A 142,592-nucleotide genomic window follows, 5' to 3' on the forward strand; every position below is an offset into this window, starting at 1 on the left:
CATTTGGTTAAAATATGATTATATGAAGCCCTAGCTGGTTTGGCTCAGTGGATAGAGAGTCAGCCTGCAGACTGAAGGGTCCCAGGTTCAATTCCGGTCAAGGGCACATGCCTGGGTTGCAGGCTCGATCCCCAGTAGAGGGCGTGCAGGAGGCAGTCGATCAATGATTCTCTCTCATCATTGATGTTTCTCTCTCTCTCTCTCCCTTCCTCTCTAAAATCAATAAAAATATATTTTAAAAAACATTATTATATATATATATATAAAAGGCTAATATGCTAAGTGTATGACATCCAGGTAATGACGTCACATAGCAACGCCTGGCTTCTTCTCCCTAGCGACTAGCCTCCTTGCAGTTTCTTCAGCCCAAAAACACGACTTGCTTTATAGCCAGGTGGAAACATTTCACACTTTAACCAAATATCTGTGAAGCATTTTCCCGTGTCTCATCTCATTCGATCCTCACAGAAGTCCTGGAGTAGGTAGATAGGAGACTTGGTAGAATCCTATTTTCTTTTCATTAGCCAGAAAACGAAGATTTAGAAAGCTGAGAAACTTGACCCAACTGAAAAGAAGTAAGAAATGGCGGACCTTGAAAATGACTTCAGGTTTTCTCATTGCACAGAATATAGTCAAACATTGCTGCGGCTAAATATTTTACCTTTTGTTCTCCCTGCGTGATCTACAATAATAATCTGCTTCGTGTTGATATTTACCGCTGTGTTGCTGACAATTACCTGAAAGAGAAGTTGGGATGCTTCACTGGGCTGGAAAAAGTTTAGCTAAATCAGAAAGCAGCTCTAATTAAGCAAGTTTATCCTATATCCATAAAAGGCTAAGTTGACTCATGCATGCGCAATACATATAAAGCTCTCGCTGGCGCCACTTGCATGCGTGTGTTTCCATCTGTCATTGTCGATCGTGAATTTGGTTGACACTTCTATTATAGAGAAAGGGCGAATAGCGATATTAAAATATTTCTTCTAATTCATTTCCTTTCAATGTGCACAAATCCATGCACCATCATTATAAGGCTACTATGCAAAGTGTCCCCTCGGGAGTTTGACTGGGAGACCCAGAGTTCGATCACTCGCTATGACCACCAGGGGCAGGCAGTGTGGAACATGGCGGGCGACCAGTGGCAGTGGTGGGGGGCGCTGAGGGAGGTAGGGAAGGAGGAGGCGGGAGGCGGGGTGGCGGGGTGACAGGGAACCTGATCCACCCTGATGGCCCGCCAGGCCTAGGGACCTTACCTGTGCACGAATTCTGTGCACCGGGCCTCTAGTATGAAATGATACTCATAGAGCATCGACTGGAGGGTATTCATCAATATGCCTTGATCAGAGCTGGCAGGTAGGTTCAAGCTGGCGCGTGACCCTATTGGTGTGTCCTGTGGGGAGGTCTCTGAGCTCACGCCCAATCTCCATGGTGATGTCTGGGCTTGGACGGAAGTGGCTCGCCGAGAAGGTATTTTGCACCTCTCCCTCCCCCAGATATTCTCACATTTATCTCTGGACCAAGCTGAAGCACCAGGAAGATGCTCATTTGTGTGAAATTCATTTGACTTCGTGGAGGCACTGAGGGGCTCTTGGCAACGAGCCAGACACTCGCCTTGAGGCTGTGCTAAGAGACAGCTGTTCAGAATCCAGGTTCTATATTTGGAGCAGGAAAATGGTGCTGAGGACATGCTATACGACACAGTGTTCCCTTGGAGAGGGCCCCCGGGGAGAACGCTTCTGAGCATCTGCTCTGTTTTTTTTTTTTTTTATCTTATGGGCACGGTGCACGTGACCACTGATTGTGTTTCTCTCTCGCTTTGGTTGCTAGGAAACCCAGGACCAGGGTGCAGACCTCATGGAGCAACTGCCCTGGACCACTGGACCAACATGCACATGCTAACTTCACCGCTACCGTCACTTTCTTATCACTTTCTTGCAGACTTCCTCCTTCTCTGGTTCCCTCCCCCCTCTTTTTTTTTTTTTAACCCCACCTTGCTTGCTTCCTCTCTCTCTTTTTTTTTTTTCCTCTTGAGTTAACATCCATTGAGAGCATGTGCTCTATGCCTGGCACTGTGTTTAGTGCTGGGCATACAGCCATCATCACCCCCAAAATAGCCCCCATTTGCTTGAGTTTAGAGACCTCCCCCTGGGACACACCACAGGGTTCTGCTCACGTGTCAGCTTGACCTACCCGCCAGCTCTGATCAAGGCATAATTGAGGAGGACCCTCCAGTCAATGCTCTGTGAATATTATTTCACATAATAATGTTTTCACCCAAAGGAGGCAAGAGGGAGGAGTGTGAAATGATCGTGGCTGGCAAGAGAGAAGAAATAGTCTGTGTTGCCGAAACCGGTTTGGCTCAGTGGATAGAGCGTTGGCCTGCGGACTCAAGAGTCCCAGGTTCGATTCCGGTCAGGGGCGTGTGCCTTGGTTGCGGGCACATCCCCGGTGGCGGGTGTGCAGGAGGCAGCTGATCGATGTTTCTCTCTCATCGATGTTTCTGGCTCTCTGTCCCTCTCTCTTCCTCTCTGTAAAAAATCAATAAAATATATTAAAAAAAAAAAAAAAGAAATATTCTCTGTCGATGAGGACAGGACATTATGGTGTGACAGGCAAACAGATGGAGGGTATGTTGCCCCAGCTGGTTTGGCTCCGTGGGTAGAGCGTCGGCCTGCAGACTGAAGGGTCCTGGGTTCGATTCTGTTCAAGAGCACATGCCCGGGGTTGTGGGCTTGATCCCCATTAGGGGGCGTGCAGGAGGCAGCCGATCAATGATTCTCTCTCATCATGGATGTTTCTATCTCTCTCTCTGTTCCTCTCCCTTCCTCTCTGAGATTAAAATTAAATATTTTTTTCTAAAACACACACACACACTCAAATAGCCATATTAAAAGCTGCAGCCCTTGTCAGGGCACTCATGGCTACAGAAGATAAACCTTAGTATTGAATGCAACTTAGTGTTTACAGCTGCTTACTGTTTACTGAGTACACTGGCCACTCTGTGGTCCCTTCTCCGGACAGGATCCTAGTGATCTACCCACCTAGGCACACCATCCTTGCCCCGGTCATTCTCAGGTCATCTGTCCTGGCTCAGTGGGTAGAGCGTCGGCCTGCGGACTGAAAGGTCCCAGGTTCGATTCCGGTCAAGGGCATGTACCTTGGTTGCGGGCACATCCCCAGTAGGGGGCGTGCAGGAGGCAGCTGATCGATGTTTCTCTCTCATCAATGTTTCTAGCTCTCTGTCCCTCTCCCTTCCTCTCTGTAAAAAATCAATAACATATATTAAAAAAATAAATAAAACGGAATTAGGACTCTATGCAGGAGCTGTGCTTGCTGCCCGCGGATGGCTGCTCCGTGGAGAGGTTCCTAGGTTTCGGGGTCATCAGTCCCTTCCTGACTCTGGGCGAAGGGTTCCCCAAGTGGATGCTCTGGAGGGCCCCCCGCCGCCCCCCGCGCTGGCCCCGCCCCCGTTCTGGCCCCGCCCCCTGCTGGTGCGCCTCTCCGCCGCCGCCTCCCCGCAGAGCGCACGTGCCCCGCGGGCACCTGTCCCCGGGCAGGACGCTGCTGTCGCCGCCCCTCGGCGGGCCTGGCGCTCCCGTCTGAGCCCCGGCCCCCGGGGCTGGAGGACCGCGAGGGCGCCCCCTGGGTGTGCGCGGCCGCCCTGCGCCCCGAGCGGAGCGGAGCGGGGCGGGCGGTGCGGCCGGGCGGAGGGGGGCGCTGTGATCGCGGGGGCGGGGGCAGGTCGCCCGGCGCTCGGAGGGCTCCCGCCGGAAGCAGGGGGCGGAGCGGCCGCGCGAAATGCGGTGAAGGGCGAGCGGCGGGTGGCGGCGGCGATGAGTGCGACGGCGGCCACCGGGGTCTTCGTGCTGTCCCTCTCGGCCATCCCGGTCACCTACGTCTTCAACCACCTGGCGGCCCAGCACCAGTGAGTGGGCGCACGCGGCTGGGGTCGGAGGATGTGCGTTGGGGTTGGGGCGCGGCAAACTTTTCAGATGGGGTTCCTGGGTCGCCGGCCTCCAGGGCTCCGGGCTGGACAGGGAAGGGGAGGGCGGGGAGGGGTGCAGAGGGTGGAAAGGAGGTGCCCGGGTGGGGGGGCGGGTTACCCACCAGGGTCCTGGCTCAGGCTGGCATCCTTGCCATTGGGCGCAATTCTGGGCCGGCTGCTGGGGACCCGCGCAGTGCCAGGTCCCCGGGTGCAGGGGTCAGGAAGGCGGTGCCCCTGCCCTTGAGGAGCCCGGGGCAGGGGTGGAGGCGGGAGGGCACACCGCGGCCAAGTGCCCGGCGCGCTAGCTGTGCGCCCTGCCTGGCTCGGGGCGCGTTTTCCCAGGAATGTTACCATGTATGGACACACACATACTTCTCCTGTCTTATTAATGTTAGGAACTGTTCACAATGACTAGCCGAGCTAGTCCTGAACCCCCGATGTCGGGGGGGGGGGGGGGGGGGCAAAGACCTGGGTTCCAGGCCCGACCTGGGCACTGAGGGTGTGTGGCCTGGCCTCAGTGTTCTGGTCTGTCCAATGGCCTGCACTTGGCATTCTGTTGGCAGGACCCACAGAGACGGGTGGGATGGGGGAGCAGGGAGCCAGGGGGAGGGAGGGAGGGGGGTGCCTGGCTGCTGAGGAAATGGGTGGGGCCTCAGGTGGCCTCAGGTGGGTTTGGTTCAGAGCCCTGCCCCTGTGTGTGTGTGTGTGTGGGGGGGGGGGATCCCTGGCTAAGTGACCCAGCAGCAGCAGCAGCAGCTGCAGGCCTGCCCAGCGGACGGGAAAGATGCCAGGCTCCCCGCCGGCTGATGTTCCCTCTTTGCGGGGAGGAGGAAGTAACCTGTGTTGTTGCCCGCAGCAGCAGTTGGTGCTAAGGAAATTGCATCAGACTGGAGACGGCAAACCCCCTCCAGATTTTTCAGGCTGCGGAGAAGTGTCTCTCTGCCCACGGGGGCCGTGACTTCCTCCTCGACGGCGGCTCGGGCCGCCACTGGCCGCCACTGGCCGCCTCCCGTGCCCAGATGGCAACCCATCCATCCGGAGCGGTCCCCAGGCACGGGCAGTGGGCCCCTGCACCCCTAAAATGGCACTTAAAGCAATTCAACTAATATTTATTGAGTGCCTACTGTATACTTGGCACGGTTGTAAGTGTTGGGGCTATACCTGTGAACGAGCCAGAAACGACGGGGGAGGCCGTGTGCGGAGACGGACAACAAATGACACGGGGCAGCACACGATAGGGTGACCGGGAAGGGAACTGGTTAGTCAGGGAGGGCTTCTTGGAGGAGGTGACCCTCGAGCTGCAGGAGGTGGCCACGGGAACATCTGGGGACAGAGCCTTCCAGGTAGGGGGACAGTGCAGGGAGAGGGAGGTGGCTGGTGACGGGGATGTTTTGCAGGGAGAGTCGTCGCTTAGCGTACCGGAGGGTGGTGTGGGGAGGATGACCCTGAGGTTTTGGCCGGAGCCACTGTGGGAGCGCGGTGGTGGCATTTACTGAGAACAGGTATCCTTGAGCACACTGCTGAGCCCTGTGGTTGTGAATAATTGGTTCCATCCATGCTTCCCATCCGCCTGCAGGTTACAACCCCAGTGGCCTGGGACCCCTCCCTCCCTCTTCTTCCTCCCCTCCCTCCTTCCCGCTGTCCGCTTCCCCGGAAGTCAGGGGTGGGGAACCTTTCTTTCTGCCAAGGGCCATTGGGATATTTGTAACATCATTCATGGGCCCTACAAAGTTATCAACTTAAACATTAGCCTGCCGAAGCCGGTTTGGCTCAGTGGGTAGAGCGTCGGTCTGTGGACTGAGGGGTCCCAGGTTCAATTCCGGTCAAGGGCATATGCATTGGTTGCGGGCACATCCCCGGTCGGGGGTGTGCAGGAGGCAGCTGGTGGATGTTTCTCTCTCATCGATGTTTCTAGCTCTCTATCCCTCTTCCTTCCTCTCTGTAAAAAATCAATAAAATATATATTTTAAAAAAAATTAGCCTGATAGCCTTAGTCAGTTTGGCTCGGTAGATAGAACATCAGCCTGCAGACCAAAGAGTTACCGGGTTCGATTCCGGTTCAAGGGCATGGACCTGGGTTGCAGGCTCCTCCCCGGCCCGGCCCCTGGTTGGGTTGTGTGTGCAGGAGGCAACCCATCAATGTGTTTCGCTCACATCGCTGTGTCTTTCCCTCTCTCTTCCACTCTCTCTGAAACCAATGGAAAAATATCCTCAGGTGAGGATTAAAAAAAGAAAAAAACCAGCCTGCTATATTTAGTCAAACATTTAATTAGCTCCCCCCTAATGCCTTGGCAGGGCCAGCCCAAATGATTTCTCGGGCCTTACGTGGCCTGCAGGCCGGACGTCCCGCCCCTGCGTAAGTCCTGGGGCTGGGCTAGCATCTGTCCCCTCCTTCCCGTCCCCCTGGGACGGGTCCTCTCCGAACTGGACCACAGCAGAGCCTCCCTTCGGGGCTTCCCTGCCTGAGTGCGCTGCCCCCCAGCCCAGCCCCGCCCCGCCCCTCATGCTAGTGCTGCAGCCACACTGGACTGCCCTGTGACCCTTGGGCATCCCTTAACTGTCCTGACTCTTTTTAAAAAAAATTTTTTAATATTTTATTGATTTTTTTACAGAGAGGAAGGGAGAGAGATAGTTAGAAACATCAATGAGAGAGAAACATCAATCAGCTGCCTCCTGCACGCCCCCTACTGGGGATGTGCCCGCAACCAAGGTACATGCCCTTGACTGGAATCGAACCCAGGACCCTTCAGTCCGCAGGCCGACGCTCTATCCACTGAGCCAAACCGGCTTCGGCTTTTTAAAAAATATATATATTTTATTGATTTCAGAGAGGAAGGGAGAGGGATATGTATATCCCAATGATGAGAGAATCATTGATCGGCTGCCTCCTGCACTCCTCCTCCGCTCTGGGGATCGAGCCCACCACCGGGCATGTGCCCTTGACCGGAATCGAACCTGGGACCTTTCCGTCCGCAGGCCGACGCTCTATCCACTGAGCCACACCAGCTAGGACTGTCCTGTCTCTTTTCCACAGTGCACGCTGATCTCGCTTCCTCCCTGTCCCTGACAGTTGGAGCCACAGCCGGGCTTTTTTCAGTCCCCCGAGTGAAATACCACCTCTTCCTTTTCCTGACACTCCCTCCGAGCAGATGCGATCCTTCCCTCCTCCGAGGCCGCCCCACCCCCTCGATTGCACCTCGGAACGTTCCTTTCCAGCCAGGGCTCACCTTCGTGTTGTTCTGTGCGGCACAGCGCCTTGTGCACACAGTAGGCAGTCAGGTAAGTTGGAATTAGTTGAAGCTAATTCCTTCTACCAGACTTTTTTTAAAAAAATATATATTTTATTGATTTTTTACAGAGAGGAAGAGAGAGGGATAGAAAGTTAGAAACATCGATCAGCTGCCTCCTGCACACTCCCCACTGGGGATGTGCCCGAAACCAAGGTACATGCCCTTGACCGGAATCGAACCCGGGACCCTTCAGTCCGCAGGCCGACGCTCTATCCATTGAGCCAAACCGGTTTCGGCCAGACTTTTTTTTTTTAATGTATTTTTATTGATTTCAGAGAGGAAGGGAGAGGGAGACAGATAGAAACATCCATGATGAGAGAGAATCATTCATTGATTGGCTGCCTCCCGCATGCCCTCTACTGGGGATCGAACCCGAAATCCGGGCTTGTGTCCTCGACTGGAATTGAACCTGGAACCCTTCCGTCCACAGGCCGAGGCTCTATCCACTGAGCCAAACCAGCTAGGGCTTCCCACCAGACCTTTTACGAAAACCTGACAAACAGAAAAAGCAGATGAGGTCCTCATCGGTTTGGCTCAGTGGATAGAGCGTCGGCCTGCGGACTGAAGGGTCCCAGGTTCGATTCCGGTCAAGGGCATGTACCTTGGTTGCGGGCACATCCCCAGTAGGGGGCGTGCAGGAGGCGGCTGATCGATGTTTCTCTCTCATCGATGTTTCTAACTCTCTCTCCCTTTCCCTCCCTCTCTGTAAAAAAAATCAATAAAAAATATTTTTTAAAAAAAGAAAAAGAAAAAGAAAAAGCAGATTAGGCTGAGGAGCCAGAAAAGGGATGGGGTCTCTGTCTGTGTCTCTGTCTCACACACACACACACACACACACACACACACACACACACACACACACACACACACACACACACACTCTGCTCATACACACGCATACCCGTCCCCTCTCAGTAGGTGTCTGTTCTCCTGTTTTCAGAAGGGCATCGGTAGCCTCTGCCCACCCCCACCCCCCATCCCAAGACCAACAGCTTTTCCACCCTTGGCTTAGTCAAAGCCCTTCCCCTGCCCCCGACCCTCCAGTCCTGCGGGGCCCACCTCTCCCTGTTCTGCGCAGGCCCTGCACGTGGCTGTCCCGGGAGACACAGACGGTGTACTGCCCCAGTTTCTCCGCCATCTTTGCTCCTCTAGAGGATGCCCTGCACCAGTTTCCACGGCCCTCTGGGCTCCCGAAGGGCGCCAGCCCCGCGATGGTGCTGCTGTCCGCTGGGGTCCTCGGTAGCGGCAGGGATAGGGGTACCCCCTGGCCACCGCCCGCCTCGGGCTGTGAGTAATATGCCCGTCGGCTTACATGGTGCACCCCACCATTGACCTCATCACGGATGCCTCAGCTCAGCGTCATGTTCCAGCTCTAGGTCAGCTTCTGCCCCACCCTCTCCTCCACCGGCAGCTCATTCCCGCAGGAGGAGCCTGGAGTATCCGCTGATGTTCACCTCTAGAAAGTTCCTATGTCAGTCTCCTACCTGGACACCACAGTCATATTCATTCTTATCATTAAATTGTGTCACCCTTCCATCCATCCATCCTTCATCCTTCCATCCATCCATCATCCATCCATCCTCCATCATCCATCCATCCGTCACCTATCCTTCCATTGACCCACCATCCATCCATTCATTCATCATCTACCATCCATCACCCATCATCCATCCATATGTCCATCCATCATCCCCCACCCATTCTCCATCATCCATCCACTCATTCATCCATCCATTCATCATCTACCATCCATCACCCATCATCCATCCATATGTCCATCCATCATCCCCCACCCATTCTCCATCATCCATCCACTATCCACCATCAATCATCCATCCATCCATCATCCATCAGTCATCCTCCATCATCCATCCAACCGTCACCTATCCTTCCATTGACCCACCATCCATCCATCCATCCATTCATTCATCATCTACCATCCATCACCCATCATCCATCCATATGTCCATCCATCATCCCCCACCCATTCTCCATTATCCATCCACTATCCACCATCTATCATCCATCCATCCATCCATCCATCCATCCATCCATTCATCTATTCATCCATATCTCTTTCCTCGCTTCCTGTCCCCCTCATTCCCTCCCTCATCCATTCATCAATGTTTACACCTTAACAGCGGTCCTCAGGCAGACTTTCAGCATCATCCTCATCCGGGTATCTTGAAAAAAAATGTGTATGTTCCCATTGCCCCGCCCCTGAAGCATCCTGATTCTGTAAGCCTAGGGGGTAGCGGATACCCAGAGCCCACTCCCCTCCCTCTGTGTCCTGGAGAGATGGCTTCTTGCACCTGTGGCCCATCTCCTTGGGACCCATCTCCCTGCAGGCTGGATGGGTGGCTTTCCGACCGTGACGTCGGGGGCAGATTTCTGAGGGGTGCCTGGCTCACATCCCAGGGCAGGCGCACGGAGTGAACCTCAGCGGGGGTTTGTCCCTCAGTGACCAGAAGGCGTCCGTGGGCTGTGGGACCTGTGACCGAGAAGCGGGCTTTCCGGGGGTCCCAGGGCCGTACGGCGAAGGTTTTCCGAAGTCTGCGTGGTGAGGGTCTGGAGGGATCTCATCAGAGAAGTGCTGCTTTTGTGTTTTTGATTTTTTTAAAAATATTTTATTGATTTTTTACAGAGACAAAGGGAGAGAGAGGGAGGGTTAGAAACATTGACGTGAGAGAAACATCCATCAGCTGCCTCCTGCACACCCCCTACTGGGGATGTGCCCGCAACCAAGGTACATGCCCTTGACCGGAATCGAACCTGGGACCCTTCAGTCTGCAGGCCGACACTCTATCCACTGAGCCAAACCGGTTAGGGCCATATGTCTTTATTTTTATTTGTTAATTTTTTTTGTTAATCCTCACCTGAGGCTATTTTTAATTGATTTTTATTTATTTTATTATTATTATTATTTAAAAAATATTTTTATTGATTTCAGAGAGGAAGGGAGAAGGATAGAGCGATAGAAACATCAATAATGAGCCCTGACCGGTTTGGCTCAGTGGATAGAGCGTCGGCCTGCGGACGGAAGGGTCCCAGGTTCGATTCCGGTCAAGGGCATGGACCTTGGTTGCTGGCACATACCCAATAGGGAGTGTGCAGGAGGCAGCTGATCGATGTTTCTCTCTCATCGATGTTTCTAGCTCTCTCTCCCTCTCCCTTCCTCTCTGTAAAAAATCAATAAAATATATTTAAAAAATAATAATAATGAGAGACTCATTGACCAGCTGCCTCTTGCAAGCCCCCTACTGGGGATCAAGCCTGCAACCTGGGCATGTGCCCTGACCGGGAATCGAACCTGGGACCCTTCAGTCTGCAGCCCGATGCTCTATCCACTGAGCCACACCGGCCAGGGCCCTCTGGTACCTTTGATGATACCCGTGGCCTGTGGCTCTTCGTCCCCCCCGGAAAGTGTGCGTGCGTAACTGTGACTCCAGGTGGTTCCTGGGGTGTGGCCCCAGGGTTTCCCGCTGGCACTGAGGGAGGTGGCCCGTCGGCCACTGAGGGGATAGGGGCTGGAGGAGCAGAGGCAGCAGCCGCTGGGACACATCACCTGTGCCGGGGGGTGGGCGGGGGGAAGGGGAGGAGAGGGGGTGGCTGACAAGAGAATGAGGAGCTGGTGGCTCTGGTCCCCCAAAGTCTCACGGGGGCGGGGCAAGAGGGGCCACGGAGCTGCAAAGGAACGTCACTCAGGCCACCAGCGCTTGGGCCGCGGGCAGAGGCCATTCAGCAGCCAGGAAATTCCCGGCACCGGGCTGTTTATTTTGCCAAGTGGCCACCTCCCTGTTCTGGTCCTTGCAGCTTCTGGACAATTGTAGGGGTTGCTGCCCTCATCCTGCTCCTGGTGGCCCTGTTGGCTCGAATCCTCGTCAAAAGAAAACCACCCCGGGACCCGCTGTTCTATGGTATGTCTGCCCCCCCCCCGCCCGCCCCCCCAACCCCCTCCCCTCCCGGCAGGGGAGCTGCTGTGTCCACTGAACAGCTCAGCAAGGTGGCCTCCGTCACTGCCCCTCCGTTCACTGTCCCCCCGTGGCGGTGAGTACGCTGAGCCCGTGGGTAAAGTGGCAGGAAGTGGAGGAGTATTTCAGGGTGACGTGGCCCCCTCCTCCAAGCTACCCCTCTCCCAGGCGGTGGACCCCACCCGCTCCCAGCGGGAAGCCCAGCAGCGAGCTGGTACCCAGTCCCCATTGGAGGTCAGCGCGCGAGGGGGATGGGGGGAAAGGAGAGGAGGGTGTGTGTCCACCAGGGTCCCATCCATGGTGTTGGAAATGGCAGGATTTCCTTCATTTTAAAAAAAATATATATTTTATTGATTTTTTACAGAGAGGAAGGGAGAGGGATAGAGAGCTAGAAACATCGATGAGAGAGAAACATCGATCAGCTGCCTCCTGCACACCCCCCACTGGGGATGTGCCCGCAACCAAGGTACATGCCCTTGACCGGAATCGAACCTGGGACCCTTCAGTCCGGAGGCCGACGCTCTATCCACTGAGCCACACCAGTTCCGGCTGGCCTGTCCTCTTAAAGCCACCATCCCTTTCACATCGGCCACCGTCCGTCTCTAGCATCTCCAGGGCGGTGTCGGGCAGACACGCTAGACGCATGGGGAGTTGGCCTGTTTGGGAATGAACTCTTCTGAGTCATTACTTTAAACCTGGTGGTCGCCTCTAACGCTGCGGCCACTGGTTACAGGGTCTGTCCAGGCGGGTGTGGCCCTGGGCATCCGCCTGTAGGGAGTGGAGGAGGCGACAGAGTTAGGGGGTGAGTTTGTCATTCTTACCCCCGGGCGGGTGTCCCCTCGGTGAGCGCACGTGGGCAGCGAGGTCAGACCCCACGACCCAGGCGGAGATCCCGCTGCGTGTGCCGGGGTATGTCCTGCTGGCCCGCGTGGACAGCGTCCACGGGACCTTCTAGAAAACGTTAAAACGGTCCGTGGCGCGGTCTCCCGGGCTGCCCCGTGTACGCCGCCGCTCTCTCCCCAGTGTACGCAGTGTTCGGCTTTACCAGCGTGGTGAACCTCATCATAGGCCTGGAGCAGGATGGAATCATCGACGGGTTCATGACGCACTACCTGCGAGAGGTACGGCCCTGCTTCGCGGTTCTGAGCCCTAGGCCCCAGGGCCAGCCGCCCACCCAGCCTCCTTAACCTACACTTAATGGAAAAGACGAATTTTTAAATGAATTGAGAATTTGTGTAATATTATTAAAATATCACTACATCTGAAAGGCCAAGTTAGTCTTACACACATACCAGTGAAGTACATCCATGATGAGAGGTAATCATCGTCCCATACGCCAAGGTCATAGGTCGGAGCTGAATCACTGAGCCACGCCAGCCGGGCAACAGTAGGCATTTTTTTTTTAAAAATTATATTTTATTGATATTTTACAGAGAGGAAGGGAGAGGGACAGAGAGTTAGAAACATCGACGAGAGAGAAAACATCGATCAGCTGCCTCCTGCACACCCCGCACTGGGGATGTGCCCGCAACCAAGGTACATGCCCCTGACCGGAATCGAACCTGGGACCTTTCAGTCCGCAGGCCGACGCTCTATCCACTGCGCCAAACCGGTTTCGGCAACAGTAGGCATTTAAAAAAAAATCCTCATCCAAGGATATGGCTTTTTATTACTTATTATTTATATTATTTTTTAATCCTCACCCGAGGATATTTTTCCATTGATTTTTAGGGAGAGTGGGAGAGAGAGGGAGAGACAGAGAGAAACATCGATGTGAGAGAAACACGTGGATTGGTTGCCTCCTGCATGAGCCCCGGCCAGGACCTGGGCCGGGGAGGGGCCTGCAACCGAGGTAAACGCCCTTGACTGGAATCGAACCCGGGTCCTTTGGGTCCACAGGCAGATGCCCTATCCGCTGAGCCCAACCAGCTGGGGCTCAAGCTGTCCTTTCCCCTTCCTACCGATCTCATGATTTTATGAGATGCAGCGTAGTTTCCTTTGAGCAGACTTACACGCATCAGTTCTGTTGTGTGTGTGTTTTTAAATATATTTTATTGATTTTTTTACAGAGAAGAAGGGAGAGGGATAGAGAGTCAGAAACATCGATGAGAGAGAAACATCGATCAGCTGCCTCCTGCACACCCCCCTACTGGGGATGTGCCCGCAACCAAGGTACATGCCCTTGACCGGAATCGAACCTGGGACCCTTGAGTCTGCAGGCCGACGCTCTATCCACTGAGCCACACCGGTCGGGGCAGTTCTGTTGTGTTTTACACGCGGTGCCCGGGTCCCAGGTAAAGCGGACTCCCTCTCCATGCTCCCCTCAGGGCGAACCGTATCTGAACACGGCGCACGGGCACATGGTCTGCTACTGGGACGGCTCCGCCCATTACCTGATGTACCTGGTGATGGTGGCGGCCATCGCGTGGGAGTAAGTGACTTCGCCGGTGCGTGCGCCCCCGTCGCCTTAGCAACCGATGCGTGGGTAGGTAAGGGGGACGCCGAGGCGAGTGGACCGACGGGCGTCCCCGGACTGAAGGCTGCTCCTTGGAGATGAGTCAGACCGACCCGGCGGCCCTTGGCACCTGGCTCGCGGCTTACCCCTGCCGCGGAGGTGGCTCGGGCAGACCTTAACTTCCTGATTCTGTTCTCTTCTGAGAGCAGTGTGTTTCAGGGATTTAAGCCCAGCACATCCTTTTTAATTTTTTTTATTTATTTATGTATTTTTAAAATATATTTTATTGATTTTTTTACAGAGAGGAAGGGAGAGGGATAGAGAGCCAGAAACATCGATGGGAGAGAAACATCGATCAGCTGCCTCCTGCACACCCCCTACTGGGGATGTGCCCACAACCAAGGTACATGCCCTTGACCAGAATCGAACCTGGGACCCTTCAGTCCGCAGGCCGACGCTCTATCCACTGAGCCACACCGGCCAGGGCCCAGCACATTCTTTTTAAATGGATTTCAGAGAGGAAGGGAGAGAGAGAGAAATTAATGATGAGAATCACTGATCGGCTGCCTCCTGCCTGCCTTCTACTGGGGATGGAGCCTGCAACCCGGGTATGTGCCCTTGACCGGAATCAAATCCGGGACCCTTCAATCCGCAGGCTGACAGCTCTAACCACTGAGCAGAACTGGCTCGGGCAAGCCCAGCACATTCTAATGCAAAGCTTCAGCTTCATGCTTGTCCAAGCTGCCTTTCCCCCGTCCAGGTGTGGCCCTGAGGCGTAGGGGCCTGTCCTTCCCTTCCTTCTCCAGCCAGCCTGCCCCGGCTTCTCTGGGGATGCATGTATGTACACGGGGTTAAAGGGAAGAGGGGGCAGGGTCTTCGGTGACATGGCCTGTCTGCTGCGGATTGGCCTGCTTTAGGAGAGGCCTGGGTCTGCTGTGGGGCACACACGTGGGCTCGCTGGAGACCCTGCACAGGGCGCACTGCATGGCAGCGATCCCTTCAGTGAGCAGTGCTCTCCGGCTGAGGTTGTGACTCCCCTGCCCCCGGGGGCCCACCACAGCTTCTCTCCGCGGGGGTCCCTCATCCCAGGACCAGCTCAGAGGGAAAGACAGAGAAACGTGGATGTGAGAGAAAACACATGGATTGGTTGCCTCCTGTACGAGCCCTGGGCCGGAGAGGAGCCTGCAACTGATGTACGTGCCCTTGACCAGAATCGAACCCGGGACCCTCTGCTCCGCGGGCCGACACTCTATCCACTGAGCCACCCCGACTGGGGCCATGCCTTCTCCTCTTGCCCTGTACAAGGCTGACGTTTAACTGGACCAAATGCATGCCCTGTGCGCACCCCCTTCCCCCCCAAATCGCGAACTCAAGGACAGCTCCAGCTGATTTTTGGACTCTCCTAGGCACCAGCCTCCCTCTTCTCAAGCTCTAGGTATTTCTTCTTCTTTTTTTTTTAATATATATATTTTATTAATTTTTTACAGAAGAGGGAGAGGGATAGAGAGCCAGAAACACTGATGAGAGAGAAACATCGATCAGCTGCCCCCTGCACACCCCCCACTGGGGATGTGCCCGCAACCAAGGCACATGCCCTTGACCGGAACCGAACCCGGGACCCCTCAGTCCGCAGGCCGACGCTCTATCCAGTGAGCCAAACCAGCCAGGGCTCTAGGTATTTCTGAGGACGCCGGGGCTCTGCTCGGATGCTGTCAGGCGTGGGCCAGAGTTTCTGCAGCCCTGTTAGCGCCCACCGGGAGAGAAGGCTCTTGCCTGTACTGACAGTCCCAGTCATGTGAACGGGCCTCCCTCGAGGGATCTATGGGTTTGGCTTGGGGAGTGGGGGTGGGTGGGGGCGGGGTGGGGACGGGGCAGGAAGCACACAGTTCAGAAAGGGAACCACTCCGTTCCGGCTAAGAGTCTCCTTTGGAGCGTCTTGGAGCCCCTTATGGAGGTGGGTTATGGGGATATCGTTTGAAAGATCTGTTTGCCAGCATCACCTATTAAGAAGATTAGGGGTATATATCACTTTAAAAAATAAAATATATATATATATACATTTATTGATTTTTAGAGAGAGAGGAAGGGTGAGGGATAGAGAGATAGAAACGTCGATGAGAGAGGAACATCATCAATGGGCTGCCTCCTGCATGCACCCCCCCCACTGGGGATCCAGCCCACAACCTGGGCATGTGCCCTGACCGGGAATCGAACCGGCGACCTCTTGGTTCCTGGGTCGACGCTCAACCACTGAGCTACACTGGCTGGGCTATATCTAACGTATTATCTTTACCTTTAGGGGCTCTGGCCAAAATTCTGTGACACCAGGGAAAGTCCACTTCCCATCTCATCACTCGTACTTCCAATGATTTGGGCAGTGGATCCACTTTCCGTTCTTTTCTTTTCTTTTTAAAATATGTTTTATTGATTTTTTACAGAGGGGAAGAGAGAGGGATAGAGAGCTAGAAACATCGATGAGAGAGAAACATCAATCAGCTGCCTCCTGCACAACCCCGACTGGGAATGTGCCCGCAACCAAGGTACATGCCCTTGACCGGAATCGAACCCGGGACCTTTCAGTCTGCAGGCCGACGCTCCATCCACTGAGCTAAACTGGTTTCGGCTTCTGTTCTTTTCTGAGCCTTGTTTTTCGTTTCATACCTAAGAGTGAAACGCAGGACTCCTTTCGCAGTGACGAGGGTGTTGTGGCCTACAGGTTAGGGTGGCAGTGAAGTTCCCATTCAAAGGGAGAGACCCCTGGCCGGTTTGACTCAGTGGACAGAGTGCCGGCCCTTGGACCGAAAGGTCCTGGGTTCGATTCCAGTCAAGGGCACGTACCTTGGTTGCAAGTTCCCTGGCCGGGGCCCTGGTCGGGGTGTGTGTGCAGGAGGCAACCCACCGATGTGTCTCTCGCACATCGATGTTTCTCTCTCTGTGTCTCTCCCCTTCCCTTCCACTCGCTCTACTAGTAAAAAATCAACGGGAAAATGTCCTCGGGTGAGGATTAGCGAAACAAACACAAAAACAAAATAACAAAAGGAGACGGAGCGGGTTCTGTGGTTTGTCGCCCCTGGAAATGGGGGGTGAGCACCAGGGTTCCGTGTGTCCGGGTTAGGACTCTCCCGTAGGTTTCCGTCCGTGGACTTTGTTAGGATAAAGGTAACGCCGTGGCTCGTCTTTGGCAGATGGCATGCTAAGCCGAGGTCTTCTCGTTACAGGGAGAGTTACAGAAACATTGGCCTGTACTGGGTCGGATCGATTATGATGAGCATGGTGGTTTTTGTACCGGGAAACATTGTCGGTAAGAAACTTGATCTTGAAATTCACTTTCCTTTTCTGAAATGATGGGGATTGCTTTTAAAGAGAGATGCTGTTTTGGTTGTCCCAACGCCAAGTCATTCCGAGCTTACCGAAAAGCTGTTTTGTGCAATTATTCCTTTCCCTGCCCCCTTATTTAATCTTACCTTGAAAAATGCTTTTGAGTAGTTTTCAGAAATGTACATTGAACAACGAGGCAATTTTTTAAAAAATATTTTTATTGCTGAAACCGGTTTGGCTCAGTGGATAGAGCATCAGCCTGCGGACTGAAAGGTCCCAGGTTTGATTCCGGTCAAGGGCACGTACCTTGGTTGTGGGCACATCCCCAGTAGGGGGTGTGCAGGAGGCGGCTGATGGATGTTTCTAACTCTCTATCTCTCTTCCTTCCTCTCTGTAAAAAATCAATAAAATATATTTTAAAAAATATTTTTATTGATTTCAGAGAGGAAGGGAGAGGAAGAGATAGAAACATCAATGATGAGAGAGAATCATTGACTTGGCTGCCTCCTGCACACCCCCTACTAGGGATTGAGTCCGCAACCTGGGCATGTGCCCTTGACCGGAATCGAACCTGGGACCCTTCAGTCCACAGGCCAAAGGTCTATCCACTGAGCCAAACCAGCTAGGGCACAACAAAGCAATTTAATATCAGTGATGCCTGACTTTGAGAGGGGTGTGAAGGGGTCAAGTATTGTGTTTGTGGCTACATGCAGTGTGCAAATACTTCTTACAACTTTTGTGGTGTGCAGAGTGGGGCACAAGTAGTTGATAGCTGTGAGTACATGAAACAGAGTCTATCCTTGTATTGTTATTTATTTAATTACTGTGTCATTTTCCGTACAAAAAACTGTAAGCCTACTTCCCCTCTGCCCTGTATATAACTCTGCCACACTGTGGGAACTCAATATATGCCCTTGAAAATGAACTACTCTTTAAAGCTAATGTAAGTGAGGTTATTTATGCATGCGAGAAATCAGGATATTCTACAGACACCTTAAAAATACTGTAGCCGGCAGTGGATAGACTGTTGGCCTGTGGACTGAAGGGTCCCAGGTTCGATTCCGGTCAAGGGCACATGCCCGGGTTGTGGGCTCGATCCCCAGTAGGGGGCGTGCAGGAGGCAGCTCATCAATGATGCTCTCTCATCATGGATGTTTCTCTCTTTCTCCCCTTCCCTTCCTCTCTGAAATCAATAAAAATATATTAAAAAAAAAAATACTGTAGCTGGGACATACCTGTTAAACACCCAAGTTTTGAGTTGATCTGGTTTTTCTTTTCCTTTTAAAAAAATATATATTTTATTGATTTTTTTACAGAGAGAAAGGGAGAGGGATAGAGAGTTAGAAACATCGATGAGTGAGAAACATTGATCAGCTGCCTCCTGCACACCCCCTACTGGGGATGTGCCCGCAACCAAGGTACGTGCCCTCGACTGGAATCGAACCCGGGACCCTTCAGTCCGCAGGCTGACACTCTATCCACTGAGCCACACCGGCTTCGGCGGATCTGTTTTTTTTCTGGTTAAAAATATTGTCTGGTCCATAGCGAAATTCTAGATGACTGGAGATGGGGAGGCACCCTACATGTTGCGTGTGTTTACATATGCTTTGGGTCCCCTTCTGACTTTCCCTTCCTCTCTTTTAAACAGGGAAGTTTGGGACACGCATTTGCCCCGCTTTCATCTTAAGCATACCGTACACGTGTCTTCCTGTCTGGGCCGGCTTCAGGATCTATAACCAGCCACCGGAATATTGCCATTACCCGTCCAAGGTGATTTTTATTCAGTCCGATGGGACCCGTCTTCACGCTGGCCGGGCGCACTCACGTCCACGGGGCCACTGAGCCGTGCGCCGCCGGGGACGGGAGCTTCGGGGACCGCGATCGGCGTGGCTGTGTCGGTTCTGCCGTGTCTGTCACGCCTGTCGGTTCTGGTGGCCAAGACTGTCTGTCCGACGGCGCCCGCTTCCTGGGCCAGTGGTCCCCTGGGCTGCTCCCCTCACGCTCTGCGTGTGTGCTGAGTGCGGGGTTGGTCTGGGCCAGGGGTCCTCAAACTTTTTAAACAGGGGGCCAGTTCCCTGTCCCTCAGACCGTTGGAGGGCCGGACTATAGTTTAAAAAAAAAAAACTATGCCAAAACCGGTTTGGCTCAGTGGATAGAGCGTCGGCCTGTGGACTGAAGGGTCCCGGGTTCGATTCCGGTCAAGGGCACGTGCCTTGGTTGCGGGCACATCCCCAGTGGGGGGTGTGCAGAAGGCAGCTGATCGATGTTTCTCTCTCATTGATGTTTCTAGCTCTCTATCCCTCTCTCTTCCTCTCTGTAAAAAATCAATAAAATATATATATTAAAAAACAAAACAAAAACAAAAAAACACAAAAAACTATGAACCAATTCCTATGCATACTGCACATATCTTATTTTGAAGTAAAAAAAACAAAACGGCAAAAACACCCGCAGGTGGCCCGCGGGCCGTGGTTTGAGGACGCCTGGTCTGGGCTGTCGGTGGCCTGGAGTTTGAGCACCGGGGCACCTCTTCAGAGATACCTGTGCCTTTACTGCCCCCAGGGGAGGCTGGAGGGATACTGCGTTCGAGGTAGCACACACAGCCCTAGGGTCAGGTGACCAGATCGTCCCACTTATTTGAAATAGGGACTTTTTATTTATTTATTTATTTATTTTATTCTATTATTATTTTTTTAAATATATTTTATTGATTTTTCACAGAGAGGAAGGGAGAGGGATAGAGAGCTAGAAACATCGATGAGAGAGAGACATCGACCAGCTGCCTCCTGCACACCCCCCACCGGGGGACGTGCCCGCAACCAAGGTACATGCCCTTGACCGGAATCGAACCTGGGACCCTCCAGTCCGCAGACCGACGCTCCATCCACTGAGCCAGACCGGTTTCGGCTGAAATAGGGACTTTTTAAAAACGCCGTGGGACACGGGACAAATTGTTAAAAATCGGGACTGTCCCTCCAAAAGCGGGACGATCTGGTCACCTGACCCTAGGGTCCGATTACCAGGAGATCCAGGCACATGGACACGGGCTACAGGACACCTCTGCGGTACCTCATTCCAGCCAGGTGTCAGGGTGAAAGTACTGGCAGGCTGCCCTGGACGGTTTGGCTCAGTCCCGGGTTCGATTCCCATCAAGGGCACGTACCTCGGTTGCAGGCTCCTCCCTGGCCCAGACTCTGGTCGGGGCTCGTGCAGGAGACAACCAATCGATGTGTTTCTCTCACATCCGTGTTTCTCTCTGTCTTTCCCTCTCTCTTCCACTTGCTCTAAAAATCAATGGGAAAATGCCCTTGAGTGAGGATTAACAACAACAAAATATCAACAATAAAAAAAATAATATTAAAAAAAGGATAAGTTCTTGAAAAATACATTTTAATTCACAAACATTTCGTTTGTTCACATTCAGACGTCTGCCACGTAGACTGAGGTTGGCACACTGACAACTGGAACCCCTTACATCCTTTTTTTTAAAAAAATATATATAGTTTTATTGATTTCAGAGAGGAAGGGAGAGGGAGAGAGAGAAACATCAATGATGAGAGAGAATCATGGATCAGCTGCCTCCTGCACGCCCCCTGCTGGGGATCGAGCTTACAACCAAGTACTAGGTGCTCTTGACCGGAATCGAACCTGGGACCCTTGAGTCCGCAGGCCGACGCTCTATCCACTGAGCCAAACCGGTTTCGGCCCCATTTGCTCATTTCACAGAGGAGGAAACTGAGACTTGAAGGGGAAAATGATTGTCCTAAAGTTTCACGGCTGGGGTGATGATCTCAGTTGGGAGTCTTCACCCTCTCCCGTCACCCACCGACACCCTTGTCTCCGTGGATCCCCGGTTCTCCTCTGGCCCCCTGACCTGCTCAGCGGTTACAAACGCTTGTTTTAGGTCGTTCAAGAAGTCCAGGCGAAGGACCTGCTGAGAAGACCATTTGACTTCCTGTTGGTCATATGCCTCCTCCTGGCAACTGGATTTAGCCTGTTTAGAGGCTTGGTAAGCAGAACAGGGCAAAGTAACGTGCATCCCAGACGTCCTAGCACGCTGACCTGATAGTCCTCCCATTAGGCCCTGGAGGGGTCAACCCCACACCTCCTCTCTCGGGCGGGGGGGGGGGGGGGTGCTATTCTGGGCTGCTTCCTGCCACCTCCTTCCGGTCCTTAGATCAAGCTCTACCCAGAAGTATCTTCCCTCCGCCCTCGCCGGCTTGGCTCAGTGGATAGAGCGTCGACCTGCAGACTGAAGGGTCCCGGGTTCGATTCCGGTCAGAGGCACCTGCCCGGGCTGAGGGCTCGATCCCCAGTAGGGGGTGTGCAGGAGGCAGCCGGTCAGTGAGTTTTCATCACTGATATTTCTCTCTATCTCTCCCTTCCTCTCTGAAATAAAAAAAAAGTATATATATATTTTAAAAGTCCTTAAAAAAAAAAATAGAAGTATCTTCCCTCCCTTATTAAAGGGCACCCGAAAAAGGAGTCTATTTTGGTTCCTTTGATGTTTCCGTTCGCCTGGGCCTCGTCTGCTCCCAGGGCACCTGCAGGGTCCCTTCCCCGTTCACGGGGGACCTTCTCCCGCACGTAGTTTTTGTTAAAGGGCAAAGCTGCTTTGTGACTAACGCTGGCACATTTGGCCTCATCAGCCAACAGAAGAGCCAGCTGTGACTGTATCTTTTTTTGTTTTTGTTTTTAAATACATTTTTATTGATTTCAGAGAGGAAGGGAGAGGGAGAGAGAGAAAAAAGAATGATGAGAGAGAATCATTGATCAGCTGCCTCCTACATGCCCCCTACTGGGATCAGGCCTGGGCATGTGCCCCGACCGGGAATCGAACCTGGGGACCTTCAGTCCGCAGGCCAGCGCTCTAGCCACTGAGCCACACCAGCGAGGGCTGGGACTGCATCTTGGTGACGAATTCATTTCTGTTCCCAGATTGCCCTGGATTGCCCAGCTGACCTCTGCCGATTTTATACCCAGTTTCAAGAGCCTTACCTGAAGGACCCTGCCGCTTACCCTAAGATCCAGGTCAGGTAGTTACGGAGCCCAAGGCTTCTCTATCTTCGCTCTTGGAGAATCGGGAGCGCGTGGTTCCGCCTGGGAAGCGGGAATGAACACGCTCACCTTTGCCAAGTGTCCGTGTCCTGTGCTCTCCCTGGGGCCAGGCCGGCCGGTGGGTGGTGACGTTTCTCTGTTGATGCAGATGCTGGTGCACCTGTTCTATTCTGTCCCCTACTTTGTGGTGGCGCTTTACGGACTGGTGGTGCCCGGATGCTCCTGGATGGCTGACCTCACCCTGATTCACGCGGGAGGCCTCGCGCAGGTACCTAAGCACGCGCTCCGCTATGCACGCTGACTGGGGCGTTTGGGCTGTCCTGGTTGAGTACCCGAACACACCGCTGCTTGGTGTGTTAGGGTAGGACATACTAATTGGACATGTCTCCTTTGTGCTTTTTTTTTTTTTTTTTTAATTTTGATTGATTTCAGTGGAAGGTGAGGGGAAGAGAGAGAAACATCAAGGATGAGAGCATCATTGACGGGCTGCCTCCTGCACGCCCCCTTACTGGGGATCGAGCCCACAACCCTGGGCATGTGCCCTTGACTGGAGTTGAACCCAGGACCCTTCGGTCCGCAGGCAGACGCTCTATCCACTGAGCCACACTGGCTCGGGGCCCCTTTGTTTTGGGGTTCCTTAGAAGACGTTTCTGCTGACCTATTTTATTTAAGCCTCACAGTAACCGCCTGGCAGGTGCTCCATCAGGGACACAGGTGAGGCCCCGCGAGGTTGTGGGGTTTGCCCACCGCCACAGAGGCAGCAGGTGGCCCCGCTGTTTACAGTACCACGTACCAGTCTCTCAACCCCATGGCCACCAAAGAGAACTGAGAGCTGTTCACTTGAAGATGTCCTTCTAAATGTGAGGTTTTGGAATTCCACTGTACTATCCTAGACAGAACCAGGGGGACTAATTTTATTTATTGATTGATTGATTTCAGAGAGAGGAAGGGAGAGGGAGAGAAAGAAACATCAATGATGAGAGAGAATCATTGACTGGCTGCCTCTTGCAAGCCCCCTCCTGGGGATCAAGCCTGCAACCTGGGCATGTGCCCTTGACCGGGAATCGAACCGTGACTCGAACCGTGACCTCCTGGTTCATAGGTCGACGCTCAACCACTGAGCCACGCACGCCATGAGGGCTAGAGGGGACTCATTTCAGAGGGTCTGCACCTGGGAAGCAGAACCTGCCATTCTGCCCCTCCCCCGGCTGTTAGCCCCGCCCTGGGTGTAGTGAGTAGGTGCTCACTGAACTGCAAATGGAACCAGCTATGGAATGACTTCATCACACAACGTGCACTTTTTTTTACGAAAAAACAACCAGCCAAAACAACTTGCTCTTATGAACAGGGAAGAAAATGAAGTCATTGCACCTTTTATTTTCTTACTGTCGGTAAAAGAACCAAATGAACTTGTCTTTTAAAACGATCATCTTCATCTTGCTCTTTTCAAGCAGGCTTAAGAATGAGGTTCCTCCAGAAACTCTAGGATTAGCCAGTTAGCTGACTCACCGCCGGGAGTCATACAAGACTACTAGAATTGACAGGGCTGGAAAGGTGAGGAAACACTGGGCTGTATCTTCCCACCTAAGGTACCGTATTTTCCAGCGTATAAAACGACTGGGCATATAGAAGATTTTCCTGGGTTAAAAAGTCATCTTATACACCGTAAAATACGGTACTTTGTAAGAGCTTAACTCGTGGTAGGATTCTTCACACCTCCCATCCCCTCCCCTTTTACACCTGGCCCTCACTAGGTCGGCTTAGCGCTGTCTCAAGAGTAATTCTCAAACCCAACACCTTTTCATTTTTCCTAACCCTCACCCGAGGACATCTTTCCATTGACTTTTAGGGAGAGTGGAAGAGAGAGGGCAAGACAGAGAAACATCGATGTGAGAGAAACACATGGATTGGTTGCCTCCTGCACAAGCCCTGACCAGGGCCCGGGCTGGGGGGCTGCAATCAAGGTCCGTGCCCTTGACTGGAATGGAACCCGGGACCCTTCGGCCTGCAGGCTGACGCTCTATCCACTGAGCCACACCAGCTTGGGTGCTATTACCGTTTTTATTGTCAGAAGTTCCAGTAAGAGTCTGGAAGGGAAGTGCCTTGTGTGACTCAGGAGGCTCATTTGCTAATCTGCAGCTGTGCATATTGTGTCTCATTAGCTACAAGTCAGAGAGCCGGGAGAAAGTTTTGGGACAGCTTCACAATGGGGTTGGCAGGGAGCCCGGCACGCCATCCAGTTAACACACTCAGGGCCACGGGAGCAGGAACGGATCCAGCCAGTCAGGCAACGCCCTTCCCACAGTACAAGTGTCTATAAAGATAGAGACACCAAACCCCCGTTTCAGAAAACCAGGGTTTGAATCTGGCCTCTAGTACAGAAGACAATACGAATAGCTGCAGATTGGTAAACGAACCTCCTGAGTCACACAAGGCATTTCCCCTCCAGGTTCTTACTGGAACTTCTGACAATAAAAACAGTAATAGCACCCACGCTGGTTTAGCTCAGTGGATAGAGCGTCGGCCTGCAGGCCGAAGGGTCCCGGGTTCCATTCCAGTCAAGGAGGCCTCGGGACCCCCCTTCCCTGGCCAGGCAGGTGCCTCGCGCTTTCTCACAAAAGGGTCTGGAGGCTGCTCTGTGGATAATTTGATTGTAAAGCGTTGCCTCTACTGGAGGTGACTTTTTAAGCTTTTCCTTTATGGAAACCTTTAAGAAATACCTGAAAATAATAAGAGTTTAGGACAGATCACCAGATGCTCAACCTCACCTCACCGCGTTTTGGAGAAATGCCCTGTGGAAGCTTTCTGGGTTTTGACAGTCACGAGACCAGGACTGCGGAACGTTTGTTGAGCTCTCACAATGCGACAGGTGCCACACGGAACATGGGACACAGGACCTGCCCGGCGGGCTTACACTCTAATCTAAGGACACGACTGTTTGCTGCTGCCGCTGGGAGTGTGCGGTTGGGGTCAGGGAGGTTATTAACTGCCCTGTTGGTGCGGGGGAGGAGCCTACGGCCTCACCGACGGCGGGTTTCCCCCTGCAGGTGGGCACGACCCCTCGTGTTACCCATCCTCTCCATGATGGCTGGCACTTTCCCACATTGAGTGATTTTTGTGGCGCGCACAAGTACAAGTGTCTATAAAGACAGAGACACCAAACCCCCGTTTCAGAAAACCAGGGTTTGAATCTGGCCTCTAGTACAGAAGACAAAGTACCGTATTTTCCGGCGTATAAGACGACCCCCAACTTTTCCAGTTAAAATACAGAGTTTGGGATATACTCGCCCTATAAGATGACACCCGGCGTATAAGACGACCCCCAAAAAGTCGTCTTATACCCCGGAAAATACGGTATGTATATTCAGACAGTTACTGAAAATAGGCTCTAGGGAAAAACAGTGCCCGGGACCAAGCTCCGGTCCCGGGTCCCGGAATGTCCACAGCAGTGGCCCGGCCAATGCCCTGTGCTCTCAGCGTCCCCTGGCTCCGAAGCCCGGAGGTGAAACGCTGAGCACTGGCTGGGTTGGGCCTGGAGCCTGCCGCTGGGGAAGGGGTGGGGGTGGGGGGCAGAGTCCTCTCAGGGCCTCACGGGTCACAACGCAGAGGTGTCCTCGGCAACACCAGCTCCAGACAGAAGCAGAGTTGTACCAGAGGCCCCCGGAACGTAGCAGTAATTCGTGAAGGCGTGCGCTGCGACAGCACCGTCACTGACACAGATCCACACACACGATGCTTGAGGAAGCGGGTCCTTTTCTTAGGAGTAAGGTCAAGGGCTCAGGAGCACCTCCACCTGTCAGCCACGCAGCAGAATGAACAGGTTTCAGAGGGGAGGAAAGAGAAGACAACTTGTATGTATGTAAAGCAGATGGGTTTTTTCCTCGTGGCTTCTGTGCCTTCTTTGGATGGATTGTATCATCATCTTTTGTCTCTTCACTTGGATCCCGATGAATATAATCCACCACTGATTACATTCAGATTCCCAATTCTTTATTCATGGTCACCTTGGATTTCAGTGAGACATGAAGCCGAAATGCAGACTCCACGACTGCATTTTGTAATGACACAAGGACCCGGAGGAAATCTGCTCACAGAAGCCTTTTTCTAATGCAGTTTCCCCCTGTGTTCTTATGAAAAGCATCAAAAAAGACGCTTTTTGGCACACGCTGATGTATGTTCTGAACAAGCACAGAGGTACAGATGGGAAGTGCGGGCCTTTCCGTTCTGTACAATCGGATTTGAAAAGGTCGCCTGCGTGTACCCTTGCCATTTTGCAGGGCGCAGCGCTAACCCTGCCCCACCCACGCTGGTTAACGACCCCATCTCGCAAAAACAAACCTTGGCGTTTTTTAAGTCGCGTAAGAAACAAATACGTGAATAAATAAACAAGCAAAAAATACACAATCAAGGGCTCTGAGCTTTTGCTCCAGGGAGTAGGTAAAAGACTGATACGTGAAACCGAGGTCCCCGGTGCTGCTTTTTAAATAGTTATGCTAAAAATCTTTCAGCCTTCTCAATTCCGTACTTCATTTTTTTTTTGGTTAATCCTCACTCGAGGATATTTTCCCATTGATTTTTAGAGAGAGGAAGAGAAAGAGAGAAACATCAATATGAGAGAGACACATGGATGGGTTGCCTCCTGCATGCATCCTGACCAGGGCGGGGGAACCTGCAACTAAGGTACGTGCCCTTGACCGGAATCGAACCCAGGACTCTTCAGTCTGTGGGCCGACGCTCTATCCACTGAGCCAAACCGGCTAGGGCTGCACTTTTTTCATTTTTATGGGAACACGTTTTGTGAGCCACGACTGAGTCGCATTATAGGATCCTCAGAATGCAAATCAGAAAAAAACAAAACAAAATAAAAAATCACCTGAGATTTGATTCAGATTTTTCTATCACACTGACCTACTAATGTTTGCTACGGGGCCCTGGATGGGTCATAAAACAGCTGGTATGGTAAAGCCACGCTAAAGCAGGTATACTTTATTTGAACAGTTCCGTCCAGGCTGGCCCTACGTTCAGTGACATATTCAAGACTACGGATTGTTCAAAAGCACTGGTCTTTGAGGGCATAGAGACAAGGTCTGAATGAATGAGTCAGAACTCACCGTGCATCCAGCTGGTCACAAAATTCACGCCTGCCCCTTTTCTTTGCCGCAACAGGCCCAGTTTTCTCACATCAGCGCTTCTCTTCACGCGAGAACTGCTTACATCTACCGAGTCCCCGAGGAGGCGAAAATCCTCTTTCTGGCGCTCAACGTAGCCTATGGAGCCCTCCCTCAGCTCCTGGCCTACCGCTGCATCTACAAGCCAGAGTTCTTCGTCAAAGCCAAGGCAGAGGAGAAAGCTGAGTGAAAACCCGACTTCCTGCGGCTCTTATCTCGACGGCGGGATTTGGATATCCTGGTTCTGGGGTTTCGTCTCATTCCACTCCCTTCCCATACACCCACACTGTTCTGCACTGAGTATGTGAGCTATATATGGGGCTGCGGGGGTCGATTCATTTTTATTTTGAAGGAAAGCTGACGTTATTGAGAGAAACAGTTTGTTTAAAGAAATATATTCAAATTTTTTGGGGGAATAAACTTGACCATCTCAATGTGCTGTTTGCACATACTAAATATGTGTGAAAAATGACTATTTAGCTCCCTACAACAGTGAGCCTGGAAACAAAAGTATTCAAAAGTGAATATGGTTTATGCGTATGAAAAATTCAAAATAGCAAATTGAGATTGGAAAATATTTTTGCATATAAGATGTCTATGTTTCATTATCAACATCAATATAAAAGGCAAATTATCAGAGTATTTTACAATGTTATTTGAAAAATGTTTTCCCAGGGAAAGTATATTACTTACTGCTGTTTTAAAAACTGCTCTCACTAAATTGTTTCTGTGAGTTTAAACAGCTAAGGAGGGATCGATAACTTTATCATTATCCTTAATGGAATACTTGTTTTACTGGTGAAAGGAGAGATTTCTATTGTATTTCTGTGTATATTTTTAATAAAATTATTTTTGACCTTTTATGATGACAAATCTTATTTAATGTGAATCATTTTTCTCATACGGTTTTGTAGTTTATTTTAAAAACCTGTCATTTATATGTTCCAATTCAAAATGCCACCTACCTTCTCCTTATGCTTTAGTGTCAGCAAAACACTACATAGGATGAATCGTTTGATGAATCAAACTTCATTAATTTTAAATTAAATTAAAATGCTCAAAATTAAAACAGACCTTTAAAGAAAAAGAACTGGATTCTCATTTCTACTATCTTTTTTTTAATCCTCACCGGAGGGTATTTTTCCATTGATTTTTAAAGAGAAAAACATCGAAGTGAGAGAGATACGTTGATTGGTTGCCTCCTGCATGCCCTGACCAGGGCTGGGGAGGAGCCTGCAACCGAGGTACGTGCCCTTGACGGGAATCGAACCCGGGACCCTTCAGTCTGCAGGCTGACACTCTATCCACTGAGCCAAACCAGCGAGGGCATTTCCTACTGTCTTTTAATGAACTTTCACATTTGGAGGTGAGAGTGAGAACAGTGTAAGAAAGAAAAGTATTTGCTGAATGAAAGAAGCCACAGCACAGCTGCCTCCTCAGAGCCCGAGATGGGCGGGCGGGGCTTTCCGAGCCTCGGCTGCCATGGTCATGGTCACCGTCACCATTCTGAATGGCCCTGGGCCTTTACAGCTTCTCACATTTTGTCTTCATGTCATTTATTAGCTCTGTGCCAAACTAGCAAAGTAGAAGAAAAGAGGGTCCAGAGAAAAACCCGGATCACGTCAAGTGCCTGAGCTTAGGGTCAGTGAGCTGGTAAGTATCTTAGACGTATAAGCAACCACAGGCCATCCCTTCCCCTCCCCCCAGTGTTCACAAAAAACCCTCGCAGCCCGGAGAGAGTAAGAAAAGAAAACCCTCACCTGCACTGATTCTATTGCCAACTTGCTGTCAACAAACTTCGCTTTAATATGTGAATTACATCAATACCTCACAGTACATTTATGAAGCCAAGTTACACCAACTTAGTGGTTTACAACCTCAAACCTTACTCCCGGGACACATTCCAATAAATTTATTCTGTAAAAACAATACATTTTTTTTCTTCTTTTTTTTTTTTTTTTACATTAAACTTTTCAACTACAAACCTCGAGTACGTGAAATATGTTTCAAAGACAAGCATAACAGGATTGCGGAAACCCAAACCGACTAAATGTGTCCTCACAATATAGGCTGGCATAAAAATAAATAAAACTCTCTATGATCACAACGGCAACAAGAATGGACACAGAACGATGGCGTGTGGATGGAGAGGAACTATTCTAATTCTAGTCCTGAAAGAAAAGTTCTTTAAAAAGTTTGTATTTAAAAGTCGATGCTCCGTCTGGTTTCCCATAGGGCTGCTGCTGATGTCCAGCTTTAAAATGTCAAGTTCCCTCCTCGGGAGCCTCGCCTGAATTGTCTTGGCAGCGGGGGAAAGAAAATGTTGCCTCTATTTTGGAGTTAACACAAAAAGACGCACTGACCTCACATACAGAAACTGGGTGTGTGTGCCTAACAGCATGAGTCTGGAGAAGAGGAAGTTGTCAACGGGCTATTTCTAATACGGAATCGGTATCTTACAACATGGTTCAACTTTACACCTGGCCTCAAGGGTGAAGAACCATTTGCATCTCATCTTCATATGCCAGCGTTACGTATCTAGGAATTGGTTCCCGGGTCCTGTCACCCAGAGGAGACACGTATCCTGTTGAGTGGTCATTTAAAAAAAAAAATGCAAATTTATATTGAACCGAGTGTGTGGTGGAGGCGGAGTAAGGCAGGAGGCTTCAGAACATCGCTGCCTTGATAAAAGGATCCTAGACATGTATAAGTTTGTGCAAAAATCTTGATAATCCTCAGTGGTTAAGGGCAACTTCATGCAACCAAGTAATAAGAAATTATATCGATAACTTTAAAAAAGGCTAAAATGTCTTTTTTTTTTCCTTTCTCTAAACACAAACAGAGAGGAATGTGAATCAAGGACATACAAACTGGGTTCAGTCAATGACAACAAGGATCGCGTGGGTTCGTAGCAAATCCGAGAACATGAGACAACCAAGCGCTCAACCTTTCTGGGGTTTCTTTAAATAGGCAGCGTTCACACGGTGGTTAGGTCTGTAAGAGAAGAGAGAAGACGAGCCTTTAGGAGACGGAGGACATCAGCGACAGAAGCTTCTGCACCCGCAGAGCGTACGGCGGGGCCTTCCGAGGTTCCCACCTGCACCGCGCACTGAGCACACTTAGCAAGCACAGCCTGGGGCTCTGCTTCAGCCCCGTCAGGGCACAAAGCCAAAGGAACGACTAGGGGTTTTGTTTTTCTAAATATATTTTTACTAGTGGCCTGGTGCACGAAATTCGTGCAGGGGGGCGGGGGAGGGGAGAGGAGGTGTCCCTCAGCCCGGCCTGCACCCTCTCCAATCTGGGACCCCTCAAAGGATGTCCGACTACCAGCAGTTGGACATCCCTCTCGCAATATGGGACCGCTGGCTCCTAACCACTCTGCCTGCCGGCCTTCTCGCCCCCAACTGCCCTCCCCTGCCGGCCTGATCACCTCCAACTGCCCCACCCTGTTGGCCTGCTTGTCCCCAACTCCCCCCACCACTGCTGGCCTACTCGCCCCCAACTGCCCCCCCAGCCAGCCTGCTTGCCCCCAAATTCCCCCCATGCCGGCCTGATCACCCCCAACTGCCCTCCCCTCCTGGCCTGATTGCCCCTAACTGCCTCGCCTTGGCCCCCGCCACTATGGCTTTGTCCAGAAGGTCTCCTGGTCGAATTAGCATATTACCCTTTTATTAGTATAGATTGATTTCAGAGAGGAAGGGAGAGATGGAAACATCAATAATGAGAGAATCATGGATCGGCTGCCTCCTGCACACCCCTTACTGGGGATTGAGCCTGCAACCTGAGTGTGTTCCCTTGACTGGAATTGAACCCAGGACCCTTCAGTCCCCAGGCCAATGCTCTAGCCACTGAGCCAAATTGGCCAGGGCTATTAGTGTATTTTTAGTATTCCATTAAAAAAAGGGGAAGAAATCCCACAATAAACTGCCTACTGTCTGGCAGGCACCAAGCGCAGTGGTGTGCACTCTGTACAACTCTAGGTAGGACAGTGTTCCTGGGGCACAAAGCCAATGGAGAAACTGAGGCAATCCAACTTTATGAGGACTGTGGTGCCAGAAAGAAAGGTAAGCTGCTTAGCCCAAACAGTGTGGCTTCAGCGGTTGAGCATCGTCCCATGCACCAAGAAGTCACTGGTTCGATCCCCAGTAGGGGATGTACAGGAGGCAGATAATCCAAAAAAAAAAAAATCTAAAAATAAAAAAAAAATAAAAAACATTTTTTAATGTATATTTTTATTGATTTCAGAGAGGAAGGGAGAGGGAAAGAGAGAGAGAAACATCAATGATGATAGAGAATCATTGATCAGCTGCCTCCTGCACACCCCCCCACTGGGGATCGAGCCCACAACCCAGGCATGTGCCCTGACGGGGATTGAACCGTGACCTCCTGGGTTCATAGGTGGATACTCAATCACTGAGCCACAAAACATTTTTTTTTTTTAAAAAAAGGTAAACTGCTTTAAAATTTAAAAAGCATTTGGAGAATATGCAAATTATTCTGTATAATATTTACAACTTAATTACTTTGACACAGGGCTTGTTGAAAAACTAGAGTTGACAAAATCAAGATGGACAGAAAGAAAGGAAGGCCCGCCTTCTCTCCGAATTCAGGTGGCTTGTGTGACAAAGAGGAAAGTCTCCGTGTGGGGCCCACTTTAAACTGTGCCAGGCCCCTCTTCCCCACAGGGATCCTGCCTTTGTTTTCCTCATCATTGACCCAAATACACCAAAGCCCCTAGTGACGCTCTCATGGGACGAGTGAAGGAGGGAACTCAGGCCCCAAATATTTCTTCCACAACAGCCTGCTTCAGGCCTTCACTTCACTGAATAGAGGGATGTGTTTGGAAGCACACACGGCTCATGCGTGGGAATGTTTCCACGCACAGACCCAGCATCTACACTGAACTGTACATGACGCCGTACATGAGTCATTCAGAGCCTTCAGAGAGGAAGCTGCTGAACCTGGTACCCGCTCCAGTGGCAGAAATACATTTCTCAGCCTCTGTTTCCACCAATCTGGGAAAGTCAACCTTAAAACCAATCCAGCAAACAAATCCCATTTAAAATCTGTGATCCAGCCCGGCTGGTGTGGCTCAGTGGTTGAGCATCGACCTATGAACTAGGAGGTCATGGGTCAATTCCCGGTTAGGGCACATGCCCAGGTTGCGGGCTTCATCCCCAGTGGGGTGTGCAGGAGGCAGCCGATCAATGATTCTCTCATCACTGATGTTTCTATCTTTCTCTCCCTCTCCCTTCCTCTTTCTGAAATCAATAAAAATATATTTAAAAAAATAAAATAAATAAAACCTGTGACCTGCCCTCACCGGTTTAGCTCAATGGACTGCAGGGTCCCAGGTTCAATTCCAGTCAAGGGCATCTACCTCGGTTGCAGGCTCCTCCCTGGCCTGGGCCCTGGTCAGGGCATGTGCAGGAGGCAACTAATCGATGTGTTTCTCTCACATCGATATTTCTGTCTGTCTTTCCCTCTCTTCTACTCTCTCTAAAATCAACAGAAAAAGATCCTCAGGTGAGGATTAAAAAAAATCAAATCAAATCAAATCTGTGAACTTGCAAAATACAATGCCTGATGACTTGTAACGATTCACAAATAAAAGCACGAGATACAAGATTATACTGACAGCCTTTGAGGATTCCCCTCCCTTGTGAAGGAGGAAGACACCCATTTAAACAATAATAATAATAAAAAAAACACCTGTTAACCAACCAAATAAACTTCTTTAGTAATGTCTTTAAAAAAAATTAACGTGAAAGGCAGTAGTTTCTATGTCCACATTGGTAGATTCATAGGCAACAACTATGCAATCCATGCTGAAGAGTATTTTATTTTATTTTTTAAAAAATATATTTTATTGATTTTTTTACAGAGAGGAAGGGAGAGAGATAGAGAGTCAGAAACATCGATCAGCTGCCTCCTGCACAGATGTGCCCGCAACCAAGGTACATGCCCTTGACTGGAATCGAACCTGGGACCTTTCAGTCCGCAGGCTGACGCTCTATCCACTGAGCCAAACCGGTTTCGGCCTGAAGAATATTTTAGAACACATGGCCCCACGGCAGCCGCACAGCAGCCCCACAAGATTATTACTGCCCCAAACCAAGTGAAGGTGGCACCAAAATATGACCATGACTTTAACGACATGCTTTTTTTGGGGGGGCGGGGGGTGTAGCAGGTGGGACACACGGAAATCAAATGTGTCAGGTACTCAAGCCTTCATTCAGCGAGGCTACAGGCAAAGGTAACAACAGAGGACTATGCGGTGGAGGGAGGTGGAGAGAATAAAGACAGGCAGGGGTGGAGCAGAGCTGAGGTGGACGAGAGAAATCAAGCAGCAACTAGAGCCCTAACAACGGGAGTAGTCATGGAAGCTGGATGGAGGACGGACAGAGCTGAGAGGTAAACAGGACAAACAAGAACAGGCAAGCGCTCAGCTGGCACCAGAATTTCACCGAAGAGTAACAGTCAGATATTTCAGGGGTGGATGTTTTTAAACGATTTGCCACTGCTCAGTCAGTCCGCACGGAGAGCAGACTCATGGGAAATGGCCAGGGGCAAAATGTGCCTTCACTAACACTTTGGCAAAGGCGCTCTTGCCTGTGACTTTGAAGTTAACAGAAGTAAACAAGACGCAAAGTGGACAAGTTTTCCTGTTGGGTCCTTTAAAGATCAGCATTCATATGCTGTTGGAGTATTTAAATGTTTAGAGCCCCCACGGGCACAGGAAATGACCACTTCTAGGACAGAAGCGGCAGTCCGAACGCCCCTCTTTTGAACAAGCTACTTTATTTTATAATGAAGAAATGCAACTGTCAGATGTTGAGGTGGCATTTCATCATTTCAGTATGTCACGCCTGACTTTAAAAGGCGCTCAAGTTGCTGAAGTTGGTTTAGAGAAGAATAAACTGTTCGGAGAGGTCCAAGCTGACGGGCAGGTGTGATTCCCACCTGGTGGCCTGTTCGCAGAGTCTAAGCAGCTGCTCTTACCCTGGAGCCGTCCATGGAGGATTCGACCGACCGACCGACCGACCGACCAAAAGACCGACCGACCGACCGGGCTGAGAGTACTTCTCCATTTACTAAGACAACGTCTAACGCTGAGATACGGATCCTCATTCAGCAGCCAAGTGTCTCCTAAGGGGACACGGGCTGAGAGAGACGGCGCGCCTCCTTACCCCTTCGCTCGTTTTCTGCAAGTCTGAGGCTGTGTTTCTCGTGTCGTTGCCGGCGTCTCCACCCTCCGAGCTGCTTTTGTTTTCCTCTTCTTTGCAGTCCTTGTCATCGTCATCCCCCGGGGACTTCCGGGACTGTTTAGAGGATTTCTAAACGTTTAGAGAAGTGAAAAGTTACAGCCAGGTAGAGACCCACACGCACAAGTGTGAGAGGTGCAGAAGGAGCCGGCCTACACCTGCTCCTTCGGGCTTGACACAGGGCCTAAATCCACAACCCACGGGGTGCCAGGGCCGGGCTAAGTGACCTTGGGCCAGTCACTTCACCTCTCTGGGCCTCAGTCGAACCAGCTGCAAAAGAAGCAGAGGTAGCCCCACCGGTGTGGCTCAGTGGTTGAGCGTCGACCTATAAACCCAGAGGTCGCACAGTTCCACTCCGATCAAGGCACATGCCTGGGTTGTGGGCTCGATTCCCAGTAGGGGGTGTGCAGGAGGCGGCCGATCAGATTCTCTCTCAACATTGATGCTTCTATCTCTCCCTCTCCTTCCCTCTCTGAAATCAATAAAGAAATCTTTTTTAAAAAAAGAAATTCAAGTGGATGGACTAGATGCCCTTTTTCTTTTAGTCCTGTCCAGCAGTGAGATGTTAAAAGCAGAAAACAGTTTCACCCACACAGAACACTGGCAATGAAAAAGCTCAGCTGGGCAGACACTACCTGGGGAAGGCTACAGAGCTAGAAGGCACCCTGAAGGCTGGGGAAAATTCTGATTACTTTGTTCTTTGCAAACTTTATCCCCATCAAGGCAAATATCATGGTTTTCATTAGGTGCATGGGAAATAATATGCATTCATATAATTTTACCTGTATGCAAGTTGGGTGGATTTTATAGGCCATAAAATAAAGTATTTGCAGTCTGATATACTCTTGGCACTTGATTTTAAGGCCTTTCTTAAGTATTTCCAGTCACTACACACCAGAATCTATGGGAAGTAATTTATCCAAATATTCAATCACGTGACAGACCAATTCCAGTCAAACCCGGACCAATCTTTGGTCTTCAAAGGTCTGTTTATCTTGCTTTCAGTTTCTAAAAGGTGAACAGTTTTCACAATCTCATGGTTTTTCTTTCCCCTTTTAAAAAAATAGATTTTTATTTATTTCAGGGAGGAAGAGAGGAGGAGAGAGAAATATCGATGTGAGAGAGACACATCGATTGGTCACCTCCCACAGGAGCCTTGACCAGGGCTAGGGATCTAACCTGCAACTGAGGTAACATGCCCTTGACCGGAACTGAATCGGGACCCTTCATTCCGAGGGCCAATGCTCTATCTACTGAGCTGATCCATGTTAAAAAGAAGAATATTGTATCTATAGCACACTGAGATGGTCCCCCATTGTTCCGATCCTTCTATGTCCCTAAACTCTCCAGCTCTCACCTGGAGGCGATTGTAGGATACACACCTATCCTATGTCTGTGATTGAAGAACAGTCCTCCTCTCACTGAGAAGGTGGTATTTTCGGGGTCCAACCAGCCCCCTGAGTCAACAGCCAGTTGCCCTCACCTGAGGTTACCTGTCTGATTCCCTTCGGCTCCACGGTCTCTAAGACAGAGGCCCCACAGAGCGAGCACAGAGGAGGAGGTAAAAAGCGCCTCCAACTTTCAGTGACTGCACAGAACAGGACTAACAACGGAACAGCCTCTTAGTAACCTTGGAAGTGTAGGACTTTTTCCGTTTCGAGCCAGCTTTTTCGTTCTTCCTTTTGCCTTTTCCATCTTCCTCCACTCGATCCCCTTCTTCCTCGCTGCTCGCATCAGCGGTGTTGCCGCCTTCCCCCTCCGTTTCTGAAGAGCTCTGTTGTTGAATTGCCTAACAAAGAAAATATTAGCCAGTTACCCTTCGGAAAAACTAGCCAAGGATACAGACGGTGAGAAGAGTGGTTCTATTTGAATTTGAAAGGCTTCAGCTTACTCTTAAAAGATTTTCAAAATAAAGGCTGTCAGCCTCGATTTCCCTGACTTGAACCCTCTTGGGTAACAGAATTATCTTTAACCCCAAATGCTACCAAAACCAAAAAAGAATTCTGGCTTCAAATGAAGGGAGGGTAACTTTTAGTACAAAGGCCATTTAAGAAAGATCCAAAAGAGAGCGAAAACCAAAGAAACGAGCCACAGCAGGGGACAAGGAGGCACACCCTTACCTGGTATCCAGTGAACTTGACTCCGGGGTTATTCTCTATTTCCCACAATCCTTCATTAAATCCTTTCCGTTTGTTGGACTTTCCAAACTTGTCTTTGTATTCTTTATATGGGAAAAGGTCCTTTGGGCCAAGAAATGCACTGTAGACACACATTAGAAATGGAATTGATACTCTGACCTTCAAATGTAAGGTATTTAAAAAAGATATGTATATATATATATATTTTATTGACATCAGAGAGGAAGGGGGAGAGAGAGAGAGCGAGAGAGAAACATCAATGATAACAGAGAATCTTTGATCGGCTGCCTCCTGCACACCCCACATCGGGGATCAAGCCCACAACCCAAGCATGTCCCCTGACCAGGAATTGAACCTTGACCTCCTAGTTCATAGGATGATGCTCAACCACTGAGCTACATCAGCAGGGCCAAATGTAAAGTATTTTTAATATTAATATCTACTAAGGTGCCAGAGTATATTTTAGTAAACAATTAAAAATAGCTCAGTTAGCCCTAACCGGTTTGGCTCAGTGGATAGAGCGTCGGCCTGTGGACTGAAGGGTCCCGGGTTCGATTACGGTCAAGGGCATGTATCCTGGTTGTGGGCACATCCCCAGTGGGTGGTGTGCAGGAGGCAGCTGATGGATGTTTCTCTCTCATCGATATTTCTGACTCTCTATCCCTCTCCCTTCCTCTCTGTAAAAAATTAATAAAATATATATATAAAAAAAAAAATAGCTCAGTTGGTTAGAGCATCGTCTTGATATACCAAGGTTGTAGATTTGATCCCTGGTCAGGACACATACAAGAATAGCCAATGAATGTATAACATAAGTGAACAACAAATTGATATCTCTCTCTCTCTCTCTCTCTCTCAAATCAATACATAAAAATTTTAAAAAGTATAAAAGTTTAAAAAAATGAATAAATAAATCCTCTGAGTTAGGCACCTGTCACAAGATGTTTTACACATATGCTTCAAGGCAGAAAAAAACAGATAGCTGGGTATACAAACCAGCAATCCTGGATTGTGCTACTTTCTTTTTCTTCTTTTTTTTTAAATAAGTATGTTTGTATGATTTCAGAGAGGAAAAGAAGTGAGAGAGAGATAGAAACATCAATGATGAGAGAGAATCACTGATAGGCTGCTTCCTGCACGCCCCCTACTGGGGATGGAGCCTGCAACTGGAATCGAACCTGGGACCTTTCAGTCTGCAGGCTCTATCCACTGAGCCAAACCAGCTAGGGCTGGATGGTGCTACTTTCTAGCAATCTCTCTATGAAAGAAAACATAAGTTGCATAGTCCACAGTGTCTATTAGATAAAAGCAAAAGAAAATAAAACTAAATTCCTGAATGAAAAATAATTTTCTCACTAGAGGCCTGGTGCACAAAATTCGTGCAAGAGTAGGCCTTCCTTCCCCCGGCTGCCGGCACCAGCTTCCCTCTGGCACCCGGGACCTGGGCTTCCCTCACAGCCAGGCTTCGTCTGGAAGGACGTCTGGTCTAATTAGCATATTAATGCTTTTATTTTTATAGATGTGAAGACAAGAAAGACATTTGTCTCTAGGGCCCTCTCCTGGTGAGCTCTCTTTCCAGGCAAGTATGCGGAAGATGCCAGAGTGGCAGGCAGCAGGCTAAGGCACAGCTCATGCCTGCCTCTACCAACACCCAAGTGAACATAAGGGTGAGCCTGAATTTGAAGACGTGTAAGATTTCGCGACAGTTTTCAGCTTTCCCCCCACGTTTGTGATTTCTCTTCCATGTGTGCGTCTGTAATTAACCACACACATTCTCAGCGTGTCAAGGCTGCCAACTCTCCCCACGTATCCATTATCGTCTTTCTTTTATTAATGCGTTAATTACTCCTCCCAATGTTCCCCTCGTACAGCCTATGTTTTCCAGCTGCCCTAACAGCTGGGTGTGGCCACACGACCAAGTTCTTGCCACTGGAATGAATGCAAGCGGAAGTGACACCTGCAACTCCCCTGTCATTTCCTCACGAGAAGTTACTTGTTCTCTTTCTTTCCCCCTTCCCTCTGCCTGGAAGATGCACAGGTGCTGTTTAGCCGATTCATTTGTTTTTTAATTAAAACTTTTTTATTTTTTAAGAAATAAGCAGCCCTAGCAGGTTTGGTTCAGTGGATAGAGCTTCGGACTGTGGACTGAAGGGTCCCAGGTTCCATTCTGATCAAGGGCACAAGCCTGGTTTGTGGGCTTGGTCCCCAGTAGGGGGCGTGCAGGAGGCAGCCCATCAATGATACTCATCATTGATGTTTCTCTCTCTCTCTCCCCCTCTCTGAAATCAATAAAAAAAATATATATTTTTTAAAAGAAAGAAGCAGACAAGGACAACACTGCAGAGAATGGCAGGCCAGAGGAACCTGCGTCCCTAGAACAGAGCATTCTACTCACCTGTTCTATCTGCCTATCTCTGGATTGTTTCAAAAGAAAGAAATAAACTTCTCTATCATTTGAAATAACTGTCTTTCAGGTTCCTTTATTCAACAATACAATTAGAAAACCTTAAAAAACGTGTGGCATGTGTGCTTTGGGGTCCCACAAATTGAGAGAGCCGTAGAGAGCACAATTTTGCTCTGTGAAGTATGAATGGGAAACATTTCTCTGGACGGAAACATGTAAGAGCTACAAAAGAAACGACTGGTGGCAAGAGGATTACCTGAGGACTTAAAAGTGTCCCACAGGGGAATTCTGGGTGATGCTCAACATTTGAACAGAAACAAAGATGACATTTAAAAGGAAACTGATCGAAAATCTTTACCTTAAGAAAAATACATTCAGGTTTGCAATTTTATATAATTGATCCTAATGATTTGCACGACATGTGAAATGTTATAGATCATCTATGAACAATGCAGTCTAGCAGAGTCAAATGGGAGCTTTGAAACTTTTTTTAAAAATTAAATATATTTTATTGATTCTTCACAGAGAGGAAGGGAGAGGGATAGAGAGTTAGAAACACCGATGAGAGAGAAACATCGATCAGCTGCCTCCTGCACACCCCCTACTGGGGATGTGCCTGAAACCAAGGTACATGCCCTTGACCGGAATCGAACCTGGGACCCTTGAGTCTGCAGGCCGATGCTCTATCCACTGAGCCACACTGGCCAGGGCTGAGCTTTGAAGCTTTAGGTTGTTTTGCTGACTTACGTCTCATGGGTGCCAAAGAAGAAGATTGGATACTTGTTTGCTGGAGGTTTCACCGCTCCCTCTGGGAGTTCATCGATCTATGAGAGATAAATGTAAGTTATTAAATATGCACTTCAATCATGTAAAATACTATAAATAGGATGCAAACATTGAGAATTTAATAATTTCAAAATAAAATTACTCTAACCAAAATCCCAATAGTTTTTCTTTTCTTGATCCTTACAAAATGATTCCATTTTTTCTTTAAAAATTTTTATTTATTTTTATTTGTTTGTTAAAAAATGATTCTAAAGGCCATATTCGGCCCAACACATGGATAAGAGTGTAACACTGTAAACTGATTATAACCATTGTGGACATTCATCATCAGGAACCACAACTACTCACTTCCTTCCATTCAAGAGAATTACTCCTGGGAACCTATCCTAGTGAGGTAATTAAAACAACAACAACAACAACATCCCCCAAAAGATGCACTTTTGGGGGATAATAGTGAATTTACACACACACACACACACACACACACACACACACAGAAATGCGAGCATTGCAAAACAGAATGATGAAAAATTAACTGTAATTATGCCACTTCCTTGCTTCAGATCCTTCCATAGCAGCTCACTGAGTACAGCATTCCTAGCTGTGCATCTGAAACCGGTGGAGCTATTGAAAACTAAAAATATTGCAGCCTTTCTCCAGACCTACCAACTCTTATGTACAGCTGAGGCTGCGAAGCTGGATGGGATTACGTCCAAACTCCTCGGAATGTTATGTAGTTAGAATGCCCCAGGAAATGGTCCTTGACTCCGAAATCTCCATCCGTGGCCCCAACCTGTCTGTCCTCTTGTTTCCAGGCATGAAATCACCAATACCTACAAACCAGCTACAGGTCCTGCAAGCAGCTTAGCCTGGAGAAGAGGCTACAAACAGGAGGAGCACACTCCTGGAGCGTGGAGAGCAAGGAAAGGGCCTGCGTTGTCTCTGGAAGGAATCCACAGGCCCCGTTACTAACACAGGACCCCGGCCTGAGGCTTCCTCACCACCTCAGAGCTGGATGGCCCTGTGGTGCGGGGCAGACGCTCTGGTGTCCTGAGCAAACAGGGACGTTGAGTCCACATCGCAGGCCTCGCTTCCTCTCTTGGGACCTTGACTTTTACGTCTGTAAAATGCGATGGCTCCACTAGGTAACCGCTAGGTTTCCTCAAATTCCATGACTTGTCTAAAATGGAACTAATTTCCTTTGCCTCTGCTTTATTCAGATCTTCCAAATCCTCCCCCAAAACGATTTAAAGAAAGAGAATCATGTAAAACTGAATTCAGATGTTTGTGAAACCAATTCATAAGACTGCCAATTTGGGCATCGCTCTTTTATTTATTTATTTTATTTTACTTTTAAAATATATTTTATTGATTTTTTACAGAGAGGAAGAGAGAGGGATAGTCAGAAACATCGATGAGAGAGAAACATCGATCAGCTGCCTCCTGCACACCCCCCAACTGGGGATGTGCCCGCAACCAAGGCACATGCCCTTGACCGGAATCGAACCCGGGACCCTTGAGTCCGCAGGCTGACGCTCTGTCCACTGAGCCAAACCGGTTTCGGCAATCGCTCTTTTTTTATTTTTTAATATATTTTTATTGATTTCAGAGAGGAAGGGAGAGGGAGAGAAGAGAGAAACATCAATGATGAGAGAGAATCATTGATCGGCTGCCTCCTGCACATCCCCCTACTGGGGATCGAGCCTGCAACCCAGGCATGTGCCCTGATGGGATTAGAACCGTGACCTCCAGGTTTATAGGTTGACACTCAACCACTGAGCCACACTGGCTGGGCATCGCTCTTAATTTTTGCAGAGAGGAAGGGAGAGGGATAGAGAGTTAGAAACATCGATGAGAGAGAAACATCGATCAGCTGCCTCCTGCACACCTCCCACTGGGGATGTGCCCGCAACCAAGGTACATGCCCTTGACCGGAATCGAACCTGGGACCCTTCAGCCCGCAGGCCGATGCTCTATCCACTGAGCCAAACCGGTTTTGGCCGCTCTTAATTTTTGGCGTCAATTTCTATGATATGCAATATCTGCTTTTTACACCTTAAATTCTATTTTGTCTTCCATAAAGTATTGCCTTTTATCTTTTTACTCAAGTTTGATAAGGGGTTATTTCCAATTTGGGGGTAATTCTTGCCTTCTATTTTCTGTTAGGTTGGTCTCTTATAAACATTATATTGTTGGATTTTATTTATCAATTCAAATGGAGACCATTTACGCTTGAATATCATGTCTGGCTTTTTATGTCTGCATTTTTCTCTTCGTGTTTGCCCTTATTGTATGAATTATAACTCAAATACCTCATTTTTAATTCTACAAGTACTTCAAATACTTCAAGAACACTATTTAAACAGTAGTATTTACCTAATAATATTAAGACAATATTTATGTATTCTAATCCGAAGCATTCCTTCCTCTTATTCATTAATCTTTCCTTCATCTTTCCTCTATTTTGCTTTACTGTTTGGTTTAATAAATTGGTAATCACGTTTCTTGTTACAGTGACTGCAGGCAACTACTCGGGGCAGATGTCTTCACAGGAGCAGGAAGAAGGCAGAGAGCAGATGGAACAGGATGTCAACAGGAACTTGAGAATCAGTTTCAGCTGAAGACCCAAGACAGCAGGCCACACACCCCTAAATGAGGTGAGTACCCACGTCAGTCTTGCGGAGAATGCGGTAAAAGACCCTTGTAGACTTAGCTCTACCACCACCATCACAAAATAGGGAGAGCTGGAATATAGGAGAGGATTTTTGGGAAAAGCTCCCTTTCCCCAAGACTATTGGGAGAGCTTGAGATCGGGCTTCTGGGGCTTGGGAGTCACCGAAGACTGGGGTTTGACTCAAGTCTGAGAAACCTCGAGAAAGAGTCCAGGACTTTCTGGTTAGTTGCTCTGAGGACAGAGTGAACGGGGAGTGACTTGCACTCCGAGTTTCCCTGGTCAAGATGCAAGTCTTCCTGAACCATTAGCTAGAGAAAGTATGGGGCTGTCTTAACCCCTGTCCAATAGGCCACCTGGAGGTAAGGGGACCACAGCAGAAGGAAGGCGGAAATGTACTGAGCTAGTCAGGGAGGGGGGAGCTTAAGTGACGATTCCAAAAAGAGGCTCATTAGCCGGTTTCAGAGAAGTGAAAGGAGATACAGCCAGGAATCCTGGTGGTAGGCTGCTTCTAAAGCGGCACCAAGGATTCTCATCTCCTGGCATTCTCGGCTTGTGCCATCCCCTCTTCTTGAGAGTGGGCTTGATCTGCTTACTTGTAAGGAACGGAATATGGCAAACAGAATGGCATGTCCGATCCGTCTTGCTGACTTCTGCCCTTTTGCTGGCTGGCTGAGGAAGCCAGCTGCTGTTTGTGAGTTGCTCAACGGAGAAGACCATGTGGCTTGGAACCCAGGAAGGGCTCTGACCAACCCCCATGAACAAATAAGGCCTTTACCCAATAACCCAGGAGGAGCCAAATCCTGCCAACAATTGGAGTGAGCTCGGGAGCTAATCCATCCCCTTCAGATGATCTTGTGAGAGACACGGAGAAAGAAGGTCCAGGTGAGCCATTCCCGGGTTCCTAGCCCACAGAAACTGTGAGATAATAAATGTGTGAACTGTATACTCCAACTGAGCATTTTACTTAAAAAACTATACGTTTGGTCCTAACCGATTTGGCTCAGTGGATAGAGTGTCGGCCAGAGGACTGAAGAAGGGTCCTGGGTTCGATTCTGATCATGGGCATGTACCTTGTTGCGGGCTCGACCCCCAAAAGGGGGCGTGCAGGAGGCAGCTGATCGATGTTTCTCTCTCATTGATGTTTCTAATTTTCTATCCTTCTCCCTTCCTCTCTGTAAAAATCAATAAAGTTTATTAAAAAATTATACTTTTGCATTATCATTTTGATGACTACCTTCACACACACACACACACACACACACACACACACACACACACACACACGGGATATATCACAGACACTTTTATCATGGAGATCCCTTTTCTTTTAAGTTGAGGTGTGTGTGTTTATCAAGGGACTGGGTGAGTGGAGGCTTACCTCCATAACTTCCCTCAGACGTACTTACCCCAGTGAATCATTATTAATAACAAAGTATGTTTTTCTCCGTGTTTATATAAATACAAATGTTTTATACACAGGGAGAGGTGTTTTGGAGGGAGACTACTGTGTTTGATGCGTACACACACATACCAAATGAATCACATTTTATTAAATTCTCTGCATTATCAAGAGTCCTTAAAGTCAAATGGCATAGATCTAACTCATTTATTTTTAAAAAAAATATTTTTATTAATTTCAGAGAGAGAGAGAGAGAGAGAGAGAGAGAAACAGAAACATCAATGATGAGAGAGAATCATTGACTGGCTGCCTCCTGCAAGCCCCCCACTGGGGATCAAGCCCGAAACTGAGGCTGTGCCCTGACCAGGAATCAAACTGTGACCTCCTAGTTCAGAGGTCAACGCTCAACCACTGAGTCACGCCGGTCAGGCTAACTCATTTATTTTTAAGGGATGCACAATAATCCAGTGATTAGATAACCTATAATTTATTTAACTTTTCTCTATGGGGTGTGTGTTTATCTTATTTTTTGTGTTTTTGCCCTTAAAAAAGGGCTACCGTAAACATATTTAGATTTTTATGTACTGGAGCTTCTATTTCCACAAGATAGATTCACAGGAGTGAGATTGCTGGATCACAGATTAGAGGTATTTTTCATTTTAATAGATATTGCCAGACTGCTTTCAAAAAAGGCTGTAAAAATTTACATTTCCACCAAGGTATGAAAATGACCTCCTTTCCAATCTCTGACAGCATTAGGTGTTAACGCTCTTTTAGATTTGCATTTCCCTGATTAATGGTGAGATTAAACATCTTTTCATAGGTTTATTGGCCATTAAGATTTGCCCTTCAGGGAATTGACTATTCCTATCATTTTTGCATTTCTGTACAGGGTTCTATCTTTTTACTATTCATTTGTAATATATTAACCTGATATCTATAATTTCCATAGCAAATATCTTTCTCCATTATATAATATGTCCATTGAAACATTTTCTTCTCTCGAGTTCCAGGACACTGTACTCTCCTGATATTTTTTTCCCTTTCTCACATAGCTCCACTTACTCCCTCGGTGATTTCATCCAATTTCAAGGTTTTGAATGGCATCTGTGTGTCTCATTTTTCTACCCCAAACTCCAGACCTCCAGTCTGAGCTTCAGTTTCACTAGTTGGGTGTCTATAGGCATTTCAAATATAAAAGTTCTATAAACAAACTCTTAGTTTTATGGCCTGCCATTTAGTATTCCTGATGTTAGTAATTGGCATCACTGCCCAACCAGATGCTCACATTAGAAATCTGTAAGTTCTTTATATATATTTACTAGAGGCTCAGTGCACGAATTTGTGCTGGGGGGGGGGAGGGGGTCCGGCTGGCCCCGCCCCGATCAGGGTTGGGGGGCTGATGGGGGGCCGGGCCTGCGAGTGGTTGGCCACCCCACCCCCTGGTTGAGGGGAAAATTGGCATATTAGCCTTTTATTATAGGATATTGGTTCATTTCAGAAAGGAAGGGAGAGAGATAGAAACATCAATGATGAGAGAGAATTACTGATGGGCTGCCTCCTGCATACCCCCTACCCAGACATGTGCCCTTGACCCTTCAGTCCACAGGCTGATGCTCTATCCACTGAGCCAAACCAGCTAGGGTAAAATATGTACGTTCTTATTAATTTATTTCCCATAAAGACCTATGTCATCTATCACTAACTCCTTCAATTACATCCCCAAATACCTACGTAACCAGTTCTTTCTACACCCACTATGCTCCCTCTGGTCTACTCCACTATCCCCTAACGCCTCAACTTCTACAAAAGCCTCCTAACTGGGCCCTTTGCATCCACCTCCCTGCCCCTCACCCACGCCCCCAACAATCAATTCTTCAGACCCTCAACGCAACTCAGATCATATCATCTGCCCCAAACTCTCCATCGTTTTAAAAATCCTAGACTCATTAATGGAACTGTGAGACCCTACGGGATAAGCGTTTTGTCTGCCTCCTTGAACTCATCCCGCCTGCTCTCCCCAGAGCTAGCTCGGTCTGTATTAGCCTGTGGGAGAGGAAAAACGCAGCAAAGACAGGAGGGGGGAGGAACTGCTCTGCATCTGTTCACATGTAGGATTGCAGCAATGACCCAGAATGCCCCTGAGAAGGGGGGACCTCTGCCCTAGACGACTGGGAACAGACAAAAGGCAAACCTGACCGAATCAAGTCCAAGGCTGAGAAGGCCTCAGCATTGAACGTACAGCAGCATGAATAACACGCTAAGGCTTTCGGGCCATCTGCTAAAGGCATCCTATTGTACTCCATCTCTTTTTAAGGTTAAAGATGTGGAGATAGCTTTGTCTTCCTGCCCAAAGCAACAAGCTGAAAATAAGAAAGCAAAGAACAAACCCGAAAAACGTTGATGCATACGGGTTTCTGACAGGAATGCTCACCACATATTTAAAAATAGAAAGTAGACAGGAGGAAGAAAACACCAACATGTGCCAGCTAAGAGAGGAGACAATGGCAATTATTCTGATTAGGGACTGATGGTAACTTCTGCTGTTTCAATGTCACTGTCAATAAAATAAGAAATAAACAAAGCACAATGAGCTAGTTGCAATAGTTCCACACGTAGAGGGCAAGATTTAGTTCCTGGCATAATAAATAGCATCCAGAAAATACAGCACTTTAAAAAAAAAATATATTTTTTTATTGATTTCAGAGAGGAAGGAAGAGGGAGGGAAAGATAGAAACATCAATGATGAGAGAGAATCATGGATCGGCTGCCTCCTGCACGCCCCACACTGGGGATCAAGTCTGCAACCCGGACATGCGCCCTTGACCGGAATCGAACCTGGGACCTTTCAGTCCGCAGGCCAATGCTCTAGCCACTGAGCCAAATCAGGGAGGGTAATACAGTGCTTTTTGAATAGTTTTCTGAGATTGCTTTCTTTAGCTTGTCTTGCCCATTTGCTGGGGCAGAAAAGACAATAAAAGAATGACCCAGGAAGAGGTTTGTGGGGTGAATGTATCAAAGAGGAAAGGAGATTAGGGTGAGAGTACTTCAAGTGATCACATAGGTCTCTTTTTGGGTAAGGAAGGAGTGAAGCCAGGAGGGGCTGGTATACCAAGAGAGAATGAGGAAGCAAGAGTTTAGCCGAAACCGGTTTGGCTCAGTGGATAGAGCGTCGCCCTTGGGACTGAAGGGTCCCGGGTTCGATTCCGGTCAAGGGCATGTACCTTGGTTGCAGGCACGTCCCCAGTAGGGGGGTGTGCAGGAGGCAGCTGATCGATGTTTCTCTCTCATCAATGTTTCTAACTCTCTATCCCTCTCCCTTCCTCTCTGTAAAAAATCAATAAAATATATTTTAAAAAAAAGAGTTTAGTGGGTGGCCCTCGCCGGTCTGGCTCAGTGGATAGAGCGTCGGCCTGCAGACTGAAGGGTCCCGGGTTTGATTCTGGTCAAGGGCACATGCCCAGGTTGCGGGCTCGATCCCCAGTAGGGGGCGTGCAGGAGGCAGCTGATCAACGATTCTCTCTCATCATTGATGTGTCTCTCTCCCTCCCTTCCTCTCTGAAATCAATAAAAAATACACTTAAAATAAAAAAGAGTTTACTGGGTGTTTACAATGATAGCGAACGAGAAGCAATTCAGTGGAGCAAAGGAGGGATGTCCAATCACTGTCATCTCCGTTTCACTTCAACCAACTTCCCAACTGTCCGCTCCGGTTGAACTGCCGTTTCTGGAGTTTGCTTTTCCAGCGATGGGAAAACAAGGGACACGTTTGTCCTTGGTTACCTGATCCCTTGTCATTAAATACACCTTTGTCCCAAACAAGGAGCTTATTAACAATGAGCAATGGAGGCCATCATATTTCATAACTCTATCGAAGGCTTTGTCCCTTCCCTGCCACCTGCATAACACAGGACAGGGCCAGGAACAGAAGGCTGAGCTAGACAGCCAGAGGTCTGGAACACCTGGCATGACACTCAGATTGATGGGGTTCTGCCCTTTATGTTCCCCTATATTTCAGTTTAGTATAATTGGGTTCTGTTCCAAGAGAAGTGTACTTACTTTGTGTGAGTTAATAAGCCAGATGTGAGATATAAAACTGTGCTTATTATAACTTCTCGGAAATGTATTTTTTTTTTTAGAAATTGAAGAATCCCTTACTATCATCATCGATATTAGGTTCTCTCTACTTAGACTGCTGGATCTAATAACAGTAAGGAAATCCCTTTTTGGTTGGATAAAAGTGATTTAAAAGGAAACACAGAACCATTAGAAATGTGCGAGGCCCATGACTTGACACCCACCTCCGAGGGTACCACAAGCCCACTCCACCTGTAAGTCTTCTGGTTTAAGAGGCCCTCATCCTCGCCCAGCTGGTGTGGCTCAGTGATTGAGTGTCGACCTATGAACCAGGAGGTCACAGTTCCATTCCCCGGTCAGAGCACATGCCCGGGTTGCAGGCTCCATCCCCAGTAGGGGGCGTGCATGAGGTAGCTGATCAATGATTCTCATCATTGATGTTTCTATCTCTTTCTCCCTCTCCCTTCCTCTCTAAAGTCAATAAAAATATGTTAAAAAAATAAATAATGGGCCCTCATCCTCCATCATACACAGCTTCACAAACCCAAGGAAACCCCAGAGCCTCAGTGCTACCAGCCAGGGGACACTAGATGCTCAAACAGTGCAGAGTTAGCAAATGTATGGAGCTTATTACCTACCCTTCAGAAGGCATATATGTGAAACTACAATTACCTTCAAGAAAGTTGTAGATACATTTGCAGTTCAAAGATTAAAAGGAAGATGAGAGCTGAAACCGGTTTGGCTCAGTGGATAGAGCATCAGGCCTGTGGACTGAAAGGTCCCAGGTTCGAATCCGGTCAAGGCATGTACCTTGGTTGCGGGCACATCCCCAGTGGGGGGTGTGCAGGAGGCAGCTGATTGATGTTTCTCTCTCATCGATGTTTCTAGCTCTCTATCCCTCTCCCTTCCTCTCTGTAAAAAAATCAATAAAATATAAAAAAATAAAAAATAAAAAAAATAAAAGGAAGATGAGAGTAGAAAGATTTGCTCTGTATACCTAGCCTTTTGAGACCAAGGGAAATACTGGCCTGGATGGTTAAACGACCTCACATAACTTTCACTTTTTAAGTTCATATGATCTTCAGATGAGGCTGTGACTACAGAAGATTTAGCTCAGGACTATCAATTCATCCCCCAAATCCAACTGCTGTTCTACATAGAGCTACATCTCATACAGTAATTTTTCTTTGGCCTAATAGACCAGACCGGTACTTTCCTTTTTCTTTAAAAAGAGAGAGGGAAACATTGATCTGTTGTTCCACTTACTCATGCACTCATTGGTTGCTTCTTGTATGTGTCCTGCCCAGGGATCAAACCCACAACCCTGGCATATTGGGACGACGCTCTAACCAACTCAGCTAACGGGCCAGTGCCAGACCAGTGCTTTTCAAACGGTAGGTAGTGAAACTGATTTTATATCTTATATAATAAAAGGCTAATATGCAAATTGTCCCCTCGACTGGAAGTTTGACCAGGGGGCAGGGCCAGTTGGCCCCACCCCACCCCACCCTGATTGGGGGCAGGGCTGGCCCACCAACCTTCAGTGTCCCCCTCCCCGGTGCCCCCCCTCCAGGCCTGATGGGCCCCGATCGGCATGGGCCGGCATGACCCCATCCATGCATGAATTCATGAACCGGGCCTCTAGTAAATATATAAGACTATGTCATTTATGATTTGATGATAAGATTTTTCTGGTTGTGTGTATGAGATTAATATTTATTTCATAATCTGAAAGCCACTAAACTGGATTTAATCAGAATCCATCAGCAGCAGTGACTCATTTCCAGGCCTAAATACTTTTGCACAATTACTGACTTCATCCTCATGGACCAGTGCAGTGTTGAAGATGAGCAGAGGTCTAGAGGGAATCAATTTTCAATCCCTTCAACACATGCTAACTGTAGGAAAAAACCCTGCGGATTTATAATACTGTTCCTCTGCATATGCATTCCCTCCTAAATTAAAGGTGCCATTAATACAGAAGCCCTGCTTCAGCGACAAAGGAAAAGGGATCTAGGGCCGCAGTTTCTGATGTTCCTCCCTGTGGAAACATTCTGAATCTTCTGCGAAACCTATCTTTATATTTGCTAACCTTCACGGAACCTGTGACTTGTTACTACCCTCATCTTAAACATACAGGGTGAGGCAAAGTAGGTTTATGTTGTTCGGTGGAAAATAATACAATTATTAATAAATAACAGCCCTAGCCAGTTTGGTTCAGTGGCTAGAGTGTCGGCCTTCAGACGGACGGGTCCTGGGTTCGATTCTGGTCAAGAGCACATGCCCAGGCTGTGGGCTCGATTCCCAGCAAGGGGTGTGCAGGAGGCAGCCGGTCAATGATTCTCATCATTGATGTTTCTATCTCTTTCTCCCTCTCCCTTCCTCTCTGAGGATTAACAAAAATAAATAAATAAATCTATCTATATATCCTATCTAATAAAAGAGTAATATGCAGATTGACCATCACTCCAACACACAATATGGATGCCCCCAGGTGGTCAAAGATCCTGCCCCCATGTGGACACAAGATGGCCACCACAAGATGGCCAGCAGGGGAGGGCAGTTGGGAGGCACCTGGCCTGCAAGGGAGGGAAGTTGGAGGCGATCAACCCTGCAGGGGAGGGCAGTTAGGGGTAACCAGGTCGGCAGAGGAGGGAAGTTGGGGGCAAACAGGCTGGCAGGGGAGCAATTAGGCATCAATCAGGCTGGCAGCAGAGTGGTTAGGAGATGATCAGGCTGGCAGGCAGAAGCGGTTAGGGGAAATCAGGAAGGCAGGCAGGAAAGCAGTTGGGAGCCAGCAGCCCTGGATTGTGAGAGGGCAGTCGGACATTCCTTGAGGGGTCCTAGATTGGAGAGGGTACAAACTGGGCTGAGGGACATCCCCCCTCTCCGTGCACGAATTTCGTGCACCGGGCCTCTAGTATGTATACACACACACACACACACACATACATACACATATATACATATATATATATATAGCCAGCGACCATAATGCCCTAACAACCATAACCACTGGTCGTTATGGGCCCCCACCACCTCAATCGGCCCATGGCCACTCCCCCCAGCCAGCTCTGCCCCTACTGGGCCCCCCTACTCCGATCAGGGGCAGAGCCTGCCTGCGAACCACCCATGGCCATTCCCCCAGGCTGCTGGCCCCAGATCAGCCCCCTCCACCCCATTTGGGGATGGGGCCGGCCAGCCCACCGCCCCTCCCCCGAGCCAGCCCCATCCCTGATCAGGCCCCACCACACCGATCGGCCGGCAGCCCCTCCCCCCAGCCAACTCCGCCTCCAATTAGCCTCTCCACCCCAATTGGGGGTGGGCCCGCTGGCCAACCTACCACCATATCCTCCTCCAGATATGCCCGGCTCCTATCCGCTGATTTGGGCCAGGCCAGCCAGACCCCACCTGTGCACGAATTTGTGCACTGGGCCTCTAGTAAATAAATAAATAAAAGAACAAACTGTGCACTCACAAATGTAAACCTACTTTTGCCAACCCTATATTCTGCAACAGAAAACTGAGAAGTTCCTACTGTGTTATCGAGAATTTTCCAGTCCCCATGGAGGGAACCTTGCTGTCAGCACTGCTGCCTACACTTTGGAAACTGGATCTCTGTACTTGTGGGTAGTCCGAGAGACTCCAGAATCACGTAGATAATCCAGAGTCAGAGCGTGGTCTCAGTGACCAAGAGGCAGAGTTCATTTACAGACCCTTCTGTACGGCCACACAGTCCAGTTCAGTTTGCTGGCAAACCCTGAAGCTGTGTGGAAACCCTAGGAATGACCCGTCATACTCAGGAATGTGCGGGAGGGTAACCGTGGGAAGTCCCCACAATTCCCGGAGTTACAGCCAACTCACTATCCTGAAGCCACAAGGAAGCAGCTGAAAGACACACCAACCAGACCACAAATGCATTTATTGTGACTTTACAAGGTCCTGAGCATTTTATAACGAGTCTGGTGTTCCTGGGAGGTAATTATTAAATACTCAGTTAGCAAACACTTCTTTCATATCCATCTTAGGAGAAAAAGAAAGAAAAGAAAGGAAGAATGATCACCCTCCCTATTTTACAAAGTTGTAAACCTAACAAATCAAGACAGCAGTGGAGCCCTAGCTGGTGTGGCTCAGTGGATAGAGCGCTGGCCTGCGGACTGAAGGGTCCTGGGTTCGATTCTGGTCAAGGGCACATGCCCAGGTTGCGGCTCGATCCCCAGTGGGGGGCGTGCAAGAGGCAGCCGATCAATGATTCCCTCCCATCAGTGTGTGTGTGTGTGTGTGTGTGCGCGCGCACGCTTGTTTTTAACTCCTGGTCTAGCCGTCTTTCCCTGCGGCTCGGGAAGTCTTGCTTGGAAATCTGGAGAATGTCATTCTGAAGGCTTGAGCTCACTAGCCATCAGGTTACTTCATTCTTTTTACCTCTGTGGCCCTCTGTGATGACATATCTGATCATCTGCCTGACTGACAGCAGCAAGTTCTTATCTAGGTGAGAATAAGATACAACAAAAATTCCATCACCACTTCTATTGTAATCAACAAGAAGGAGATTATGTATATGAATGGCAGTGAAAAAGCATAGGAAAATGCTGTTATAGAGTGCAGTGAACGGGCAAAAAGCTATCACAGGCTAGTAGGAGTTCTTATGATTTAGCTTCTAGGCTCGACTGAACTAGTAAATCTCATAACTACCCACCGGACGTCCAAAGTACTAGTATATGTGTTCTCTCACCATAAAAGGTTTTGGAACCTAAACTGACCCCATGCTATTCATTCAGAAAGATTCCTGCTTTCTCTATATGCATAACATTCATTTTTAAACTGCCTGTGTCCAAGGGTGCTCAAAGAGATAGAGAAATAAAATGTCACAATTAAGATGGCAAGATTCAGAGTAACTTGCAAAATATGTGTGTCTATATATAGACAGACACACACAATGTACACACCACTGCCAAATGCCTTTCCAGCCCTTTCACTTAATCCAATATCACATTTCTTATGTTTCTGTGGCATTCTTAATAGTCTGGGATTAAGGCCTTTATTAAGTGTGACCTTAGGTGAATTTTTCTTAAACTAAAGCTTGGTTTTCTTACAGGGATAGCTATACCTCACAGTAATGTTATCTTATATATTTGTCCTAACTTGTAATCAAGACATATATCCTATATCATATATATATTCAGCCTAACTTGTCAGCAAAAAAATTAAATAGTTGTGTTTATTAAAATGATGTGTTTTTAATTTGAATCATCTACTTTTAATGAAAACGTGAGAAAACAGATATTCTCTTATTCTGCTAGCAGTGGGTAAAGAGAGTCACAAGCTTTCTAACGGGCACAGTGGCAATATAAATCCAAAGCTTCAAAACATGCATGCCTCCTGACTCAAACAGAATTTCCAAAGACTTTTCCTAAGGACATAATGATTTGGCTAAAAGAAATGTTTTTCAGAGTAAAAACAAACAAACCTAGAAATAACCTACATGTCCTATAACAGGAAGTGGTTACTATTTATAATAGATCTGTATCACAAACTACCGGATGGCTATTACAAATAATGTAGAAATATATTCATTGCCATTGAAAGTCATCTAAGATATAGTGTTTAATTTGGGGGGGGGGGCAAGGATGCAAAATTGTATATATTACAAAATTATGTGCCTACATATATAGATCATATTCATGTGACCAGAATCAAACCCAGGATCCTTCATTCCGCAAGCTGAGCCAAACTAGGTAGGGCAGCAAATTGTTTTATTTTTAAAAGTTTATTTATTTATTTAATATATATTTTATTGCTTTTTTACAGAGAGGAAGGGAGAGGGATGAGAGTTAGAAACATCGATCGGCTGCCTCCTGCACACCGCCTACTGGGGATGTGCCCGCAACCAAGGTACATGCCCTTGACCGGAATCGAGCCTGGCACCTTTCAGTCCGTAGGCTGACTCTCCATCCACTGAGCCAAACGGGTTAGGGCAGCAAATTGTTTTAGATGTAAGGACCAGTACTGACCTTTAAGGATCCTTTATAGTCAATACTCCTCTATCTGTAGTAAAGGACTAGTTTTTTTTTTTTTTTTAATTTCTAATTTGTTACAGACTGACATTTTTATAAAATATATTGAAGATGAATTAGTAGAAAAATAAAATTAAAAGACATAGCCGAAACCGGTTTGGCTCAGTGGATAGAGTGTCGGCCTGCGGACTCAAGGGTCCCAGGTTCGATTCCGGTCAAGGGCATGTACCTTGGTTGCGGGCACATCCCCAGTAGGGGGTGTGCAAGAGGCAGCTGATCGATGTTTCTAACTCTCTATCCCTCTCTCTTCCTCTCTGTAAAAAATCAATAAAATATATTTTAAAAAAATAAAAAATAAAATTAAAAGACATAGAAGATATAAGCTTCATTTTTTAAATTACTAGATTTGCAAGCATAAAGTTACATCGCTAAAAAACGGTCTAAACCCTTACTCTCAATGTCTGTATCTGTCTGGGTAACAGCCCACAAACCATGCTTTTGGGGGCATTGCGTGAAACGAACAGGAAGCCTTTATGCGGGGGCCTAATCCTGTGTCAGATGGACGAGATGCTAACCTAACTTCTGGAGACTTTTCCACGACAGAAGACAACTTTCTCCAACCAGTAGTAATATCTGGGTTCTTCCCCTATTAGATTTACTAGATTTACTAGTTTAAAATGTTTTTCTAAGGCATATGGACATGTTCACTAAGGTCTTATGTAATTTTTTTAAACCACCAGTCATTTTCCCAAAAGAATCAAAACACAATCTCATATAGTAGGAAGCTGACTTCAGAGAATTAATCTTTTCCCAATCATCGGGACACAGTAGTCATTAAGGCATTCCGAGGGGGCGTGCCGGAAGTGCAGATTCACCTGGTTGAAATGGGAGCAATGGGCAATGTACATATTGGTAGTTAAGTGTTTAAGTTGCCTATTTGTTCCCGGATTAAGCAGGAGACAGCGAGACACTTTGCCAGTTCCTTGGCAACAAGAATAGAGTCCCTGGGGCAAAGGCTGAGCAGCCGGTCACTCTACCTGAGGAATGAACCAATGATGGACTTCTTTGGACTCAGGCCCAAGTAACAAAGATTATAAACATCTTACTTTTCATTAATATTAAAAATAATTTAAGCCCCGGTTGATTACCTGAAAATATGTAGTCTGATGTCTAGGAATAAAGCCTCATAGTCCAGGAATTTATTATCAAAGGAAAAAAAAAAAAATCAAAGTGCTGTGGATCATGAATGGAGGATCTCCAGTCAGTATTTATATCAGCAAAGGATATGGAAACACTTTAATTTTAATCATGTCACAGTAGCTGCTCAATAAAAGTTCAGCTCTTCGCCCTGGCCAGTGTGGCTCAGTGGATAGGGCGTCGGCCTGCGTACTGAAGGGTCCCAGGTTTGATTCTGGTCCAGGGCAAATGCCTGGGTCGCGGGCTCCATCTTCAGTAGGGGGCATGCAGGAGCAGCCGATCAGTGATTCTCCTTCATTATTGATGTTTCTTTTTTAAAAAAATATATTATATTGATTTTTTACAGAGAGGAAGGGAGAGGTTAGAAACATCGATGAGAGAGAAACATCGATCAGCTGCCTCCTGCACACCCCACACCGGGGATGTGCCCGCAACCAAGGTACACGCCCTCGACCGGAATCGAACCCGGGACCTTTCAGTCCGCAGGCCGACGCTCTATCCACTGAGTCAAACCGGTTTCGGCTCATTATTGATGTTTCTCTCTCTCTCTCCCCTTCTCCCTTTCTCTCTTAAATCAATAAAAATATATTAATTTCTTTTTAAAAGTTCTTCAGCTGAAACACAAGAGCTTTAAGACTGATTTTTTCATCTTTTAAAGCGGAGGTAACATAAGCAGAGTGCTCACACCTCAAGGATAACCCGAGAGTTTGGGGGGTTGTTAGAACAAAACAGTACAGCTGCTATTTTGGTTTCTTATTCTCTTACCTAGAAAGTAAATTTTACTACTACTTAATACATAAATTGACACGACACTAGAGTCCTTATTCAGATGGTTATATTTATTCACTTTGGGCATACTGTGACTTACTGCCATTTGTGTGTGGCTGGTTGACCAGAATTATGGAATATCTACTTGTACTGAAATCTCACAAAATGAACGAGTGGCTAAAAGGAGTACAAATATAATACTAATAATGTGAGCACAAGCAAACCGACAGTTCTACTGTAGAAAATCTCTTTAGAAAAGAAAAACTGTGACCATGTGGACAGATCTCACGAGCAGGCAAAACAAACATTCCAAAAGGTAATACTTTAAAACAGGGGTGCTCACACTTTTTAAACGGGGGGCCAGTTCACTGTCCCTCAGACCGTGGGAGGGCCGGACTATAGTTTAAAAAAAAACTATGAACACATTCCTATGCACACAGCACATATCTTATTTTGAAGTAAAAAAAACAAAATGGCAAAAACACCCGCATGTGGCCCGCGGGCCGTAGTTTGAGGACGCTTGCTTTTAAAAATATGCACTATTATATTAATATTCTGCCCAATAAGAATTTTAAAACATAAAATACTGTTTGTATCATGTCATCCCTTTTAGTTTCTTTTTTAAAAATTAAATATATATTTTTATTGATTTCAGAGAGGATAGGAGAGGGAGAGATAGAAACATCAATAATGAGAGAGAATCATTGATCAGCTGCCTCCTGCACGCCCCCTACTGGGGATTGAGTCCGAAATTGGGCATGTGCCCTGGACTGGAATCAAACCCCGGACCCTTCAGTTCCCAGGCCGACACTCTATGCCCTGAGCCAATCCAGCTAGGGCCCTTTTAGTTTCTTTTTGGATTTTATAAGGCACATAACAGTACCAAATACAAGTGTATGTGACTGTAAAGTAAATTTACACATATTTGGGATGCATGCTCGATTTTTTTTTTTATCAACAGTGTACACAATCAAGAGGGTTCAGACTCTTGTTTTAGCAAAAGTATTTAGCTAGGTAATCTTTATGTATAAAAGAACTTCTAATTTTAAAAGCCATATACAATAAAATATACTCTATTCAAAACAGCTAGCTGCTACTTAATGTTAAAATAAGAATATGTGAACAGAGAGGATCACGGGAATCAACTGGGAAGAGGCATGAGGGAACTTCCATGGGCGTGGGTACTGTTCTACATCTTGGTAGGGGCTTATTATACCCGTGTACACATTTGTCAAGCTCAATGAATGGTACACTAAGGCGTGTTTCAGTCTATGTGAATCTTACCTCAAAAATATTGACCTCTAGCTAATGATACTGAAGTATCTGGGAGTAAATTCTAGTGATGTTTGCAACTTACGTACTTCGAAATGCATTCAAATAAGATGGACTGATGCATGTATAGAGGAACAAATATGTGATAGGCAAATATAGTAAATGTTAATTATAGACTCTAGGTGGTAGATACTAGTATATGGGTATTCACTGTACAATTCTTTTAACTTTTCTATGTTTAAAATTTTTCATGATAAGATGTCAGAAAAAATAAATCTACTCAAGAGTTGAAAATTTCAAAAAGTGTAGTGATACAGGAAAAAAGTTAGAAGCTCAAAAGGAAAAAAGTTAGGAACGTTAAAGTACCACTGACTGCTATACTAATAAATCTGAGGTAAGAATGGTCCCTATTTTATTTTTTTTTAATTTTTAAAATATATTTTTATTGATTTCAGAGAGGAAGTGAGAGGGAGAGAGAGAGAAACATCAATGATGAGAGAGAATCATTGATGGGCTGCCTCCTGCACGCCCCCTAACTGGGGAGCCCACAACCCAGGCATGTGCCCTTGGGGAATCGAAACCAGGACCTTTCAGTCCCCAGGCGGATGCTCTATCCACTGAGCCACACCAGCCAGGGCTAATGGCCCCTATTTTAGACTAGTAAACTGAAACTAAGGAAGATTACAAACCAGGCCTGAGGTCTCAGAGTCTGAAACCCAGGTACAAGCTGACTTCAACCTAAGTTTGTTAGGCATCTGAATCCTCTTGGCACACATTCCTCACCAGGGGCTGCCATTCAAATGTCTTCTCTCTGGCAGGGAAGTCACTTCTCCATTCCTGCTGCGAGAGAGCGGAAATCTGTCCCCCAGGGTTTTCCTCTTAGATTTGATTTCTTGGGGCCACATGGAACCCACACATGACTGGCCTTCAGAAGACGTGACAGTATTTGCCCTAGCTGGTTTGGCTCAGTGGATAGAGTGCCGGCCTGCGGACTGAAGGGTCCTGGGTTCGATTCCGGTCAAGGGCACATGCCAGGGTTGGGGGTTCAATCCCCACAAAGGGCGTGCAGCAGGCAGCTGATCAATGATTCTCCCTCCTCACTGATGTTTCTATCTCTCTCTCTCTCTCTCTCTCCCTTCCTTTCTGAAATAAATAAAAAAAATTATTAAAAAGAAAAGAAGTGATAATATTTGAAATCTGAATGAATAGGATTTGTCCCATTTAGTACTTTATAATATCATCTACAAACCTATGGCTAGGTTTGTGAAACAGAGAAAAATGTTTCGTATGATTGGCATGAAAATAAAAACATATGAAGCACACAGCACTGCAACTAACAAAGCCTAGAGACTAAAATTTTTCTTTTTCTAACCTTTACCTTTCCTTGAAAATGACAACATGCCACTCACTATAAACGAACACACTAGAAAGCAAACCCACACACACACACACACACACACAGGTCCTTTCCTCGAGGAGCTCAAGTTAAATGTGAAAATAGATTTTTCTTTTCTGTATTTACTGTATCTTATCTAACAACCCAGTGGATTTTATTTCTTAATTTTCTTTCCCACTTTGTCTTAGTTTGGAATGCTAACTTCTAGGAATTTTATGTACAACCAGCTATACAACTAGGACCACTTCTGTGGCACCTTTTTTTTTTGTTTCAAAATTACTATAGGTGGCCAAGATATGAAATTTTAAGACTATTTTTATTTTTGAATCTGAGAATATTTCTCTTAAGGTTAAAGAAAGCCATTGTGGCCCTAGCTGGTTTGGCTCAGTGGATAGAGCATCAGCCTGTGGACTGAAGGGTCCCGGGTTCGACTCCGGTCAAGGGCACATGCCCCAGGTTGCAGGCTCAGTCCCCAGTGGGGGGGCGTACAGGAGGCAGCCCATTGATGATTCTCTCTCATCATTGATGTTTCTCTCTCTCCTCCTTTCCTCTCTGAAATCAATGAAAAATATATTTATAAATAACCCAAAAAGCCATTGTGTGATATGGAAATAAGCGCTGATGATAATCTTCAACTCACTTTGGACTACGCTTAAACTCCTGTGCCCTAGAGCTGTTTATTTCTTACACGACAAATACGTTCAGGAATCCCCTAAAACGACTCCCGGGGTCACAAATCTCGCCCCTCGAAGCAGCATGGCACAATGCCACGAACATCCCCATGTTCTACCATGAAAACTGGGCCTTATTCAAGGCCCACCCACAGTGCAGAGGTGCAGAAAAGCCATCTGCACACAGCCCATTGGAACCGGAATAGGAACCCCTTTCCCACGTGGGATCTGAGGTTGTAAGCGGTGGAGGGAATCCTGCAGAGGATCAGTCTCTCTTTGCAGAAATGGATATTCAGACAGTTGAAAACGAGGAGCCCACCAGATCAGCAACCAGTGCCCTTTCCTTTTTTACCATCATGACAAACCAAGTCCCAAAACCCCCCCCAAAACCCAAACCCAACAAAACCCCAACCCCAACCCCAAACCACTTGATTATGTCCATCCATTACTTCAACTTTGTCTGAACTGCTGTCTGGTCACCCATGATGTCACTTCCTTTTTTTTTCTTTTTTTTTTTGAATGGGTGTATTTTCTCTCTCTCTCTTTCCTTTCTTTTTGTTTTCTAGCATCACTTGACCACAAGGCATGTTGGAGCTCACACTCCTCACATGGACCCCCATCTCCCCCTCCCCTTGTCCGGTTCTCTCTAAACGCAAGGACCCCAAGTTGCCTTGAACCCCCCCCCCGCCTTCCTCTTCCCTCTCTCTGATTTTCAAGCAAGAAACCTGACCGCGATCACAACATGAAAATAAAAAAGGGGGTTCAGCTTCAAACACAAAAGCACACACACACACACACACGGCCCTCACTCCAAGAGCCTCCAAAAAATAAAATAAAATAAAAAAAACCCCAAAAAAACCGGCGAGTGGCCATGCATGCAGGAGAGGCTGATGCTTTCTAGGGAGGGAGCCCAGGCGGCCCCCCCCAGCTCCCCCAGAACCGGGGGGTGGGGTGGGGGGAGCTCCGTGCGCTGCAGCCAGAGGAGGCCGGGGACCAGGTCTGGGATCCACGACCTCAAACCAACATGGAGGTGAAGAGGCGCTCGGGGCGGGCGTCCAGGCCACCACCGGCCCGCGCGCTGGCGGGAGGGGGGCGGGGGGCGCGTCGGTCCCCCAGGCCCGAGGCCAACGGGGAGGCACGGACCCAGGGCGAGGACGGGCGGGCGGAGGCCCCGGGATGGCGCTCGGGGGAGGCTCCCCAAGCGCGGATGGCGGAGGATGCTCCGAGCGATGGGCGCACGGGTGCCAGCGGGCGCCGCCGGCCTCGCCGTGACACCGCCCGGCCGCCCCGCGCACGCGCCCCGACGACCCAGCCGGGCGCCCCAGGCCGCGCGGTCCCCTCAGCGCCGGGCTCCCGGGGCGGCGGGCCTGCAGGCCGGTGAGGCGACGGGGAAAGGGAACCGGGGGGGACGGGGAAGAAGGGAGGGGGGCGGCGGCGGCGCGCCATCATGGAGGGAAAATGGTGGGCGGGCGGGCGGGCCCCGCGCGGCCTCGTCGTACTCACCCGCGCCGGCCAGTGAGGGTAGCCCTTCATCTTGGCGAACACCAGGTCGCCCGCCTTGTACTCGCGGGGCCGCGGGCGCGCCATCTCGGCCGCTCCCCTTCCCGGACGTCCTTGGGGGCCGCCCCCCGCCGCCGAGGGCCGACGGGCTGCGCTGCGCTGCGCTCCCCGAGGTCGCGGGCGGGCGGGCGGGCGGGCGGGCGGCCGCTCCGACGAGGGCAACGGCGCGGGCGGAAGCGGCCCGCAAATCACGGTCGCCGCGCCGCCTGCCTCATGCCGCTGCTGCCGGCCTCCCTCCCGGTCCCCCTCCCGGTTCGGTTCCCCTCCCGGTTCCGGGCGCGGCGGGCCGGCCTCGCGCGCCTCCCCCGAGCCCCCTCCGCTCGGGCGGCAGCCGCAGCCGCGCTCGGAGGATTGTTCTCGCGCGCTCAGCCCCCGCCCCGCCCGTCCGCCCGCCCGCCCGCCGCCCGCCGAGTCCCTCGGTCCGCGGCCGCTTCCGCCCAGGCTCCGGAGCGCGCCGGCCGCCGCGCGGGGGAACGGGCGGGCGGTGGGCGCGTCCTCCCAGCACCGAGCCCGCGCCGGCCGGGCGGGCGGGAGCGCCGACTCCGGGGGCCGCCCGCCGCCGCCGCGCTCTTTTGTTCTCGGCCCCCCGAGCGGCCCGCGCGGCCCAGCCAATCACCGCCCGGCCGCCCCTCCGCGTCCGCGGCCGCGCGGGGGAGACCCCGGCCCCGCGACCCCTCCCCCTCCCCCTCCCCCGCCCCCCACCCCGCGAGCGGGCCCGGGACCCATCGGGCCGCTGGAGAGGCCACGGCTCGGCGCCCGGCGACGTTGCCGGGTCCCCGCCGCCCCGGGTCTGCCCTTGGCCGGGCAGTGGAGACCCGCCCCGGAGGGCACGGGTTCGGGGACTCGAACTTGGATCTGCAGGACCCCCCCCAAAGCCCATGCGTGGTGGTGGTTGTGGGTCCTCAGGCCCAGGGACGTAGAGCCGGAAGGGACTGAGCTCTCGGGCAGGTCACTCGTTTCCAGTCCTGGCAAGCTTTTTGCATGAGGTGCTGCTTTTTAAAAAAATATATTTTATTTAAAAAAAAATATATATATATTTTTATTGATTTTTTTACAGAGAGGAAGGGAGAGGGATAGAGAGTAAGAAACATCGATAAGAGAGAAGCATCGATCAGCTGCCTCCTGCATGCCCCCTACTGAGGATGTGCCCGCAACCAAGGTACGTGCCCTTGACCGGGAATCGAACCCGGGACCCTTCAGTCCACAGGCCGACGCTCTATCCACTGAGCCACACCAGCTTCGACAGCATGCGGTGAACGGCGCCTCTTCCATCCCCAAGCCCACCTGTCAGAGGTCAGCTTGGCGCAGCCCCTGGGGGTCACTGACTTGGTGGCCTTCATCGGGTCCTCGGGGCAGTGCACCTTGTTTGGGTGGGTCCTCTGTTGTAGGCTTGCCTGCCCACCCTCCCTCCTTCTTTATAGAAGTTTCTCCCATCATCTGCCTTCTCCCTGGCCCTGGAGGAGAGTGTGTGTGTGTGTGTGTGTGTGTGTGTGTGCGCGCGCGCGCCCTGCTCGTGTGCCTTAATGCTGGACTCCCAGCGGTGGGGCTTGCAAGTCCCTAGCCAGGGGTCCTCAAACGTTATTTAAACCGGGGGCCAGTTCACTGTCCCTCAGACCGTTGGAGGGCCGGACTATAGTTTAAAAACACACACACTATGGTCCTGGCTGGTTTGGCTCAGTGGATGGAGCATCGGCCTGCGGACTGAAGGGTCCCAGGTTCGATTCCGGTCAAGGGCACATGCCTGGGTTGCGGGCTTGATCCTCAGTGGGGGGTGTGCAGGAGGCAGCCGATCGATGATTCTCTCTCATCATTGATGTTTCTGTCTCTCTCTTCCTTTCTGAAGTCAATAAAAAATGTATGTATTTAAAAAAAACACCAAAAAAACACACACACTATGAACAACTTCCTATGCACACTGCCACATATCTTATTTTGAAGTAAAAAAAAACAAAACGGCAACAACGCCCGCATGTGGCCCGCGGGCCGTAGTTTGAGGACGCCTGCTAGACCTCCTGTGGATTGTGCGTGTCCTTAATGACGCTTGGCGTTGCCCACGAATGCGTCTCCTTAACTCCTCGACCTGGCGATTTTCCTCGGTGGACATTGACCCTTCCTCACGGGTCCTACAGGCTCGCCTCTTCCTCTTCTCTCGCTGAGGAAGACTGGTCTAGGTCCTTGGGCCTGAGCTGTAAGCCCAGGCCTATGTCCTGTTAGAAAACGGAATTCAACCGAGTAAAATGTAAAGACCTTTACTGGCTTTTCCCATCGATTCGTGCACGGGCAGCATCCCATCCTCCGGCAGGGCGCCCCAGGCCGCGGTCCAGAAAATGCAGCACTTAAAAAATCTAATCTAATAATAGACAAATATGCAAATTGACCGCACCATCGCTACACCTAAGCCACACCCACAAGCCAAGCCACACCCACCAACCAATCAGGATGAGTATGCAAATTACCCCAACAAAGATGGCAGCTAATTTGCATATCAAGACAGCGTCGAAAGAAGCCAAGAGCTGCGGAGAAGGCGGGGCGGGCGACAAGGGCGGAGCGGAGGCGGGGCCGGGGGCGAAGGGAAAAGCAGGCGGGCTGGAGGAGAAGGCGGGGCGGGCGACAAGGGAGGAACGGAGGCAGGGTAGAGTGCAGCAGGAAATCCTATTGCAGGATTTTTCCTGCAACGGGAACGCTAGTATATATATAGGGATCTAACCTGCAACTGAGGTAACATGCCCTTGACCGGAACTGAATAAATGAACTTCTAATTTTAAAAGCCATATACAATAAAATATACTCTGTTCAAAACAGCTAGCTGCTACTTAATGTTAAAATAAGAATACGTGAACAGAGAGGATCACAGGAATCAACTGGGAAGAGGCATGAGGGAATCAAGGGCACGTACCTTGGTTGCGGGCACATCCCCAGTAGGAGGCGTGCAGGAGGCAGCTGATCGATGTTTCTCTCTCATCTCTCGGAGGAGCTGTGCTCCATGAAGGACTTTTACAGGCCCAAGGGGGTGGGAGACAAGGAAGTGATTGGTCAAGAGCAGGTTGTTTCAGGCAAGGTCATGTTTCTGTGGGGGAACGTCAGGGGTCTGTCAGGTAGATGACCTCGCTGGTGCTGACCAGGTCATTCCTGATTGACTGACTGATCTACAATCTCACGCTTCGGGGAGGTTGACACTGTAATTACGTTAGGTATTAAATCTCAGTTTAGTGACTGGCTTAGCACAAGGGACTTCATGGTGGGCTTGTCTCTCTCTCTCTTTTTTTTTTAACAGTCCCATTGGGTTGCTATAATGAAAAACCACAGACTGGCTGGCTTATAAACAGTGGAAATTCATTTCTCACCGTTCTGGAGGCTTGGAGACCCCAAAACAAAGCATGGGGCAATTCTGTTATCTGGTGCGGGCTGGCCTCCTGGTTTATAGATGACAGTCATTTTATTTTATTTCTTTAAATAATTATTGGTGAAAGCATTACATATGTCTCCTTTTCCCCCCACATTAACTCCCTCCAGCTCCCCCCTTTCCCCCCCTCCCCAATCCCAGGCCTTCAACCCCTATTGTCTGTGTCCATGGGTTATGCATATATGCATGTAAGGTCTTTGGTTGATGCTCACCGCCCCCCGCCCCCCCCTTCACTCTGAGATTCCGCCCTCTATTCCATGCTTCTAACGTCTCTGGATCCACTCCGTTCATCAGTTTGTTTTGTTACTTAGATTCCACATGAGTGAGAACATGTGATACTTGTCTTTCTCTGACTGGCTTATTTCACTTAGCGTGATATTCCCCAGGTCCCTCCATGCTGTCTCAGAGGGTAAGAGATTCTTTTTTTTTTTTTTTTGACTGCTGCCTAGTATTCCATGGTGTAAATGTACCACAGCTTTTTTATCCGTTCATCTACTGATGGGCACTTGGGCTGGTTCCAGATCTGAGCTATTATAAATTGTGCTGCTATGAACATAGGAGTGCATGCATTCTTTCTGATTGGTGCTTCGGGTTTCTTATGATATATTCCTAGAAGTAGGATCACTCAGTCAAATGGCAGTTCCACGTTTAATTTTTTGAGGAAACTCCATACTGTTTTCCGTAGTGGTTGCACCAGTCTGCATTCCCACCGGCAGTGCATGAGGGTTCCCTTTTCTCCACATCCTCACCAGCACTTGTCATTTGCTGATTTGTTGGTGGTAGCCATTCTGACAGGTGTGAGATGGCACCTCATCGTCGTTTTAATCTGCATCTCTCGGATGATGAGTGACTTTGAGCGTGTTTTCCTATGCGATGACAGTCATTTCAGCAGTCTTTTCCCACAGGGGACGGGGAGGGGAGAGGAAGGCAAGGAACTCTGGGATCTCTTTTCTAAGGGCACCAATCCTACTCATGAGGGCCCCATCCTCATGACCTAATCACCTCCCAGAGGCTCCTTTACCAATACATTGGGCGTTGGGATTTAACGTATGGTTTTTGGGAGGATACAAACACTCAGCACAGAGCAGTTTGCCAGTGCGTCTCCAACTCGTAGGGCTTGTCCTGTGTACCTGCCATCGTGCCGTCGTGCCCTGCTCATGAACCTGTGGATGGTTCCTGGGTCCTCTTATGTCCACCCCAAAGCCTCTGACCAGCGGCCAAAGTCCTCGCTGTTGGCTGCTTGCGCCCTGGGTCTGACCTCCTAGCGGGGACTTGAAGTGGAGGAGGGACAGGATCGTGACTTGTTTCATTTTTATTTATTTTTTAAAATATATTTTTATTGATTTCAGAGAGGAAGGGAGAGGGAGAGAGAGAGAGATAGAAACAAACTCTCCTGAATTTGGTATTTCTCACTCCTATGACTTTACATTTATTTACACCTTCTCTCTATATTTATATGCAAATATTGAGATGGATCCCTAAGTAATGTACAATATTGATTTGCATAAGTTTGTTTAAACTGTCTACAAATGGGTATCAAGGCGAGTATTTTATACTTTCCCTCCTCAATACTATATTTGTGAAAGACATCCATATTCAATGTAGTTGTCCTTCATTCATTTCTGTGCTTTAATATTCACTATATAATCACACCACAATTTACGTTTTGTTTCGTTTTTTTAATATATTTTTGTTGATTTCAGAGAGGAAGAGAGAGGGAGAGAGAGAAACATCCATGATGAGACAGAATCATTGATCGGCTGCCTCCTGCACGCCCCCTACTGGGGATCGAGCCTGCAACCTGGGCATGTGCCCTTGACTGGAATCGAACCCGGGACCCTTCAGTCCCCAGGCTCTATCCACTGAGCCACACCGGCTAGGGCAGTCGTGACTTGTGTTAGACAGAGTACTCTGGTGGCCAGTGTGGAGGTGGATTTGAGGGTGAAGGCTGGAGCTCCGTTGGGGGGCTCTCACCAGAAGAAGGAGACAAGGGCCTGGATAGGGCTTGCTGACTCCTTCAGTGGTGGCTGAGGAAGAAAAAGGACGAGTCAAAAACGATTCCCTGGTTTCTGTAAAATGATTTTTAAAAACTTGCCAAGACTGATAGAAAGTGCCTTTACTAATATCAAACCAAAGAGGATTTTTTAAAAAACTGTGGTAGGCGAAAGACATCATTTGTTTTTTTGTTTTTGTTTTTTAAATCCTCACCCGAGGATATTTTTTAAAAATTGCTTTTTAAAAAGAGTGGAAGTTGCCTAGCCGCTGTGGCTCAGTGGTTGAGAGTCAGCCTTTAAACCAGGAGGTCACAGGTTGTGAGCTCGATCCCCAGTAGGGGGCGTGCAGGAGGCAGCTGATCAATGATTCTCTCTCATCATTGATGTTTCTGTCTCTCTCTTTCTCCCTTAATTTAAAAAAAAAAAAAAGTATCCCTAGAGCCCTAGCCAGTTTGGGCTCTAGGGATACAGTGTCGGCCTGCAGACAGAAGGGTCCCAGGTTGGATTCCAGTCAAGGGCACATGCCCAGGTTACAGGCTCCATCCACAGTAGCGGGCCGTGCTACTGTGGATCGAGAGGAAGGGAGAAGGAGTTAGAAACATTGATGAGAGAGAAACATCAATCAGCTGCCTCCTGCATCCCCCCCCCCCCCCACCACCGGGGATGTGCCCACAGCCAAGGCACATGCCCCTGACCAGAATCGAACCTGGGACCCTTGAGTCCGCAGGCCGATGCTCTATCCACTGAGCCACACTGGCTAGGGCTCTAGGGATACTTTTGATGGTCATGACTGGGGGTGGGGATGCTGTTGCATCTAGTGGGCAGAGAACCAGGATGCTGCTAAACATCGAACCGTGCCCAGGACAGCACTCCCCAACGCCCACCCACTAAAAGAATTATTCCCCCCAGCATGTCAACAGTGCTTGCAGCTGAGAAATTCTGCTATAAAGAGGTATGACATAAAAAAATAAAGGGTCGCCGAAACCGGTTTGGCTCAGTGGATAGGCTCAGTGGATAGAGCGTCGGCCTGCGGACTTAAAGGTCCCAGGTTCGATTCCGGTCAAGGGCATGTACCTTGGTTGTGGGCACATCCCCAGTGGGGGGTGTGCAGGAGGCAGCTGATCGATGTTTCTCTCTCATCGATGTTTCTGACTCTCCATCTCTCTCCCTTCCTCTCTGTAAAAAATCAATAAAATATATTTAAAAAAAATAAAAAATAAAAAAAATAAAGGGTCACCTCGCCCGTGTGGCTCAGTGGTTGAGCATTGTCTCATGCACCAGGAGGACACCTGTTCGATTCCCGGTCAAGGGCGCATACAACCTTTGTAGGCTTGATCCCCAGCAAGAGGCGTGCAGGACGCAGCCCATCGATGTTCCTCTCTCTCCCTCTCCCTCTCGCCGAAATCAATAAACACATTAAAAACAAAATAAAAGCGGCACTTCACCAGAAAGAAATAAAATACTTAACTTGTATACATGAATCACATTGCCTCAAAATATATAAAGCAAAAAAAAAAAAAATGGACAGGAATAAAAGAGAAGAGACAAATTTGCAATTACAGTAGGGGATTTCAACATAGTTCTCCTAGGAACTGACAGAACAAATGGACAAAAAAAACCCCAAAAACAAAATCCTGGTTTGGGGATGGCTCTGTTGCTAGTGTGAATATCATGAGGGCTGGGGATAGGGAGCTCTTGAGTGGGAGGCAAGGTTAGCGAAGAGAAATGAACAATTACCTCGTCAAATCCTCTGATAGCTTGCATACAACACATTTTTGCATAACAAACTATCTTTTCCAGGTAGGACTAATCTTCATATTCCAGTTCTTGATTTTGGCATGAATTAGCAAGGTGATGGCACAGGATGGCTGAAGAACATGTCACAAACGTTAAATGTCACTAAACATTAAAACTAATCTTATTGTGTATATGTCTATAATTAGCAAGGTGATGGCACAGGATGGCTGAAGAACATGTCACAAACGTTAAATGTCACTAAACATTAAAACCAATATTATTGTGTATATGTCTATAATTAGCAAGGTGATGGCACAGGATGGCTGAAGAACATGTCACAATGCTAAACATTAAAACTAATCTTATTGTGTATATGTCTATATTTGTCTAGGTCAGTGGTTCCCAACATGGGGCACACGCCCCACAGGGGGGCAATTTGATTTTTAAGGGGGGCAATTTGATTTTTAAGGGGGGCAATTCGAGAATGAATTATTAAGTAATTTTTTTTGCATTTCTTCTGGTTCTAGGGGCCTCATATACAGTCTATAAATGTATATTGTGACATATTTATGCATTTCAGTTCTCTATTCTATGTTTGGAAACTTTATTTGCTATTTTTTATATCACTTCATATTATTATAATTTTAACAATTTCTTAGTGATTTCTTCCTCAGTCCTTCAACTGTCCTTTCGTTTTTTTATTTTTCTTTCATGGATGCCATGTTCTTTGGAAGCTTGTTTAGACCAAGTTCATGGCCTTTTAGGCTTCCTCCATGTGTATAGTAGGAGTTCACTTTTTTTTAATTTTAAATATATTTTATTGATTTTTTTTACAGAGAGGAAGGGAGAGGGAAAGCGTTACAAACATCGATGAGAGAGAGAGAGAGAGAAACATCGATCAGCTGTCTCCTGCACACTCCCTACTGGGGATGTGCCCGCAACCAAGGTACATGCCCTTGACCGCAATCGAACCTGGGACCCTTCAGTCCGCAGGCTGACGCTCTATCCACTGAGCCAAACCGGTCAGGGCGGGAGTTCACTTTTTGAACAGTTAGAATTATATGTCACAGGGGGGCATCAGGATGTCAGAGATGCTTAGGTGGGGCGTGGCCAAAACAAGGTTGGGAACCACTGATCTAGATGTACCATGTACTATACTGTATAGTACTAATTATTTCCCTGGGCATAAAATGGACATTTTGTGTTTGAATGGTAAATATATATTTTTTTTCATGAAAACGTCTTATAAAGTTTCAAGTTAAAAGTAAAGCATTTATGTTTTATATAAATAAGGTATTATATAAGTAAAGGAAAAAATTGCCAAGGGCTATTTTTCTCAAGAAGATATGCAAATGGCCAATAGGTATATGAAAAGGTCCTCAATATCACTAATTATCAGGGAATACAAGTAAAAACCACAATGAGATATCATACCCCCAGGAAGCAGGCTTAAGAACACTCAAGAGCTCAGCCAGCATGGCTCAGTGGTTGAGCATTGACCTTTGAACCAGGAGGTCAAGGTTCGATTTCCAGTAGGGGCATATGCCTGGGGTTGTGGACTGGATTCCCAGTAGGGGGCATACAGGAGGCAGCTGATCAATGATTCTCTCTCATCATTGTAGTTTCCCTCTCTCTCTCTCCCTTCCTCTTTGAAATCAATAAAAATATATTAAAAGAAAGAACACTCAAGAAACATATATATATATATATATATATATTTTTTTCCCAGCTAGCCTTGGAGCTGGAAGACGTGCATGGTACACGAGGGGAATTTCCACACACATTTCCTAGGTCTGACATGAGTCCAGAGAAATGGACAACAGCAATCGCAATAACCAAGACATTCCAGCAGAGGGCACCATTCACCAGCAATCTGAAATGTGAATCTGCAAATACGTTTGAGAATCCGTGATTAAGAAAACAGGTGGTTCTTCAAAAAGTCAGACATTACAGTGACCCCATCACCCAGCAGTTCCACTTCTAGGCATGCACCCCAGTGAAGTGAAAACATGTCCACACAAAAACTTGTACCCAAATGTTCATAGCAGCATTATTATTGGTTAAAACTCGAGGCCCGGTGCAGTTGTGCACTGGTGGGGTCCCTCAGCCTGGCCTGCGGGGATCAGGCCAAAACTGGTCTGGTGCTTGGATTCGTCCAGGGCTGGCAGCGGGGGAGGGACTGTGGGAGGGCTCCAGGGCATGTCCAGCCAGTCTCGCCCAGTCCTGATCGGTTGGACCCCAGCAGCAAGCTAACCTACCGGTTGGAGCGCCTGCCCCTGGTGGTCAGTGCGCATCATAGCGACCGGTCAAACGGTCGAATGAACAGTCAGACACTTAGCATATTAAGCTTTTATTATATAGGATTTAAATATATATATATGTATATATACACACATATATATTTTTATTGATTTCACAGAGAGGAAGGGAGAGGTAGAGAGAGATAGAAACATCAGTGATGACAGAGAATCATGGGTCGGCTGTCTCCTGCACACCTCACACTGGGGATCCCGGGCAGATGCCCTGACCGGAATCGAACCCTGACCTCCTGGGTTCATAGGTCGATGCTCAACTACGGAGCCACGCCGGCCGGGCCAGTTAAAGTTTTAATTTCAGACCATCCTTTGTGGTTACTTGGCAAGACTGCCACGCAGGCCTTCCCTGAGCTTGTCAGGTTAGCACGTCGCCCCTTTCGTCCACAACTGACAGCTGAGGCCACGAGGAAAGCCCCGGATGAGGGGGCGGATGCTGAGGAAGGGAGACCCTGAGCAGCTGTTACCTGGCCAAAGCCACCCGGTTAGCAGGTGGAGGTGGTGGCGCCACTCACTCCCTCAATGCGAGGAAACGGAAGGAGGGAAAGGTTGATTGGCAGGGAAATGACCCACTGAGCGGAGGACCAGCTGAGCTGGAGAAGCCGGTGGATTATGATGTGATAGGCAAGATAGTCAAGGTCGTGGGGTGAAGGAGACACCTCGAGAGAGCATGAGTGTGAGGCGTGAGAAAGGCCCGAGCGGGACCAGGGCGCACCACAGAGCCACATGCCATTAAAAAAATTATATATATATATAAATGCAAATTATTTTTTTAACCTTCACTCGATACTTTTCCATTGATTTTTTTTTAAATATATTTTTTATTGATGTCAGAGAGAAAGGGAGAGGGAGAGAGAGACACATCCATGATGAGAGAGAATCACGGATGGGCTGCCTCCTGCACGCCCCACACTGGGGATGGAGCCCGCAACCCGGGCATGTGCCCTTGACCGGGAATCGAACCCTGACCTCCTGGTTCATAGGTCGATGCTCAACCACTCTATTGATTTTTGGAGAGAGTGGAAGAGAGAGTCTCACCTGGCATGAGACTGATTCTCAGGAGGTCCAGGCAGATGTGACCACATGGGCCTGGGTGTGAATATAGACAAACAGATGTTGGGGGGGGAGGGAGGAGGGGGAGAGGCTGAAGGGGTTCCCACCAATTCTCTGAGAGCAGGAAGTGTGAGGTCAGCTACTGGGAATATGCGTAGATTATGGTGAGAACTTTATTTTTTTATTATTTTTTTAAATTTCTTTATTGATTAAGGTGTCACATATTTGTCCTCATCCCCCCATTCCCATCCCACACCCCTCCCCACGGATGCCCCAACCCCCTGTTGAACTTAACCATTGGATAGGCTCATATGCATGCACACAAGTCCTTTGGTTGATCTCTCCCCTATGGTGAGAACTTTTTAAAAAAATATTTTTTAAAATTGATTTCAGAGAGAAAGGGAGAGGGAGAAAGAGAGAGAGAGAAACATCAATGATGAGAGAGAACCATGGATCGGCTGCCTCCTGCACACCCCCTGCTGGGGATGGAGCCCACAACCCTTGACCAGAATTGAACCCGGGACCCTCCAGTCCGCAGGCCAGCGCTCTATCCACTGAGCCACACCAGCCAGGCGCGGTGGCATCTTGTCAAGGGCAGGTGTGGAAGAGCTCCTGTGGGGAGAGGGAGGGAGCTGGCCAGGGCCGTCACGGGAGACCAGTGGGGAAAGAGGACGAAGGAGCAGGCGCAGGACGATGTTTTAGGGCCCTGTCAGCCTCGGGAGGGCCCCTGTTGTGGGAAGCTTTGGGATGGGGCACTGCGTGGTCTGACCTGCATCTTGGAAGGACCCTTCTGGCTGCTGTAGGAGGGAAGGATGGATGTAACGGACCCGTTAGGAGGCTACCGCAGGCCTCCAGGCAGGAGACAATGGGGCCTAGAGTCATGTAGGCAGGACACAGGTGTTGGTGGATGAGAAGGTTTCCCCGATGACTTGTCTCCCAGGGATCTACGAAGCAGGAACATGGTCGTCGCCTCAGAGAGGGGACCTGGGTGGGTACATGGGGTCATGCTTATAGCTACACTAGAGGCCCGGTGCATGAGATTGGTGCACTCCTTTGGGTCCCTCAGCCCGGCCTGTCCCCTCTTTGCCGTCTGGGAGCCCTTGGGGGATGTTCGACTGCCGGCTTAGAGCGGGCCTAAGCTGTCAGTCGGACATACGTAGTGCTGCCGCAGAGGAAGGAGAGGCTCCCGCCGCCGCCTCTGCGCTCACCAGCCGTGAACCCGCCTTCTGGCTGAGGGGCGCGCCCCCTGTGGGAGCGCACTGACCACCAGGGGGCCAGCTCCGGCGTTGAACGTCTGCCCCCTGGTGGCGAGTGTGCGTCATAGCGACCGGTCGTTCCGCCGTTCGGTCGATTTGCCTATTAGCCTTTTATTATACAGGATGTTGGAAGGGTAGGGAAAAAAACAGGTGAAGAAGTTAAAACAAATTAAAAGGTGTTCTAAAAAGTCACTTTTAAAAAACTATACTCAGGAATGAAAGAGGTTTGCATACCTTCCATTGCATTCTATTTTGAGCTCTGGCTCTAAGACTTACCTATGATAGCGTAGTATTTTTTTGGGAAAAAAAAATCACTTAATTTTGACAACAAATCAATACATAGCCCCTCCTCCCGGGGAAGTAACCACTTTATTTATTTATTTATTTATTTATTTATTTAATCCTCATCTGAGGATATTATCCCAACTGATATTTAGAGAGAGTGGAAGAGAGAGGGAAAGACAGAGAGAAATATCGATGTGAGAGAAACACACCGACTGGTTGCCTCCTGCACAAGTCCCAACCAGGGCATGGGCCAGGGAGGAGCCTGCAACTGAGATAGTAGTGCCCTTAACTGGAATCGAACCCGGGACCCTTCCGTCCACAGGCCAACGCTCTATCCACTGAGCCACACCGGCCGAGGGCACCACTTCCTTTCTTTGGACTTCACGACTCGCTGACGTTCCTGTCTTGAGGTGGCAGAAGTTACTGGTCCGAGGGCCGGTCCTCCAGCCCTCCCCTGGGTTTTCAGCTCCGTGAGATTCATGGTCTGAGTGTGTAAGTGTGTGTATGTGTGTGTGTGTGTGTGTGTGCGTGTGTGTGACCACCAGCACCCACACAACCAGCAGCCCGGGTGAAACAAAACCGGTTTTACAAAAGGTTCATCTTCTTAAACAAAAAGTATGCCATATATTTTTTATTAAATCATAGAAAACTCATTTGTATACACGTTGTTGTTTTTCTCCCCACTTTGGGAAACCGGGAATATTGAACAGCTGGATGACACACCGGATGAACAATACCTCTCCCTTTAAGGACAGACACGCCTGACGTCGTCCCATTTATTTATTTTTAAACGTCGAAATAAATCAGTGACAGCTTGTGGGCTTCTTTTCACCTTCAGGCCTCGGGAATGCTATCTCTTACCACCCCCAATTGTAATCCTAAGGATGTTTTCCATGACTTAGAGCAACCGTAACTTTCAAAGACCATGAACTTGGAAGTCTTTTAATATGAAATCGACTTCCTTTTCCCCCTACCTCAGGCTTTTAGAGAACTGCAAACGCCGCATTTCACGAGATGGGCCTGTCTGCAACAGCCACGGTCGACAACCGCGTGGACTACAGCTCAGAATAAGTTAAATATGAAGACACACACAGTATGGCAGCAACATCCTACTTTTCTTCCTACCGTGTAACTCCGGGCGTTTCCCCCTAATCTTACGGGTTTATAAAAGACGAAGACTGAGGGATCTGGGGGATACCGCAAATGCACACCCACCCTCCGAACCATCCTCTAAACGCTTGGGTCAAAAATATACACACATACGGTCCTGCCGGGATGATGCCTGCGTCCATTCTGCAGGGCAGCCCCCCGGAGCAGACTCTGAACTTCCCCCCCAGTGATCACGGGCCATGGGTTTGACGTTTAGGTCATCACTCGTTCCGCTTTCGATCGACCGAGACGCCCCCCGAGGTCACACCGTGACACGTCCACACTCGCCCCATATACTCACATACTCTACACGCAAATTAAATATCATCAAAATTATCTTAAATTAAATCGAAGACTGCTATTCTTAAGTGCATAGTTTTAAGCCATCTCCCCCCTTCCCCCCCCCCCCAAAAAAAAGATCCCATTTTTCAGGTTCCTGATTTCATGAGTCTGAAACCCAGATTTCAGTTCCTGTGCTTTTCCCCCCCGGACACTCCATCGAGAGCCGAAATCCAGCAAGCCTCCCTCCAAGCCCCTGACGTCCATCTGCAGGCCCGGAGATCTCCCAGGGAATGTGTAAACAGATCTGGGAAAAAAAAAACTGCATTTCTGCACGTTTTCGCTGTGTCCGTGAAAAACACCCGGGGCTGAGAAATAAAAAAAAAAAAAAAAAACATGACAGGAAAGGCTGTCCCGCGTCCACGCCCCGCTCCTCCCGCGGTAGGAGACTAGAACAGGGGTCCTCAAACTACGGCCCGCGGGCCACACGCGGCCCGCCGAGGACATTCATCCGGCCCGCCGGGCGTTTTTGCCGCCGCTGCCTGTCCTGCTTAGCAGTGTGCATAGGAATTTGTTCATAGTTTTTTTTTAAAACTATAGTCCGGCCCTCCAACGGTCTGAGGGACAGTGAACTGGCCCCCCCACTGGTTTAAAAAGTTGGAGGACCCCCTGGACCTGAAAGTCAGCGCCAATACTTTGGGGGCCCGGCTTGTCCCGAATGGTGTTCAAGACCCAAACAGACCCTCCTGGTTCCGCCTTCTCTGCCGGAAGCAATGCCGTTGCCTCTCCCTTTCCCATCTCGTTACTGGAGGTGGCCTGGCGAGGAGGAGACGAGGCTCTTGTGCAGGTTGGGGTTCTGGCTGTGTCTGTTGCGGCTGCGCACGGACGAGAACATGGTGTTGCAGCCGGGGACCTTGCACTTGTGCAGCTGGCGGAGGTGCACGGTTTTGTAGTGGGCCCTGAAGGTCCCCTTGTTCCTGTACGTCTTCTGGCAGAGGTGACACGCGATGGGCAGCCCGGAGGGCAGGCCGGCGAGGCTCTGGTCGGCCTTCTCCATCAGGGCGCAGATGGGGTACTCCTCCTCCTCCTCCTCCCCGGGCACCAGGCCCGGGCCCTCGCCGTTCCCATCATCGCTGTCCCCCAGGAGCGCGGCGGCGGCGGCGGGGGCGCCCTCCTCGCTCGCCCCGTCGGAGTCCCAGGAGGAGTGGCTGCTGCCCTCGGACTTGACGCTCGAGGAGGTCGTGCTCAGGTCCAGGGCGGTGCCTTCGCCCGGCGGGGCACCCGGCGGGCCGGAGGGGTAGCTCCCCAAGGCGGCGCCGCCGTGCGCCTGGGCGATCGGGTGCACCAGGCTGCCCACCCGGCCGGCCCCCTTGAAGATGACCGACGCCTGGGAGGCCTGCTGGGTGCAGGCCGCGTCCCGATAGGCCTCCTTGGCCGCGTCGTTCAGAAGGTACGCGGCGCGGAAATGGCCTTCGCTGCTGCTTTCCAGGGCTTCCTGGGTCAAGCCTCTCTGGTGGAGGTTTAGGTTGGAACTGTGTCTACAAGAGTGAGAAGATGGTTAGGAACGGGTTGAGCTGTTGTTTGTTTGTTATTTATTCTGTTCATCCTCACCCGAGGGCATTTTTCAAATGATCTTTTATTTATTTTATTTTTTTTAAATACATTTTATTGATTTTTTACAGAGAGGAAGGAGAGGGAGAGAGAGTTAGAAACATCGATGAGAGAGGAACATCGATCAGCTGCCTCCTGCACAACCCCCTACTGGGGATGTGCCCGCAACCGAGGTACATGCCCTCGACCGGAATCGAACCCGGGACCCCTGGGTCCGCAGGCCGACGCTCTATCCACTGAGCCAAACCGGTTTCGGCCCGAGGATATTTTTCAATTGATCTTTTATTTTTTTAAAAATACATTTTATTGATTTTTTAGAGAGAGGGATAGAGAGTTAGAAACATCGATGAGAGAGGAAACATCGATCAGCTGCCCTCTGCACACCCCCCACCAGGGATGTGCCCGCAACCAAGGTACATGCCCTTGACCGGGAATTGAACCCGGGACCCTTCAGTCCGCAGGCCGACGCTCTGTCCACTGAGCCACACCGGTTTCGGCTCAAATGATCTTTTAGAGAGAGTGGACGAGAGAGGGAAAGACAGAGAGAAAACATCGATGTGAGAGGAACACATGGATGGGTTGCCTCCTGCACGCGCCCTGACCAGGGAGGGCCCGGGCCGGGGAGGAGCCTGCAACCGAGGTACGTGCCCTTGACCGGAATCGAACCCGGGACCCTTTGCTCCTCAGGCCGACGCTCTATCCACTGAGCCACACCGGGTAGGGCTTGAGCTGTTGTTTTCAAAAGTCCTCATTCTGGGTGGAGACACTAGGCAGATAGCAGCAAACGCCTGTGGCATGCGAGAAGTGATGATAAGGGGCGTGGGATACAACGCGAGGCTAGCGGGCACCGGCCCACTGCTGTTCGCTGCTTGTCAGAGGAAGTCAGGGACCTTGGGAATATGTGGTTCCCTTCAGTTTCCACCGTCTGATCGACAGGTAACTTCCTGGTCCCGATCTAAAGGGAATGGCTAGCCCCAGCTGGTTTGGCTCAGTGGATAGAGCATCAGCCTGCGGACTGAAGGGTCCCGGGTTCGATTCTGGTCAAGGGCACGTGCCCGGGTTGCGGGCTCGATCACCAGCAGGGGGCATGCAGAAGGCAGCTGATCAATGATTCTTTTTTTTTTTTTTTAAATATATTTCATTGATTTTTTGCAGAGAGGAAGGGAGAGGGATAGAGAGTCAGAAACATCAATGAGAGAGAAACATCAATCAGCTGCCTCCTGCACACCCCCCACTGAGGATGTGCCCGCAACCAAGGTACATGCCCCTGACCGGAATCGAACCTGGGACCCTTGAGTCCGCAGGCCGACGCTCTATCCACTGAGCCAAACCGGTTTCGGCTGATCAATGATTCTCATCATTGATGTTTCTCTCTCTCTCTCTCTCTCTCTCTCTCTCTCTGAAATCAATAAAAATATATTTTTTTTAAAAAAGAGAGAGAGAGAATGGTTAGACTATTTCAATTAGGCCCATTCGACTGGGACACTAGAAATAACTGGTCACAAACAATAAGCAGCAGAGGATGGTATGCCAATGAGATCAGGGAATATGATCTTCTAGATCTGTCCTGTCCAATAGTCCAGCCACTCCCTCACAGGTGGCTACGCGTCCCTGGAGTGTGGCGGTATCCTATAATAAAACGGGAATACTATGGACGACTGACTGAAAGAAAACACTTTATTAAAACTTACTCCACCTGTTGCTTTTTACTTTTTTTTGGTTAATCCTCACCCAAGAATATTTTTTCCATTGATTTTTTAGGGAGAGTGGAAGAGAGAGGGAAAGACGGAGAGAAAACATCGATGTGAGAGAAACACATCCACTGGCTGCCTCCTGCATGCGCTCTGACCAGGGCCCGGGCCGGGGAGGAGCCTGCAACCGAGGTACGTGCCCTTGACTGGCATCGAACCCGGGACTCTTGGGTCCGCAGACCCACGTTCTATCCACCAAGCCAAACTGGCGAGGGCTTACTTCTTCTTCTTTTTTTTTAATGTGGCTACCAGAAAATTTGAAATTTCCTACGTGGCTTGCATCAGGGTCTAGAGCATTTGGCAGGCATATCATCCCAGTTCTACAGGTATGAAAATCTGACTGGCTAGAAATAGGAGGGCGTGTGTGTGTGTGTGTGTGTGTGTGTGTGTGTGTGCACGTGCACGAGTGCATGAGTGAGAGAGAGAGAAAGGAAAGAGAGAGAGGAAAGAGCGAGAGAGTGTACCATTCAGTTCATACTTGCAACGTTTCACAGTTACCAGACAGGGGTTTTGCAAATGCAGCACTGTAAGCACACCGCCAATCACCAATCTGCTACCTGGTGATTACCCCCGAAGGGCAGATAATGAGTACCCATTACGGCCCAGGCCTGGGACTCCTATGATATCATTTGGCTGTAACTTGTCAATCACTGTTGGCCTTGCTCAGAGATTCCATGCTCACCTGATGAGCAAAACACAGCCCTTTCCAAGGGCTACCATCTTTTTAAAAAATATTTTTTTTATTGATGTCAGAGAGGAAGGGAGAGGGAGGGAGAGATGGAAACATCAGTGATGAGAGAGAATCATTGACCGGCTGCCTCCTGCAATGCCCCACACTGGGGATCGAGCCCGCAACCCAGGCATCTGGCCTTCCTGGGAACCGAACCTGTGATCTTCTGGCTGCTTCACCACTGAGCCACGCCAGCCAGGCAAACAAGGGCTACCATTTTAAAGGAGAATGACGCTAAACAGGGAAAATACTCCCCCCGTACAGCTCAGAATGCATGCCTGGGGAAAAAAACCCCAAAATAAATAAGGATTGAATTTTCTCTCCTAAATCTCCAAAGACATAGGATGAGGGTCGAGGAGGTTTAATCCTACCTCAAATTTACTATTCGGCTGCTCTCCTCTCTCCCCTTACACATCCTTTTTTTTTTTTTTCTGGCCATCATCAGATTACATCCCCAGATCACCCACTTTGCAGGCAGCTCTCCTTAACTACAACTCTGACCTGTGATTATGTCAGCATTCTGGGTTGAAGGGGCAGGAACGTGTCAGCAGAAAACCAGACATGGGGTTGACATGCAGGTTCCAGTACATACAAGGGTTGAAGGAAAAAAAAAAAAAAAAGCCAGACAAACACATTCAACTGGAACCTTGTATGGCCAGATCCCTGCTGCCCCAGAACAAGGCCCTGGGCCCACGCTCAGCACCCAATGTCCCACGAATGCCAGGAGCTGACTTGTGGGCTCCTCTAACTTTCTTCTTCTTCTTTTTTAAAAAAAATATATTTTATTGATTTTTTTTACAGAGAGGAAGGGAGAGGGATAGAGAGTTAGAAACATCGATGAGAGAGAAACATCAATCAGCTGCCTCCTGCACACTCCCCTACTGGGGATGTGCCCGCAACCAAGGTACGTGCCCTTGACCGGAATCGAACCCGGGACCTTTCAGTCCGCAGGCTGATGCTCTATCCACTAAGCCAAACCGGTTTTGGCTTCTTCTTGTTTTTTAAAATACATTTTTATTGATTTCAGAGAGGACAGGAAAGGGAGAGCGAGATAGAAACATCAATGACGAGAGAGCATCATCGATCGGCTGCCTCCTGCACGCCTCCTACAGGGGGGGGGGGGTTCGAGCCTGCAACCCGGGCATGTGCCCATGACTGGGAATCGAACCCAGGACCTTTCAGTCTGCAGGCCGACACTCTATCCACTGAGCCACACCGGCTAGGGCTCCTCAAACCTTCCCTCAAGAGGATTAGATGCATTTCCCGGGGTGCCATGTCCCCTAAAACCAGTGACAACCACAACTGCAAGGACGCTCTGCACCTTGACTTTCAGGCTTTCCGCCCCCGGGACTTGGCTGGTGCCGTGCCCACTGCCCGGGTCTGTATTTCTCCTCTGCGTCCTCTATCTCCCCCTGAAGCTCTTCCCCACGGGATGCTGGCTGCTTAGATGAGATGAGACCCCTGGTTCTCAAAGTGTGGTCTGGGCACCCAGTCGCTTCATCATGATTCGAAGACATCATTTGCTGTGTTAACTCTCATTCTCTCAGGTGTGTACAGTGGAGTTTTCCAGAGGCTTCATGACACGTGATACAGCAGGGGTCCTCAAACTTTTTAAACAGGGGGCCAGTTCACTGTCCCTCAGACCGTTGGAGGGCCGGACTATAGTTTAAAAACACACATACTATGAACAAATTCCTATGCACACTGCTAAGTCGGCTGCTAAGCAGGACAGGCAGCGGCGGCAAAAACACCCGGCGGGCCGGATAAATGTCCTCGGCGGGCCGCATGTGGCCCGCGGGGCCGTAGTTTGAGGACCCCTGTGATACAGCGACAGGTTGAAGGCAGAAGCCGCTATGCGAATCCAGCTGTCTTCTCTACGGAAGCCGGACACTAAAGAGATTTTTGCTGAAAGCCTCAAGCAAAGCCACTCTTATAAGTTTTTGTTTTGGAAAAATGTGATACGTTTCATGAAAATGTTACTTATGCTAATGTATAGTAGGCTTATGGTTGTTATTATTATTTTAAAATATATTTTTATTGAGTTCGGAGAGGAAGGGAGAGGGGGAGAGAGAGACAGAAACATCAATGATGAGAGAGAATCATGGATCGGCTGCCTCCTGCACGCCCCCTACTGGGGACGGAGCCCACAACCCAGGCATGTGCCCTTGACCGGACTGGAACCTGGGACCTTTCAGTCCACAGGCCGACGCTCTATCCAACTGAGCCAAGCCGGCTAGGGCAGGTTTTATTAAGTGATGTAAAATATATAGTTTTTTTTTTTTTCAGTTTTAATTTCTAATACAGTAAATATGGATAGATAGAAACCCAAATAGACAAACACTTTGGAGGGTCTTGAGGTTTGAAGAATTTATAAAGGGCTCTGGCCGGGTAGCTCAGTTGGCTAAGAGCACCATCCTGATACACCAACATTGTGGGGCTCGATCCCCGGTCGGGGCACATACAAGAAACAACCAGTGGATGCAGAAATAAGTGCAACAACAAATCAGTGTTTCTCTTTCTATCTCCCCTTCCCCCTCTCTCTCTCTAAAAAGAAAAAGAACTTGTAAAGGGATTGTGCGGCCAAAACTTTTACTCAGACCGCTTCTTCCAGGCAGCCTTCCCTAACTTCTCAGTCTGGTCAGGTGCCCCCCCCCCCCGCCCCACCCATGTGCCCACAGCAGCCTTTGTTTCTCCCATGAGAGCAGCCACCACATTCAGCTGTAAGCACCTGTTTAACGGGTCTGTGCCCACTCAGGCCTTCGTGGGCAGGGATGTGTCCACAGCACCTAACACAGACAGTTTTGTTCTTTTAAAATATATTTTATTGATTTTTTACAGAGAGGAAGGGAGAGGGATAGAAAGCTAGAAACATCGATGAGAGAGAAACATCGACCAGCTGCCTCCTGCACACCCCCCACCGGGGATGTGCCCACAACCAAGGTACATGCCCTTGACCGGAATCGAACCTGGGACCCTTCAGTCCGCAGACCGACGCTCTATCCACTGAGCCAAACCGGTTTCGGCCGCAGACAGTTTTTAATATCTGTTGACGAGCCCTAGCTGGTTAAACTCAGTGTACAGAGCGTCGGCCTGGGGACTCAAGGGTCCCGGGTTCGATCTTGGTCAAGGGCACATCCCTGGGCTGCAGGCTCCGCCCCGGCCCCGGGCAATGGTCAGGGTGTGTGCAGGAGGCAACCAATCGATGTATTTCTCCGACATGGATGTTTCTCTCTGTCTTTCCCTTTTTCTTCCGCTCTCTCTAAAAAAAATAAAAATAAAAAGCCTGGCTGGCGTGGCTCAGTGGTTGAGTGTCAATCTGTGAACCAGGAGGTCACGGTTCGATTCCCGGTCAGGGCACTTGCTCGGGCTGTGGGCTCCATTCCTAGTGTGGGATGTGCAGGAGGCAGCCGATGGATGATTCTCTCTCATCACTGATGTTTCTATCTCTCTCTCTCTCCCTCTCCCTTCCTCTCTGAAATCAATAAAAGTATATTTTAAAAAATAAATAAGTGGGAAAAAAAATGAATGGAAAAAGATCCTCGGGTGAGGATTAACAAAACAAAAAAATCTGTTGGCTGCATCAGCATCAGGGATGCTGCCCCAGCCCCTTCCTGACGGGTCCTGGTCACTGCTGCTGGCGGGAGCAGAGGGGCTGGGAGAGGGGAAGGCAGTTATTTTCGCAGCGACAGGGTCTCGCCTGTGACTCAGAAAGACGGCGGTGGGAGCCGGGGCTGCCCAGGGAGTCTTAGCTCACCTGGTACCATTGCAACCCCAGATTCTGTGCCGAAGCGCAGGCTACGAGAACCAGTACTTTAACTTCAGAAAGCAAGATGTCTCCTTTGCTGGGGGCGGAGGCGTGTATGCGTAAGTAGGACAGAAAGTAAGAAAATATTAAATAATTAAAAAAAGAAATAGCCCTTGGCCGGTGTGGCTCAGTGGATAGAGCGCCAGCCTGCGGACGGAAGGGTCCCGGGTTCGATTCTGATCGAGGGCACATGCCCAGGGTTGTGGGTTCCATCCCCAGTGCGGGGCGTGCAGAAGGCAGCCGATCAATGATTCTCTCTCATCACTGATGTTTCTCTCTCTCTCTCCCTTCCTCTCAGAAATCAATAAAAAAAATATATATTTTTAAAAAAGGGACAGAAAATGAAATCCTATCTGAAATTCAGCATAACTTCTAGTTTAGTAGACGTGGCAGGCCAGAACAGTATCGTCAGCCCGAAGGACAACCTGACGGACACGCCGCCCTCTTCGTCACAATAACATCTCGTTCGCGAACGGACCTTCCTCCTGGATGATGGATGGGGAAGGCGGGGCCGCTCAGCAGGGTGTCCTGGTGGTTTGGTTCAACATCGCAGCCGTGGAGACAGGCATGGTAACCACTATCACCTGTGCTCGCTCCTCTGCGTGTGTGCTTCTGAGTGTGGGGAGGGTCTACGTGTTCTCCCTGTTCATAAAGTGCCGGGACTGACCAGCAGACCCGGAGTGATTTTTTTGATCATATGTTTTTTGTGAAAAAGAGGGCTAAGGGACTGCCTGGCTAAAGGAACCAGACAGTAGCGTTTGTCTGTCTTTTTTAGGCTTTTATCATAGTAACTAGAGGCCCGGTGCACGAAATTCGTGCACGGTGTGTGTGTGTGTGTGTGTGTGTGTGTGTGTGTCCCTCAGCCCAGCCTGCACCCTCTCCAAACTGGGACCCCTTGAGGAATGTTGGACATCCCTCTAACAATCCAGGACTGCTGGCTCCCAACTGCTTGCCTGACTGCCTGCCCGATTGCCCCTAACCCCTCCCCTGCCAGCCTGATTGACGCCTAACTGCTCCCCTGCCGGCCCCATTGCCCCTAACTGCCCTCCCCTGCCAGCCTGGTTGCCCCCAACTCCCCTCCCCTGCTGGCCCGGTCACCCCCAACTGTCCTCCCCTGCTGGCCTGGTCACCTCTAACTGCCCTCCCCTGCTGGCCTGATCTTCCACAACTACCCTCCCCTGCCGGCCATCTTGTGGTAGCCATCTTGTGTCCACATGGGAGTGGTCATTTTTGACCACATGGGGGCGGCCATCTTTTGTGTTGAAGTGATGGTCAATTTGCATATTACTCTTTTATTAGATAGGATAGCTTGAATTAATTTTTAGATATTATTAGCAGGGTAAGTATTTTTGAGAAAATACACGTATTTGTAGTGTTTTTTAAACAAGGTCGTGTCTAAAGACTAAATATAGAGATTCTAGTAAAACACCCCGGGGGCTCAGACCTGTTTGGAAAAAGTCAAGGCAGGGGCTGCCGGCCTCGGCCAGGTCCCCCTGAGGCCTTCAACTTTTCGGAGAATATTTTTTATAGACGTTCCAACCGAGTCTTGTGTTTCCTCACAATAAAGCAGGCCTTACAATTTGGACTAAGGTAGTGGTGGCGTGGAGCTGCCTCCGGTCACACTCGTTTGAGCAAAATGTGTAACATGTTAATACTCTTCAGAGCCACGTGTAGCGTGAATCATACTGCGTTTCATCAGAGAGCCGGTCCTCCCCTGAAAGCCTCCTGGGGTCTCCAGAGGCTGGGGAGCAAGGTGACCTGAAGCGGGGTGACGGGACTCAAGTTCATGAGGAAAAAGCACACACAAGACGGTAACGCCACTCGGGCACTCTGTAAACAGTTCCACTCCTGAGGGTCAGGCAAACCCAACGGTGACAAGACTTCTCATCTTTCATCCCAACCTCCCGAAGTAACTGTGAAGTGCCCTTCCTCTTTGATATCTTAATATTAAAAAAAAAATCTCCCACCAAGCCATCACCCCTCCTTTCCCATAGAGCTTGGTTAACTAGGAATCAGAGGAAATATCGGAGGAAATGTTTCATCCGGCGGACTTCACGTTATACAGTGAAAACCAGACAAGTTTTGGGAAGCCAAAGGGATCCTTTTAAAAGCACCCTCCGGCCCTAGCTGGCTTGGCTCAGTGGACAGAGCGTCGGCCCACAGACGGAAGGGTCCCAGGTTGGATTCTGGTCAAGGGCACGTACCTTGATTGCAGGCTCGATCCCCGGCCCAGGTCGGGGTGTGTGAGGCAGGCAACCAATCGAGGTGTCTCTCTCACATCCGTGTTTCTCTGTCTCTTCCCCTTCCTTCTACTTGTTCTAAAAATCAATGGAAAAATACCATCAGGTGAGGATTAACAATAAAATCGCCCTCCTCCAGTGGCCTGTCTGACCCAGGGCTGCAGACCTCTGTGGGAGAGCTAGCTCACGAATTCCCTGTGCCAAAGCCTTGGGGTGGAATTTGTCTCTGAATTCAGAATTCCTCAGACTTTGGAAAAAGCAGAACGATGCATAGACTGTAATATCATTTCAGTCCCCCCCGCCCCCTAAGAAATCCATGACTATGTCTGCACTGAATCGCGACAAAAAAACTCCACATAAAAGGTGATTGAAAAAACATTGCCAATAGCCTCATATCATTTCAGGTCACGTCTTGGGGCCAAATGAGTCAAGGTTTTGGAAGCAGAGATTCCGGAGAGTGGATCTATAGGATAGCGTTTTTCAAACTGTGGTCCCCGGCCAGCAACCTCTGTGTCACCTGGGCACGTAGAAATGCAAACTCTTAGGCTCCACCCAGAGCCCCTGCAGCAGAAGTTCTAGGAGCCAGGTGATTCAGATGCAGGTTAGAGTTTAAGAACCACCACCTTGCCCTGGCCGGTTTGGCTCAGCGGATAGAGCGTTAGCCTGCGGACTGAAGGGTCCCAGGTTCGGTTCCGGTCAAGGGCACATGCCTGGGTTGCGGGCTCCATCCCCAGCGGGGGGCGTGCAGGAGGCAGCCGGTCAATGGTTCTCTCTCGTTGTTGATGTTTCTCTCTCTCTCTCTCTCTCTCTCTCTCCCTTCTTCTCTGAAATCCATTAAAAACTATCTATATATATAAAAGCCCAAGCAACTGAATGACCGAACAACCAGCCGCTATGATGCACACTGACCACCAGGGGGACAGATGCTCAACACACAGGATCGGGCTCCCTCCTGTCTGGATCAGGCCTGCGGGGACTGGGCCCAAACCAGCTCTCCGACACCCCCTGAAGGGTCCCGGATTGCGAGAGGGCGCAGGCCCGTGCCGAGGGACCCCACGGGTCGGTGCACGCATCTGGGCCTCTAGCAGATACATAAAGAACTGCCCCGTTAGGACCAACGGTTGCCAACAGGCACCTCACCTGTCCCTGCTCCTGCGGGAAGGGAAGGTGGCTTGGCAGCCCTCCACCGTGCACACGTGCGTCTCCCTGGCGTGCACGTTCGTCGTCGTCACACCGCAAGCCTTCTCAAAGGTCTTCTGACAGATGTGGTGGCGTCGCTCTTCCCTCTGCCTCGCCGCCGACGTGTGCTGACCCGCGGGCTCCAGGTCCTTCGGATCTTCGAAACAAGGGAAAGCCATGCCTCGGGGGGACAAGGCGCCCAGGAGGCCCCCCGCCAGCAGGTGCTGCTGCAGCCTGACGTAGTCTGGGAAAGGGACGCAGGGCTCCAGCCCAGGGGGGAGGCGGAGCTCCCGGCCGCCACCCTCCGCCTCCCCGGGCACCAGGGTCAGCGCCGGCTTCTGCTCCAGCTCCGTCTCCCTCTCCGAGTTGCGTGTGGCCTGCTCGGGGGTCCTGCTGATGACCCCCCGGGGCTCGATCACCGATGAGAGGCGGCAAGCCGGCTGCCCCTCGGGGAGAGGCCTCCCTGGGCATCCTGAGGGTGCCCGCTGCTCCTCCAGGGCCCCGTCGGACCCGGGGCTGCCGGCCTCCAGCTCGTCTTCGCTGACCACCTGCAGGGGCCGGTCTTCCTCCGAGCTGAGCGCCCGCCTCTTCTGGTCGGCGGCGCCCACGGCCTCCTCCTTCTCGATCTTGATGGGCATGCTGGACTTGCGGGATTTCTTCTTGGGGAGGCCCTCGGAGGGCACCGCGCTGGAAACCAGCTGCTCCGAGATGGAGGACGACAGCAGGGGCAGAGACGGCAGCATCCCCGGCGTGTTGGCCAGCTCGGCGGGGGTGGCCGGGCTGCGGTAGAAAGGAAGCACCGGCTGCACCGTCCTCAGGTTGGGGAAGAGCACGCCGTTCTGCCCGGCGCCGCCGCCGGGGAAGACGGCCGGGCCCCTGGCATCCTCGCCTGAACCGGGGCAGCCGCCGCCGGGGAGAGGCCCGCGGCCCGGGGACGGCACGTCGATCCCCGGGCGCCCGTAGCTGTCGGGGGCGGCCAGGCCGAGGCCGTTCCGGAGGTCCTTGTCCCTGTTGTTCCTGTTCATGGGCATGTGCAGCCGGGGGTTGGGGTTGGCGCTGTGGCGGTTGCGGCTGCGCAGGGAGCTGAACACCATGTTGCAGCCCTCGATGGTGCACTTGTGCTTGATCTTCAGGTGGACGGCGTTGTAGTGGATCTTGAGGGTGCCCTTGTCGTAGAAGGTCTTCTCGCAGGCCGTGCAGAACACCCGGCCCTTCTTGGCGCCCAGCCGGTGCCCCTCGGGCCTGCCCCGGGCCTCGGGGGACAGCTGCGTCCTCTCCAGCTTGGTGGCGACGCTGCAGGTGGCGGCGTCCCTCTCGGGGGCGCCGTCTCCCCTGGGAGGGGCGGTGTCGGGGCAGCCGGGACACGGCTCCTCTTCCACAGGAAACGGGGTGGAGCTGGAGGCCAGGAAGCTGCCGTCGGGGAAGGGCCCCCCGTGGACGTCCTGCCGGGGGTCCTGGCCCAGGTCCGGCCCCATCAGCGCGGGCAGCACGGGGCTGAAGAACTGCAAGGGCAGCATGAATGTCATGCCGTGGATGAGGCCCTCGGAGGGGTGCACGCCGCCGCCGCCGCCGCCGGGGCTCCCCGGGTCCGCGGGCGCGGGGAGGCTGGCGCTGCTCCTGTGGCCGCAGCTCTCGAGGAAAGCCCGGAGGTCCACGCTCGCCGCGGAGGGCGGGGCGGTGACGGCCGGCTCGTCCTTCTCTGGACCGGCCATGAGCTCCACGATGGACTTGGTCTCCCCGAAACGCAGGAACTGCTGCAAGGTGGCCACCTCCTCCTCGCTGGTCATGATGCTCCAGTGATCCAGCACCTTTCCCGACGCGTCCTAGAAAACACGGCCAAGAGCCTGGTTGTTCGGTCATTCGGTTGGCTTGGGCTTTTATATATATAGGTTTTTTTTTTTTTCAATCTTATTAATCTAATAAATTTAAATTTTTTTTTTATTTTGTTGATTTTCTACGGAGAGAAAGGGAGAGGGATAGAGAGTTAGAAACATCGATGAGAGAGAAACATCGACCAGCTGCCTCCTGCACGCCCCCCACTGGGGATGTGCCCGCAACCAAGGTACGTGCCCTTGACCAGAATCGAACCTGGGACCTTTCAGTCCGCAGGTTGACGCTCTATCCACTGAGCCAAACCGGTTAGGGCTCACCCTAATAAATTTAATTAAAATCTTTAAAAAAACAGAAAAAAGTTATCATAAGAGAAATACCTCAATTTGATAAAATACATTTATACAAAACCTACACCTAATACATTTAATCATTTCAACTGAGATTCGGTGGGGGAAGTGGGTACACATTATTCCCACCTCTATTCAGTGTTGTACTAATAGTCCTATGTAGTACACCATGACAGGGAAAAGAAGCCATGCCGTCAGTATTAAAAAGGAAAAATAGTATCTTCTATATATAGGTATTTTTTAAATCGATTTCAGGGGCCCAGCCCCTTCTCCAACCGGAAACGAAAGGGACGGTCAGTTTCCCACGCCTCCCCCTCTTCTCTAAGAAAGGGGCAGGGTGCCCAAACCGGTGTGGCTCAGTGGATAGAGCGTCAGCCTGCGGACCGGAGGGTCCCAGGTTCGATTCCGGTCAGGGGCATGTACCTTGGTTGCGGGCACATCCCCGGTGCGGGGCGTGCAGGAGGCAGCTGATCGATGTTTCTCTCTCATCTATGTTTCTAACTCTCTATCCCTCTCCCTTCCTCTCTGTAAAAAAATCAATAAAATATATTTTTTTAAAAAAGAAAAGAAAGGGGCAGGGTGGTCACGGCCTCCTCGGGCACCACAGGGCACCTCCATGCACATCTGAAAATGACATCCTCTCAGGATGAGCCGGGGGCTGATCGAGTTCAGTCCCCACTCATGCCCTTCTCCTAGGCCAGAAACTGTGCAGAAAATATACTGTAGCCCTAGCCGGTTTGGCTCAGTGGATAGAGCGTGGGCCTGCGGACTGAAGGGTCCCAGGTTCAATTCCGGTCAAGGGCACGTGCCTGGGTTGCAGGCTCGATCCCCAGTAGGGGACCTGCAGGAAGCGGCCGATTAATGATACTCTCTCATCACTGATGATTCTATCTCTCCCTCCCCCTCTCTTCCTTTCTCAAATCAATAAAAATATATTTTTTTTAAAAAAGAAAATATACTGCACAAATGTAAGTGGCAGTCCAAAAAAGTCATAAAATAATTGTACTCAAGCCTCAGGGAAATTTGGTGGTTAGTTTCTATCTTATTTCAAACCAATTGGTCGTCTTGCATTAGGTCTAGTAATCGCCACAAAAATTAAAATACATATATTTTGCCCTGCCCGGGGGGGCTGGAGTGTCACCCTATACATCAAAGGTTGTGGGTTCCATCCCCAGTTGGGGTGTGCATAGAATGTTTCTCTCTCACATCCAGGCTTCTCTCTCTCTCCCTCCCTCTCTCTTTAAAATCAATAAACATATCCTTGCATGAGGATAAAAACCAACAATGTATCTTTTGAAAAATAGTAACTTCTTCTTTTTGTTTTTTTGTTTTTGTTTTTGTTCTCACCAGAGGATGGTTTTTCCCATTGATTTTAAGAGAGAGTGGAAGGGAAGGGGGCCAGAAGGGAGAGAGAGAGAAAGAGAGGAGGGAGATCAATGTGAGAGAGACACATCGATTGGTTGCCTCCCACACGTACCCCGACCCAGGCCCGGGGATCAAACCTGCAAAACTGGCAACCCTCTGGTCTGGGGGGGGATAGGGGAAGGGAGGGCGCGCAACGCTCTAACCGCTGAGCCACACTGGCCAGGGCAACAATAGTAACTTCTTTATCTCAAGACTCTAGATGGAGCAATCAGACCTCCCTATAGCTCGAGTATTTATTCGCCGCATTTTAATAATCTGCCCAAGCAACTACCATCGGAAAAACAAATGAGCCCGTATTGATCTACGGCCCGTGTTCACGAAGCGCAGCTGTAATTACACCGGCGTGTTGGAGGTCTTTCAACTCTTAGCAAGGCCTAACTTTTCCCAAAACTGCCATAAATATTTTATCACAGAACATGTACTTGATGGCCTACTGAGATTTTTCACAGTGCACGGGAGCGCTCCGAAGATGGCGAGGAATGTAACATCATACATTTTTCATGCGCTAGAGGTTCAAGGTAATTGATTCCATATTTTTAATCCCAACACGAGGGAAAGCTAGATTATTAGGATCATTAAATATTGATCTCTGTCATAATGTAAGGTCGGAACGCTGCTCTGCATAAAAGGTGGGTTCCGACCTGCGGGGGCGGGGGGGGGGCCCTGCTCTCGAGGTGAACACGTGTTTCCAGAGGAAGATCATGGCCTTGACACTCAGAAAAATGGGGGTTCAGACTCGCGGTCTGCTGCATAGGAGCTGAGTGACTCCAGCAAGATTTAGAAGCAGCCTGGAGCTTCCGGTTTTTCCAACGGAAAAGGGGAATGTTCTACCCACTTCATAAGATCCCCAGAAAAGGGTCTAGGTCGTAAGATGACTGGGAGAGGGTCTAGGTCAGTGGTTCCCAACCTAAGCATCTCTAACATCCTGATGCCCCCCCCCACCACCCCGTGACATATAATTCTCATTATTCAAAAAGTGAACTCCTGCCCTAACCGGTGTGGCTCAGTGGATAGAGCGTTGGCCTGCGGACTGAAGGGTTCCAGGTTCGATTCCGGTCAAGGGCATGTACCGTGGTTGTGGGCACATCCCCAGTAGGGGGTGCGCAAGAGGCAGCTGATCGATGTTTCTCTCTCATCGATGTTTCTGGCTCTCTATCCCTCTCCCTTCCTCTCTGTATAAAATCAATAAAATATATATTTTTTTAAAAAGTGAGCTCCTATTCACGTGGAGGAAGCCTCAAAGGCCACGAACTTGGTCTAAACAAGCTTCCAAAGAACATGGCATCCATGAGAGAGAAAAATAAAAGAACGAAAGGAAAGTGGAAGGATTGAGGAAGAAATCACGAGGAAATTATTAAAAAGAATAGTAATAATATAAAAAGATATGAAAAAATAGCAAATAAAGTTTCAAAACATATAATAGGGAACTGAAATGCATAAATGTCACAATCTATAGACTGTCTATGAGGCCCCTAGAACCATAAGACATGCAAAAAAAATTCACTGTTAATAACTCATTCTCGAATCGCCCCCCCCCTTAAACATCCAACTGCCCCCCCTGTGGGGTGTGGGGCCCACAGAGGGAACCACTAGTCTAGGTCAATGATGGTTATTAGTGTTCATTTTCGTGATACGGTTTTCTCTGAGTAAGACCGACATGTCTGTGTGTCTTGGAAATAAATTCATACCCCCATTTCACTGAAATTTTTACCAAAGTTGGCTGACACTATTTCCTAGTATAGTGGCAAGGAAAAAAAAAATTAAAAAGCTGCATCTGTTTCATGTGTCAGAAAAATGATCTCATTTATATCAGGAAATACATCCTTTGCCTCTAGATGTGAAACGGGAAACCTGCCCCCATAGCTTGTTATAGAAAGGGAGGGCAGAAACCGGTGTGGCTCAGTGGATAGAGCGTCGGCCTGCGGACTGAAGGGTCCCAGGTTCGATTCCGGTCAAGGGCATGTACCTTGGTTGCGGGCACATCCCCAGTGGGGGGTGTGCAGGAGGCAGCTGGTCGATGTTTCTCTCTCATTGATGTTTCTAACTCTCTATCCCTCTCCCTTCCTCTCTGTAAAAAATCAATAATATGTATTTTTTTTTTTAAAAAAGGAAAGGGAGGTAAATCCACTTTGCGAAGCCCTGGCCAGGAGATTCGATGGGTCGGAGCACCGTTCCATACACCAGAAGGCTGAAGGTTCAATTCCAGGTTGGGGGGTTTGATCCTGGGTGGGGGCAAGTATGGGAGACAACCAATCTCTCTCTCTCTCTCTCTCTCTCTCTCTCTCTCTCTCTCTCTCTCTCTGAAATCACATATCCTCAGGTGAGGATTAAAACAAACAAAAACTGTTCTGCACATAAAGAGAAGAGAGAAGGCATGAAAGGCACAGAGAACTATGCCTTTCATCTCTCCTTCATGGAGAGACAGAGACAAAATGTGAGGAGGCCGAAAGAGAATTGTGTGTGTGTGTGTGTGCGCGCGCGCGCGCACATGCAGAGAATAAAAAAGAGCATGAACACAGAAACATCACAAGATGGCCCATTCTAGGAAGGAGCATCAGCAGTGGGGTGGCAGACAGCTTTAGAGAACAGGGACTGGGATTGCTTGCTTGTGGATCTGCAAGGTAAGTGCGCTCTCCCACCCCCTAGACCTCAGTAAAATCTCACACAGACAGCATCTATGTCAATAGGGAGTTTGCAGAGAATAAAAGAAGTGGAGCCCTAGCCGGTTTGGCTCAGTGGATAGAGTGTCGGCCTGTGGACCAAAGGGTCCCGGGTTCGATTCCGGTCAAGGGCATGGACCTCGGTTGCAGGCTCCTCCCTGGCCCGGGCCCCGGTCAGGGCATGTGCAGGAGGCAACCAATCGATGTGTTTCTCACACATCGATGTTTCTCTCTGTCTTTCCCTCTCTCTTCCACCCTCTCTTCCACTTTTTCCATATTTCCTGGGAAAATATGGAAAAATATCCTTGAGTGAGGATTAAAAAAAAAAAAAAAAGAAGAAGAAGTAGAGGCAGCATCCAAGGCAGGGCCAGAGATTTACTCTGGAAGAGCTGCCAGTGAAACCCAAGCCAAGGATCAGGTAACCTCCCACATCCTGAGTTTCACAGGTATCTTTTTTCTTTTTTTTAAAAAAAAATGTTTTATTGATTTCAGAGAGGAAGGGAAGGGAGAGAGAGAGAGAAAGAGAGATAGCAACATCCATGATGAGAGAATCATTGACTGGCTGCCCACCACCGAGGCATGTGCCCTTGACCGGCATCGAACCCGGGACCCTTCAGTCCCCAGGCCGAAGCTCTATCCACCGAGCCACACCAGCCAGGGCCCACCAAGTATCTTGAGGGAAGCCCTGGACTCCTCCCAGAAGGTGAGGCAGGGCATTCGGCCGCTAGAAAAAAGACGGAAAGGGAAGGATGCCCGCAACGGCTGTAGCGCTGGTAGCGATGCGGCCATGGATGGGAGGAGACACTGGCGGAGGAGGGTGGCCCACCTGCAGCACGTATCCCCGGATGTAGTCCTGAATGGTCCAGTCCAGGGCGTGCAGGATCTGCAGGACCTCGTCTCGCTTCAGCACGCTGAAGAGCCGGTCCAGGAGGATTTTCAGGCGCACGGGGATGGCCTGGGTCCCGTAGAGCATGAGGCTGCTGATGTCAAACACCACATTGTACTGGACGATCTCCACCTGGCTTGTTGGATACATGGGGGGGATCCTCAGCTTGCTGAGCGCTGGGAAACCAAAGGAGGAAATGACGTGATTATAAAAAAAATACACATATATATATATAGTTATTGATTTTAGAGAGGGAGGGAGAGGGAGAGGGAGAGAGAGATAGAAACGTCAATGATGAGAGAAAATCATGGATCGGCTGCCTCCTGCACGCCCCCAACTGGAGATGGAGCCCGCCCCCAGGGCATGTGCCCTTGACCGGAATCGAACCCGGGACCCTTCAGTCCGCAGGCCGACACTCTATCCCCTGAGCCAAACCAGCTAGGGCAGAAATGACGTATAAAAGGATCCTACTCTCAAGAGACACACTGCTTAGGAAGTAGGCTAGTACCAGCTCTCAGCGATCTGTTCCAACAGAGGGGAAAAAAAAAAAAAAGATGATACAAATAATTATCTTAATAGCTTTCACAAGAACTTATAACGTGGACTGGCCCGAGACTCTTCTCGTCTCCCTTTCCTGTGGCATCCCTGAGGAGGAAGAGAGCCGCAAGTAGGGGGGAGTGCAAAAAAAAGGGGGGGGGGTGGTGGTGAAAATAAAGGTCCAGGTGCCCAGTCCAGAGGATGGGAAATCAGGAAGCACCAGGTGAAGGACCTGGGTTCGGGAGTCCAGCAGACCCAGGCCTGACACTTCCTGGTTGACCCACCGAAACCCACTTCTCACTGGTGTGGCTCAGTGGATAGAGCGTCGGCCTGCTGACTGAAGGGTCCCGGGTTTGATTCCGGTCAAGGGCACATGCCCGGGTTGGCAGCTCAATTCCCAGGAGGGGGCGTGCAGGAGGCAGCCGATCCATGATTCTCTCTCAACATGGATGTTTCTCTCTCTCTCTCTCTATCCCTTCCTCTCTGAAATCAATAAAAATGTATTTTAAAATAACAATAAAACAACAAACCACCGAAACCTATGTTGTCCGGTGTGACAGACATCAGCCCCACATGGCTACTTACGTTTAGATTATATTCATTAACATTGCCCTAGCCGGTTTAGCTCAGTGGATAGAATGTCAGCCCGTGGACTGAAGGGTCCGAGGTTCGATTCCGGTCAAGGGCACATACGTTGGTTGCAGGCGTGATCCCTGGCCCTGGTCAGGTCGTGCGGAAGGCAACCAATCGATGTGTCTCTCTCCTATTGATGTTTCTCTCCCTGTCTCTCCCCTTCCTTTCCACTTTCTCTAAAAATCAATGGGAAAATATCCTTGGGTGAGGATGAACAAAAACAAAAGATAAACTCATTAACCTTTAAGAAAACTGGAAATTCAATTCTGCAGGCACACTTGTCATGTTTCAAGAATTTGGTAGCCAAATTTTTTATTTTATTTTTTATTATTATTTTTTAACAGGATGCCCAGTTAAATCCTATCTAATAAAAGAGTACTATGCAGATTGATCATCACTGCAACACACAATATAGCTGCCCCCATGTGGTCAAAGATCCTGCCTCCATGTGGACACAAGATGGCTAGCAGGAGAGGGCAGTTGGGAGGCACCCGGCCTGCAAGGGAGGGCAGTTGGAGGTGATCAACCCTGCAGGAGAGGGCAGTTAGGGGTAACCAGGCCAGCAGAGGAGGGAAGTTGGGGGCAAACAGGCTGGCAGGGGAGTGGTTAAGGGGTGATCAGGCTGGCAGGCAGAAGCGGTTAGGGGCAATCAGGAAGGCAGGCAGGCAAGCAGTTGGGAGCCAGCAGTCCTGGATTGTGAGAGGGATGTCCGACTGCCCACCGGGATCGGGCCTAAACGGGCAGTCGGACATCCCTCGAGGGGTCCCAGATTGGAGAGGGTACAGGCTGGGCTGAGGGACAACCCCCCTCCGTGCACGAATTTCGTGCACCGGGCCTCTAGTCTGAATATAAACACCAAATAAGTGGGATATGTCTAGACTAAGAAAATATTGATTGATTGAGAGAGATAGAAACATCGATGATGAGAATCATAGATCAGCTGCTTCCTGCACGCCCCCTACTGGGGATCGAGCCTGCAACCCAGGCATGTGCCCTGATTGGGGGAATCCAACCCTGACCTCCTGGTTTACGGGGTCGACGCTCAACCACTGAGCCACACCGGCCGGGCTAAGAAATTCTTTTTTTGTTTATCTGAAATGAGCATTTAACGGAACAGTCTGTATTTTATCTGGGCTTGAGCTACCGCATTAGACGGCACAGACCGGTTCTATCATCTCGAAGCGATGGCAGGGGGGCACACGTATCATATGGAGTTGTGATCAGAGAGAGGACACATCCAGAGCTCTTAGGCGGTGACCCGGCACACGGGAGTAACGTACACACGCTCGCTGCCATTCTATTCTTAGCTATTACGTCCATTCCTGAAGACCTGTAGAAGGTATTTAGAGGGAATACTCCCAGCCAAGAAAGGGGGGCGGGGGGGGGGAGAGAGAAATAGAGTTACCGTGAGCCACCCATCCGTGTCTGCACTGCTCACACTGCCGGTGGTTCATTTTGCCCGGTTTGAAACTTGGGCAACTGCAGTTCAGAGTACAGCCGATAGCCTGCAAAAAGAGAACACAGGTACTGCTTAGCATGTCCCGGGGGGGCGTGGGGGACACACGGCGTGTACAGAACAAAACCTCCTCCGGTCAGCAGCATTCCTTGTCAGTGCGTGCCCACTCCGTGCCAGGCCCAGGCGTGTATAGTGGACCCTGGAAAGAGGACCTGGAGGCGGTGAACAGCTAACACAGATATCCTGCAGGAGAGACTAGGCCGCAAACATCGGAGCCTGTTACAAGATTAGGGGTTGGACTTCAACATAAGACGGGAAACCATAAACATACTAGAGGAATCCACAGGCAGCAAAATCTCAGACATATGCCGAAAGGACTTCTTCACTGATACTGCTCCTAGGGCAATGGAAGCTAAAGAGAAAATGAACAAATGGGACTACATCAAAATAAAAAGCTTTCACTCAGCAAAAGAAACCACCAACAACACAACAAGAAAGCCCACTGCATGGGAGAACATATTTGCAAATGCTATCACTGATAAAGGTTTAATCTCCAACATCTACAGGCAGCTTATGCAACTTAATAAAAGGAAGATAAATGATCCCATAAAAAAATGGGCAACGGACCTGAATAGAATCTTTTCGAAAGAAGACAGGAGGAAGGCCAAGAGACTCATGAAAACATGCTCAACGTCTCTAATTATCCGAGAGATGCAAATCAAAACGACAATGCGGTACCATCTCACACCTGCCGGAATGGCTATCATCAACAAATCAACAAACGACAAGCGCTGGCGAGGATGCGGAGAAAAAGGAACCCTCGTGCACTGCTGGTGGGAATGCAGACTGGTGCAGCCACTGTGGAGAACAGTATGGAGTTTCCTCAAAAAACTGAAAATGGAACTCCCATTTGACCCAGTAATCCCACTCCTAGGAATACATCCTAAGAAACTAGAAACACCAATCAGAAAGGCTATATGCACCCCTATGTTCATAGCAGCACAATTTACAATAGCTAAGATTTGGAAACAGCCTAGGTGCCCATCAGCAGATGACTGGATCGGAAAACTGTGGTACATCTACACAATGGAATACTATGCTGCCATAAAAAAGAAGGAATTCTCATCATTTGCAGCAACCTGGATGGAATTGGAGAACATTATGCTAAGTGAAATAAGCCAGTCCATGAAAGAAAAATACCACATGATCTCACTCATTTGTGGATAATAAAGAACATTATAAACTGATGAACAAAAAGATAGATACAGAGACAGTAAAGCATCAAACAGACTGTCATATTACAGCGGGAAGGTTAGGGAGAGGTGGGGGAGATAAGAGATCAACCAAACGACTTGTATGCATGCATAGAAGCATAACCAATGGACGCAAAACACTGGGGGGTGAGGGCATGTATGGGAGTGGGAGGGGGCATTGGTAATATATGTACACATATAATACCTTAATAAAAAAAAAGAAAAAAAAAGTAAAGTGAAAAAAAAGATTAGGGGTTGGAAGGAAACATCTGGGTTGTTATTATTAAGAACATGGAAAGGGTGAAGAGTCACATTTTTTAAAAAATATATATGTTTTTTTTTAATTGATTTCAGAGAGGAAGGGATTGGGAGGGAGACATAGAAACATCAGTGATGAGAGAGAATCATCACTCGGCTGCCTCCTGCACGCCCCCCACAGGGGATCGAGCCCACAACCTGGGCATGTGCCCTTGACTGGAATCAAAGCTGGGACCCTTCAGTCTGCAGGCTGGCGCTCTAGCCACTGAGCCAAACCGGCTAGGGATCATTTTTCTTTTTTCCTTAATCCTCACCTGAGGCCATTGATTTTTTTTAGAGGGAGGAGAGAGGGAAAGACAGAGAGAAACATCGATGTGAGAGAAACACATCGATTGGTTGCCTCCTGCACGCGCCCCGACCAGGGCCGGGTCAGGGAGGAGCCTGCAACCGAGGTACGTGCCCTTGACCGGAATCGAACCTGGGACCCTTTGGTCCACAGGCTGATGCTCTCTCCACTGAGCCAAACCAGCCAGGGCTAAAGAGTCACATTTTCTTTCTTTTTTCTTATGATTTTTTACAGAGAGGAAGGGAGAGGGAGAGAGAGTTAGAAACATCGATGAGAGAGAAACATCGATCAGCTGCCTCCTGCACGCCCCCTACCGGGGATGTGCCCGCAACCAAGGTACATGCCCTTGACCGGAATTGAACATGGGACCCCTCAGTCCGCAGGCCGACGCTCTACCCACTGAGCCACACCGGTCAGGGCAAGCGTCACATTTTCACTGAATCTCTAAGGTGATGGGAGCAGCAATGCTGAAATGTACACGGAGGCTGCCTGGGAACAAGTAAAAGGGAAGTGATTGGAATGGAGAGAAATCCACAAATTCCAACTGATTGGAATTTGTTCCCCATCAACATGTGGTAGAAGCTGAATACCAGACTAGATAAGAGGACAGGTACCGGCTGTATCCGGCTCCACCCCTGGACTGCGTGACTGACAGAGACAGACACGGGCTGGACAAGCCCTGCACGGACGCCCTGCGGGCTGCACGCTACAAGTGCCGCGTGTGGTGTGTGGGTGCGGCGTGTGCAAGCACAGGGCTGAAATAAAAAAAATAGAGACGTACGTGCCAACAGAGTCTGGTGTTAGCAACAGAGCTCCCCATCCATTTTAAAGAGGAATTCCTCAAAAGGGGATGGAGGCCTGCAGCATGTAATCTATTATTCAAGAGAAAAAGCTCTCCCAGGGGCTCTGACAGCTAGGTTCCTGGGAAGAGCTGCTGGGTGGAATCCATATGATGCCAGACAGCCTTGAACCTGGGGAGTGTGTACGTGTCTGGGAGGCCAGGTGTGTGAGTGTGTGTGTGTGTGTGTGTGTGTGAGAGAGAGAAAAAGCTCCACATCTGCCCTAGCCGGTGTGGCTCAGTGGACAGAGCGTCAGCCTGTGGACTGAAGGGTCCCAGGTTCGATGATTCCGGTCAAGGGCACATGCCCAGGTTGCAGGCTCGATCCCCAGGAGCGGGCGTGCAGGAGGCAGCCGACCCATGATTCTCTCTCATCACTGATGTTTTTCTATCTCCCTCTCCCTTCCTCTCTGAAATCAATAAAAATGTTTTTGAAACATCCAGTTGCTGGACGGCTGGTAAATTGGGGCAGGCGGCTTGGAAGACAGTCTGGCAGGGTTTCACAAACACGCGTTACCACAGGATCCAGCAACCCCACTCCTGGGTATGTGCCCAAGACAACGGAAAACCTCCCACCACACAAACGTCTGTTCCCCAAAGTGGAAACAGCCCCCCCCCGCCCATGTCCTACAGCGGATAAATGGATAAACAAAGTGTGGACATCCATACCGTGGATACCATCTATATATATAAAAGCCTAAGCTACCGAACAACCAAACGACGGTTTGGCCGGTCACTATGATGCACACTGACCACCAGGGGGCAGACGCTCAACACAGGAGCTGCCCCCCTGATGGTCAGTCCCAGAGGATGGCCAGCAGCCGGTGAAGAACTGGAGGCAGCGGGAGTGTGTTAGGTAGCGGGCACAGCACGTGCAAAGGCCCCGAGGCACCGAGGGGCTGGAGTTTTCAGGGCACAGAAAAGGGGGCCAGTGTAACTGGAGTGGATTTAATAAGGTTAATGGTAGGAAACGGGGGGGGGGGCCGGAGAGGCGACGGAGACCCCTCTGCACAGGACTGTGGGGCAAACCAAGGAGTATGGGTTTGATTCTAAGTCTAAAGGTATGAAATTCACATGATTTGCCTATTAAAATGACACCTCCCTCCGGATGCAGAGCTGGGGAGCCTGAGCGCCCCCTCCCCCCCACCACTCCTCTGCCCCCAGCATCCTTCACCGGGAGGTAGTAAAACTTACAACTGGCCTCCGGCGACTTATGTCTTACTTCCTGTTCAGCCCTGTAAGCTCCAGGTCCCTGACTTGGAGCCTCTGACCATAAAGTGGGCTTCCTATCTGCGCCCGCCTCCCTCAGAGGCCTGGAAGGCACGTTAATGAGAATGCACAGACTGGAGAGTTGAAAAGGCCAATTAGCCCAGTAAGGCTGCTGTTACTGCCAGGCCTCCAACGCGTAGGTTCTTTTTTTTTTTTTTTTAATTTCTTTATTGATTAAGGAGTCACATATTTGTCCTCATCCCCCCATTCCCATCCCACACCCCACCCCACGGATGCCCCAACCCCCTGTTGAACTTAACCGTTGGATAGGCTCGTATGCATGCACACAAGTCCTTTGGTTGATCTCTCCCCCCTCCCACCAACCTCCCCTATCCTCCCTCTGAGGCCCGATAGTCCGATCGATGCCTCCTTGTTTCTGGTTCTGTTCTTGTTCCTCAGTCTATGTTGTTCATCATTTCCCCTAGATGAGTGAGATCATGTGTCACTAGAGATATACTTATAAGAACCGAATGTGAGACGAGCAATAATAGTTATGCTGACAGGCAGATGAATCAGTCTGTAGTGAGTTTCTTTCTGGACCAACAGTTCTTTAGAGACCCAATTTCAATGTCCACCAGTTCCTTATGTGTACATGTCAGCACTGACCCCTCAGCTCTGGATGGTGGACAAATGGTGGTAACGGAGGTCCGACACCCTCTGGTTTGGTCTCGGCCGCACCCAGGGGCACGGCTTCACCCGGACTCAGGGGAACGTGGCCTCACCCAGACCCAGGGGCGCGTGGCCTCTCCCAGACCCAGGGGCGCGTGGCCTCACCCGGATCCAGGGACACATGGCCTCACCGGGACCCGGGGGCGCGTGGCCTCTCCCAGACCCAGGGGCGCAACGCGTAGGTTCTTAGGTCCGCTGGGCTCAGGGGGTCTGGCGACACAGACGGAGCTACCAAAAACACGACAAGACCTCCATACAAGGTGCTTCACCGTGAATCATTCCTGCAAGAGGCAACGAAACCGAATCGCAAAACCCACACCTCGGCCCCCGGCTGGTGTGGCTCAGTGGACAGAGCGTCGTCGGCTTACAGACTGAAGGGTCCCGGGTTCAATTCTCGTCAAGGGCACAAGCCCAGGTTTCCGTTTCGATCCCCAGCAGAAAGGCAGGCAACCGATCAAGGATTCTCTCGCATCATTGATGTTTCTCTCTCTCTCCCCCTCTCCCTTCCTCTCTGAAATCAATAAAAATATATTTAAAAACAGACAAACAAAACCCAACACCTAGTGGCTGACCCTGGGCCTGAGACTTTGCCAAGCTTTCACTGGTATTATTTTTATTTTTGTTAATCCTGACCCGAGGACATTTTTCCATGGGTTTTTAGGGGGAGAGGGAAAGACAAGAGAGAAAACATCGATGTGAGAGAAACACATCGATTGGTTGCCTCCTGCAACCAGGGCCCTGGCTGGGGAGGAGCTTGTAACCAAGGCACGTACCCCTCTATCCACCGAGCCAAACTGGCTAGGGCTCACTGGTATTATTTAAGAGAATAACGAATGGAGCAATGAGAGAGCTGTGCCGTGCTTACTCCCGTATTTCCCGGCATATAAGACGACTTTTTTTAAAAAAAATATATATTTTATTGATTTTTTACAGAGAGGAAGGGAGAGGGATAGAGAGTTAGAAACATCGATGAGAGAGAAACATCGATCAGCTGCCTCCTGCACACCCCCCACCGGGGATGTGCCCGCAACCAAGGCACATGCCCTTGACCGGAATCGAACCTGGGACCCTTGAGTCCGCAGGCCGACGCTCTATCCACTGAGCCAAACCGGTTTCGGCATAAAACGACTTTTTAACCCAGGAAAATCTTCTCAAAAGTCGGGGGTCTTATACGCGGGAAAATACGGTAACCCACCCATCATTTGGCAATGACTCACTTTAATTCTAAATGGCAAATACCGTATTTTCCGGCGTATAAGACCCCCCGACTTTTGAGAAGACTTTCCTGGGTTAAAACGTCGTCTTATACGCCGGAAAATACGGTAATTATAGATGCCCACTCGATGTCCTTTTGCCCAATCTGCCTTGGCAAAAGACCCTTCCTTTCCACATCTCCTTCGGTGGCTAGGTTATCAAGCACGGGGCCAGTGGCATGCAAGTCAAGGGTTAGGTGGAGTTTTACAGAAAGCTCCTTATACACTGGAGGTGGCTCAGCCGAGGGACTCCTTTGCTTGCCCTCCTGGGGACACGGACGCGATGGCTGGACTGCGGAGGCCATTGTGCAACCACGAGGCAACCTTGGAAGCCGTGCCCGAAGGACGGCGGAGCGGGAAAGGATGGTGTCTTATGCAGGGAGCTCTTTTCCTCGCAGCCAAACGCATTTCCCAAGTTGCACACGGATCTTAGGGGGCCACGGAGAGGGCCGCGTCAAGAGCACGTGAGAAACGGCTAACCAGTAAGATCCCCGGGGCCACGTTCAGAGCGTGGGGTCCTCTCTGAAGTGTGAGATCCGAAGGGCTGCGCCCGACGCTTGGTGGTAAGGATCCTAATTTCCCAACTTGAAAGCAAAGGACCCAGACTGCTAAATCACAGGTCGCTGTTTAAAAGTCCCCGGGCTTTATGCTGAGACCGGTTTGGCTCAGTGGATAGAGCGTCGGCCTGCGGACTCAAAGGTCCCGGGTTCGATTCCGGTCAAGGGCATGTACCTTGGTTGCGGGCACATCCCCAGTGGGGGTGTGCAGGAGGCAGCTGATCGATGTTTCTCTCTCATTGATGTTTCTTGCTCTCTATCCCTCTCTCTTCCTCTCTGTAAAAAATCAATAAAATATAATAAAAGTCATCGGGCTTTAGGATAAAAATGTTTCAGGTTTTCCCAAGTTGTATGTTTAAAAATGTTAAATACAGACCATTGCTGTTTATATATTGGGAGTCCCAGGGGGAAAAAAAACCTGCCCATCTATAAGACAAGGGTAGCTTCCAAAGCAGTTGTCCCACCTTAGCGCGTGGGGAGAGGGCCTGGTTTCGCTTCACCGACAATGAAATTGCCACGCCCGCTCTCTGTGGCTGCAGACCTAGCCTCTCTGGTTCAGGAAACCGTGTCGTTCAAGGGCAGGAGGTCTCTGCCCAACGGCTCTTTGCGGCCGCTCTGCCTCTCTCTCTCACAGTTTGTACTTCTCCCGTCTCTTATTAGACCAGATTTTTTTTTTTGGGGGGGGGGGCTCCCTACCTTCTGCCTTCTCATTTTTCTCTAACTTCTTTCATTTTTTATTTTTTTAAGTTTTCTACCTTTTTTTCCCTATTTTTGAAAAAAAATTTAAAAATATACCTTCTGCCTTCTCATTTTTCTCTAACTTCTTTCATTTTTTATTTTTTAAGTTTTCTGCCATTTTTTTCTATTTTTGAAAAAAAAAAATAAAAATATATTTTTATTGATTTCAGAGAGGAAGGGAGAGGGAGAGATTGAAACATCCATGATGAGACAGAATCATGGATCAGCTGCCTCCTGCACGCCCCCTACTGGGGACCGAGCCCGCAACCCAGGCATGTGCCCTTGGCCGGAACGGAACCTGGGACCCTTCAGTCCCCAGGCCGACGACGCTCTATCCACTGAGCCACACCAGCCAGTGCTCTAGTGTTTTTCTTACGGAGGCAAACCCCCAGAGGTACAACGAGGATTCTGAAAACAGGATCACGATTTGCCAGATGTCTCAGGACAACGGGGGTGAAGGGAGAAGAACACCCAGGAGGCCCCGTCGGTGTGTGAGGCAGCTTTCCTGCTACTCCCAGCACCGCCCGGAGACCAGATGTCCATCTCATGCCACCACCTTCCATTAGGTAGTTGAACAAAACGACGCCCATGTATTTAATACGTTGATTTTTTTTTTGTTTTCTTGTGCTTAAGGCATGTCCTGTGCACTGGGAACTGGGGGAGGAACTCCCAGTGTCTGCTCTTGGGGAGCAAGAGGGGGAAGAAAAGTCATACAACCTGATAGGGCAAAGAATAGCTGAGCAGACGGTGCGACTTGTCAAAAATCAGTGAGAGTCATCCCCTATATTAAAATCTAGCAATCCGAGAGATACTGAGAATAAATGCAAAACTCGCTGGTCACCTTTCGAGATGCTAGGGAGGAACCAACGGATTATTCCCCAAACTGGTAAACAGCTCCGGCCGGTGTGGCTCAGTGGATAGAGCATCGGCCTATGGACTGAAGGGGTCCCGGGTTTGATTTCGGTCAAGGGCACGTGCCCCCGTTTGCGGGCTCGATCCCCAGCAGAGGGCGTGCAGGAGGCAGCCGATCAAGGATTCTTTCATCACTGATGTTTCTCTCCCTCTCCCTTTCCATTCCTCGCGGAAATCAATAAAAACGTATTTTAAAAAAACACCACACACCTGATAAACAGAGGGAAAGGCTCAACTATGTATTCTTTTTTTTTGTTTTTTATAGAAACTGTACTTCAAGGGCAACCAAATCACTGATGAGACCAAGATTCTCTTTTACAGAAGTATTCCAGTGATAAAGAAAGAAAGAATTCGAACGTCAGCATTCCTCAACTCCTAATTAAGAAGATGACAACCAGCTCATTTGCCTTTGGATGGAAGGATATATCCATTACACACGGGGTGTCCTTGCCAAATATGTCGAAATCTGAATTAGACTAAGCCTCTGGGTCAACTCCCATGCGCAGAAAATACAGGGGATAGAGGAATGCTGACACGATATCACAAGGAAGTAAAATGCAGAGTGGGAGCCATTCAACAGGACAAACGGCCCAGTTTTTTTCCAACAGATAAATTGCAAGGAAAAAGGTAAAGTGTAGATCTACACATTGAGAGAGACAACGTATGCCCTGGCTGGTGTGGCTCAGTGGATAGAGAGTCGGCCTGGGGACTGAAGGGTCCCGGGTTCGATTCCGGCCAAGGGTACATGCCTGGGTTGCAGGCTCGATCCCCAGTGGGGGGCGTGCAGGAGGCAGCCGATGAATGATTCTCTCTCATCATGGATGTTTCTATCTCTCCCTCTCCCTTCCTCTCTGAAATCAATAAAAATATATTTAAAAAAAAAAGAGACAGACAACATATGGACCTTATTTGGATTTTGATTTGAACCAAGCAACGGCAATATCAAGTTTACAGGACAATCAAAGGAATCTGAATAGGGGAAATTTAATGACATTAAAGAGTTGTTAATTTTTTAAGCGTTATATGGTGATATTGCTTTTGTCTTTCATAAAAGACTTTTCTTTTAGAGCTATGTATTAGAACATTAATGAATGAAATTATAGGATGTCACTCTACCTGTTTTGGCTCAGTGGATAGAGCACTGGCCTGCGGACTGAAGGGTCTCGGGTTCGATTCCGGTCAAGGGCACATTCCCAGCTTGTGGGCTTGATCCCAGTGGGGGGGGGGGTGCAGGAGGCAGCTGATCAATGGTTCTCTCTCATCATTGATGTTTCTCTCTCTCTCCCTCTCCCTTCCTATCTGAAATCAATAAAAATATATATTTAAAAAAAGAAATTATATGATGTCCAGGATTTGCCTCAATGTACTCGTGTTGGTAATGATGGGGCAATGGGTAGGGGGGGATGGATGAATGGGATTGGTCCAAAGTTGAATCCCCAAGCACATGTCACTAAACTCTGTTAAACTATTCTCATTTTGCTTTAAATTCTCCCTAATAAAAAGAGATGAATATTTAATGAAATAAATAAGATAAATAAAAATTTCCCCCTTTCCAACATTTTCTTTAAAAAAAATTTTTTTTTTTTTGTTAATCCTCACCGGAGGATATTTTTCCATTGATTTTTAGAGAGAGTGGCAGAGAGAGGGGAAGACAGAGAGGAACGTCGATGTGAGAGAAACACCTCGATCGGTTGCCTCCCGCACGAGCCCCAACCAGGACCCGGGCCCGGAAGGAGCCTGCAACCGAGGCACGTGCCCTGGACCGGAATCGAACCCAGGACCCTTTGGTCCGCAGCCTGACGCGCTATCCACTGAGCCACACCGGCCAGGGCTTCTTTTCGAGTGTGACGACAAACACAGAGGGAGAAAGCAGCGTCCTGTGGAGAGGCGGGAGGCGGCTCCTTCCAGGAGGCAGCAGGCATGCTCCCAGCAGCGTCTGCAGGAAATTCCAGTCCGAGGCACAAAGAAGGCTCACCCTGGACGTGTGTGTCAAGCCCAGGAGGCTGGGCCACAGAGCGCAGATCCGTCCCAGGCAGCGAGAGCCCACCCAGACAGGCTACCTGGGGGAGGGGGTCGGGGTGGGCTGTCCAGATGGGCAGCCGGGAGTCTCTGTGTCGGGTTCTGAAAGAGGGGGGAGACCCTGTATGCCGTGAGCACGAGCTGCGAGCTTGGACTTGGGAAGCCTCAGGAACCAGGTAGGCCGCACCGGCAACGCGTGTGCAAACGACACGGTAGGAGAACGGACAGGTTTTGGGGTCCTCACCACGAGGGTAGGGATGAAAAGGGGGAGACCCGTCCCAGAAGACGGAGGCATGGAAAGGGCAGGTGGGAGGGAGAGAGCGGGACAGATGTCGGGCCAAGTCTACCTGTGAGTAGAAAGTGTGCGTGACACACTCGCAATGTTCGCTCGCTGCTCAGTTCAAAGAAGGTGATGGGGGGGGGGGGGAAGGCTTGTTCTTTGATCTCTATAAATCAAAGTCTACACTGGGTGCCAAAATAATTTAACAGCTGTGCCTTTTTTTTCCCCCCTTAAAATGATTAAGTTCTAAACACACAAAAATGAGAAAAATAGGCAAATATTATCGTAGACGCCAAACCACGTGTTTGTTTTTGAAAAAAAAAACAAAAAACGAACTCACAACAGTAACAGCCACAACAACTAGAGAGAAACAGGAGATACAAATATATTGCTTTCTTTTGTAACCTAAGTTTGCGAGACTTCAGGGGTAATCTTCAGAAATCTTTGGTAACAAAAAAGAACAGAAGGACGCTAACTGCCCACGTAGCGTATGTCTGAACACAACCCTCAGCGTGGGAGCAGGGGCGAGAAACAGAAATAACAACAAAAAGACATTTACACTTTAGGATGCATTTTTTTTTTTTTTTACGCTTAAGGGTAATTTTAACTAAGGTGGCCAGTGATACAAGCAATGCAACCTCACTACTGCTGCTGATGCAAAAATAACGATGCAACTGTGAGCATTTCTAAGTACAATCTTGCAAACGTCTCTTTGAGGGATTTAATGAGAACTAGATTTTAAAAACAAAGTGTAAAAAAAAAAAAACAACACAAACCACCCTAGGTTTTCAAACTAAAAAAAGTCTTTAAAAAGGAAAGCTCAGACAGTCAGTTATGCTATCCTGATCGCCGTCTTCCAAGTCAGTACGGTGTATCATGAAATATCAGCACGGCCCGTATAAAAATTTTACCTTCACAAATGACTACGACAAGGAACAATCAGAGGGCTAGAGAACAAGGCCAAGGATTCTGCAAGCTGGTGGAGAGCTGGAAAAGAACTCTGATGTTTGCTGGGGTGCATGGCAAGATCACAGAAATGGTCTGTAAGAGGAGACAATTTAATATAACTGTACGAGGGCGGGATGGGGGGGGGGGGGGGCGCGTTAGCAGCCTGAACTACAATTTACCCGAGACAACTATTTCCTTCGACGTACTCTGCGTGGACCTGGCCTTCACGGCGTTTTATTTCTCCATCTCTCCTTTCTCTCCCATGAGCTCAGCGGAATGATCATCCCCCCCAAGGCAGAGTCCTCCTGTGATACATCATTCGGGCTGGTTTATAGCGATGAGTCCATGTGCGGACGGCAACAGCAATAGCCCGTCTGCTTCCAACTCTGCCAGGTTTGAAAAGGCACCAAATCGGACTCTGGGAGAACAGGCCTGCTCTGGGTAGACCTACCCTTTTTGTACTTCACCATGGTACCAAGCTGCACCCCCCTAATCCCCCCCCCCAAAAAAAAAAAAACAACCCCTTTGGGGATAAAATCGGCATATGGCTGGGAGGAGGAATGGGGCCACACTGGAATCTTGGAATTTCCAGAATTAGGAAAAAGGGCTTCAAAGCATGACAAGATAAGAGGAAGCAAGGTTTTCAGGTAGAAACTGATTGAAAAGGAAAAAAAAAAAAAAGACTAAAATCCTTCCAGATGCCCCATTCTGAGCGGAACCCAGTTATCTTGAACATCTCTCAGGCAAGTCATGAAAAATAGAATATCTCCATCAATACAATTAAAATCTTGGAATAAGGTCATGTTAAAAAAAAAAACAAAAAAACAAGTAGAGACTCCCTAAGTGTTGATGTTAGATCCGAAAAAGGCTGAGAAGTCAGTGCTGAGTTCTTACCTTAGCGAGGGGATTTCTAATTCTTTTTTTCAACAGGGCTGCTTTTGAGAACAGTAACTCCGCTCTCAGTGACATCTGCAGAGGTGAAAACTCCCCCTGGGCTAAAGCCTGCTCCTCCTGCAAGTAATTTACCTCGTGGAACCTTCAGGGCAACTCTTTAATGGCCACTGACTGTCAAAGTAACTTCTAAAGCATCTACCCAAAGCTTGAAGGGCACTGGGGCCCCCCCGCGCCACCCCGTACGCGGCGGTTCAGTTTTACGGACAAACTGAACTTGAAAATTGTCTTCCCATTTATACGTGTCCCGAAGCGTTCACAAATAGAGAGAGCGTCCTTAAAGCACAATTATTATTCATCCCCCGGGGAGAATCTATACACGGCTTCTCTCGCCCAAAAGGTGCGATCCCCCTTCTTTCCACGCTGACGATTCTGAGGTACAGAACGCGGGCCTGGGCCTGGGCTGCGTGGGAAAAGATGTAAAATAAAATAAAAAAATATATATAAATAACCCTCTCCGCAGAGCTTACGCTTGCACGGCAATTAGCCCACGCTGCCTCGTCTTTCGAATGTGAATTCGAACGTTCCAGAGCCAACGGATCATTTTTTTCTTTTTTTTTTTCTCACAGCCACACACTGAAGCTCCAAATGAGACGACACAGGGGTGTCTGGCCATCGTGATGAGCTCCCGGAGCAGGAATAGCGGTGGTGACAAGTGCAGATTTCACCACCTCTTTCCGGCGTCCGGCGACAACAGGAACGTGTCCGACCGATCGCGGAGTGGAAATGGTAATTTCCACTTTTTTTTTTTTTTTCCTTTTGGTGAAATTCAAGTTGGCAAACTTACTGGATGAGAAATTCAAAGGATGACTCACACCTCGCGCTCTGCCCCGAAAGGACCACGTTACTGATGAAAACCCACAGAGCAAAAGGGGTGGGGGGCCCTCTTCTCCCACCTGCATTTTAAAGCAAAAATCAAATCCCGGGCAATCGATAACGCCCGAAGGAATGCTCTTTTTTGTGCGATGTGCAAAAAAAAAACGTCATTTTTGACATGTCCCCATTTTCATGATGTTTTACCAACACGTAGCAACCGATTTGGGAAGGGGGTCCCTTGAGAAGCCGGCATATGCATCCTCGCACCAAAATTTCAACACGTCTGTGGCAAGCTCAGGGCCCGAGAGATCGCACTGGAGAGATCCCACGGAATCCAACGGTGACTTAAAACCATAAAACAAGGAAGAAGAGATCACCAGGGGTGGGGGGAGGAAAGGGGGCCTGCCGAATGCCGTTTTTCAACTCACTTCTGGTGCAGCCAGAATCTCCGTCGCTTGGACGAGAAGAGATCAATTTAAAAAAAATAAAATAAATAAAAATTGCTGCTAGATCTGCTCTGTGCACCCAGAGCTGTAGCAACACATGTTTCCCCTACACACACTCACACCCTCTGACAGGGATTCCCAGGACACCCGTGGGGCCCCCCCTCTTGGAGGCCCCTTAAGTGTTAACAGCAGAGGCCTGGCTGCCACCAGGCTGTCTGGCCTGATTTAAATGCCCCGTCCCGTCCTTCAGAGGCGTGCGGGGCGCGCCGCGGGCCATAAAACCCGGGACAGGACTGAACCTTAAGAGGGTCTGATCCAACAAAGAAATAAAAAATAAATAAATAAAAATAAAATAAAATAAAATAAAATAAAATAAAAATACATTTAAAAAAGTGTCTGATCCCCCCCCCCCCCACACCCACACACCCCAAACACACACCATGTCACTCCTACAATTCAGGCTGTTCTCGGGCATTCCATGGCACCGTCCAAGGCAGGCCGGTGACAGCCGCGCCGCCACAAAGAGACGCCTTCCAGGAGAAGAACGTGTTCCTGCGCCGCCGCCTTGGAGAAAGTTTGGCTCCGAGCTATGCGCCCCGATGAGGCTCAGATCGCCTCCTGCCCTCGCCTCTCTGCGATCTTGTCACATCTGGATGACACATCCCCAGCCTCCCGGGCACAGCCGGGGGAGGAAGGGGGGCGCGGGGACACGGGCACCCGACGCCGCCGCCGCGTTCCCCAGGGCGCACAGACCTCCCTCCCGCCCAGGCCCCCGGAGTCCCTGCAGGTGCCCCGTCCCGAGGCGGGGAGACGCGCCCCGGGCTTTGCCCCCTGCGCGCCCCCTCCCCGCCGCCCCCGCCGCTGCGTCCCCGGCCGCACGCTCGGCCGAGGGGACGCGCCGTGCGCCGCGACGCTGCGGGCACCTCGTGCGCGCTCTCCCCCTGGAGGTGCGCCCCCCAGCGCGGCGGGAACCGGGTCCCTGCCGCCCGCCGGACCCCGCGCTCCCCACGGCGCCCGTTCTCCGCGGAAACCCCAGCCCAGGTACCAGCGGCCCTTCCGCCCGCGGGCCGAGGGCCGAGCGGACACCGGGGCGGGCGCGCTCCGCCGGGGCCGCGGCGGGCGCCGAGGGGAAGGGGCGGCCGGACGCGCGTCGCCGGCCCGCGCTTCCCACCCGCCGCGGGGACCCCCGCCTCGCGCCGCGCAGGTGGCCTCGGGGGCGGCCAGGGCGCGACCCCCGCCGGCGCCGACGGGCCCGGGTGCGAGCGGCACCCCGCTTACCTCCGCCATCCTGCGGCCGCCCGGAGCCCGGCTCCCCGCTCCCCGCGCGCGTCCCGGCCCGCGTCCGCCCCGGCTCGGCGGGCGCCGCCGCAGCCAAGCTCCGGGCCGTCGGGGCGACGCGGCGAAGTGGGCGGCTCCCCTCCCCTCCCCGCCCGCCCCCTGCGCCCGGTAGGGGGCCTCCTCCCGCGCAGTCCCCTCCCCGCCCCTCCCCCGCGCCGGCCGCCCGTCCCCCTCCCGGGGAGCCCGCCGCCCGCCGGGGCCGCCCGCGGACGCGCTGAGCCCGCGGAGACCTCGCCGGCGGCCGGCGCGGAGGTGTCTGCCCCGCCGGGCTTGAAGGCACTTGTCGGGACACACAGACGTGCCCGCGTCTGCCTCGCGCTCTGAAGTTCGCTGGCTGCCGTCTCGCTCGGCGGGGCCGCCGCCGCCCGCCGCCCGCCTCCCCCGGGGGCGCCCTCCGGGTCCCGCCCCGCGCGCGCGCCGCCGGGGGCTGCTTTCCAGAGGCCGCGTGGGTTCGGGCCTCGGGCCCCGACGGGGAGAAGGGGCGCCGGAGGCTCTGCCGCGAACCCCAACAAGCCCCTTCCCCCCTCCCCCTCCCCCCCGCTGTGGCCGCGGGGGTGACCGCCCCAGCTGCCCCGCCTTCCCAGGGCGAGGGGCTCGCTCTCCCCACCTCGCGTGCTGAGGCTGGAAAACGGGGGTCAGGTCTTCACCCCTCTTGTTGGGTGCCAGGGAGGAAATGGAATGAAAGGTTCCAAACGCCGAGCACATGGCGAGGAGGGCCTGCCCCGGAGGAGCAAGCCGCCTCCTGGACACCTGGGAGCTGACGGAGATGGGGCGCAGCTGCCAGCAGGACCCGGGCGGGTGGACACAGAACCTCATGGAAATGCAGTTCCCTAGAGGGATGCTCTCTGAAGGCTGGACTTGGGGTTCCTGCTGCCTCCTCCCCGATTTTTTAAAAAAAATATATTTTACTGATTTTTTTTACAGAGACGAAGGGAGAGGGATAGAGAGCCAGAAACATCCATGAGAGAGAAACATCGATCAGCTGCCTCCTGCACACCCCCCACTGGGGATGTGCCCTCAACCAAGGTACATGCCCTTGACCGGAATCGAACCCGGGACCCTTCAGTCCGCAGGCCGACGCTCTATCCACTGAACCACACCGGTTAGGGCCTCCTCCCCGATTTTTTACCACCCACCCACCTTGCTGCTGGTGAAACAGATCCTTGCCTGGGAAACAAAAAGCTGAGATGGGGGGGGGATGATGGGAGATGGAAGGAGAAGGGAGATGCCATGGGTTGGGGCTCTGAGAGATGCAGGCCTCTGAGAGGAAGAGGAGGAGAAGGAGAGAAAAGGGTGCATGTGGAAGAGTGTGGCTATCTGGGGGTGGGGTGGGGGGGGCGGGGGAGGCGCCTTGGTGAGGTCCAGCAGGGGCCCCTGCAGCCTTTCCACAGGCAGGATGTGTGCAGGGCATTGGGGCCAGGTGGCTGTCCTGGGTCTGCAGCCCCCGTGCCCTCTGTGGCAGGCATGAGGTTGCCTGGCCTCTTGGGAGGGACTCGGCCCTGCCGTACAGGAGTTGGGAAGGGTTATTTATTATTATTTTTTTTTTCACGTGGCTAGTGTACTTAGGAAGCTTTGCTTTGTGAATTCCAAACCCCAACTACCGTACCTTCCATCTAGCTCAGTGGTTCCCAACATGGGGCACGTGCCACATGGGGGGGGGGGGCAAGTCGAGAACGAGTTATTAACAGTGCATTTTTTTTGCATTTCGTATGGTTCTAGGGGCCTTCTATACAGTACTAGTATATATCTATAATAATAAAAGCATAAAATGCTAATGAGACCGGATAGCCAAACGACCTTCCTGATGTCCATCCGGATGTCCTTCCGGATGACCTTCCGGACGAAGCCGGGGCTGCGAGGGCTGAGCCCTTTGTATGAATTTCGTGCCTCGGGGCCTCTAGTTCTATAATAATAAAAGCATCGTATGCTAATTAGACCGGATGTCCTTCCAGATGAAGCGGGGCTGCGAGGGAAGCCGGTGCCGGCAGCCGGGGGAAGGAAGGCCTACTCTTGCACGGATTTCATGCACCGGGCCTCTAGTAAGTATATAGTGACATATTTGTGCATTTCAGTTCTCTGTTCTATGTTTTGAAACTTTATTTGCTATTTTTTTCATATCACTTCATATTACTTTTTTTAAAATGGTTTCTTAGTGATTTCTTCCTCAGAACTTCAACTGTCCTTTCATTCTTTTTTTTTTTTTTAATATATTTTATTGATTTTTTTACAGAGAGGAAGGGAGAGGGATAGAGAGAAACATCGATGAGAGAGAAACATCGATCAGCTGCCTCCTACACACCCCCCCCACCGGGGATGTGCCCGCAACCAAGGTACATGCCCTTGACCGGAATCGAACCTGGGACCTTTCAGTCCGCAGGCCGATGCTCCATCCACTGAGTCAAACCGGTTTCGGCCCTTTCATTCTTTTATTTTTTTCTTTCATGGATGCCATGTTCTTTGGAAGCTTGTTTAGACCAAATTAATGGCCTTTGAGGCTTCCTCCCCATGAGTAGGAATTCACTTTTTGAATAATAAGAATTATATGTCACGGGGTGGGGGGATGTCAGGATGTTAAAGATGCTTAGGGAGGGGCACGGCCAAAAGAAGGTTGGAAACCACGGATCTAGCTGGTGCCAACCCCCCCTCTGTTCCTCCTCTTTCCTCTGCCTGTTGTAACACCATGCATCCTTCCAAGTTTTTCTCGGATGTCACCTCTTCCCTGAAGCCTTCCGGGACACCCCCCCCACCAGCTCTCCACGCCGTGTGCTTTTGCCCTCTTCTGACCCCCAAGCACTTGCATTTACCTCGCTGATGGTGCTGATTGCATTCTCTAGCCTCGTTCGGATGTGTCCTTGTCTTAATGTCTGTGGTCACCCGTCACCTTAGTGCAGTGGTTCTCAACCTTCCTAATGCCGCGACCCTTTAATATAGTCCCTCATGTTGTGGTGACCCCCAACCATAAAATTATTTTCGTTGCTACTTCATAACTGTAATTTTGCTACCGTTAATGAATCGTGATGTAAATATCTGTGTTTTCCGATGGTCTTAGGCTCTACAGCAGCGGTTCTCAACCTGTGGGTCGCGAAACATCAATGATGAGAGAGAACCATTTATTGGCTGCCTTCTGCATACCCCTCCTGGGGATGGAGCCCACAACCCAGGCATGTGCCCTTGACCAGAATGGAACCTGGGACCCTTCCGTCCGCAGGCTGATGCTCTATCCACTGAGCCAAACCAGCTAGGGCTTGCTGTATTTATAATAAGCGTATTGTGGCTACTCGATAATACTATGTTGCGACCCACAGGTTGAGAACCGCTAGCAGGGTCGCCTAAGACCCTCGGAAAACACAGATATTTCCATTACGATTCGTTAACAGTAGCAAAATTGCAGCTGTGAAGTAGCAACGAAAATAATGTTATGGTTGGGGGTCACCACAACACGAGGGACTGTATTAAAGGGTCGCGGCATTAGGAAGGTTGAGAACCACTGCCTTAGCGGCTTCTGTGCTGTGAGTTGTAGCCGACAAAGCTCAGGTTTGGGAGTTAAGATGACCTGGGTATAGCTGGTTCCCAGCAATTGGAAACTGGCCAAGCTTTCTTGGCCTCCCTGTCTACATCGCCTTTAAAAGGAGGTATGAAACTGTCCCCGGACACATGGGTAGGGCTAAATAAGACCGTCTCTGTTCTGCAAACACGGCTGTCCGCCCTTCCTTTCTGCTGCACGTAAAAACTGATTTTTAAAAAATTAATTTACAGTTGTTGCCAGAAGATTTCTTGGTCATAGTAGTATCGAGTAGCCACAATACGCTTATTATAAATACACCAAGCCCTAGCTGGTTTGGCTCAGTGGATAGAGCGTCAGCCTGCGGACGGAAGGGTCCCAGGTTCCATTCTGGTCAAGGGCACATGCCTGGGTTGTGGGCTCCATCCCCAATAGGGGGCGTGCAGGAGGCAGCCAATCAGTGGTTCTCTCTCATCATTGATGTTTCTCTCTCTCTCTCCCTTGCCCTTCTTCTCTGAAATCAATACAAAAAAAATATTTAAATAGATAAATATACCGCAAGATCTACATCCCAGGCAAGTGCCCACCTAAGTATCTTTAATCTGTCCTACTGATTTTTTCCTTGTATTTGTAACCATATTTTTGCTCAGTATCTTTGTGTTTGTTGCAAGCGAGTTATACTTCTTTTAGTACAACTTCCCACTAGCAAAAATATCAGGGTCAACCTGCTTAACTCTATTCCTGGTTACAAATACAAGGAAGGTTTTTGGCAACATATAATTTGAAAACAGGCTCCCTCTCCTAACAATCGATTGGGATCGACATTTCTTCAAATATGACCGTTTTGAGCCACGTAGAGGCCATCAGTGGATTTAGGATGAAAATGACTTAGTTCATCTCCCGCAGCCTCATTTAGATGTCGGTGCCTGATATTCCTAAAGTCACTCCTTGTGCTTCTTCCCAGATTTGACAGACGCCTCTTGTCACTCCTCGGCAACATGGGAGCAGAAAGTGGGACGGAGAAACGACCCCTGCGCAACGAAACGGGCGGGCCGCTGTTCTTTCTACCGGTCAGTGGTGGGACCTGGGCTTTCCTTCCCTGGGCCTCAGCTTCTCCATCTGGCCAATGGGGGCATCCCTGAGTGCCACCCCCTCTCTGATCGTCCTCACCCGCTGCCTCTGTGCGTCAGCCTGGCTGCGTTCCTTTTGTGGCAAGTTCCTCCTTCCAAGTGAGCACGAGAACCAGAATGTCTTCTCTAACTTAATCCCAAGGACTTAAAAAAAAAAATCTTTATGAAAAAAAGGGGGAAAAGTTGAGAAGCCACGAAATCAAAAAATCACCGTGGCCTGTTCTTATGGGGGCAAGAAATAGCTCATCTGAGAGGACAGGCAGGCTTGCTTAGGGAGGCCTTGGCCAGGGCCCATCGCGAGGACCGAGGCAGGTGCGGAGGGGCTGGGCAGGTGGGGGCCGGGTGAACCTAGCGCTGCTTCCTGCCTGAAGTGGGTCGTTGTTCCTCTGCTTGTCATCAGCGGGGAATGTGGGCTCCGTTTCGCCAGATTTCCAGAGTTTTCGAGGGAAGCTAAAAACATTCTGATACTTAAAAAGTTGGCAACTGATTCAGATTTTTGGTAAATACGGTGTGTGTCAAACGCAATACGTTTTGAGGCTGAACCTGGCTGGCGCGCTGTTCATGTACACCCTCTGTTAATATGTAGTGATGTCTTCTCGGGGCCTGGGCTTGTAGTATATGGTAGGTGTGTGTGCAATACATATTTGTAGGTCGAATATTTGTAGGGTGAATATCACTCCTGTTGGAGAATAGTTCACAGCCCGCCTGAGCTTTCCAGGGAATTTACGGAATAGTCACAGGGATGTGAAGGACAGCAGCAGGGAATATGGTCCATAATCTACGCTAATAAAAGAGAAATATGCAAATTGACCATACCTCTGCAACACCCACCAGCCAATCAGGAGTGAGTATGCAAATTAACACAACAAACATGGCACGTTAATTTGCATATGCAGGTGTGGAGCAGCCGGGAACAGGGTGGGAAAATCCCCGGGACCCAGACGCTCTGAGCCGGCACCCATGCAAGCAGCTGGGGGCAGGGCGGGAACATTCCCTGCAGGGAGCGAGCAGACAGCAGGGCCCTGTTTGCCCCTGGCCATGGCAGCAAGGGGCAAGCAGTCCCCCACAGGGTCCCCACAGAGAGCAGACACCAGGGCCTGCGGTGGCGTCAAGTAGGCAGGTCCGCAGAGAGCAGAGAACCACGGGGAGCAGGCCTAAGCCATCAGTAAGACACCCCTTGAGGGCTCCCAGATTGGAGAGGGTGCAGGTCGTGCTGAGGGACACCCCCCCCGTGCACAAATTTTGTGCACTGGGCCCCTAGTATCATCATAACCGTGTATGGGGCCAGGTCGGTACTTACAATGCCAGGGTGGCCACTTGCTGAGGTCCACGGTTGTCTGACCACTGTGCCGCACATCGGAAACTAATACGGAATAGTATCGAATGCAAACTGCCATTGAAAAAATGTTAAGCCCTGGCTGGTTTGGCTCAGTGGATAGAGCGTTGGCCTGGGGACTGAGGAGTCCCAGGTTCGAGTCCAGTCAAGGGCACATGCCCAGGTTGCTGGCTCGATCCCCATTGCGGGGGGGGTGTGCGGGAGGCAGCCGATCGGTGGTTCTCTCTCATCATTGATGTTTCTATCTCTCTATCTCTCCCTCTCTGCCCCTTCCTCTCTGAAATCAATAAAAATATATTTAAGCCGAAACCGGTTTGGCTCAGTGGATAGAGCGCCGGCCTGCGGACTGAAGGGTCCCAGGTTCGATTCCGGTCAAGGGCATGTACATTGGTTGCGGGCACATCCCCGGTGGGGGGTGTGCAGGAGGCAGCTGGTCGATGTGTCTCTCTCATCGATGTTTCTAGCTCTCTATCCCTCTCCCTTTCTCTCTGTGAAAAATCAATAAAACATATTAAAAAATATATATATATATATTTAAAAAACAACAACAACGAATTATCAAAAGCCACACAGAAATTAGTAACAACCTTCTTGCGTTGGCTTCGGAGTGAACTGGTCACTTTTCCCAGTATGTCGCCTTGGTGAGTGAGAGTCCCTGGAGATGTTACTGATTCTGTTAAACGCAGAACAGCCTCTTCTTGAGAAACTAACTCTCACAAGACATTTTCCCCCAGTGGGGACAAATGAGCTTGACATTTATTTATGTTTTTTAAATTAAGGAAGGTATTTTTAATCGTGGGTTCATTGTATTCAAAAGAAAAGAAAAAATAGCCCTAGCTGGTTTGGCTCAGTGGATCGAGCGTCAGCCTGTGGACTGAAGGGTCCCGGGTTCAATTCCAGTCAAGGGCACATTCCCCAGGTGGCGGGCTCAGTCCCCCCCAGTGGGGGATGTGCAGGAGGCAGCCGATCAACGATTCTCTCTCATCATGGATGTTTCTCTCTCTCTCCCTCTCCCTGAAACCAATAAAAACACATACTTAAAAAAGAAAAAGAAAAGATACTTCTGGGCTGCAGAGGTTTGAGCACGAATGATGGGAAGAGCATGTTAAGCAGGGCAGGTGGGTAGTTGCCTCCCACCTGCGCCCCGTCAGTGGCCTGGAGGAGCCCGCCCTGGGGCTGTTGGCGGGAAGACGGTGTGAGAGCCGACCCGGGCAGGACTTTGGTCATGGCAGGGTGGGTAGGGAGCCGCTGCTCTGTCACGGGCCTTCTGAGGTGGCCTCGCCGGAGTCCTCCGCATTCCTCTGAGCACGGTGTCTGGAAACACCAGGAGACCAGAGTCACAACTGCTCCGTCACCTCCCCGCCCAGACACCAGACACCTGGTGGTGGTGGCGGCAGGTCTGGGCACATCTGCAGCTCAGCGAGGCATTGGAGCCTGACTAAGCAGCATTTGGGCCAAGCTGCAATCCCCGCACCCCCGCACCCCTCCCCGCAACACAGGCACGCGCACGCGTACCTCTGCTGCCTGCTTGGGGGGCAGCCTGCGTGCCCCGGGCCTGGCTCAGGAGTCCCAGTTTCTTCCCTCCAGCCCCAGGGCTGTTCCCTGTTGAGAGAGAGGCGATGAGGCCATTCCAAAGGCAAGCACAGGGTCGTGGTGACAGAAAACTGTCCTTGTTCCTGCACCTTTCTCACACAAGGCCAGGCGTCGAAGAGACCAAAATGCCTGCAGATCCTGCTACGGGGAGTGCAATATGCCTCGCATTTTGGGTTTTGGCATCCAGGATGGCCACAATCAAGGAGGGGATGGCTGAGGGAGAATGATCGTCAATTCCGAACTGGAAACAAACGCAGGCCCGATTCTAAACTTCTCCCCCGGGATGCGCCCGCCAGTGATTTAACCTGTGTGTGCACATGGGGGCAGGTACCCTCTGCAATCAGGAAAGAATACCGTATTTTCCGGCGTATAAGACGACTTTTTAACCCAGGAAAACCTTCTGTACGCCCAGTCGTCTTATACGCCGGAAAACACGGTACGTTTTTCCGAAATGGACCAGTGGAAAGCTGAGGGTGGTTCTTTCAAATGTAACAGGTGGAGAAAACATGGCAAATTTGGCTACCATTGTCTTATGTCTGAGGTGTATGGAGCTAGCTCCTCATGTAGTCTGTCCTTCATGGCCTTGACACAATCAACTGCAGCAAGCATGTCAAACTCAAAGGCTCACACGGGCCCGATAAACAAGGTTTAAATGTATGTGGGCCGCAAAAAAAACCCAAAAGCTTCCATTTTCATAGAAATACAGTTTTATTTTGATAGAGACTTGCTGAATGCAAAGGGCTGAGATAAATGAGTCATCGTTAACATAACATCATAGACCATTTTAATAAAAATTAATATATTTTTTTCTTGAACATTAACTTACCAGACACCGAATCACTGCACAAATGAATAAGCGTAACGCAAATAAGCCTATTTTTCTTGTTCTCCGAAAGCGACATATCTCCCGTTGCGCACACCAAACCAGTCAGTCCAAGACTGATGACGTGGCCATCGGCTGCTAGAACATTCGCTGCCGGTATCAGTGGGGAGAAATGGTGCGCCTGCGTGAGGGACGTGAATGAAACACGATGACAGTCATCGGTCATCAGCGAACATTGTAGTTTGTTACTAATAATTCTGTATAACAGGGTATTGTACAACTTAAGTTACAACATTTTTATTAAAACGTTTCCTACATGCCGTTACATTGGCTGGGCCGCAGAAGTATTCGTCGTGGGCCGCCTGCGGCCCTCGGGCCGTGAGTTTGACATGCGTGAACTGCAGTGATAGTTTGAAGATGGCTGTGTCCTGCCTTCCTAACAGCTCATTCTCTGTCACCAAGGCAGCGGGAGGAAACTATTGCAGGTGGATGCCTCCCTGGACACTTGACTTAGTATTTAGTACTGCACTTACGTCTCTGAACTCAAGGAGCTATATTTCTTTCTTTTTTTTTTTAATATATTTTATTGATTTTTTTTACAGAGAGGAAGGGAGAGGGATAGAGAGCTAGAAACATCGATGAGAAAGAAACATCAACCAGCTGCCTCCTGCACACCCCCTACTGGGGATGTGCCCGCAACCAAGGTACATGCCCTTGACCGGAATCGAACCTGGGACCCTTCAGTCCGCAGGCCGACGCTCTATCCACTGAGCCAAACCGGTTTCAGCAAGGAGCTATATTTCTAATTAAACTGTAGGAGGCATGTTTAGTGGTTGACAATCTCTCAGACTGGCACTTTGCATGTGGAGCTGAATTTGGGGTGAGTTTTGTGAGGTCAGGCTCTGCTTTGATAAGTTTGGGGAGGCTGGTGAACACGGATCTGAAGAAAACTTTTGGGGCTCAGTATATGTTGGGACGTGGCATCTTCTGCAAACGTAGTGAGCCGTTACCCAAGTTGAAGGAGAAAATATTTGGGTTTCTCTGACTTGAGAATTCTAAATTAGATCATACTGCTTTGGGAAATTGGGAAGAAAGGGTTAGGGAAGATGGGATAATCATTCTCAATTAATAACATCAAACTGTAAAAGCATTTCTTTGGGGGGGGGGTGTTTTCAGTATATTCTTAAGAGAAAAGAAAGCTATGGAAAAAAAAACAACTTAAAGTTACCCGTTCACGAAAAAGTGAAATCATCTTTAAATGTCTGACGTAGGCCCTAGCTGGTTTGGCTCAGTGGATAGAGTGTCGGCCTGCGGACGGAAGGGTCCCAGGTTCGAGTCCGGTCAAGGGCATGTACCTTGGTTGCGGGCACATCCCCAGTGGGGGGTGTGCAGAAGGCAGCTGATCGATGTTTCTCTCCCATCAATGTTTCTAACTCTCTATCCCTCTCCCTTCCTCTCTGTAAAAAAATCAATAAAATATATTTTAAAAAAATAAATGTCTGACTTAGCAAATTTAGAGGAAGTAGATTCCTCTTTACAGAGCTAATCTCTGATATTGAATAACAATTACTTAGTAATTCAGATTTTACGAATCTAGACGGATGGTAACAGACACTATGCTGTGATTGCCTCCTCCAATTCCAATCCAGTCCTTTCCCAGCATGTCCTCTGGGTAGATGCCAACCCCAATCCCACAGGTGATTGGCTCCGGTAACCTGTGCTTACTGGTACACCAGTCAGCACCAAGGTGTTTTTATGGCCACAGGGATTGGTTCCAGGGTGGTCCAATCAGCTCAAAGCTCAGGACTTTTGCTTGATGGTTTGACTTCTCAAAACAGTGGTTAGGAAAGGTTAATTTCTTTTCCCATGGTTGTGAAGAAGGAAATATCCTGGTTATGGCTGGCCGCCACGTTGGGAATAATTAAGGAAAATCGGAAAGGGGAATAGAACTGATACATGAGGAAGCATAGAGTGGAGAGAATGGTAGGGAAATTCAGTTGAAGCTCTGAAAACCCATAGGGTCTCAAGTGATATAGAAACGTACAATCTGTTTTACTGGATGGTTGTTCTGGGTTGGAGGATAAATGAAGTAATACCAAGTGTCTTCCATCATAACAGTCTTTGTTCATACGTTCACTTTTATTTATTTACTAGAGGCCCATTGCAGGAAGATTCTTGCAAGAACAGGGCTTCCTGCGGCCTGAGCGAAGCCCACCCCACGCTTTTCCTCCCGCCGCCCCCACACCCCCCCCCGTGCTTTCCCTCCCGCTGCCACTACCGCCTCACTTTCCGCTTTCCCTCCTCCTTCCTTCTATGCTGTTTTCAGTCTTCACTCTGCATCCGTGTATGCAAATTAACCACCATCTTTGTTGGGTTAATTTGCATACTCGCTCTAATTGGCTGGCGGGCGTAGCGGAGTGATGGTCAATTTGCATGTTTCTCTTTTATTAGTGTAGATTCATGTATTTTTATTGGTTTCAGAGAGGAAGGGAGAGGGAGAGAGAGAGAGAGAGAGAAACATCAATGATGAGAGAGAATCATTGATCGGCTGCCTTCTGCACGCCCCACACTGGGGATCGAGCCCGCAACCTGGGCATGTGCCCCGACTGGGAATCGAACCGTGACCTCGTGGTTCATAGGTTGACACTCCACCACTGAGCCATGCTGGTTGGGCTCATTCGTTCACTTTTAAATGACGTTGGTGATAGAGGATTTAGGAGACACCCTCCTAACACAGGCCCTCGATCCACAAACCCTGGGTCACGTGAGGGGAGTATTCCAACCAAAGCATGCTGGTGCGTTAGTCATGATTTTCTCCTTGATCGTAAGTAAAATATTGTCCAGAATTGCGCTGGCACACCCCTTAATTTTTGAAGGGACTGCTGATTCTTCCCGAATTTAGCACAGTGCTCTTCTGTACACAGTAGGTGCTTCAGGAATATGGGCATGACCCATAAGTGAATACACGGAAGAGCTTTAAAAACAGGTTCCTGACTTAAAAACCTGTAGCTTCTTAAAAGGCACCTTCGTGTAAATGGCATAATGGAAGACTTCTAAAAATGCCTTGCTAACTGTGCTTGGAAATCCATTTTGTCAGACGGTAACTTCTAACACCTCCTCTTAAATATCAAATCTGTTTCCTTATTTTTTTTTTAAATACATTTTTATGGATTGCAGAGAGACAGGGCGTGGGAGAGAGAGAGAGACGGAACCATCAATGATGAGAGAGGACCATTGATGGGCTGCCTTCGGTAACGCCCCCTACTGGGGATCGAGCCCACAACCTGGTCATGTCCCCTTGACTGGAATCGAACCCCCCGGGCCCTTCAGTCCGTCCGCGGGCCAAATCTTGTTTGGACACCCAACTTTTTCCAGAGGTGTGGCTTTTCGTCTTCAAATTACAACACACGTTTTAAACTCACCAGGAGTTTAGTAATTAACCAAATGCCCGACACTAATGGCTTGTCAGAAGGCCAGGAAAGCGGGTGAGAGACCTTATACAGGAAACAGACCCCGTGTGCTCCGTGAAGGAGGCCGTGGCGGCGTGTTGTGCTCACATCTAGCCAGGTCACTGAAGTTTAATCCGAGGCTGCGGAAGCGGGGGACCAAAAGCAAGCCCTGGGCATAGAGCCTGCATCTCAACAACCATCCAGTGACTTTCTTCACGTCCGTTCTGGGATCACACACCTCCGAATCCCTTTCACAGCTGCGGGCATTTTGCAACAGCAGCCTTTGCCACACACACACACACACACACACATTCATAAAAGTTAGTGGTTTCCTTGGGAGTCTGGAACGGGGCGCACAGCAGCCGGTGAGTCACCGGCATGTCATGCCCGCGGTGACACCTTGGCTTTGTTCTGTTGGGAGTGAGAGAAGCCGCGTCGGGACACGGGTCGCTCCCCGTGAGTGTTGGGAAAGGAAGGCCCGCGCATTCAAAGGGGGGGAATGTTCTCTCTATCAGAGGCGCCTGCCAAGTCTTAAATAGTAAAACATGTAGGTGTACTTGAGCACAGAGAAGGCCCTGACATTTCAAAGATAACTGGACCGAAGGAAAGGAAGGAGAGGAACGGGGTTATCTGGCAGAGGTGTATGTTTACCCCCTGGAACGGTAACCTTTTTCAGGACCTCGGCGTCGTCCTCCGATCCTGACGGAAGGGTCCCCACGCGTTGGGAGGGTCCCCACACACATCCGCACACTTGCATTTCTGCAGAGCAGGGTTTCGGCCCCAGCCTTCCCCTCTCACTTTCTCTCGTCAGGACACCCCCTAATGGGTTGCAGCTGTCCCGCTGGGTTAGACGCACGTTTCAGATACGTCTGCCCCTCTTGCTTTTATGCAGAAAACACCTGCAAATCTTTATCTTTGGCTAGATTTACCACACACTCGGAGCTTTGAAACGTTGGTCCAGTGGGAGAAAGGAGTGTGTCACCACCTTCCTTCTTCAGTTGGATTCCATAACGGACTTTAGGGGAGACCTGTTCACTGTGCTTCCAGGATAATAGCCGGGAATGCGCTAACAGTCTCAGACCTACTCAACCGGAGGCTACTTCCTTTCTTTAATCCTATAGAGTCTGTGGAAAAAAAATCTATGATGATTATGGGTGGACAGCTGTAGTGTGTGTGTGTGTGTGTGTTGTGTTTCTTCCTGATTTTCTGAGTCTTTAAAAAATATATATGTATATATATGTGTGTGTGTGCGTGCGCATCCTATCTAATAAAAGAGTAATATGCAAATTGACCATCACTCCAACACACAATATGGCTGCCCCCATGTGATCAAAGATGGCTGCCCCCATGTGGGCAGAAGATGGCCGCCACAGATGGCTAGCAGGGGAGGGCAGTTGGGGGTGACCAGGCCTGCAAGGGAGGGCAGTTAGGGGCAATCAGGCTGGCAGGGGAGCAGTTAGGCATCAATCAGGCTGGCAGGGGAGTGGTTAGGGGGTGATCAGGCTGGCAGGCAGAAGCGGTTAGGGGCAATCAGGAAGGCAGGCAGGCGAGCAGTTGGGAGCCAGCAGTCCTGGATTGTGAGAGGGCAGTTGGACATCCCTCGAGGGGTCCCAGATTGGAGAGGGTGAAGGCTGGGCTGAGGGACACTCCCCCCCCCCCCGTGCATGAATTTTATACACCGGGCCTCTAGTATATATATATATTTCAGAGATGAAGAAAAGGGAAAGGGGGAGAAAGCTAGAAACATCAATGATGAAAGAATCACTGATTGGCTGCATGCCCCCTACTGGGGACTGAGCCCTCAACCCGGGCATGTGCCCCCGAGGCCCCAGGATTGTAGGGATGGGCAGACCACATGAACATTTAAATCCAGGAATCTAACCCGGGACCCTTCAGCCCACAGGCTGGGCCAAACCAGCGAGGGCTGATTTCCTGAGTCTTAACGAAGATGAGGCCACGGCACCAGGAGAGAAGAGAGTGATGAAATGTTGGCACGCTGGTGAGGGCCTGGTTACAGGTCCAGCTTCTTTGGATATGCCTTTCAGAGAGGCATACAGAGGCATTTCCAATAAGTTGAGTAAAACCCTCGAGGCCACAAAGAAAGGTTTTGTAACCACTCCCTTTATTCATTCGATTGTGGGATAGTCCACCCCCGGCTCCCAAGGAATGACAAATGCCATTTAAATAGCTGTGAGATAATAAAATAATGAAATCATCAGTCACCTCTGACAAGGTTGGGAAGGAAACATTCATTGTGGTTTCGTAAGGAGGTCGGCAGCTTTGGCTAGCTGAATTCTAGCCTTGTAACATGGAGCAATCCATTTCATCTTTTGGGGTTCCCGTCTTCTCATCTGTAAAGTGAAGATGGATGAAAGTCATTTGTTTATTCCACAAATAATTCTTCTTTTCAATCATTTTTTATTTTTAATTTAAAAAATATTTTTATTGATTTCAGGGAGGAAGGGAGAGAGGGAGAGAGAGAGAAACATCCATGATGAGAGGGAGTCATTGATCGGCTGCCTCCTGCACGCCCCCTATTGGGGATTGAGCCTGCAACCCCGTCATGTGCCCTTGCCCGGAATCGAACCCAGCGGTACTGTCACTTCCTGGTCATGTCCCATCATCCACTGCTGGTACTGGAGATTGGCTTAGAACTCGGCACCCACTGGATTTTCATTCGTTCCTGGATTTCAGTGTTCATGTGGTCTGCCCATCCCTACCATCCTGGGGCCTCATTGGGCTTCAGTTTCTCTTTCTCACACCTTTGTTCCTGCTTTGATCCTATAGAGACATCCAGTTTCCTGACAGAACAACCCTTTTGTTCTTCAGTCAGCCCTCTCCTGGCCTCTCTCTCTCTCTTTTTTTTTAAAAAAATATATTTTTTATTGATTTCAGAGAGGAAGGAAGAGGGAGAGAGAGATAGAAACATCCATGATGAGAGAGAATCATGGATCGGCTGCCTCCTGCACACCCCACACTGGGGATCAAGTTCACAATCTGGGCACGTGCCCTTGACTGGAATCGAACCCGGGACCCTTCAGTCCACAGGCCGCCCCTCTATCCACTGAGCCAAAGCAGCTAGGGCTGGCCTCTCTTTCTTACCGATGGAGCCAGAAACCCATTTCTGTTGTTCAGATCACTCTCTCCAGGAACCCACTGTTCCCTGGCATCACGAGCCAACGACCCAATTCTAAACCTGGGTCAGTGCTGTCACCAGCCTCCTCAGCTTCACCCGGCTGACTGAGTGTGGACAGAGAAGCAAAACGAGGGTGTGACCACTCACCCCAGGCCTCTCCTCCAGGGTCCCACGTCTGTGGACACATCTCCTTTCATTTCCTTCGGCCATCGAACCAGTATGTATGCACACCCAGTTTCAACCTCTCTTCCTCCCGCCGTAGAATATGGCGCTCCTTCCTTCCCCCACCAAGCAAACCCTTTTTTTTTTTTTTTTTTAATATATTTTATTGATTTTTTACAGAGAGGAAGAGAGAGGGACAGAGAGCTAGAAACATCAATGAGAGAGAAACATCGATCAGCTGCCTCCTGCACACCCCCCACTGGGGATGTGCCCGCAACCAATGTACGTGCCCCTGACCGGAATCGAACCTGGGACCCTTCAGTCCCCAGGCCGACGCTCTATCCACTGAGCCAAACCGGTCTCGGCCAAGCAAACCCTTTTGACCCCGTTAGTAATAATCTCTCTTTCCGGTATCTTCAAAGTCTTCCTTTCATCTGGTTCTTTTGGGCTCAACCTATAAACTTTAAAAAAAAAAATCCTCCGTGGGAGAGGCTGTTTCCCAGGGCCAGGGATCAAGCCTGCAACCTGGGTACGTGCCCTTGGCCAGAATCAAACCACGACCTTCAGCCTGCTGGCCAGCACTCTATCCACTGGGCCACACTGGCTGGGGCCTAGTAATAATTTCTTAAAACATTTAAAAAATTAGCCCTGACCGGTTTGGCTCAGTGGCTAGAGCGTCAGCCTGTGGACTCAAGGGTCCCAGGTTCTATTCCGGTCAAGGGCATGTACCTTGGTTGCGGGCACATCCTCAGTAGGGGGTGTGCAGGAGGCAGCTGATCCATGTTTCTCTCTCATCGATGTTTCTAACTCTCTCTACCTCTCCCTTCCTCTCTGTAAAAAATCAATAAAATATATTTTTAAAAAACAATTAAAAATTATTTGTGCTGAATCAAAGCTGGTATTGTTTCTTACTCCTTTTTGTGAAGAAAAAAAATATATCATGCCCTTCTGAGCGTCCCTCTTCTTTCTTGTTGTTCCTTTCCCATTCTTTTAAAATCTGACATATAACCAGACAATAGGTATATTAGCTACACAGTGCCATGCAGCAGATTACCCTCAAATGTAGTGGCTTCACACAGCAAACATTATCATCTCACAAGACGTGGCTTAGCGGGGTCCTCGGGCTCGGTGTCTCTAATAAGACTGCCATCAAGGTATCGGCCGGGGCTGCAGTCACCTCGAGGCGTAACCGAGGGAGAATTTGCTTCCGAGGCAGCTCACCCACGTGGCTGGCTGTTTGCCAGACTTACGGGTTTCTTGCCACGTGGGACTCTGCAGAGGGCAGCTCACTCCCCTGGCTGTGCTTTGTCCGGAGCAAGCAGGGGAGAAGGCAAGAGAGCACAGAGGTGGTGAGCAGGACGGAAGCCAGGATCTGTCTGTAACCTAATCTCAGAGGCGACGTCCCGTCACGCCTGTGGTTTGTGAGGAGAGCGTGGCCAGGTGCGGCTCACGTGGCCGGGTAGGCGAGTCCACAGAGGCCCGGGCCTTCATGGGGCTGTCACGAAACCGGACCACAGTGGTGCGAATGCTTTTGAAGACGAGCTGCATAAACAGCTCTGAGATTGTCAATGTCTTTCAGGCTCTGCAAATCTTAGTCGCTCTTTCTGTTTTCTTTGTAATGAACAAAGAACCGGTGGCTAGAAGAGATCCTTGTGGGTCACAGCTATACTTCAGGGGGCTGCAGAGTTTCCACTTCCTTTTTTTTTAACTTAAATTGACTATTTTATTATTTTATTTTATAATATACTTTTGTTGATTTGAGCAAGGAAGGGAGAAGGAGAGAGAGAGAGAGAAACATCCATGATGAGAGAGAATCTTGATCGGCTTCCTCCTGCATGCCCCCTACTGGGGATCAAGCCCGCAACCCAGGCATGTGCCCTTGACGGGAATCGAACCTGGGACCCTTCAGTCCACAGGCTGACGCTCTATCTGCTGAGCCAAACCAGCTAGGGCTTAAATGGACTATTTTAGAAGAGATCTATGAAGCAAGCTTGATTTTAACCCGTTTAATGTGACCTTACTCCCTCCCCCAACTGAGTATCAGATTATAATTATAATTTTCCCTGAGGTTTAAGACTATGTCTTCTAGATTCTCAATGTCAGTCTCCTCCCCACCACCCTAATTCTGGGCACTTTAATAATTGACTAGAGGCCCTGGCCGGCTGGGCAGCCGCCATCTGAGGCTTGCCTGCATCTCAGACCGGCCCTGGGGGGCTGTGGGTGGGTCCGGCCGCACCATGCACCTGCCGCCCCCCCCAACCCCCGGCTGGGCTGAAAGGACTGTGGGACTCCGGCGGGGCTGAGGGGACTGGGCACCGCCATCTTGTGGCTATGGGCGCTGCCATCTTTGTGATGGTGTGATGGTCAATTTGCATATTCCGTCTTTATTAGATAGGATTCTTAACTAGCTGTTCCTTCTTTGCAGGAATGTTTTAGTCACAGTTTGGCTGTTGGGTGAGCATCCTGTTCCTCATATCTATTGTCTCCATATGTCATTGAAAATATTTTCGATTGATTTACTTGGCACTTGGTATATATCATTCTCAAAAGACCTGATTTCCTGGTTGATGGGTGTCATTTCGTTCCACTATCTCTCTTTTTGGCCGACCTCTTCATGGAATAACCTGACAAATCCCTTTATCTCATTGGAAACACAAGGCAGCTTTATCTTCAAGGTAGCTGACTCGAGATGGGAGATGTTCCTTGGGATCGTACATCTTCTTTAGTGCTGCAGAATTTTTTCATAGGTCCCATGTCCCTTCTTCCTTTAAGTTTGAGTGCCTCAAGAAGTCTTTATGCTGTGTTTGTCTGTAAGACTTGCGGGACTGGATTGCTGAAAGCCCCCACATCCACCCCATGACGCATTTGAACATGGGGAACTCTCCCTGGGACCAGTGCCAAAGGTTCCATCAAAAGCTTGCCGGCGACTCCCTTAGGAAGCTCCTGGATCCTTACATGAAGAATAGACCAGGGATGGCTTCAGGTTAGCTAACCTAAGTCTTTCTTGAAATACCTTATGGAGTATAAGTCAACCGGTAGAAGCTGGTCACTCATCCCTCGTCTGCTGAGTGGCTGGAGAAAGACAATCTCGAGCAGATCAAGTTCTTCCCGATTAAAACTGGTGAATTATCTCTTCGTTTTTTTTTCCCCCCAGGTTACAGCATTTCCTTTTTGACTTATGTATCTTCAGGTAATGATTGTCTCACCCAAATTTATACTCCATAGTGAATCTACCAACATCCTTTCCCCTCTTTGGGGTACTCATTGCACTTATTTCATCGCTTTGGGTGTTACTTTTCTTCTTGCTGAAGCACATCCTTCGGTGGTCTTCTCAGTGAGGATCTGTGAATGGAAAACGCCCTTGGCATTTGTAAATCTGAAAACAGGTATTTATTTTGCTGTCACTCGTGAAGATAGTGAAGCTGTGTGAGGATTTCGAATGGATGTTTTTTTCTTCTTCAGTACATTGACGATGTTATTCCATTAGAACCCTTCGGCTTTTTTTTTTTTTTTAATTCTTTATTGTTTAAAGTATTACCCATGTCTCCTTTTCCCCCCGTTGACCTCTCCCTGGCCGTTCCTCCCCCCCAGTACAGGCCCTCACCCCCCTACTGTCTGTGTCCCTGGGTTATGCTCATATGCATGCACACAAGTCCTTTGGTTGCTCTCTAACCCCCCCTCCCTGTCCTCCCTCTGAGTTTGGACAGTCTGTTTGATGCTTCTGTGTCTCTGGCTCTATTTTTGTTCCTCAGTTTATGTTGTTCATTATATTCCACAAGTGAGTGAGATCATGTGATATTTATCTTTTCTTCGACTGGCTATTTTCGCTTAACATGATGCTTGCTCTCCATCCGTGCTGTTGCAAATGGTAGGAGTTCCTTCCTTTTTACAGCAGCGTAGTATTCCATTGTGTAGATGGACCACAGTTTTCTAATCCACTCATCTGCTGATGGGCACTTAGGCTGTTTCCAAATCTTAGCTATGGTGAATTGTGCTGCTATGAACATAGGGGTGCATTTGTCCTTTCTGATTAGTGGTTCTGATTCCTTGGGATATAGTCCTAGAAGTGGGATTGCTGGGTCACATGGGAGTTCCATTTTTAACTTTTTGAGGAAATTCCATACTGTCCTCCACAGTGGCTGCACCAGTCTGCATTCCCACCAGCAGTGCACGAGGGTTCCTTTTTCTCCGCATCCTCGCCAACACTTGTCGTTTGTTGATTTGTTGATGATAGCCATTCTGACAGGTGTGAGGTGGTACCTCATTGTCATTTTAATTTGCATCTCTCGGATGATTAGTGACTTTGAGCATGTTTTCATGTGTCTCTTGGCCTTCTGTATGTCCTCTTTAGAAAAGTGTCTATTTAGGTCCTTTGCCCCTTTGGCTTTTGATATTATTGGTCCACTGCTTTGTAATTACCGCTTCGTAACAGGTTATCTGTCTTTCGCTTTAATTTTTTTTTCTCTTTATCCTTGATTTTCTTGGCACAGTTTATTCTCCGTTGTCCTGCTCGGGATTTGGTGCATTCGTTCAGTATGAACCGAAATTCTCAGCCAACATTTCTTCCACAGTTGCTCTCCCTCATTTTCTCTATCCTCTTACTCCAAACTACTATGCTGGCAGCTCTCTGTCCATCATCTGGGGTTAGGAGCATAGAAAGTCATTAGCCCCCGAACTCGTACTACATGCAAGATAGAGAAGCGATGGGTCCACGTTCCGAAATTCTGGGGACATGATGCAGATCTTGTTTCTGTTTTGCTAATGCTACTAGGATGGACCTCTGGCAAGTGGTACTCCCTCTCAGTACCCCTATGACGGGAACACACTCTGGTATTTTTACTCTGTTCTGTTCTATCAGAGGTCACTTTTTTATTTTTTTTAATCCTCACCCGAGGATATTCTTCCATTGATTTTGTAGAGAGAGTGGAAGAGAGAGGGAGAGAGGGACACATCGATGTGAGAGAAACACATCAGTTGGTTGGCTCTTGCACGCGCCCCGACCAGGGCCCGTGCCGGGGAGGAGCCTGCAACCAAGGTACGAGCCCTTGACCGGAATCAAACCCGGGACCCTTCAGTCTACAGGCCGATGCTCTATCCACTGAGCCCAACCAGCTAGGCTGTATTTTTTTTTTTTTTAAAGTCTGCAAGTGGTCATCAGCAGATGACTGGATAAATTAAACGTGGTCTTACATATCTGTGTTGTACATAAAAAATGGGCCATTGTGCCGAAACCGGTTTGGCTCAGTGGATAGAGCGTCGGCCTGTAGACTGAAGGGTCCCGGGTTCGATTCCGGTCAAGGGCACATACCTTGGTTTCGGGCACATCCCCAGTAGGGGGTGTGCAGGAGGCAGCTGATCGTTGTTTCTCTCTCATTGATGTTTCTAACTCTCTATCCCTCTCTGTAAACAATAAAATATATTTTTAAAAAATGGGCCATTGCACCTTTAAAACTCTTGTTAGAACTCCCGTCATGTGCTATCACATGGAGGACCCTTGAGGAATGTATGCTAAAATGAAATAGCCAGTCAGAAAAAGACATCTACTATAGGGTCCCATTTATTATACGAGGTACCTAAGAGTGGCCAAATTTATAGAGACAGAAAGTAGGATAGTAGTTCCCTGCGGTAGGGGGAGGGGAGAGATATTGTCAGTTTTGCAAGATGCAAGGATTCTGGAGATGGATGGTGACAATGAGGTAGCACAGAAATGTGAATATACCCAACACTGCTGAGCTGAATACTTAGAAATGGTTAAGAGGCTAATATTTATATTATTTCCCACCCCACCCCAAACCACAATGAGGTGATTATGATAAAGCAAGTGGGCTTCTATGGGAACAGATAGCAAGGGGACCCTGCCTCATCTGGGGTCAGTCAGGGAGGTCTCCCCGGAGGAAGTGGCATTTCAAGCCACGCCCTAAGAGATGAATGAAGTTAACCAAGAAAGGGCGTGGAGCGTAGGGACGAAAGAGGGCTCTAGAATGTGAGTAGGTGAGGCAGCCACCGCCCAGCCCTTATCAAATCCTGTGTGGGTTCCTGCTGTCAGCTGGCTTCCTGCTTTCAGGCAATTTCCACCTACACAGAGGCCAGGTTACTTTCTCCAGAACACCACCTGGGGCATGTCTCCCTCCCACCTCCCTGGCTAATCCTTCCAGAACTTCTGTTTTGCCCGCTGAAGAAGCCCTCGGCCTCGCACTCAAGGCCCTCTGCGCCTGGCCCCACCTGGCTCCCCAGCCTCCCTCTTCCCTCCCGCCTCCCAGGCGCTCTGCCACCAGCCACACCCCTCTATCACTGGCGATGGGCTTCTTCACGCCTTCCCCTGTACCTTTGCTTCCGCCACTCTGTCTAAAGCACCTTGCCTGCCTGGCTCAGTGGATGATCATCGATCTACGAACCAGGAGGTCAGGGTTCGATTCCCACTCAGGGTACATGCCTGGGTTGCAGGCTCGATCCCCAGTGTGTGTGTGTGTGTGTGTGTGTGTGTGTGTGTGTGTGTGTGTCTGACTGGCTCAGTGGTTGATCATCGATCTATGAACCAGGAGGTCAGGGGTCGATTCCCACTCAGGGTACATGCCTGGGTTGCAGGCTCGATCCCCAGTGTGTGTGTGTGTGTGTGTGTGTGTGTGTGCGCGCGCGCCTGCCTGGCTCAGTGGTTGATCATTGATCTACGAACCAGGAGGTCAGGGTTCGAGTGCCACTCGGGGTACATGCCTGGGTTGCAGGCTCGATCCCCAGTGTGTGTGTGTGTGTGTCTGCCTGGCTCAGTGGTTGATCATCGATCTACGAACCAGGAGGTCAGGGTTCGATTCCCACTCAGGGTACATGCCTGGGTTGCAGGCTTGATCCCCAGTGTGTGTGTGTGTGTGTGTGTCTGCCTGGCTCAGTGGTTGAGCATCGATCTATGAACCAGGAGGTCAGGGTTCGAGTCCCACTCGGGGTACATGCCTGGGTTGCGGGCTCGATCCCCAGTGTGTGTGTGTGTGTGTGTGTGTGTGTGTGTGTGTGTGTGTGTGTGTCTGACTGGCTCAGTGGTTGATCATCGATCTATGAACCAGGAGGTCAGGGTTCGATTCCCACTCGGGGTACATGCCTGGGTTGCAGGCTCGATCCCCAGTGTGTGTGTGTGTGTGTGTGTGTGTGTCTGACTGGCTCAGTGGTTGATCATCGATCTACGAACCAGGAGGTCAGGGTTCGAGTCCCACTCGGGGTACATGCCTGGGTTGCGGGCTCGATCCCCAGTGTGTGTGTGTGTGTGTGTGTGTGTGTGTGTGTGCGTGTGCCTGCCTGGCTCAGTGGTTGAGCATCGATCTACGAACCAGGAGGTCAGGGTTCAATTCCCCCTCAGGGTACATGCCTGGGTTGCAGGCTCGATCCCCAGTGTGTTGGTGTGTGTGTGTGTGTGTGTGTGTGTGTGTGTGTGTGTGTGCATGTGCCTGCCTGGCTCAGTGGTTGATCATTGATCTACGAACCAGGAGGTCAGGGTTCGAGTGCCACTCGGGGTACATGCCTGGGTTGCAGGCTCGATCCCCAGTGTGTGTGTGTGTGTGTGTGTGTGTGTGTGTGTGTGTGTCTGACTGGCTCAGTGGTTGATCATCGATCTACGAACCAGGAGGTCAGGGTTCGATTCCCACTCGGGGTACATGCCTGGGTTGCGGGCTCGATCCCCAGTGTGTGTGTGTGTGTGTGTGTGTGTGTGTGTGTGTGCGCGCGCAGGAGGCGGCTGATAGATGACTTTCTCTCATCATGGATGTTTCCCTCTCTCTCTCTCTCTCTCTCTCCCTCTCTGAAATAAATAAAAAATATATTTGAAGGAAAAGAAAAAACAACACCCTGCCTTTGGGTCCCCCTGACCTGGTCCCTTTTGCCCCTTCAAGTGCCCCCCTGACTCCTTCCACCCTCCGGGGTCACCCCCTTTCCGGATTCTGTACCATGTTACGTAGTGTCTGCTCTCCTGCCCTCGAACACCACCCCTGCCTTCCCCCACCTCCGCACACGTCACCCCAAAAAATGGAGCCCCGGACTCATGTCCCTTAGTGCTCACTGCCACGTCCAAGGGACTCACAACGCTCCGCTCCTTCGGGATGCTCAGGCCGGCATCCGCGCGTCATTGGTCCTCACGGGAGCAGCTTATCGCTGCAGCCGGCGGGAGCCCCCAGGCTGATGTGGACCAGGGCAGGCGGGAGCCCCCAGGCTGATGTGGACCAGGGCAGCCGCCTGTTATCCCTCAGCCCTGGGCCAGCAGCCCCCCCTCCCCGCCCTTCCATCTGCTCCTGACATTCCTGAGCTGAGCATCTCCTGGCCAGGCCCTCCAGATGCTTAACAGGATTATCTGCCCCAAGCACAGCCCTCCCAGGCGAGTGGCTTCACCGGCGGGCGGAGGGGGGGGGGGGGAAGAAAGGCGAGGGCAGGAAGGAGCTAAAAGGCACATGTTCAGAGACGCCCTCAGGGGACCCAGGGGCAGGGGCGATGTGGGGAGGACAGAGGAATGGGACGGTGGCCTTGCACGCGTGAGGGGCTGAAAGCCGGGGCCGGGGGGCAGCGGGGGGGGGGGGGGTTTGAACTCAGGAGCAAAAGCCTCCTTTCTCAGAAGGGAGTTTTGCACAGCAACTCACCGCCTAACTATTCCGTCGTTGGCAAAGGCAGCAGCCAGCCGTGGCCGTCATGGGCCGGGGCCGCTGTGGGGGCGGAGAGGGGAGGCGCAGGGCTGGGGAAATCCACCTGGATGCCATCAGTCTTGCCAGAGTAAACAGAGCTGACAGGAGTGCGCGCCCGCAGCCTGGTACAGGTTAGGGAGGGTCACCGGAGCGGCCTGGTGACCCGCCCGCCCCGAGGTAGAGACGCTCTGGAATCTGTCACACCGGACAGAGCTGGAAGGCTCCCTCCTCGCCGAGCGGACGCGTTTCCTGGCGTCCCACCCCACCCCACCGGGAGTGCGGACACTTTTAGGGTGTTTACAGGGTCCGTCTGAGCTGGGATCGGATGCACACATTGAAAGCAAAACAAACTGCAAAAGACCCCCTCCCCATCCACCCACCCTCCACGTGGGACCCATCTTATAGATGCCACTAGCAATAAAATAAAATAAAAAATTGTAGCCCTAACCGGTTTGGCTCAGTGATAGAGCATCGGCCTGCGGACTGAAGGGTCCCAGGTTCGATTCCGGTCAAGGGCATGTACCTTGGTTTTGGGCACATCCCCAGTGGGGGGTGTGCAGGAGGCAGCTGATCGATGTTTCTGACTCCCTATCCCTCTCCCTTCCTCTCTGTGGAAAATCAATCAAATATATTTTTAAAAAAAATTGTAAATAGCATTTTCTCTTCTCTCTCCCTCCCTCCCTCCCCCCCTCTCTTTCTCTCTCTCATCCTCACCCGAGGTTATTTTTCCCATTGCCTTTTAGAGAGAGTGGGAGGGGGGGGGGCGAGGGGGAGGGAGAGAGAAACATTGATGTGAGAGAGACACATCGATTGGTTGCCTGCCACAGGACCTGGGCTGGGGCCGGGGAATCTAACCCGCAACCCAGGTGCATGCCCTTGACCGGGAATCGAACCCGAGACCTTTCAGTGGGCAGGCCAGTGCTCTAACCGCTAAGCATCACCAGCCAGGGCTGTTTCCTTGCGGGTTTAGGAAGAATCGCCGGCTTCCTAAGGGTACGCGGCCGCTGAAACGATCTGGAACTCTGCAGCACAACCGCCGGGTGGAAGAGAGCGGGAAACAGAGCTTGAGCAATGGCCCTTTAATTAAAATCCCATTCAATGGAAGGTGGAAGTCTCTCTTCATAAGAACAACCCCTCCCCACACACACACACACACACACACACACACACACACTCACACTCACACTCAGTTCTTTTTAGAGGGTGCACATGTGGACGTGACAGCAGCAGCTGTGAGCACACTTCACAGGACTTCCTTGAGCGATACGACGTGGGAGAGGGAGGAATTGGGACTAAAAGAGTTTTTGTGGCCCTGGCCGGTGTTGCTCAGTGGGTAGAGCGTCGGCCTGCAGACGGAGGGGGTCCCGGGTTCGATTCTGGTCAAGGGCACATGCCCAGGTTGCAGGCTCGATCCCCAGTAGGGGGGCGTGCAGGAGGCAGCTGATCCGTGATTCTCATCATTGATGTTTCTCTCTCTCCCTCTCCCTTCCTCTCTGAAAACAATGAAAGTATAATTTTTTTTTTTAAAGATGCGCAAATGGTTTCTTGAAGGCTAGAGAAAGACAGTCGCCGCCCAAACCTGCCTGTGCCCTCCCCGATGTCCCGCCGATGTGTCCTGTGACCTTGGGCAAGTCCCTTCACCGGCCCCGTGCCGTGTTGCTCTGCCTGTAAAACAAAGACGGTAAAACCCCCGTGCCTTCGGGGGGTATTCCTGGCGCTAATGAAGGCCCATAAAGCGCTTTGAGATCCTTGGGATGAAAGTGTCTTCAGAACAGTAAAGTCTGATGACTGTGCTTCGACCGTGACATTCCCATGAAAACCCTGGCCAGGCTCTCCCCCCACCGCCCGGTGAGGATTTAACAGCAGAGAGCTGTAATAAGTCCTTGAAGGACGGAGACCTCCATTACCGATGCAAAATGCGCGGCGGCAAACCAGTATATCAAGGGCTATTATCATGAATAATTAAGGCCAGGTCCTACAGACAGATTAATGAACCCAGTGGATGTTGTGATGCAGTGAATTTTCATTGTGGCTTCCCCCCAACTGGCTAGTGTCACGGAATTTACTTATTCTCGCGGGGGGCGGGGGTGAGGGGCTGGGCGGGGCGGGGAGCCCTCCTGTGGACATGGGCCGTCAGGTTTACGTCCCAAGATGGGCTGGCAAAGCGAACTTCCGAGGGATACTTGGGCATCTACTGTCGGAAATAAACCCAGTGAGAGGACTCTTCTTAGTACCGGGAAAAGGAGGTTCGTGAACAAGAAGGAAGGGCTGGGCGACTCGAGAGCCCCTGCGTTTGTCATGAACCTGGTCTACGTCTCCCCGCTGAAAGGTAGTGAAGAAGTTCAATGTCAGGTACATTGCTCTGGGCTTCCCGCACATCCCGTAGTGGGATGTCAGGGTGGAAAGGGGGATGCAGGCTCCTGCAGACCTTTTCGGCTGGTCTTGGGGAACAGTGTGACTTCCCATGGAAGCTGGAACCATAATGAAGCCAAATCAAAAGCCTTGGAGCCCTGGCCGGTGTGGCTCAGTGGATAGAGCATCGGCCTGCAGACCGAAAAAGGTCCCGGGTTCGATTCCGGTCAAGGGCACGGACCTCGGTGGCAGGCTCCTCCCCGGCCTGGGCCCTGGTCGGGGCGCGTGCAGGAGGCAACCCATCGATGTGTTTCTCTCACGTCCATGTTTCTGTCTTTCCCTCTCTCTCTCTCTAAAACGCAATGGAAAAAATACCCTCGGGTGAGGATAATAAAAAAGAAAAGCCTTTGAATGACTCACTTAAGTGTGAATATTAAAACACCTGTAATTTCTAACTTTAACTTCAACAGCATTAAAATGATGGCCCCCGAGTAAGGGGCAGAGTGTGGACTTTAAAAAACATGGCCAAGAGGAAATTACGGGCGCTGATGTGTCTGAATGGATGAGTGGGACGACTTAGGTTAGAACTGTCCCAGGACGATTTTTTAAAAAATATATATTTTATTGATTTTTTTCAGAGAGGAAGAGAGAGGGATAGAGAGTTAGAAACATCGATGATAGAGAGATCGATCAGCTGCCTCCTGCGCAACCCCCACTGGGGACGTGCCCGCAACCAAGGTCCATGCCCTTGACCGGAATCGAACCCGGGACCCTTCAGTCCGCAGACCGACGCTCTAGCCACCGAGCCAAACCGGTTTCGGCTCCCAGGACGATTTTAAGCCCCTATCCAAAACATTGGTGTTTACGTCATGTGTTCCTTTTCTGTGATTTCTCTCTCTCTTCCTGCGATTTTTAAAATATATGCAGTATTTTTTTTTTTATTGATTTCAGAGAGAAAGGGAGAGGGAGAGATAGAAACGAGGATGAGAGAGAATCATGGATCGGCTGCCTCCTGCACGCCCCCTCCTGGGGATCGAGCCCACAACCCGGGCATGTGCCCTGGACCGGAATCGAACCCGGGACCCTTCCGTCTGCAGGTCGACGCTCTACCCACTGAGCCACACCGGCTAGGGCGCTGTGATTTTTTAAAATAACGCTGCCGTTGGAACGAGCCCGTGTGGGGTAACTGGCAACACCAGTGTGCCCTCGACTGCGTTTCGTGAGAGAGAAGGTTGCTTTCTGCTGGAGGCAAGGGTCACTTGCCGATTCCCGGGACCCTCTGTGAAGAGGGGAAGGTGCAGGGGAACAGAGGAGGGGTGTTGGCGCCCACAGTGAGCTCTACCCTTTCCAGCTGGGGCACCAACTCACCCGCAGCTCCCCTCCCGGGGCTGAATACCGAAATAATAATCGATCACGGCCATTCAGGACCATTGGGCTTATCGATACGCAGGGTAAACTTTCGATAAGCAGGAGGCACCTTTGCTCAGCAGGCGTCTCCGCCCGCCCACCCCGTCTCTGCCTGGGGAACCCCCACTCGTCCTTCAAGATGCAGGTCTACACATCGTGTGCGCTGTGGGGCCTGCCTTGGGGTTCCCAGCGGGGAGGTAGGCGCTGACCTCTGATTGCTCTCACACACTCAGCGCCCACCCCCTTTTCTTTTCTCTTTCTTTTTAAAAAAATATATTTTATTGATTTTTTTACAGAGAGGAAGGGAGAGAGAGAGAGAGTTAGAAACATCGACCAGCTGCCTCCTGCACACCCCCACCTGGGGATGTGCCCTCAACCAAGGTACGTGCCCTTGACCGGAATCAAACCTGGGACCTTTCAGTCCGCAGGCCGACGCTCTATCCACTGAGCCACACCGGTTTTAGCCGTCCACCCCCTTCTCTTGTGCAACAAACAAGTGCTCCAGCATCTGTTCACCCTCCAGGTGGGAGCTGGCTCAGGCTCGGGGTCCACATCTTCATCATCGCTGTCGTGGCTCCAGCAGTGGAGGTGACAGGCCATGACCACGTGCCCGGTGCCTGATACAAGCCCATTGTGTGCCGATCACCGTGTTAACGTGTAAAAAAACAAGAACAAATCACACATTCTAACCTGAAAGGATTTTTGGGAGTTTATTTGAGCCAGTTGCCGGGAAACAGTATCTCAACGGGTTGGGATAACGCTCCAGAGAATGGCAGGTTCATACTTTGTTTTTATAAATTACCATTAAGCCCAGCTGGCATAGCTGAGTGGTTGAGTGTTGACCTCTGAACCAGGAGGTCACAGTTCGATTCCTGGTCAGGGCACATGCCCGGCATTGCAGGCTCGATCCCCAGTAGGGGGCATGCCGGAGGCAGCCCATCATGATTCTCATCATTGATGCTTCTCTCTCTCTCTCTCCCTCTCCCTTCCTCTCGGAAATCAATAAAAACATATTTTTAAAAATTACCATCCAAAGGGAAGATGTGCCGAAACCGGTTTGGCTCAGTGGATAGAGCGTCGGCCTGCGGACTGAAGGGTCCCAGGTTCAATTCCGGTCAAGGGCATGTACCTTGGTTGCGGGCACATCCCCAGTGGGGGCTGTGCAGGAGGCAGCTGGTCGGTGTTTCTCTCTCATCGATGTTTCTAGCTCTCTATCCCTCTCTCTTCCTCTCTGTGAAAAATCAACAAAATATATTTTAAAAAAAGGGGGGGAAGATATAAGTGGGTTACATGAAATCCATGGGTGATAGATTAGGGAGGTGGAAGAAAGCAAAGCGGGGAAACCCCTGGGATTGGGTAAAAAGTGAAATGATGGACATATGCTTCTTTTACATAGATGAATACAGGATCGTTAACATAGCGGACAGTTGACATTAACATGATAACAGTAACCATGAGGGGATTCCCTGGTGCCATTTGTTGTGCCCTGAGGGGTCGGGAAAAAGGGGAAGTTACAAGTTACCCAGACATTTCGCAGGTAATGTTATTTTATTTATTTATTATTTTTAAAAATATATATTTTATTGATTTTTTACAGAGAGGAAGAGAGAGGGATAGAGAGTTAGAAACATCGATGAGAGAGAGAAACATCAATCAGCTGCCTCCTGCACACCCCCTACTGGGGATGTGCCCGCAACCAAGGTCCGTGCCCTTGACCGGAATCGAACCTGGGACCTTTGAGTCCGCAGGCCGACGCTCTATCCACTGAGCCAAACCGGTTTCGGCGGTCATGTTATTTTAGATTCAAAAAAGACAATAGGCTCAGTAAAGATCATTGGCCTTTGTCAGGGAAAGGACTGGCCTAGGACATGACTGCCCCCTATAAACTGCTTTTAGTTCAATATCTCATTTCAGACCATCCTTGGTGGTTTTTAGGTCTTTGAATTTGCACAACCGCCATGCAGGCCTCCCCTGAGCTTGTCAGGTGTGCACGTGGCCTCCCCCGCCCCCCGCCTTTCCCCCCCTATAACCGTGACACAGGCGCTGACCAATCAGAGCCGATGCTGGGCCGTGACCAGTCATTAGGGCTGTTCTGGAATATAGCCATCCACAGGCTGCCTCCCCGGCGCCGAGTGGCCGTTGAAATAAATCCCACTGCAGCCTGAGTTACGACACAGCGCTTTTACCTGGAGCCAGGTGTCACCGTTTTCCCACCTGTAAAATGGGGGAGGCATGCCTTCGTCACGCTGTTGTCCTGAATCTAAGCTAAGGAATGGAATGAGAAAGTGCCTCGTGCCCCGTACATACAAGGCCGTCCATCCATCGGTTGTGGATGCGCCTGTGGCTAAAATCACCCAACCATAGAAGCTCCGGGAAAAAAATGGCCCTCCCTCATCATTTCCAAAGGGATCATGGTCTCCCTGGTCATCTGGGATCCTGTGGGGAGTTTGGCCTGGAGCCCCTTCAGAGAAGGTCAAGTGCCAGAGTCTGGGTGAGGTGATGCTTCCCCGGAGCAGGTGGCCCAGCCTCAGGTGAAGGGAAACGGTCCATTGGAGATGAGCAGGGCCTGGTGGGAACCGCCCTGGGGTCAGAGCTCGCCAGCCAGCTTGCTTTCTCGACGGCCGTGGTTCTCAAATTTTGCCGCCCGTGAGAATCATCTGGGGGAGGTTTTTTAAATGCTGCCCAGCTCTGGCTGGTTTGGCTCAGTGGATAGAGCGTGGGCCTGCAGAGGGAAAGGTTCCGGGTTCGATTCCAATCAAGGGCACATGCCCAGGTTGTGGGCTCGATGCCCAGTAGGGGGCCTGCAGGAGGCAGCTGATCAGTGATTCTCTCTCATCATTGATGTTTCTATCTCTCTCCCTTTCCCTTCCTCTCTGAAATCAATCCTATATAATAAAGAGGTAATATGCAAATTGACCGTCACTCCAACACACAGGGTGGCCGCCCCCATGTAGACACAAGATGGCTGCCACCAGATGGCCGGCAGGGGAGGGCAGTTGTGGGTGACCAGGCTGGCAAGGGAGGGCAGTTAGGGATGACCAGGCCAGCAGGGGAGGGCTGTTAGGGGCAATCGGGCTGGCAGGGGAGCAGTTAGGCGTCGATCAGGCTGGCAGGGGAGTGGTCTGGGGGTGATCAGGCTGGCAGGCAGAAGTGGTTAGGGGCCATCAGGCAGGCAGGCAGGCAGGCGAGCGGTTGGGAGCCAGCAGTCCTGGATTGTGAGAGGGATATCCGACTGCCCACTGGGATCGGGCCTAAACGGGCAGTCAGACATCCCTCGAGGGGTTCCAGATTGGAGAGGGTGCAGGCTGGGCTGAGGGACACACACACTCCCCACCCTGCACAAATTTCGTGCACCGAGCCTCTAGTAAAAATATTTTTTAAAACAAACAAAAAAAAACCCTGCTGCCCAGCCTGCACCACAGGAGGGTGAAGTCAGACCTTGAATCATTCCATCCGGCGACCAAGCTAGAGAATCAGAGACTAAGGTAGAGGGGTCACCGACCTGGGTACCCACAGAGGCCTGGCAGGCTAGATGGATAAGCCCGTGTGAGATGGTGGGGAGGAGTGAGGACTGTGGTACGCTGGGAAGCACATGTCCTCGTTGCAGATTTCCAGCTTTAAAAAAAAACAAAAAAACACACAAAAAAAACCACACACACCGCTCCAGCCAAATGAAACACAGCTGTGCGCTGGATCTGGCCCCGGGGACACGGGCCTGCAATCCCCCGCCTGGGCTGCGATGGCTGCGGGTCAGAGCCAGGCCCCCGAAGTGCTGCTGGAGCCCTCGCCCGTGCTTCCCGAGGACTTCCCCTGCATTCCGCTCCCCGTCGTCCCCCAGGCCGCCGCTCCCCGGAGGCGGCGGGTAATTGGCTTTTATTTATTTTACATGCGTGTCCACCTCAGGTGCCTAGAAAACAGATTTAAAAAAAAAAAAAGCAAAAAAAAAAAAGCCGTGCACGGCACATGCCCGCCGAGGTGGAGTTGCATCCCGGCAGAGTCGTTTCACGGTGATTGCTGCTGACACTGCTCTTATTGAAGCGATTATCCGAGTTCTTCTGTTTAACGGGAAGGAAGTTAGATCGGGTCAGCTGCACGCCTTTTATTTATTTATTTTTTTTCCCCTTCAGCGAAATGGTTAGAGGCTTCAGGACAAGACCATCCTTGCCGAGGGAGGCGTGTCTGTCCTGGTGGAGGATTGGCGTGGAAGGTCCCTGAAGGAGCGGGAGGGCGTTCTTACTGTTCAGCCCCAGATACAACAACCCGCACTGTGTGTTCCCTTCCCGTTCCCTGGGTTCAGGAGTCGATGACTACCCTGGGTGTGGCCTAGGCAAGGCCGAACAGGCCCTGTAACACTTTCCTCCCAGCTCATCCGCACCCGTTATTAGTAAGCGATTCCCTTACCGTGCTGAAGTCCTGCGGCGGGGCGGCCTTGGGTGGGGGGACGCCAGGTACCGTTCCAAACACACTTGCCCCCTCCCACCCCGGAGAAGAACCCAAACTCTTATTTTTTTCTCTGCCATTCCTTCTGCAGGTCTCTTGTAGTCGCCACAGAGCGAATTCACCGTAGCCCCTGTTATTTCTTTTAAACTACATAGATGTTTTTTATTGATTTCAGAGAGGGAAGGGAGCGGGGGAGAGAGAGAGAGAATCATGGATCGGCTGCCTCCTGCACGCCCCCGACTGGGGATCGAGCCAGCAACCCTGGCATGTGCCCTTGACTGGAATCGAAC

The 142,592-nt window shown here is 50.0% G+C and overlaps 3 protein-coding genes across 10 annotated transcripts; 1 reads left to right on the forward strand and 2 right to left on the reverse strand.

Annotated features, from left to right (window-relative positions):
* The first annotated feature begins 3,536 nt into the window (after nt 1–3,536).
* On the forward strand, nt 3,537–28,106 carry TM6SF1 (transmembrane 6 superfamily member 1). Of its 7 annotated transcripts, none has more exons than XM_054713221.1 (10): nt 3,537–3,925; nt 11,089–11,192; nt 12,270–12,367; nt 13,574–13,677; nt 16,920–17,002; nt 18,668–18,789; nt 20,924–21,028; nt 21,958–22,050; nt 22,226–22,345; nt 23,180–23,308. In XM_054713221.1, exons 1-10 carry the CDS (start codon nt 3,834–3,836, stop codon nt 23,219–23,221), a joined length of 963 nt encoding a protein of 320 aa, XP_054569196.1. In that variant the 5' UTR covers nt 3,537–3,833; the 3' UTR covers nt 23,222–23,308. The 7 variants fall into 7 exon arrangements, with proteins under 7 accessions (XP_054569196.1, XP_054569198.1, XP_054569197.1 ...); XM_054713223.1 differs by having other exon boundaries at nt 21,958–22,055; nt 23,180–23,239; XM_054713222.1 differs by lacking the exon at nt 23,180–23,308 and adding an exon at nt 27,244–27,307 and having other exon boundaries at nt 3,538–3,925; nt 21,958–22,055.
* Nucleotides 28,107–29,027: 921 nt separating this feature from the next.
* Nucleotides 29,028–61,285, reverse strand: HDGFL3 (HDGF like 3). Its single transcript, XM_054713226.1, has 6 exons — nt 60,810–61,285; nt 39,800–39,876; nt 36,631–36,769; nt 36,141–36,299; nt 34,436–34,582; nt 29,028–30,239 (listed from the first exon to the last, which is right to left on the reverse strand). Exons 1-6 carry the CDS (start codon nt 60,891–60,893, stop codon nt 30,234–30,236), a joined length of 612 nt encoding a protein of 203 aa, XP_054569201.1. The 5' UTR covers nt 60,894–61,285; the 3' UTR covers nt 29,028–30,233.
* A 13,431-nt stretch (nt 61,286–74,716) lies between these two features.
* BNC1 (basonuclin 1) lies at nt 74,717–110,364 on the reverse strand. 2 transcript variants are annotated; one of them, XM_054713198.1, is made up of 6 exons: nt 110,259–110,364; nt 95,377–95,476; nt 92,742–92,977; nt 85,612–87,473; nt 84,436–84,549; nt 74,717–75,872 (listed from the first exon to the last, which is right to left on the reverse strand). In XM_054713198.1, the coding sequence occupies exons 1-6, from the start codon at nt 110,265–110,267 to the stop codon at nt 75,137–75,139; spliced, it is 3,057 nt and encodes a 1,018-aa protein (XP_054569173.1). In that variant the 5' UTR covers nt 110,268–110,364; the 3' UTR covers nt 74,717–75,136. The 2 variants fall into 2 exon arrangements, with proteins under 2 accessions (XP_054569173.1, XP_054569174.1); XM_054713199.1 differs by lacking the exon at nt 84,436–84,549.
* Nucleotides 110,365–142,592: the final 32,228 nt, after the last annotated feature.

This window comes from Eptesicus fuscus, chromosome 25 (genome assembly GCF_027574615.1).
Source record: "Eptesicus fuscus isolate TK198812 chromosome 25, DD_ASM_mEF_20220401, whole genome shotgun sequence".
Classification (NCBI taxonomy): domain Eukaryota; kingdom Metazoa; phylum Chordata; class Mammalia; order Chiroptera; family Vespertilionidae; genus Eptesicus; species Eptesicus fuscus.

Bases quoted from the DNA above. Each gene is read 5' to 3' on its own strand.
- HDGFL3 (XM_054713226.1), bottom strand. From the start codon at position 60,893: ATGGCGCGCCCGCGGCCCCGCGAGTACAAGGCGGGCGACCTGGTGTTC. The intron at 39,877-60,809 runs GTGAGTACGACG...TATCTCTCATAG, and splicing joins ACCCTCACTGGCCGGCGCGG to ATCGATGAACTCCCAGAGGG. The intron at 34,583-36,140 runs GTTACTAAGAGG...CTAAACGTTTAG, and splicing joins AAAAGTCCTACACTTCCAAG to AAATCCTCTAAACAGTCCCG.
- TM6SF1 (XM_054713219.1), top strand. From the start codon at position 3,834: ATGAGTGCGACGGCGGCCACCGGGGTCTTCGTGCTGTCCCTCTCGGCC. The intron at 3,926-11,088 runs GTGAGTGGGCGC...TGGTCCTTGCAG, and splicing joins CACCTGGCGGCCCAGCACCA to CTTCTGGACAATTGTAGGGG. The intron at 17,003-18,667 runs GTAAGAAACTTG...TCTTTTAAACAG, and splicing joins TGTACCGGGAAACATTGTCG to GGAAGTTTGGGACACGCATT.
- BNC1 (XM_054713198.1), bottom strand. The intron at 87,474-92,741 runs GTGGGCCACCCT...CGTGTTTTCTAG, and splicing joins TCCGGGGATACGTGCTGCAG to GACGCGTCGGGAAAGGTGCT. The intron at 84,550-85,611 runs GTGAGGTGCCTG...ATTGATTTTTAG, and splicing joins TCCCGCAGGAGCAGGGACAG to AACAAGTAGAAGGAAGGGGA.